At 40.3% G+C, this 142,490-nt stretch overlaps 8 protein-coding genes across 11 annotated transcripts; 2 read left to right on the forward strand and 6 right to left on the reverse strand.

Moving 5' to 3' along the window:
• Positions 1-1,109: 1,109 nt before the first annotated feature.
• Positions 1,110-3,676, reverse strand: LOC101166553 (parvalbumin beta). Its single transcript, XM_004071476.5, has 5 exons — positions 2,913-3,676; positions 2,419-2,485; positions 2,217-2,349; positions 1,487-1,596; positions 1,110-1,396 (listed from the first exon to the last, which is right to left on the reverse strand). Exons 2-5 carry the CDS (start codon positions 2,477-2,479, stop codon positions 1,371-1,373), a joined length of 330 nt encoding a protein of 109 aa, XP_004071524.1. The 5' UTR covers positions 2,480-2,485; positions 2,913-3,676; the 3' UTR covers positions 1,110-1,370.
• Positions 3,677-4,439: 763 nt separating this feature from the next.
• On the reverse strand, positions 4,440-6,401 carry LOC105353532 (parvalbumin beta). The gene is made up of 5 exons (XM_004071472.3): positions 6,171-6,401; positions 5,468-5,533; positions 5,170-5,302; positions 4,939-5,048; positions 4,440-4,728 (listed from the first exon to the last, which is right to left on the reverse strand). The coding sequence occupies exons 2-5, from the start codon at positions 5,523-5,525 to the stop codon at positions 4,703-4,705; spliced, it is 327 nt and encodes a 108-aa protein (XP_004071520.1). The 5' UTR covers positions 5,526-5,533; positions 6,171-6,401; the 3' UTR covers positions 4,440-4,702.
• Positions 6,402-7,927: 1,526 nt separating this feature from the next.
• On the reverse strand, positions 7,928-12,825 carry LOC101165806 (parvalbumin beta-like). Of its 2 annotated transcripts, none has more exons than XM_004071474.4 (6): positions 12,691-12,825; positions 10,138-10,307; positions 9,674-9,746; positions 8,759-8,891; positions 8,380-8,489; positions 7,928-8,169 (listed from the first exon to the last, which is right to left on the reverse strand). In XM_004071474.4, the coding sequence occupies exons 2-6, from the start codon at positions 10,294-10,296 to the stop codon at positions 8,147-8,149; spliced, it is 498 nt and encodes a 165-aa protein (XP_004071522.2). In that variant the 5' UTR covers positions 10,297-10,307; positions 12,691-12,825; the 3' UTR covers positions 7,928-8,146. The 2 variants fall into 2 exon arrangements, with proteins under 2 accessions (XP_004071522.2, XP_011476544.1); XM_011478242.3 differs by having other exon boundaries at positions 8,759-8,948.
• Positions 12,720-34,374, forward strand: lmtk2 (lemur tyrosine kinase 2). Its single transcript, XM_078951574.1, has 14 exons — positions 12,720-12,854; positions 18,084-18,217; positions 19,208-19,361; positions 19,497-19,573; positions 19,696-19,814; positions 21,322-21,409; positions 23,696-23,826; positions 26,374-26,458; positions 27,190-27,311; positions 28,499-28,648; positions 28,762-31,627; positions 32,163-32,295; positions 32,371-32,608; positions 32,684-34,374. Exons 1-14 carry the CDS (start codon positions 12,743-12,745, stop codon positions 32,706-32,708), a joined length of 4,434 nt encoding a protein of 1,477 aa, XP_078807700.1. The 5' UTR covers positions 12,720-12,742; the 3' UTR covers positions 32,709-34,374.
• A 16-nt stretch (positions 34,375-34,390) lies between these two features.
• Positions 34,391-43,855, reverse strand: tecpr1b (tectonin beta-propeller repeat containing 1b). The gene is made up of 26 exons (XM_011478241.4): positions 43,717-43,855; positions 43,450-43,545; positions 42,108-42,339; positions 41,852-42,034; positions 41,627-41,749; positions 41,433-41,555; positions 40,830-41,004; positions 40,580-40,680; positions 40,400-40,501; positions 39,800-39,927; positions 39,148-39,728; positions 38,960-39,075; positions 38,728-38,883; positions 38,497-38,646; positions 38,268-38,425; positions 38,009-38,130; positions 37,604-37,691; positions 37,425-37,521; positions 37,279-37,358; positions 37,153-37,209; positions 36,907-37,081; positions 36,690-36,825; positions 36,336-36,428; positions 36,153-36,259; positions 35,965-36,084; positions 34,391-35,891 (listed from the first exon to the last, which is right to left on the reverse strand). The coding sequence occupies exons 3-26, from the start codon at positions 42,330-42,332 to the stop codon at positions 35,760-35,762; spliced, it is 3,528 nt and encodes a 1,175-aa protein (XP_011476543.1). The 5' UTR covers positions 42,333-42,339; positions 43,450-43,545; positions 43,717-43,855; the 3' UTR covers positions 34,391-35,759.
• A 1,384-nt stretch (positions 43,856-45,239) lies between these two features.
• Positions 45,240-48,903, forward strand: bri3 (brain protein I3). The gene is made up of 3 exons (XM_004071471.5): positions 45,240-46,162; positions 46,841-46,949; positions 47,887-48,903. The coding sequence occupies exons 1-3, from the start codon at positions 46,015-46,017 to the stop codon at positions 48,017-48,019; spliced, it is 390 nt and encodes a 129-aa protein (XP_004071519.1). The 5' UTR covers positions 45,240-46,014; the 3' UTR covers positions 48,020-48,903.
• baiap2l1b (BAR/IMD domain containing adaptor protein 2 like 1b) lies at positions 48,891-75,139 on the reverse strand. 2 transcript variants are annotated; one of them, XM_011478237.4, is made up of 14 exons: positions 74,749-75,139; positions 72,869-72,944; positions 72,663-72,749; positions 67,970-68,031; positions 64,686-64,757; positions 62,577-62,711; positions 57,102-57,254; positions 56,672-56,827; positions 56,358-56,466; positions 55,760-55,976; positions 53,287-53,349; positions 52,696-52,930; positions 49,602-49,648; positions 48,891-49,526 (listed from the first exon to the last, which is right to left on the reverse strand). In XM_011478237.4, exons 1-14 carry the CDS (start codon positions 74,797-74,799, stop codon positions 49,454-49,456), a joined length of 1,536 nt encoding a protein of 511 aa, XP_011476539.1. In that variant the 5' UTR covers positions 74,800-75,139; the 3' UTR covers positions 48,891-49,453. The 2 variants fall into 2 exon arrangements, with proteins under 2 accessions (XP_011476539.1, XP_011476541.1); XM_011478239.4 differs by lacking the exon at positions 74,749-75,139 and adding an exon at positions 74,405-74,495.
• A 14,908-nt stretch (positions 75,140-90,047) lies between these two features.
• On the reverse strand, positions 90,048-105,109 carry nptx2a (neuronal pentraxin 2a). Of its 2 annotated transcripts, none has more exons than XM_004071470.5 (5): positions 104,223-105,109; positions 102,901-103,147; positions 99,448-99,692; positions 94,284-94,463; positions 90,048-93,760 (listed from the first exon to the last, which is right to left on the reverse strand). In XM_004071470.5, exons 1-5 carry the CDS (start codon positions 104,670-104,672, stop codon positions 93,533-93,535), a joined length of 1,350 nt encoding a protein of 449 aa, XP_004071518.1. In that variant the 5' UTR covers positions 104,673-105,109; the 3' UTR covers positions 90,048-93,532. The 2 variants fall into 2 exon arrangements, with proteins under 2 accessions (XP_004071518.1, XP_020561002.1); XM_020705343.3 differs by having other exon boundaries at positions 102,901-103,144; positions 104,223-105,053.
• Positions 105,110-142,490: the final 37,381 nt, after the last annotated feature.

Genomic DNA, 142,490 nt, shown 5'->3' on the forward strand with positions numbered 1-142,490 from the left:
AAAGCCCAGGATGTCCTCTACAGTGTAGAGTAGGATTTGGAAAGGTATCTCTTAATTCCTTAGAAATATACAGGTAAACAAAATTTCCATTATAGAGGACATAAATGACTGGGCCGGGTCTGAGGAGGATATATAAAGTGTAAGAGGTTGGTCTGTTGACAAATCTAACTCTATGCCTCCATCTAGTGTCCCGAAAGTGACGCTACATGAGTCTTCACAGTAAACAAGACATTTAAAAACAAAATAAACAAGCTTTTCCTTTAAGGTTTTGGTCTTGTTTTGGTGTAAAAAAAAGGAAATGGATGCCACTAATCTAAGAAGAAGTGCAGAAAAAACTAATTACAAAATTTGATTTAACAATAAACCTAACAAATAGAAGCGTTTTCTGTAGTTGCTTAAGGATCTGACATTATTTTTCAGTGTGCACCAATCTACACTCCAAAATAAAATTATGCACTTTAAGATCATAAAGTATAAAGCCTAGCAACAAACAGCCAAAAAAATAAAATGTTAATGTTGCCTTTCACGTTTTTGCACAAACACCACACCTTTGTTGATGGTGCACAGCATCAATTTTCATTTAAGCATGCTGGAAGTGAGCTTTTGGTTTGAAATGGACATTTAACATTTAATGAGAAAACACCTTGCTATCCAAAAATGTCAGCGTCCTGTTTGTTGCCATACATCTGGAGCGGTTACAACCGGGTCACACAACAACCCAGTGATCCTGCAGGCACTAGAGAAGATCTCCATTCAAACTAATGATGAAATGGTAAATCATTATGTGTTGCACTACCAAATGAGGAGCATAACTATGTTTTTTTTAATGTATTTTGAAAAGATAATAAAATAACGGTCATCTGTTTTACCAAGAAAATAAATCACTTCCACAACTGGCAGCAGTTAGATCCCTACCCCATGTTTTCATTTGATTTTCACATTCCTAATTAGTTTTGAACAAACCTTGACAGTGTGTTTTAATGTGAATTCACCCAAAATACAAGTTTACTGATCTGTTTATATCTTTATAAAATATTTAGTTGCCTTAAATTGCTTGAACCGTTAACCTTTACTGACATGCCAAAGAATTTGAAATGGAGAGAAAAAAATGAGACCATAGCAAAAGAATATTTATTGTTCTTTTACCTTTACTTCCTGGAAAGTGCATCATAGATTTTACAATAAGCAAAATTCATATTTAAGACATGAACACAACCGAGCAACATTCACAATCATCGTGTTTTGGACAGTGGGTTGCATATGGAGGAAATGTCCCTTAAGCAAATGTATAAAAATCATTTAGAATCAGATGAAATGGGGGAGTAGGTTTGTTGTTCCATTAGAGCAGGTGTTCTTGGTCAGTTGCTGTCTTATGCCTTAACCAAGGCAGAAAATTCTGCGGGAAACAAACAAAAAAAAAGAATTTAAACATTAGATAAAGCTCCACAAATGCAAACCACTTGACTTAAATATCTAAAGTGCGGACCATCAGCGCCAATCTTGCCGTCACCATCGACGTCTCCAGCTTTGAGGAAAGTTTTTGTTTCCCCGTCAGACAGCACGCGAGCACCTGCACTGAAGTTCTGCAGGAACAGCCTGTGGAAAGACAAAAGTTTGATTATTTTCATGAAGATTGTGGAGCTGCATAAGCACCACCTCTGTAAATGAAGTCCCTACAGTCCTTTAAGGCAGCATGATTGAGAGGAGTGTTTCAACCACACCCCACATCTGATGAGGCCCAAAAGTCTGAAGCTGAGCTGGTAAGGGGAAAAAACTTTAAATAAATAAATTAGAAAGGAAAAAAGTCATTCTTAAACATTTGAATTCTGAAATTTTACATTTAAAAAATGCAAGATCTAAACCTTAAAGAAATTATATATCAAATACGAAAAGTAGAGGCTATAAATGTGTCATTTTCAGTTTCAAATTGTATTTTTATCATTTTATTAAATACTGAACAAAAAACAATCACGGCCCTGACTTTGCTTTACAGAAGATATGTTTTTTTTTCAATTACACATGCAAATAAGAAAAATGGTTGAGCGTTTTAATCGTTTTTTTTATTTAGAGCTTGCCATATTTCAAAACCTTCATCAAATTGCAAAAGCGATTATTGATCTTTGCGGGTTGCCATACATCAAGACAATTCCTTACTAAACTGCATTTTGGCTCTTTCCCCCCTTTTTCAGCTCATGTGTGCATAGTCTGCAGCTTACTTCAGCTCATCCTCCTCAATGAAGCCACTCTTGTCCTGATCGATGATGTAGAAGGCCTTCTTGACCTCATCAGCGGATTTGCCGGCCAAACCGCACGTCTTGAAGAACTTCTTGTAGTCGAAAGTGTCCGCGCCTGGGAGATCGGCGCCAGATTACTCATTTGTTTAAAGATTTGTGAACGAAAATTAGATATAGCACTCACCTTTGCACTCATCCAGGGCTTTGGTGATGTCAGCATCATTCAGTACGCCTGCGAAAGCCATTCTGATCTGATGGAAAATCAAAGCATTGATCACTAAATTCTAAAGTCCACCAATTCGGGTTTTAAACGTAGACGCATTAAAAAAAATGAAAGCTAAATGTAAAGTTGGTCCCAAATGGATAAAATAAGAAACGGTTCTAAATTCAAAATGCATAACGTTTTCTTGTCTTTGAGGTTTCCAGCTCTCTGCTGCAACTCCCTAAAGGTGCTGAGGTCTGAAGGAGTAAATCCAAGTCTCTCCTGGCTGCTGCTGCTGACGCTCCACCAAAAAGCGCACAAGCCAGCCTTTTTTTGCAGCGAGAAATCCCCAATAAATGCGCAAAGATAAAAACAAATCAAAAATAAATAAAACGAACCTAATAAGATGTTTTAGTAATTTCACAACGATGCTACTCGGATCCCAGATTCATTTTTCTTCTTTCCTTTCAACTCACCTCTGTTGTTGTTTTTTGCTTTGTAGGGCACCGATGACACAGACACGACTGTAGTCGACTGCAGTGACCATCCCCGGTGCTCCCGGTGACCTTTTATAGGTCCACTCCATGGAAATCTGAAGCAAAGGATAACTGACACCCAGATGGGAGGGGGTGGCCAAAATTCGTCCTGCAGCCAGAGCTCTTGTCTATTTTAAGTTTCACAAATGAAGACGCTTAAAAGGTGCGTTTGAAGAAGTCTTCAGTATCCGCCGGTGCTAAGAATAGGCCTGCGCACTGCTGAGAAGGACGAATTGGAAGTGCTGCTGGCAGTTCATAACCATATCCAAGAGCGCGGGAAGTCCGCTTGCATGCATTAGAAGTGGAGTAAGTGAAGTTTCTTGATGTTTTTTTTTCTTTCTTTCTTTTTATGTTTTCTTTTGTAACAGGGTTGGAATAGAGGGCTGAAAAGCAGCTGTTTTGTGGCTTCACAGTCAAATCCTGTCTCTTTCTTTTGAAATCTATTGGTTAAAATGCCTTAGAAAGATATCAAGTGAAAAAGGGAACCACTTTTACTTTGAGAAACATCGATTTTGATATTATTGGTAATGTTTTTTTAGGGGTTGAGGTTTTGTGAAGAGGTTCAGCTCAGAAAATGTGTTTTTTATTTTTTCATATAAGACTTTTTGATATTTTTTAAAACTCCAGTATTTTTTTATCCATTGTATTATGAGATCATGTGCTCTAATAGGTTCTCTTTATTCCCTTTAGAAATAAGCAATTCTGTTTGGCTGTATGTGAAACTGGTAGCTTATATTTTTGTCCTGTAGGTGGCAGCAGTGTCCTGTAGACTCCTTTCCCGAGTCCTTCCTGTTTTGTCTGTTACAAGCTTAGTGTCACCTGATATGAGTGAAGGTTTACATGTTGCTGACTGGCAGTACCCATGACTTTCATAACCCATTGGAATTGCAACTTGACTTTAATGTGACAAATGATCTGCTCCTGTAAAGAGGCCAATAATGCTTGTCCCAGAAAAAGTGGGATATTTTTAAATGCTGCAAAAGAATTTGCAAAAGAGCAATCTGGGAGCCTTCAGACCTCTTTGAATCATTGCCGGTGGTTTTCCTCCAAGAGGAGTCTGCTGATGAGACAGTGTTTGTTAATAGCCATCCTGCTTCTGCACATCATTTAAGTGATTGCGCAGCAGTTGCAGGAGGAATAGATCTTGGATCTAAAAGCACAAAGTGTGGCAGCTATTTGTTGCAGAGCCCTCCGGCTCTGAGGTGCGTGTGAGAAAAGCCCCAGGGTCATTCCCAGTGCATTCCTGTAGCTCCTGGACAAAGTCCAGCCACACTCCGTTTCTCATTAACCAATTATAAAATCAAGTGCCGGGCGGGTCATCTGAACCTTCCTTCAACACCTTCTGGGCATTCAAAAGCCCTGGCAACTGGAAGTGCATGCCACCCTAACCCATCAATAAACCCATTGTGTTGATGTTAGTTGTGAAAGCCAAAGGCTTGCAAAGATGACTGACCTGGACAAGATGACTTCACATCATTAGAGTTTTATTCCTGGTTTTTCACTCTTCCTCAAAAGTGCAGATGGTGTTGTACAATTTGCACAAGTCATGATTTTTGGAACATATAGCACATCTGTAACATTTGGAGTAAATATGCAGTCAATGTTGGAAAAATAGTCCGCAGTCAACTCATAAATAAGGTATAAAAAAATATTCTTTCAGCTGATGATTTATGAATCTTGTAAGGAGTTCGCAGTTCCATGAAAAGAGGTGAACCTTGGTCTGTGGGAATTTATGCCTTTACAAGGGAAGCAAACTCTGTGGAAGCAGAAGAAAGCTGGCATTAGAGCTCAGATAGATGTTACGGATTTTAAAGTCATTGAATGAAAACCACTTTTCTAAGCAAGAAATGTTGAAGATTTGATAAATTCAGGCAGTTAGAGAAATCAAGATAAGGCTGTATCTGCTATATTTAAAGATGTGTTAGAAAATTAGCTCTATTTTTCTAAAAACAAAAAAAAGTCTTACCATCCACTCCAATCTTGCCGTCACCATCACTGTCACCAGCGGCGAGGAAAGTCTTGGTCTCCTTGTCAGTGAGTGCTCTGGCGCCAGCAGAGAAGTTCTGCAGGAACAGCCTGTTGAAGACAGCACAAGTTAATTCTGTGCTGAAATCCTCACAGTTATAGAGGCTGCATATATTTTTTCATTGATTTTTTCCTTTTTTTGCTTAAAGTGTTCATTAGTAGAGTGTCTTACTTCAGCTCCTCCTCCTCAATGAAGCCGCTGTTGTCCTGGTCAATGGTGGCGAAAGCCTTCTTGACCTCATCAGCAGACTTGCTGGCCAGGCCGCATGCCTTGAAGAACTTCTTGTAGTCGAAGGAGTCGGCAGCTGGAAAAAGACGTTTCAGCTGTTACAATCTTACACAACTTGCAGTGAACATATATTAAGAGCACTCTCATCCCTGCCAATTTGTTTGTTTTTTGTCTTCTCTTTTGAATTGAACTCTGAAATAGAGAGGCTCCAGAGAGGCTCAATAAAGATGGAGAGGCTCACCTGCGCAGCCATCAAGGGCAGCTTTCACATCAGCATCATTGAGACCAGCGAAGGCCATTTTTTATCCTAGAGGAGCAAACACATTTCATGGTTAGCAGAGGTATCACAAACCTCCACTCACTTCAAGTTGCAACACAATCATCTCCCGATTCAACTGGTCAAAGCTATTTTGTTGTCTATAACCACATCATTTGGCTAACTCTTTGGGTCTGTCAAGTAAATCCACACATAGCTGACTTTTTTCTTGTAGTTTCATCTAGATTTTCAGTGTCTGATGTAATTTAGCTGCACTGCAGTTTAAAGAGCTATTCTTTCTTCTGATCCCAGAATCGGCCCGGCTGTTTATCTCAAAGACCTCTGCAGCTTTAGCACTAAAGAGATGATACTCCATGTATCACAGCAACCAATGAATCATGCAGTTGCAAAAACCCTGTGTTGGCTACATTGCTTGTAGCTCTAGCAATTTTATCCCGTTAAAAGAGATAATGCAAGCAATTCTGCTGTCATCCACAAAGGTTGCTCCTCTGAAATCAGACAAACTCTTGGCCTCCTTCTGCTCTAACTGAACCATCCTGAGGTCCATGCAGGCTAGGCTGGTTCCGTTTCTGTCTCTAGTTTTTAAAGTCCATGGGAATCTCCTGGTCAGAGTCCTTTTCCTTCCAGTGCAATCTGCAGAAGTCAGTGGAGCAATTTCCCCACTCACCTTTGCGCTACGTTGAGGCGAGTGAAAACCAAGGCGGACTTGACTGGATGCCACAAGCCCCGTACCCTCGCTCTTATATATCCTTGAGCAACACCATTTACAGAACTTTGAGTCTCAGTATCAGGTACCAAGATGCATGGGTTTCGAAAAAATTTGTCTACTAGTCTGGTCCTATTTTTAGGGGAACAAATGAGGATGCTACCATGTGCGAGAAGGCCTATAGCTAGACATGTGGAAATCCGAGCAGATGGCAAATGCTATGCTCATATGATTTACAGCCAACTTTCAAAATGCTGATTTTGATGTTGTAAGATACTTCTCTGACTATAAATGAAACAAATCGATTTATTTAAGACTGCAGCATGAGCTCAAACTTTCTACTTTACTATGTTGTGGTAGAAAGTGGAGGGAAAAGCCAATAGTAGGACCTGACACTATTGCTATTTCCCTTTTTACATACATTTGATAGTTATGAATGTGGATGTTGCTACTCTTGAATCGTTTCTAATTAGTCAAAACAAAAAAATGCTTTGACAATAAGATAAATGATCCAGTTTTGCATTTCTTATCACTTTTTTATGATCGATATACCATCATCTAATGTTGGAGTTATTCTGCTGCATGCATAATAAATCACAAGTCTTTCCAGCTCAGTGTTATGGATCATCTATAGATTTCTTTCTGTATAAAATGTTATTTTTTCTCATTTTATTGATTTAATTGATTTTCATAGCTGCATTAATGTTGCACAGAGAAAAAAATGCGCGGCTCAACACTATCTGAGATGGCCTGGGTTGCTGCATAAGCCCTTCCTATAGGCCCGTGTGTTTCACATAGCTGCACCCAAAGAAGCTACAGTACGTTTACGTGAGGTTCATGTAACTTCAGCACACAGCGTTAAATTTCAAATGAGCCAGCACCCCAACGGAATGAGACTTTGAGGCTTGGACAACCAGTTCCCTGACCTTAATGGGCAATGTACCAAACATTTAGATTATTTCTTTCTCATTAGATTTCAAAAGGTGTGATTTAAGTGTGGGAAAGTTTAGTTTATGCCACCATGTTGTCCTTTTTGTTTTTCTTTTTTCACTTATTTTGACAGCCTTGGGAGTCAGTTTAACATGTTTTTTGCCACAAAGGTTTCAACGAAACGTAAAAATAGAAATACTGGCCTAGTTTTGCTAGTCTCATTTTATTTTATTAATGACAATTGATTTAACATCTACCAGCACACTCCACAGAACTTACATAAAACATGGAGAAGAATCTCTCATTTCAAAGCCTTCAATGCTTTAAAAGTATATTTTTTCCAATCAAACATAAATAAATAGTTTCCTTAAAGCATTTTCCTGAAACTGGTTTGATATGATTAAACGTCTGTACTTTCAAATGTTACGTTTCCTAAATCTTTAAAGCAATGTTGGATCGAAATAGACTTTTGCTTTGAAATTAGCTTCTATTCAAAGAAGTCAAATCATTTATTCATTTTGTTGGAATTTAACTTCAAAAAAATACTTTTTACAATAGAAAAATCATTTTAGCAACTAGCAATTGTTATAAAGTAGAATAAAGAAAAAGAAGTAAAACACACAAAAATAAATAAATAAAACCATATGAACAGCTTTACCATGAATAAAGACACAAATTACAAAAATAATTAACAAGTAAAAGACTCTCTCTATCCAACATATAAGATGAATGAACAGCTTATATACAAATCCATCAAAAGTGCACCGAAAGAACAGAAGAAAACAGGGTTTTTTTGATTTTTAAAGACATTTATTAATCACTCCTTAGCTCCTAACAGGTTTAGTTTTTGGTCCATCAAATATTTTACTCATCATATTGATCACATCAAGAGGAAGAGCAGCAGGCAGGTTTGTATTTATTTACTTTGTTGCATTTGTTAATCTGGAAAACCAGGAAAAACGTATAATGGGCTTCAAAGGGGCGTGGCACTTTTATGTGCTTGCATCTTATTCCAGGAGATCACAGAACTCTGTGGAGACAAGAGACACACGTCACATGGTCATGTGCAAAATGGTCATGTGATCTAGCTTAAGTGAGAAAAGTCAACGAAACAATAAATTATTTGTTTGCTTGTTGAGTGCAGGGTTTTGTATCGTATGCTCTCAACTGACTGTAATCTCAGCACCGAGTGGGGAGACCTTCTCTCTGCAGCTTCTCCAGGTGTTTTGCAGCAACTCACCGTCCATCCCGATCTTGCCGTCGCAGTCTTTATCTCCCGCAGCAATCAGTGCTTTTGTCTCAGCTCCGGTCAGCTCCCTGGCGCCTGGAAAGAAATTCTGAAGAAACAATCTAAGAGGAGGAGAAAGACAAACTTAGAAATTGAGGTTGGAGCTAAATCCCAATCATCTCATGTTAGGCTCAATTCCATCATGCTCATGGAGGAACATTTGACTGTGGGCCGAGACCAGGGAGAGTGAATGTCATGACCTCAGAGGATAAGACCTTGGATCCTAACTTTAGGCTTTTGTGTTTGATTTTCATGGAGGTAAGTTTGTGTAGTGCAGTTGAGAGAGGTCTATATTTTTGCAAGTAGACCCACAAACACTCTCTGCCCTCACTTGAGCTCCTCCTCCTCGATGTATCCGCTCTCGTCTCGGTCCAGGACTGTGAACACCTTCCTCCTGTCCGCCTCAGACGAGTCGATCAGTCCCACTTGTGCAAAGAACGACCTGAAGTCAAACGTGCCCGGAGCTGCATCGCCATAGAGAGGCGGATCAAAAGAGTGCGGGGGGAAGAGAGAGGTCAAAGCTGAATGACAAGGAAGAAAGAATGGTGGGGGTCTGAATAGAAATGTCGCATTTAGTCATTCGCTCAGATGACTTTCATTCTTTGGTGATGACATTTACCAATATACAAGCAGTGGCACATTACAGCCTTTCTCAGATATGCTATTAGAACAGTTCAAGCACACACAAGGCCGCCTCGGGGTTTGATGCAAACTTAAATAAAAGGCTTTTTGCTCCTCGGTCTCATCCAGGAATCCATTTATAACATCTAAAAAATATGATACTGATGACATGCAAAGATAGCTTTTTAGAAAACGAAATATTTTCTCACTTTAAACGTATCATTTATTGACGTCTGCAAACCCTGAATAGCTGATGAAGTTTGACAGGGACTTTTTTTTTTAAAGAAAGGCACTGACATTTGCCTTTTCTTTGCAGCAAGCCACTGAGCTCCATGTGTCTGACCATGCAGACATAATTTCAAGAAATAAAAAATTAAAATGCTTGAGGATGCCAGGGGGTTTTCCGATTGTTTTATTTTAGTTTTTCACTGCTTCTCATTGCACTTAAACAACAACAGTGTGGTAATTTAGTTGGTGACCGCTCTCCTACCTCATGGCTGCCTGGTAAACTGGATGCAGGTTCTCTTCCCGTGGAAAAGGAAATAACTTTTTATCAAAGCATTTGTCCTAATTCTGAATGTATTTTTTCTTGTCTTTGTGATTCGGAATGGGTAACGTGACTGACCTTGACACGCCTGGACAGCAGCTTTGATGTTCTCTTCGCTCAGCATCCCAGCAAATGCCATGGTCCTCTGTGTCTGTTTGAAGGATACACACAAACAAAGCAACAACAACTGTATGTGTTCTGGTTTCTTTGTGAGATCAAATGAATTCACTATCATTTTTTTTTGTTTCCTGTTAATGGGAGGGAAACAGGACTGGTCTCGAAGGACTTGTACCACTTTGATGTAGATCGAGCATCCTTTCCCTGTTGTCAGGTGTGAACTTTCAGTATTTACAAACTGGTTTATAAAATTACATTTGAATGGAGAAAGTTGTTTATTTCTAAAACAAAATGAACGTCACATTAAAATCCACCATCTGAATTTGCCTCCTCAATTTTAACACATGCATGTTGGTGAGAGGATAGATAAAACACCTCAGGGAAAGACCGTCACAAACTAACATTTGCTAAAAAGATCCACTCACCTTGCAGTTAGAGAGGTTTCCCGAGTTGAGTAAATGGAGATCCCTGTTTCCTCTTGCTTTTTGTCGGAGCCCCCCTCCAACTCTATTGCAGATTCGTGATCTGGAGTGCAAGAAGCAACCTGACGTATCTGTCCTCAAACCCACGGAGATTTCCTTCATGCCTCCTCCCCCTTCATCAGTTAATCAGAGCAGATAATTTTTTTCATTTATTGAGCTGCTGCTTTGTTAAAGCAAATAAGACAAAAGGTAAAAAACATTTAAGGGGCCTCAAGTTCAAAATGAAAATACTACAATTTTAAGTTAAATATTGATCATTTGTAAATGAAACTTTACATTGTTATTAAATCATCATGTACTCCGTGAAGAAGGGGAACATTTTAAATAGATATTGTAACTATGTAACTGATTGATATTGTAACTATGCCCTTTATTTTGTCAAAAAATTACAAAAAATGTCATAGACACTGTCACAAAACAGGCAGACGGGTGGTTCCAATTGCAGCAGGTCTATTAGCTCAGCCAAAAGTCCACAAAGCTAAATCAGACTTCTGACAGACCATGGTGAATTTTTTTGAATTCAATGATTTTAACTCACTTGTCTTACTTTGATCTCTGAGCAGTCAGACTATCTTAAACCCCACAACCTTGAAATTTTTGGATAAAAAAACCTACTTCATTTCATCACTTCTGTATTTTAAGTAAATGAGATTTTAAGTATGATGAATTTGATCTATTTCACCCATTTAAAACTATTTTTCAAATGTTTGACTGTTGCACTTCAGCTGCTTTCTACATTTTTTAATAGATTTGAAACTTCCCAATCAACGAGAGCAACTGCAAGTGGCGTCCCATTTCGTTGAATGTCTTTTGCTGCTTTTTCAGGGGAAGGGGCCAATCTGTGGAACAGTCTCCCAATTAATATAAAATCTTTAACTATATTGTACATCTTTAAAAAAACAGATTAAATCTTGGCTCATTCAGCAATAAGAGTGCAACCATTTTGTATACAATATCCTGTGTGTGAAGCATTTAAATGAGCACAATAGTGTGCATTACTTTAAAAAAAAGGTTTATCGCTGTTATCCCCTTTTTACTGTTTATTTATTATCTCTGTATAAGATCCTCTTGGGACGGGTGTTGCGAAATAGCCATGGCAATTAAACAGGCATCAGATTGTTTCAATGTGTTGATCTATGTTTTTTTTTGGTATTTGTTTTTATTAAATAAACATAAAATAAAATATTATGAGGTTTCGGACTAAGCTTAACATTGGAGTGGGGCTTCCTCCTGTGGTGCAACAAACTCTGCCTTTGACTAGTCAGTGTAAACATAAATTGTGTTTTTGTGTGTATTTATGCAGCCCTGTGAGGACTGGTGACCTGTCCTGCATGCAATTTGCCTTTATGTTTAATGACAGCTCAGATCAGGCTCCAATAACCACCGGAGCCCATGGATGAGTGGGTACAGTTGATCAAACACAGTAATGACAGAGGAAAAAATATTTATTTAGATATGCCAAAATTCTAAGACTGTTGAGATATGACAAAAATGTAATTCAATGATACTCGTTTTGTATATTGTAGCAATAATAATAATAATAATAATAATAATAATAATAATAATAATAATAATAATAATAATAATAATAATAATAATAATAATAATAATAATAGAAATAATGAAATGGTGGATTACTCGACTCTAGTTTTATTCATTAAACTTTATGGGGTGGTCTAAAAGTCTAAATAGAAAAAAAATAATACAAACAAACAAACAAATAAATAAATGTCTTTGGGAAAAGGGGGTTGCCAATTACAAGATTTTTTTTATCACTCCACATACTGAGTTTCTTTTTTAGTAGATTTTCTAGCAAACTGCCCCAGTAAAAAAAGATCACAGACTTGAAGCCTCTCGTTCTGTAGTTACACAGCCGTGTCAACCATAAAACCAATAGTTTATGGTTAGCCGTATATCCAGAAATAAACATTTTATAAGGCAGGTCATCTTCCAATGCGAGCTTCGCATGGTTGCGAAGTCACTGGATGTAAAAGGATTTCCTCAGCTTTTAAGCAAATCACTGGAATTACTGCACTGGGAGTATAGTTCAAAGCTGATTGGCTACGTGCTTTTATTGTGAAGCTATTCTTCGTTGTGATTGGTTTAGGTGAATGTCAATTGTTCTGAGATTTACGCCTCATTCCGTGATGTGACGTCGTCCAGGAACATGGCTCTGTGGAGGAAAGGTGTTTTATGATATCCAGGAGCGTCTATTAGAATATTTTTTTGTAAATATGTTTATTTAAAAACGCTCTTGGAGAAAAGATGATAGGACGCGAGAGGTGATCGCTCCGTTTCTTTCCATGGACAACGGAACACTACATGTCGTAGCGGTGTTTGCTGTCGTCAGCTGAAACTATTAGCCTAAACATGCTAGCTATAGCTAGCTTAGCTGGCGAGTAGCAAGTCGCTAAAAAGACCGAAACTATGCACGTTTGTAGCTTAGGGTGACATTAAACTACTTATAAATGGTAAAGGCACTTTATTTAAACTCACGTTAGCCACTTATTCAGAGCAGTTTCAGTTAGTCATCCTATTTGTTGGCCAAATGTGGAGGATGGAGAGCCGTCTTGGATCTGTGTTGCTGCTGGCAAGTGGAATTTTTTGGTCGGCGTTTTGGGTGACTGAAGCTATACCTCTTCAGTATCCTCTGAATTCAGGTAAGACGACTAATGTCACGTTTATCCACTGCGTTACCAATAATTTATAAATCACGACAACCAAACGCTATGCCTACGATTTATTAGCTTGAAATGTACTAGCTGTGTGTGTTGCTAACGGACAGCGAATCCCTAATTCCCTTAGCTATTTGCTTGTTTTGAGAGAACATGATGTTGGTGGTACGTAGGTGTTTGTTTGCCTGGTCACGACAAAAAACTGTTTTTAGTTAACCTTAAGGATACATGGTTTATGTAACCCGCATTAGGCAACAGTCAAAGTCACTACTCTGCTAACCAACAACCCGGTAGGCTAATCATAAACAAACTTTTCCTGTAACTGTTGTTCCCGGAGAAGAACTGGAAAACCTGAAATGCACTTTGCTTCATTCGCTCTGGTATCAACCTAGATAACCTAATTTAAATTCACTTCAACATGTGCTGATAACCTCATTGGTCTTTTACCCGGCTTTTAGTTATTATTTGGATCATAATCATGTGTGAAAGTCTGCAGTATTCTCTCCTTGCTGTTCAAAAACAGGTTGTTTTGATCAAAAGCTGCCTTATAACCTCTGATTTCTTCACAAATTACTACATTAAAATGATTATTATTCCAAGTGTGGCTTGTTTATAAGGTCAAAATAACTGAAACACTAATTCAACAAAGAATCACATGAAAAATGGTCCTTGATTAAAAAAATAATAATCTGATTTTTATGTATTAACTACATTTCTTAATTACATAACCTTGAGCAAAAAGCGCTAAAGCTTTTAAACCAAAGCAGACCTGATTTGGAAACGGTGTGAAATATTCACCTATATCAGTAGGACCTGTGAGTGAAGTTGGGGGCAACTACATGGATAGTTAACATTCTACGGGGTCACTAGATTATTATTCTATGTAAGAAGATTTTTTTTTTTTAAATATGTGTACATAAAAAGTGTTCCTGTGCTCAAAATCAGACCGAGGAGTTGCATGGAACATCTCTTAAAATGTAAAAATAAAAACTGAAAGCTTTTTGACCTAAACATGTGCAAGTTTAAAGTCCAAACTATTAACATGATGGTGAATTGGTTAGACACACATTTCCTGAAAGCAACAAGTTGAAGATAGTCCAGGTCTTGGAAATCATCCAAAATAAGGAAATGCATTCTTATGAATGAACTTGTCACACTTTTGGTAATTATTAGTAGCATTTTGAGCTAACTTGTCAGGTCACAGTTTAAGCATTAAAAAGGCACTTGGTTTGCCCTTTTTAAAACTTTTTAATGCGATCATTTAAATTGAAGCCTAGCATCTGAAGTACTAGGTTAAGCATCTAACTAACCTGGAAAAGATAGCTATAATAAATTACTGTTCATACATCTACATATACCTAACCATTTGTTCTATGTCTTATCCAGTTAGGGGAACAGTGATTTTGAGGTTGACAAACCAGCATAGACACCATTTGTTGTTTGAGGCAGGATAAACTGTGCATTGTTTATGGAAACATCATGTTTGCTTTGCAAGTGAGATCGCAAGTCTCATCATGCAGTGATGCTTTAGGATGAAGGAAAATGGCTTGCCATTATAAAAAATGCCGGCTTGACTAAAAAAAACAATCATACTAGTATGAATAGAATAGTTGAATAATTTATTGATATATTGTTTAACTCTGTAATGCTCATAAAAACCTATATTATTTTGGGGTCAAGGGAATTTATATCTTAAAGAATTTCCAGGGAAATGAGACTCAGTAACTTGTGTCTCCTCTTTTCTTTTTTTTTTTTTAACCTGCCTTATGGGGAAATAAATGATCCAACAGTGAATGAGCTACAGGGTGGGCTGGTAACTCTGTAACCACAACATCTTCTGGTCTTATCAGGACCAGTCAATGATTGGCCACAGTGCTGTTTGCTTAATCATAGCACAGCGAAGAGGGGAATTTTTTTTTTTTTTTGCAATATGAGCACATTTACAATGCTTTTATTACCTGCCTGTCAGGCCATCCTGGATCTCTGTGATCTACATTTACATGCACATACATATAAGTATAAGCTAAAGGATTGTCAAATATTATAAGTTTAGTTATTTTGAAAGTTTGTGTATTTCAGAAATTTGTCTTTTTTTTTGTTATATTAGGTTTAAAAAATGTTATGGTTAATTAGGTGATGGTGGCATGTTGTCTCTTAGTCATTGCAGCCATTGTCCATAAACTTTTACCTCCAGGTGATAAAGGAGACTGCATAAAATACAATTTCTTATTTAATATTGAAGGTTATGGGGTAAAGTTTTTCTAAAGAACTATACTGTAAGTACTAGCTGTATGACAAAAGTACCAGTAAGTGGGTTCTGTCTGATTGCTGAGGATTATTTCACTAGTGCAAATTGTGGACAAATCCACACCCCTACCAGGCTTAGTTATTTTCTGCCATGTAGATAAAATCCACCGTTGTGGTCAGTAAAAGCTGGGAGAAATAGGTCAGGCCCTCCTCCAGTGTGAACGCCTGCTGAAATATGTAGTCCAACCAAAATAAGACTTGGCAGCTCCCTGCCATTTGGTCCTAAAAAAACAGTTAAGTCATCCGGGTGGCCTGCCAAATCATTATAGGAACTCATGGTTCAAATATGTCCTAACAGAGAAGAACCGATCCAAGGAGGAGCTGCCATGACCCAGCTCTTGTTTTCTCCCCCCATCTGACGGGGGATGTAGCCTCTCTGGGAGTCCCAGGTCGCCCTGGACCACATTTGTCTGCTAAAACAAGCAGACGGTGTTTACGTCAAAAAGCTGCTGGCGCTCAGAAGCAAATGGTTCTGCAGGATTTTTGTGTCTATTTTGTCAATATGACAATGTGTTTGAAGTTCTTATTACTGGTATATTGTTACTCTAACCGCTACAGGTAGGATGTAGTTTTAGATCCAGAAGAAGCTGCAAATTCTCACTGTAATCCATATGTTTTAATTTTAGATAACATTTTAACTCTATACTACATTTTTAGTATTTTACAAGATGAGAACTAAGGATATATAGAGAGATATTTTGCTTTAGGTTACATTCTCATGATGCGTGAGAATACAAATATTGCTTGAATTTCACCACTGTAAGTACACTTGGCCATTTTTAGCTTGTCTTTTGGGTCAGTGACTCGGCTGTGCAGCTTTTTAATGATTAATTCTTTTGAATATTTCACCTCAGACAAACCCTGATGCAGTTTTTCAGACAGAGAAGAGGGCTGATTGTGAAATCCCAGTGATGTGAATGACTACTGCATAGCAGAATTTTTATTTTGGAATACTAAAATTGTAAAAAGACATTCATGTTTTATGTGAAAAGCAACATATTTGATGAATTTGGCCTTTTTTGCCTGCTATTTATTTGTGATAATAATGCATTGAACTATTACTTACAAGTACTTCATTGCTTAATCTCTAAACGTATTGACTAAATTGCATTGGTTCATTGATATTTGAAGATGAGATAAAGGCAAAATCTTCAGGCTCAGAATTATTGATTTCAATTAGTTTAGAGAAAGAAAATTTAGTTGCCAAATTAACCTGGTACAGAATTTGGCAAATTTGAATCTGTTTTCAAGGTTTTGCTTCAGCCCCTTAAACCTCTGCCCATTCTTTCTGCAAACATCAGGCACAGCCTTGCTGCTGCTGCTCCTGCTGTCACTTTCTGTTTTCAGATTGATGAGACCGAAACAATTCTGCCTAAAGTGAACAAATGAGTTTCTAAACTTCCATAATTGTAGTTTATCTTAAAGTCCCATTCTGATAATCTTTTTGATCTATTCTAAAAGCGTTCTCTGTGGTCTTTTCATTATTTTTTAGGCAAAATAGAAAAAAAAAACAGTGTGCCCCCTTCCCCTTCCATTGGTGGGCACTCTCCCACTACCTTACAGCCCCTCATACCCCCAACCTAACATTACAGATGGATCAAAAATGGCGAGCAACATCTGAGCCATCTAACCGTACAGTTTTGAGCCAGATGCCAGCTCTGACGAGGAAAACGAAGACGTACGCGGATCTATTTGTCTGCTAGTGGATGCAGAAAGGAGTGGAGCAGGGAGCTTGTGGCCCGGCCAGCATCTTTATCCAATGGCATTTTTTCGTCTGTTCCTGATTTACAAAGAACTCAGAAACATAATTTTATGCTTAATTTTTATTTTATGTGTCCTTAATCATGTTAAAAACAATTCTCATCAAAGTAGGTCTTTCTGAATTGTTTTATAGAGGACGGTGTTTTCAGTTTAAAATAAGATGTCCAAAGTTTCCTCCATCTAGAACATGGCTGTAGGTGACAGAATAAAAACTAATCAAATCAAACTTTATTTATTAACTTTACTATTAATAGGAAGCAGTGCCACACACACTACCTTTGCATATGTGACAGTGCTTTAGAGACCAAGCAGATGCATCCAGCAGGTCTTTAGAGTTACCACGACTTCACCTATAAAGGATGAATCAAGCTGCACAGCGTCAAGGTTGACTATAACGTCCTATGACTGTCTGCTGACCGGTAGTCATAACTTTCAAAGGATGAAGCTGTGGAAGAGCAGTGACATTTTTGAAACAAGGTTGTCATGTGGGGAGGAAAGGCAAACACAAAGCCAACTAAAGAGAAGAGCAGGTTGTGTTACAGCAAAAATGACCTTTTATAAGAGAGCTTTTCTGTTGGTTTGGACTGCAAGAACTAATAATTTTACTACTATGCATTGCACTTGTTTAATTTAAATAAAAATAGTTTTCCATTAATAAAAAAAAAGTTTTTAGACAAGAATTCTGAGCAATAAATTGGTATTTCATACAGTAGTTTGACCACGATTATTCATAAAAAACAATCTTTTTCTAAATGTACTAATGTAGATGTAGTTTGACTGCTCCCTGATCTTATGTAACTCAGATATTTCATTAAAAATGCTTGATATTTATGTTCATAGTGAATGTTAGGCGTGCTCTAATGCTCACTGATGTAATGTTGGCTGCAGCAGCAGCTGGGGGGTTCAGGCTGTAATAAAAACCTGTCATGCTTGCAGACGTTGAATGTTTGGTGTTTTCTTTGGACTTTTGTGTCAGCTGCAGGGAAACCCGGGTCAAAATAAATCTGCAAGACAGCCGCAGTTTCTTTTTGTTGACTTCAAGTGCACCGTGGTTGTGGGTGGATCTTTAAAAAGACACCTTGTGCTTTCTTTTGAAAGTGATTGTAAATTAGAGGTTTAAAACCATTTTTCTGTTTGTCGTGTCAGATGGAAGCACGGGGGATGTCTGGTCTGCGTCTCCCCACCTGCCCTTGGTGGTGTCGCTGATGGTGCTGCTGGCTGTGGTCGTGCTGCTCGTGAACTGCGTAACCTGCTGCAAAGAAAGAGAGATCAACTTCAAGGTGAGGAAGCGCCGCCCAGGTTCAGGTTAATGTGACCCCGTGACCTCTGGGTTTAGTTTCTGTTAAAGATGGCTTTCCACACCATTACTGTGTCAAACCAGCTGTTATAAATATAAAGCTCCTGTGAAATTTCTACATGCTTTTCAAAACAAAACATAGTTTTGTTGGGATTTTTTTTAAAGCTGTTATGTCATATTTACTTTTTTTTTAAAAATATAATTTTTTTATACCTCAAATTGTCAGAAAAAATGAAATTATTCAGACTACTGTCAACAACCATTCGTAGATCCTGTGGGATGAGAGTGACATCACTCAATGCAATATTTATATGATCTGCATTGTCTCAATAATTCAGCTGTAATGTCAGGTGTCGTGCTCTTTGCTAAAGCAGGAGGTGGTGTCCTGTGGAAGGAGGTTGCCATCAGCTTTCCCTGATGTCTGTCCAAACCAGTAAAATATTGATGGCCATTGCGTCTAAATGTCTTCACTTTTTCATTTGAAACAGACACGAAATTCCACGTCAGTTATGCTGGAGACTGGTAGCTTCAGCTGCATTCTTTTCTGTCTGTCACATTCGTCCTCACATGTTCCACTTTTTGCCTAAGAAATGCCGAATTCTGTGGGCTTTTGTTCTCCGCAGTACATATTCATGACGCAACACATCTGTGTGACGCAAATGAAGCTTCCTTTCTGCACACGTTCAGTGTTTTTCCAAGCTTTAAAAGCATCAACACTCATTTGTCGAAAAGTTTGTTTGATAAAATTATCTAAAATGAAAGAATAAATTCACAATATAACAAATGAAAAGTGGACGGCTAATGCTACACTAAAACAAACCAATGGTTCTTTCAGCACTAGTTTCATCAATTCCCTTTATAAAGTTAAGAAACTTCCAAACTGTGCACTGCACGTTTCTTTTCTAACCCATCCTGAATAAATCATGTATGATCTTAATATATAGTTGTCATTTTTTTTCTCCTTCTCCATCAGGAGTTTGAAGATCACTTTGATGATGAAATCGACTTCACTCCGCCAGCGGAAGACACGCCTTCTATGCAATCCCCCGCCGAGGTGTACACCCTCGCCGTTTCTCCTGTTCCCCTGCCCGGACCGCCACACCTGCAACCTCTGGCCAGCATCACAGGTCCGATAGACACACAAATACATCACGCGTGCATCAGCTTACAGCTTGAAGTTCCTGTTTTGCACCGTTAGCATGATGTTTTGGAGAATTTGTAAACGTGCAGAGTGCATGATTTAACACACTGTGTTGTTACAGAGACATCTTCAGACTCCCAGGTGGCACGTCACAACTTGAGTTACATCCAGGAGATTGGAAATGGCTGGTTTGGCCAGGTATGAACACTTGATGTAACGTTTGTTGGACAGAGATGTATTTCAGACCAGACATAATAAATCTCACCTCTCAATTTTTCTCCCCTTTTACCTCCATCCTTCCTGATCATTTGTTCATTCAGGTGCTTCTCAGTGAAATGTACACAGACCCAGGTGGAGTCAGAGTGGTGGTGAAGGAGTTAAAAGCAAATGCAAACGGGAAGGAGCAGAACGATTTCTTGCAACAAGGCGATCCATACAGGTGAGAGAACAGATTTTATATTTAGAAAACACTCTAATCACCTTATCATTTTTACATTCAGTCTGATATGGTTTATTTGAAAGGATTTCATACTACTAATTTAGAATATAAATAAGAATTTCCATTGTAATTGAAGTAAACTCTATACAAATGCAGGATTAGGTCCTAATCCTGCATTTATACCATCATATTTCTTTTTTTTTTTTAAATAATAAATCTGGGAAATGGCTTCCAAAAACTTTTAACAATATTTTGTGCAAATTACAATAAAGAGCCATACGAATGCTTCATAAAGCAGGTTATCAGCAGCAAACAAACAAACCAACCAACAATAAATAAGCAAATGAATTCTGAAGCAGAATTCCATTTCTTGCCAGTACAATCAGTGTTTACTGACAGACTGGAGGGGTTGCAACATAGGAAAACGAAGATATTTTACCTCTAAGGACCTGGTGTGGACAAAACATTTTGGGTTCTATTACCACAGTAGTTATTTCTGCCTAACTGAAGCCCATTGACCACATGTTTAGACAGTTACCTCAAATATGAGCTCGGGTCTTAAGAGGTTAAGGAACATAACTGAACATAAAAAAAAAACCCTGAAGACACAATGTTTATTAACCGCTGTTACAAGCACAGATTAATAATTGAGATGTTTACATAATTCACAATTTGCCCGATACATTTCTAACATTTAATTTAATTTAATGCATTATCAGCCTCTTGTTTATGTAGTTCAAGTATATAGTAGAATGTCTTTTCTTCATTTCTTAGATATTTTCACTTCCCAAATAATGAATATAAGTTATACATTATTTGGGAAGTGAATGTGGCTTGCTGTGAATGTATATAAGTTGGCGCAGTGGTTAGCGCTCTTGCCTCACAGCAAGAAGGCCCCCGGTTCAAGTCCCGGCTGGGGGACATGAAAAACAGAACATCAATGGAGGACCTTTCTGTGTGGAGTTTGCATGTTCTCCCCATGCATGCGTGGGTTTTCTCCGGGATCTCCGGCTTCCTTCCACCGTCCAAAAACATGCTTCATAGGTTAATTGGCAACTCTAAATTGTCTATAGGTGTGAGTGTGAGAGTGAATGGATGTGTGATTGAGGATATTCTACCCTGCGACCAGTCCAGGGCATACCTTGCCTACGCCCAAGTGGCCGGGATAGGCTCCGGCAACCCCGTGACCCCGAAAGGGAATAAAACGGTTAAGAAGATGAATGAATGAATGTATATATGTTGCTTCTATATCTTTATTTATTTTAAAACAGAAAATCTGAAAATAATAACAAAAATGCATATATATATAGCTTAGTGTATGTAAATAGGAGATTGGATGCATATAGCTTTATTAAAAGGTAATGTAGGTATAAACAATATAAATGTTTAAACCACTTGTCTTATTTTTGTTTTGTTTTAAAGTCTTAAATAAAAAACAGTGAGAAAATTGACAGCTTAATTCTCCTAATAACGTTTGTGATGTGTTTATTTATTTTTTTGTCCTCAGAGTTCTAGAGCATCCGAACATCCTGCAGTGCCTGGGGCAGTGTGTTGAGGCCATTCCCTTCCTGCTGGTTTTTGAATACTGTGAAATGGTGAGGAACCACAGCATTGCACTGCATGAACCCCAACACAACTTCATTTTTAAAGACCATTCATGTTTTTACACTTCCAATAAGGAAAATCATTTCAAGTCAAAGTTAAAAAACTTTATTAGTCTTCAGACGATAACAGATTGAATCGCTTCAGAGGAGATTTTTTCCACTTTAGACTATAACACAAGGGTTTGGGTTCATCCTAGAAGCTGATTGGTTTTCTCTGTGTTGTCCGGGCCCTGATGAAGAGGAGCTCCCTTTTGCTCCCGCCCTTCAGCTGCACTCACATAGCTACTGTAAGCTGGGGACTTCTCACATTCCCACCTCTCCCAGTAAAGCAACAGGCTCCATTTACACTCCCTCTGCTGTCAGCTGTACCAGCTGCTGTGTTTGTACATTTTTATGGCCATCACCTTGTGGTTGTTGGCCGCCGCTGAGTGTAATCTTGAGCAAGCTAAGCGGTTCCAAAGAAGCCTAGAACACGATCAACTCAGTGGAAAAAGTGAATTTGGAAAAATGGCTGTACAGACAATTTTACTTTCAATACTTGTTTCTTAGTGTGTTTTTATGCTTTTTGTCAGAAGGAAATGATAAATACAATCTTGCATGTAGTGGTATTTGGTGTTTTGTCTTTATTACCACTTTGATTTTCATATTTGTAATTTGAAAGCCATTCAGTAAAGCCCAGTTCAGCGCCTCGTGCTAAACAATCAGTCATGTTGTTGGCTTGGAGCATTGTCAGCTGCTGGGCTCTGGCGCGTGTCCTGGCATTGTGGTCGCTCCCAGCCCAGTGCCAGTAATCTCTCCGACAGCTCATAGAAATGTGTCAAGGTAAATGACTCAACTCAACTGGGAGTGAGTCATTAAGTGGTGTGATGAAGAACAGGTCATGTATGTTAAAGGTGATAATGTGTGAGAGCAACTCAACTGAGTGATGGCTGCACTGGTTCCACCTGGAGAATTTCGTTTTCTAGCTCTTTGTGGGGTCTTGGCTTTCATCTGCGCTGTCGTTCTTTGAAGAACCAATGTCTATTTTAGCCCAACTCTTAGATCAAGGTTCGGAAGTGACACGGAAACCCATTCCTCCCGCTGTGTTTAAAACATCGTGCAAATTAATTTCTGGCTAATGGAGTCCTCGTCAGTCATCCACTTGAAGCCCAAACGGGACACATGACACTGCAGCGGCGGCGCGGACACGGCGGACGTCAAAAAGCCACTAATTTCGTGACGTTCACCCAGACGCACCGCTGATTGATGGCGGGTTTTCTGAACGGTATCTCCCTGCCGGGTAACCCTGACTCAAAGCATTTTTGTCATCGAAATACATCCACCAACTGGTGCAGACTGTCACATGTGAGGGACGGCCTCCAGCGCATGCGTCTCCAGCATGGTCAGGACTCCAGCCAGACACAACCTCAGAACGTTCTAGTAAAAATACTACGCACAACTTTCAAGTTAGACTTTGATTTTTCTTTAAACTAACTTTGATGCTTTTATTTTGCGAAAAACACTACAGAAAAAAGTAATTCATTTATTTGACGGCGAATATAGCTCGTCTGCAAATAGTCTTTAATTCTGTGCAGTGAGTGTGTTTTTCTCTTTGTGTGTGAAGCAAATAGTGCTTACATAAGATGACCGATCTAAGCTGCTTGTAAAAGAAATGGCCCCAGGTCGGTAAATGTGCCCCCCTCCCCCTGTATAAATGAAGCCAACAGACGTGCATGATCAGCAGCTGAATGTGTCTCGGCTGGTTTAATGAAAGTGACTCATGCGCTTGTGTGTTAATAGTCTTTTAGCAGGGCGTCCTTTGGGGTTTGCGCAGTCTGCCGGATTATTGGGAATCTCCTTCATCCTGAAGTGGATCCCAAAAATCCCTCCTGAAAGGGTCCGCCTCTTAAAAAGCCTCTTTGGTCTGCCCTCAGAGGACTTCACGTTTAAATGTGTTGACTTATTCCCCTTTTTTATTTTCTAAATTGTTCCGCTTGCACACCTTAAAGCACCGTAGACACTTTCCCCTCGGGTCTGACCTGTGTGTTTTTTTAATTTATAAATCTCTGTGACACAGCACAGAGGTCCGTTTAACCGTGTTATCCTTATTTGGTTCCCCTCACACATCACAAGTTGGTAATACGGAAAAGAGGACAACAGTGGATTGTGCTGCCCCTGTGTGGTTGTCCCTGTACACTGCCTTTTTCTTTTAAATGTATTATTACGAGTCATCCATCCGTGCAGTCGTCTAATGTTTATTTGCTTCGGAGCTAACGATGATTGTGTGTTTGTCTGCAGGGGGACCTGCGGGCCCATCTGTCTCAGCAGGATTGGATGTTCAGAAACGCTGAGCTGCTGCAGTTGCAGAGGATGGCTTGTGAAATCGCTGCTGGTGTCACTCACCTTCACAAACACAACTTCCTGCACAGGTAGCACTTTAGAGCTGCACTTATGCTACACTCAAGTGAGCTTATTTTTAAACGTCCTAGCTTAGCATTTGTTTCTCTTACTCTGGAGATCAGGTCAGACTGACAGCTTCTATTTAAATAAGCTGGAAATGTAGAAAAGCTGAAAAAATGGTAGCATTTAAACTAATGTATTTTTATTAGTAGATTATATTTCAATGTATTGATGATGTCTATTTGATTAGTTGAAAGTATTGCTTTTAAATTAATATTTTATGAGGAACCACTATGTTGTAAGTTCAGTCACAAATGCTGTTTGATAATGAAGACATAGGTCAACCGGTACTTTAACTTGCCCTCAGCCAGTCCCAGGAGTACTATTGCTTTCCAAAAAAGGTGTTTAGAAAGGCTCCCCCAGCCAGTACTGGATGTCCGGCCTCCAGCCAACGGGGGGTACAGCGGTGGTGGGGGCGTTGGGAACCTAGGGCTTGAGGAGGAAACATACAGTACTCAGCTCATCAGCGCTATTTTGCATGTTCAGAATAAGCTCAGTGGGTTCCAATTACACAGCTCCCATGCATTGCCACAGTGTCAGCTGTCCGCAGCCAGGGGGAAATGATGATTCTGCTCTTCAGGTGTAAATGGATAGCCTGAGATAGGGCGTTGTGTTGTAATCCTTGTTACAACTCAAACGGGTTTCTACATTTCATCAAAATAGTTCAGTGCCACCGGGATTCAATTTTATTATCACCCCCCCTCAAAAAAGATTTATTGTTTAGGGGAAAGCCTCACCATAGCAGACGAAGGCTGTGCCACAGACACAAAGCCTCTGAGGAGAAGTAGGCCGGGGCTTTCAATGAAGCTGCGTAGCCCATATGGCAGCATGAAATTTACAGATATTCTCAATGAAGGGCTGCTCTATGCATGTAATTAAAGAACAGCAGCTTTATAGACATTTTGATTTTGGTAGCATTCTGGTAAAGCGTTTCCCTGTTTATTGGGGGTTAAGTTCCAAAAAATGACCTGCGATAGGTGAAACCTGTGAAGTAGAATTATAGGCTGTCAAACTCCTCACTACACTTTATGCACTTTTCTCAGACAAACATGAACATTTTTGAAAATTTCCTCTTGTTTAAACTCTCAAACTTTATAAAAAAAAGTGTCTTGGAATGAAACAAAGATCTGATGGCGATTGAAGATTTATATCGATTTGTCAAACTGAATTCATTCTGTACAGGAGACACGGCATGGAGGAGGTTGATTGACAAAAGTAACAGCCAATCAGGACGCAGAACAGTGTGCAAAAAAAAAAGCTTGCAAAATTGAACTGAAAATAAGACAGAGAAAGGTGAACCGCAATATAGTGATGGAGATGTAACTTTGCACTGTAAATAAACCATAAGGTAGCAATGTTTGCTTGAAGTTCAACTGATTCTGATTCAAACATACAAGCTGAATCACTACAAACTGAAGCTGCTGTCAGCTGACTGATTCTCCATTCTGGTGCAGTCAGCACTAGTTTCACCACAGTACAGAGATGCAAAAGAGATTTATAGAAAGGGTGGAGGAGAAAAACAACTAAGGGTTTTAATGTAGCTTACGTTATTTTAATATTTTGCTCAAAGTCTTTCAAAGGGAAGTTTCACAGGTTTACCAGCTGTTTCAGTTTATAAGCATAGAATTTAATTAAAATATATTCAGTAGATACTAACCGATGACTCCTGCTACTCCAAAATGTATTATTTAAATAAACCATTGGTTACAATAAAGTTTTTTGGTGCCTAATATCTAGAAAATAAAAAGCTGTATGTGTAAATGGGAAGTGTTTCCCAAGTAAAACAAAGAATTGCCTTTTGTGATTTAAGTCAACATTTGTAGGTTTAAAAAAGCTGTTTTTTTTTTTACTTTAACAAAGCCTTCAAATGTTTCTTCTCCAGTTCATATGAATAAAGAGGAGAAACTAAAACAAGCAGCATTTAACTGCAAACTATGCCTGATGTCACAAGTAGAAATGGCTGCCATGCCATTGCTCAGCTGCCATGTCTTAGCCTTGTAGGGTTAAGACGTTGAACTGGTTTCTCTGCGTCTGCGTTACTATACGTTAGGTCGCCAGCCGGCAGAGGACAGGAGGGTTTAAAATACATCTCCATTTATCTTGCACGGGTTCCAGTGGGTCTGACAGTAGCTGGGCCCCGCACACACATGGATACTAGAGTCAGCAGGGTTTGTTCATTGGGTGGTTAAATTGGACTGGAAGCGGCGGGAATGCTGCAGCGCCACAGAGAAACCAAAGCTCTTCTCTTGATGCAGCGTGAAAAGCTGCTGGTGCTCAGCTATGACGGTTTCTAGCGTGTAGCGCCCCCTCCTGGCGTGTTCTCTGCACTGCCTCCTGCTATTTGAACAACAAGCAGAGAAAAATGACTGATGCTAATGTGACAGAAGGGCCAAAATATTTCCAATTTGGAGTTACACATCATTATGGAAGACAGTCCAGCTATAAAAAAAATGTCATGTAATAATAAGTTTTTGTCAAATCTGCTCATGCTTTTTTCCTTCTTTTTTTTCTTCCAGTGATTTAGCTTTGAGGAACTGCTACCTGACTGCAGATCTTACTGTAAAAGTAGGAGACTATGGAATCGGACCCTACAGATACAAAGTGAGCAACAAAAGTGAATTATTATGAGGTTGACCACATAAGGCTGCATTGTTCCGTCTTTTTATTGTGAACATTTTAGCTATTTGTAGTTTAGAACATTGGATCTAAACGTTTGCTGACTTAAATAACCCTAAGACAGTGGTATAGTCCTATAAACCCAATCTGTCCTCGGATTAGAATTTATTTAGGAATGGTCAATGATTTTATTTCCCAGCAGCCTTAGGTGCTTGGTGGCGCGGACGCGGCGCTTAGGCTTCACTCAACGATCATCCTCCTTGAGTTTCTTTCTGCTGTCCTCAGCTGTGTTTTGTTCTGTGAAGATGTTTGAAAACGACTCTCCTCCATATAGCCGAGACATTTGTCGGTTCTATTTTCAGCCCACCAACCGATAAACTAACCCAGTATATATCTTGTTTTTCATGCGCAGCCATACTGTACATTTCACAGAAGATTTAAGCTTGTCCGCCTCTGTAACTTGACGTGCGGCATATGTCTAAAACAGTTGTGTCCGGCGCATTCCTGAAATACTGCTGATGTGAGCCTTCGTATGTCTTAATTTAATCCTCGTAAGATAAGGTCACCCCGTGAATCTATTTCTGTAGAGAAAGGGAGAGGCGCTTTGAGTTTGCTTTGCCTCAACAAGAGCTTATTTGCCTTTTGTACGAATGTGTCTGGAAAGTGTTTTTGTTTATGAATGAGTTGAGATTTAAGAAGAAATCTGTCTTTTTCAGGAGGATTATATCATCACGGAGGATGATACGTTTGCTCCTCTCCGCTGGTTGGCCCCTGAGCTGGTGGGGGAGCGCCATGGGGGAGTTATTGCGTTGGAACAGACCAAGCCCAGCAATGTGTGGTAGGTACAAGATGACAGCTTCACACCTGCACCAAAAGACCTTTTTAAGAACCCACAAAACATGATGTACAAGCAGGAATATGACAAAGTTTCAGGGTTTCAAGTTTATCAGTTGGAGTGGATTCAGTGACACACATACCTTTGTATGTTGGGCTGAAAATAAACTTAGTAGTTTTTTTTCACCTCAGAAGATTCTGTGTGTCCCCAAAGACTGAAGTACCTCTGCAGTGTTAGTCTTGAGCAGTTAGCATTTCGCCCCACTAGGTGGCACTACATCCAACATGCAGAAATCGAAGTGTCTCTTGTGCACCTGTGTTGAATATTTCAGATTAGTGTGGCAAATTTCATATATATATATATATATATATATATATATATATATATATATATATATATATATATATATATATATATATAAAAACACATAAAGACACTGATTTAAAATTTTAAAAAGACACATTTCTGCTGAGATCAACTTAATTCAAATTTCCTAAAAGTGAAAAACTGCAATATTCAGTTTAAAAAAACCTACCTGGTTCTATTTGGAAAAATGTTTTTTTTCTCTTTTGAGTTTAGGAGTCTTCCTTAAAGATCTTCCTTGATGAAACTTGTCTTTTTGGTGTTTTTAAAACGTTCTTGTGACATTTTTCTGATAATGTAGGACATGTATAAAGAAAATAAGGTTGAGAATTGCATTTCTGAGTATTTCTTTATTCAAATCGTGAATTAAGAGCAAATGGAAAAAAAATACCTTTTGAAAAAGAGTATTTCTGTCATAGCAAATACGCTGGGCAGGCCACAAGCTTCCTGCTCCGCTCCATTCTGGTGAATCCACTTGTAGACGACTAGATCCATGTACGTCTTTGTTTTACTTGTCTGAGCTGGTATCTGGTTAAAAACTGTACAGCTTGATAGCTCCGATATTCCTCACTTTCTGTAGAACCTGTCTTGGAAAGCAAAACAGGTGTTTTGATTTTGGCCAAAAATGGAAAAAATCATACTTAAAAGACCACTGGGAACGCTTTTACAGTAGATCCAAAGATGATTGGACTTGAGACTTCAAGTATTTAAAGTGAATTTTTATATCAAAGTCTTGACACCAAAGTTTTTAGTTTTGTTCTATTTGATCATGATTTGACATTTCTGTTTTAACTTCTGGAACTCTTTGAATCCTTCCTGGGTTTTAGGGCTTTGGGGGTGACGTTATGGGAGCTTTTTGAAAATGCAACTCAGCCGTACCCACACCTGTCCGACCGGGAGGTCCTTAATCATGTCATAAAGGAGCAGCAGGTCAAACTGTTTAAGCCACAGCTGGAGCTTCCTTATTCCGACAGATGGTGAGTCATTGGAAAACGTCTTAAATGCATGCAGAAGAGATGCGTGAGGATGTTTCTGTTGGAGAACTATCAGGAATTCTGAAGGCAAATGTTTCTTTTTTGTGCAACTGCAGGTATGAGATCTTGCAGTTCTGCTGGCTGTCACCTGAACGACGGGCCACGGCAGAGGAAGTCCACCGTCTGCTCATCTATCTGCGCATGCAAGGCCAAAAGGATGTAGAGGAGGATTTTGAGCAACGCTGGGATGCCCTCAAGCCGAACCCCTCCAGCCGGCAAACCATTAGCCATTCTTCCTTCCCAATCCTGGACCAATTCGCTGATGATGCCCTGAGGCATGAGATCGACGAAGTCCTTACCGTCACAGAAACCAGCAAAGGTCTTAGTTTCGAGTATGTTTGGGAGGCAGCCAAGCACGACCACTACGATGGCCACCATGCATGTTCAGGCATGGACACAACTCTGAACTACCACAGCATGTTCTTTCCTATCTCCAGGGAAGACATCCAGGCCCATTTTCCTGATCCTTTAGGTAAGACGAGAGGGGAAGAACATTCCTCAGGAGTCACCGGGATTCTACCAGTGTTTGATGCACAAAAGTCTTCAAATGGGAATGAATATTTCATACAACTTGAGGAGCAAGGAGAGAATACAGTCAACAATGGCGGTAGAGGACAAGACCTGGGCTTTACGTCAAGCCGGCAAGATTTTGTTGTTCTTCAAGATGCACGGCTGGACGAGTCCAGCACCGACGCCGACTTCTTCCACCAAAGCATTGACTCGAAAGATTCCTACTTACCAGACAGCCACATCTGGTCATCTCTGGAAAACGACAGTCCATACCACACCAATATTTTCACAGAAGACGGCTCGAAGCAGGGCGACTCCCCTCCATGGAGCAAGAGTTTTATGGAGCTGCCTGACCTGAACGGGAATCCTTTCATTGAGAGTTCTATAGAGGGCCAAGAGGTACACGGCAACCAGAGTTACGGAAACCCTTTTTTAGATGATCCATCAGTTTCTTTAGAAGAGGAGAGGATGAGCACAGATGATAAAAATCCTCTTCAAACTGAAGAACTGTCTGGAAACTTTGTGTTTCTTAGAGACCACAAGCTGATGAAAGAGGACTCCGTCAACTCAAGACTGCACCCAACTTTTCTTTTGCCCGGCTTAGTTCACGAACCAGAGGATACCTTCAAGATGAGCTCTTGGGAGAACCTTGAGACGTTTGGCAGCTTAAACACAACCGACTCGTACTCAAAACCTGCACCAAGTAGCGCCTCCTCAAGGCAGGAACTTTTAGACTTTGAAAGTGCAAACTTCGAGGACGCCCTGGTCGAAAACTCAACACTGGTGCCTTCCATTACCGTGGTGGCAGATGACAACACAAGCAGCTACCTGCCAGTTGTAGAAAGTTCTTCCTCTAAAGACCGCAGCCTGCCACAATCCTCCGACAGAGGAGCAGACTCCGGTTTTGATTCTACCTCAGAGAAGGTTGAGATCGTCACTGATGGCCACTCCTCCGCATTTCCTGACAGTGCCACCAATGACTCTTTGTGCACCTATGCCAACATTGCCAGCCTTGACGATGACGACCCAACGACCTTACAAACCGCCGATCAGTCCGCGAGGAAGAAAATGCCGGAATATTTCCCAGTTTATGGAATGTCTTCGGAAAACGGGCACAGTGAAGACTTAACGAGCAACGATCTGTTTAGTGAGCTGATTGAGGACATGGAGTTGGAAACCACTCTGTCGGATCATGACGAGGCTTTCGTGGAAACCAATGGAGAAGCTGCGGTTCGGTCTTCTCTCTTGGTGTCTGGACCGTCTCTGGACCAGATCAGTCAGGACAGCTTACTAGAAGACAGCTGTTCTAACACCGTTCCAACCGCAGAGCACCCGGCTGAAACGCCAGACTCTTTAGATTCTCTAGACATACACAGGCTGGCGGAGCAGGCCGATGAGCTGAGCGCTCAAACACTTCAGCACAAACTCCATCCTCCATACAAGATATCTGACAGCGGCTACGAGACGGAAAACCTGGAGTCTCCGGAGTGGAACTCCCAGCCGAGCGACCGCTCTCCTGTCAAAAATGGCAGCAGCATCACAAAAGAGTCAGAAGAGCTGGCATCTGCAGCGAATTTGGTGCCACCAAAAATTGTTATCTCCGAAGTTGAGGGTTTACTGGAGAATTGTGGGGAGGACTTCCATGAGGGCCAGCAGACGGATCGTCCCGCTGAGGAGCCGTTCATGGGCGGCAGTTACAGAGACTCTGCGTACTTCTCTGACAATGACTCTGAACCTGAGAAAAAGTCTGACGAAGCGGCAGGAGGGGCTGCCGACGCTGTGTTGCTGAGGAACTCTGCCCAGAAAGCTGCCAAAGAAAGAGATATCGATGCTTTATTTTCTGAGCAGGACACCAACGTGGTCGTCCATATCGACGCGGCGCTGGAGGTCCACAAGGACTTTGAGACGAGAGTTGCAGAGCCCGACAAAAAGACACCTCAACTTTTTAATGCTACATCAGCACCAGAAGAACTTGAAGACCCCGCCGCCTCATCAAGGAAAGAACCAGAGAGAGGCGTTCACCCAAAGCTGACCAGGACGTACGCCAACGACGGCCATAAGATCAAAGAGCCAGACGTAGAGGGCCGCTACCTGGGGAGGGGGGAGGATCTGGATGGGCAGGAAGATGGCGTGGACGCAGACGAGGAGGACGAGAACAGCGAGGACTCGGATGATGACCTGCGTGGGTACCAGCTGCACAGCTCCAGCTCTGACAGCGAGGACGAAGCGCCGCACCCCGTGCCGGTGATTGTGTCCGACGACAGCAACTCAAAGCACCTGAAGAGTTTGTTAAAACCCACAACTTTGAGCATACCAGCATCAACTTCCCCGTGTCCAGTGAGGTCCAACGCAGAGAACTCCAGAAGAGCCGTGTCCTTCTTTGACGATGTTACAGTCTACCTATTTGACCAGGTACAACATCTGTTTTTATCTCTGCAGCGATGTTTTCCTGGAAAATATAAAGCTACGTTCACACCAGACATATTATGTACGTTTAAGAACGCGTGTTTAGCCCATGGCGTTCACACTGGACTGTCTCTACCTAATACTAGCGCCACCTACTGTTGGAAGACACTTGGGGTGAAATGTCCAATCTCGTAAATCTTGCTCTAGAGTTTTTCTTTCACAGCGCTGTTCTGGTAGATGAAAGATTTGGTGTTGTAGAATTCCTGCCGGGTACAAACCGCAGTTATTAATTTCTCCTCCATCATCAAATTTCAAACGGTTGGCAATTCTGTAGATGAAAAGGAATGCCATCCAATGACTGACTTCAATGGCTGTGCGTTTTGTACGTAGAGCCTAAAAGTCTTAAAACGTGTGTAGCTACGTGTGAACGCACATTTACCTTGACTTTTTCTAGGAAGTGGTTTCTTGAATGTGCGTTGTGTGAACTTAGCAGCATAATGCAGATGTTTAGATCTTATTTTGACTTCTTGTGTTTTTTTAGGAGACCCCCACCAAGGAACTGAGTGACCACTTGAGTGGCCCAAACAGTCAGACGTCAGAGTTCAACGGTCCAGTGCCTGCTGCCGGCTTCCCGAACCGCTTCGGTAACTCCGAAAGCTCCACCGATGAGGAGGGTAAGGCGGGGCAGCCAGCACCAGCTTCTCAGAGCTTCTGTCCTTTGTCCTCACGTGTTCTTTGACTTCTCCCAGGTGGAGGTTTTGAGTGGGACGACGATTTCACCTCCTCAGCGCCTGCTTTCCGGTCCAGGACGACTAAAGACTCGGTTCCCAAGGCTGTTTTACCTTCAGCCCCCATGGGCGGCGGGCGCATGCCGGAGCCCAGCTGGACCAGCTTCTCCGCCTACTCCCGCTTCTCCATCTCTCCAGCCAGCATCGCCAGCTTTTCGCTCACGCATCTCACCGACTCCGACATCGAACAAGGAGGCAAGTCTGTTGTGTTGTGTCTTAGCAGCCTAAAAAAAACCACCAGAAAGGGAACTGATTTCCTTTTGTCATCAGGAAGCAGCGAGGATGGAGACAAAGATTAAAGCCATGGACGACTGGATCGTTCGTCCATCACTTTGAGTGACCGGGCTTCACCCGGGATACAGCACCACCACTTGATACGGTTTGTGGAGCGAAAGACCCGGCCCAGTCCGAGCCCTCCTAACCTCTGAAGTGTGATTTTCAGTCCAGTGCAATTCCAGTTGGGAGAAAAACACACAAAAACAGGAGTAGCTCCCAAATCTGTTCCATAAAGACTTCGTCATGCACATTCCAGTTGTGTGGCTGCTTCTTTTTCCTTCAAATGCTTTTCATTTCAAGACTTTAACGAAGCCAAGAAAAAAGGAAAACCTCGTAATATTCCAGATGAATGACTTCAGCACACTGGGAAGCGATCACTACAACCAACCAGGCAAAGTAAGCTCTGCAGAGACTTTTACTCCTCAGCGTCTCGTCGTGTGACTGCATCAGTGGTTGCCTTCTTTTGTGTGTGTGTGTGTGTGTGTGTGCGCGATGAATCGTTCTCCTGATTGGAGCCGGCGTGTGGGATCCTTCTGTAGCAGTATTTGAATCGATGTGTTTTGAATGTGGAAGCCCCATCCTGCAAAAAGGGTGATTGTTGAGTCTGCAAAGGGGGACGCACTGTATATTCCTTTATCTTTGAAAGGAGCATTTACTGTAAGCAGATTTGTTTTTTTTCATTAAGCCATCTCAGTCAAATCAATGATCAAGGTGGTCCAACTGTGAGACAGTTGTAAAAAACCTAATAATTGTTAAATTTGTGTAAAGCTTTATTTTATCTGAAATGTGCAAGATGCTGGTTTGATTTTTTTTTTTTTTGTCTCGTTATCACTGGGTTTAATGGTGCCTGTGGACAGCTGCTCTCTTATTTGCTGTCAAAAAAATTCTCACAGATCATGTAAAAAAAACTATTTTTAAATGTCTGGATGAAGAAAATGCAGACTGTCGAGTGTGCAATGAAATTTTGCTGGTGGGAGGAGCTGACGATTGTGAGGGGGCGGGACTTCCAGTCACATGAGAACACTACTTAAAAAAAAATCAAATAAAAAGGCTGCTTTTCTAATTGTGGGGCAGAGAGGTTCTCCTTTTCAAGAATTTCAGTCAAAAACGTTAAAATAACCTGCTTGCATTGCTAAATTAATTTCTTTGTGCTCATTTCTCGTGTCATCGATGTGGATTTGAGCGGCTCCGAATGGGATGTACAGGTATGAACTGTAGCTCATACAGTTATATTCCTTTCAGTAGTCACTAGACACCTCTCTCCTGCCCCCTACAGGCCACCTGTATGTTAAACACCTGTGTTGAAACCAGCAGTCTCACTTGAAACATCTATTTAAGGAGATCTTTAGATTTGACAGTATAAACTTGCTTAACCTTGCACATTTGAGAGATGTAACTTTTATGTTAAAATGTTCCGATGTATATAAATGTTTGGTTTATTATTTTTTTCTGTCTGTAAATTTGAAAATGATGTAACTACGTTGTAGGTATGAGGTTTTGTTTTTGTAACTTAAAAGCGGAGGTGAATCAGAGGGACATATCACAGCAGTTAAATGAAGACAAACGTTCTGTCCTTTAAACCTGTAGATTTTAAATATTTTTACTTCATATTGATCATGCTTAGTGTAATTGAAAGACATGTTTATAATTACACGGTTTAATATGAAAATAAATGCAAATGAACTTATAGATGGTGGATCGATGGTTCTTTTCATTGGATGACTCCTTTTATTTAAAAAGCAGCTATACAAGTAGAATATTTTAAATAATCTGATATATGTGGAACCTGGAATCTGGACTATAAAACACTTTTGCTGTAGAACAATAACTAATGTGAGCTCCAAAATATAAAATCCATTTGGCATTTTAGTGAGACAAAACTAAAATAAACTGTCATTCTTTTCCAGTTTTTTTTTCTTTTCATTTTCTAAACCAATTCAAATTTAATCAACTAAAGTGGACTATAAAAAATATATACATTTATTTTTCACATTTTTATTTATAATCCAAATTTGGATGTGAGAAATAATTTGTTTAAAGCTAAACTTTGATCTTTTTTAGAAAAACAAAACAGAAAACATATTTTTTGCCTGCAATAGACAGGCGACCTGTCCAGGGTGTATCCCGCCCGCCTTCCCTTAATGGGGATAGGCTCCAGCAACCTCGTGGTCTTAATTAGAATTCAGTGGGTTGGAAAATGGATTTAATAAAAATGAGTCAAATTATGGATTAAGTTTATTTTTTTTAATGGTTTTAATTGATATTTGTAAATCTAATTAAAAATATTTTGTCACTGCAGTCCAGATGAAAAGTTAAATCATTTTTTTCTATACTGACTTTCAGTCCAGAGACAAAACAGTGTTTTTGGTTTAAAGTTAGAAAAACAAATCTAGATTTTTCTGGTTCATAAACCCCTTTCCCTTCATTTCAAAGATTTGTTAGCATATTAACTCCAAGGGGCGTCGAGCACATTCAGACTTTAATTTAGCATCTCCATGATTGTGCGGCTGGGTTGCGTTCACAGCCGCCGTGGCTCTCAATGGTTCCAGTGACCAGATTCTTCTTCCAGCAGGAAGAAGGTTTTATTGCAGGGCAGCGAAGTGTTCCCACACAGGAAAAAGAGTTAGATCTTGAAAAAAAAGCCCTCAGAAGGCATGTTGTAGTGGACTGGGAGAGAGGGGACAAAAATAAAGAACACACTAAAGCAAACACAAACTGAGAAACACTTCAACCAACAAATCCTCTGAATTGAAACCACATGCAAACAAACGACAGATTTCAGGCTGCAGCAGCCATGACTGTAAATTAGCCCTTCACTGAAATGCCTCCTCACGTTGGGTGAATAAATAAAAGCTATTGCTCCGTCCCATGATTCCTAGCAGTCGTACAGACACACACATGCACCCCCTTTTGCTGAATCCAGGAAACCCAGCCAGGCTCCAACACTCATCCACTCGTCCAGAACTGTCCGGTTGTGCGGTCCCTCCACACGAAGGGGAATTAGGGAATGATTCCAGGAGGCGAACGCAGATCCAGGCACAAACGGGGCCAGAGGAAGACGGCGGCAACGTTGACTACACACACACGGCACTCCCGTTCACCGTTCTCTGCGGGGCTGGGCTGCGGGCTGGCCCCAGCGGAGGAGGGTGGGGACTCCGAGGCGCCTCCACCGAGTTCCCCCTCACGCTGATGTGCTCCCAGCCTCCCTGGAAGCCACAACATGGGTTATGCAAAGCCATGAAAAGCTGACTGAAAGCAGATGAGAGGGCAGGAACCTACCCCTATGCCGTAGTCCCAGGACTGGCCCTTGGGCTGCATGGGCCCCACACCCACCCTATGGCAGACTGCTCCTGGAGTCTCCGCGGGGAAGCCTGGAATTCCATCAGCAATGACCCAAACCTGGAAAGACGCGAGCATCTGATCAAACCTCACAGTGAGAAGAAGACTGCAGGTTCCACAGCACCCACCTGGTCCAGCGGGCCCACCGAGACTTTGGTGACGTTGTTCGAGATGAGCTCCCAGGCAGACCCCTGGGGGTAGCTGGGGGTGAGGCCCTGTCTGTACCACAGGTTACCTGTTGAAGGTGGAATTTCAACTCAGCTTCTTCACTTTAATTCAGACAGGAAGCTGCTGAGATTAATGTTCCTCACTGTTTTCATCCACAGCGAAGACGGACGTCCGTCCAACCGACAGCTGTCTGAGGGTCTGTCTCAGAGGGGAGGGGATGTGGTACCAGCATTCTCCTGCAGGGGGAGACAACAAAACATGCTGTTTGAAAAGAGCCTATTTAGGTGGGTCACAGGCTCTCTGCTCAAGAGTTCTCAGCAAGGGGGAGGTGAAAGGGGGTGGGGTTGCTCCTGTTGCTCTACAGGGCTATGTCTTTTTGATTTTGGCCAAAAACAAAATAATCATAATTACAATATCATTGGAAAGGCTTTTACAAGAGATCAATAGATGATCGGAGGGGGACTTTAAAGAGACTTCCTGTCTCTGTGACCTCTGACCTGCAGGGTTTTGCGGCGACACGGATCCCCTGTAAAACACGGCTCCATCCCTGGCGATGGCCCACACCTGGTTGGCTCCACCAATGGAGATGGATTTGAAGGGTTGGTCTGTGCCCACGTGGAGCCAGGAGCCGCCCTGAAGTCAGACACACGGCAGATGAGAAATTCCCGACAGGAACCCGGAGCTGCCCAACGGGTTGGAACTTTGTCCCCTCACCGCGGGATTCTGGGGGGTCACCCCCAGCCGACACAGCACATCTCCCTTGTCGCTGATGGCCCACACAGGGACCTGCTCCATCCGGCTCTGGGCCAGACAGGGCATGATGGAGATGTCACTCAGGCGGATGGGCGGGACCTGCTTCCACGGGCCTCTCACGGTGATCTTACACTTCCTGAACAGCACAGATGATGTGTTGCCATAGAAACGGCAAATGGATAAATGAATAGGCGTACGAGCGTGTACCTGGTCCATCGTCTGCGCCTGACAAAGTCCTTCATAGTTTTGTGGCCGTGAAACGTCCTGTGTGATGGAGAGGGGGGTAAACGGGGGCAGAAATGGGTCTTTGTGGCGTTCAAAAGAGCTGCTTACGTGGGGAAGTCTGCCGCGTACTGCCACCCCTCTTTGTCCGTCCCGCCAGGGACTCTGTCGTCCACGGTCCATTCTGACACCTAAATCGGAGTCCACTTCAGAGAGCGGCGCACAAAACCCAACAGAACCGGCAGAAATCGACCTACCCATGACCACTGCGGGGAAGGAGGGGTGGTGTTGGCTTTGGTGCACTCCTTCAGCCCGCCTTCATCGCTCCACATGGGCCGGTCGGTGGGAAGTCCTCTGAAGGCGCCAAAAGACACATCAAGCTTTCTGGACCAGATCGCCTAACGAGACTCACAACAAGGCTTTCCAAAGGTCCTACTTGTCGGTGTATCCGGTCACGGGGTTCCACCTCTGATTCTCATACACGTGCACGCTCCTGACATCGGATTGCTCATGGGTCTGGGCGACTGCGAGGAACGGATACAGACGGGTCTTCAGGCGTGCACATAAATCTACAGTTACACACGTGAATGTGTGCGTTTTAAAGCAGCAACAGATGGCAGAAACTTGAACTGCTGACATGGGACCTGTCACCACCGTGTCCACATTTAAAACATGCCTGTCCTCCCAGCCAGCAGTTTGCGTGCACTTCTTTTCTGCTTCATCTTTCTAAGAAATGGCTCTAGCAGCACTCAGATCTGCAGCAGCAAGTGTCGTTTTGTGGTTGTTTGCTATTTAGTCAAAGCTAAAGTGAAGTGTTAGCTCTCTCCGGGACTTGTGTTACCCGCATTGGGCCCACAGTGTCCGGTGTAGACCCAGGCGGTGCCGTCCCACCCGACACCCCACACCAGCCCCAGACTGTTAGACTCTACACAGCGCAGGTGACCCGGGACCTGCCGCCAAAACCTGCAGCACCACACAGCGGAAAGCACCCAGCGTTAGCCTGTTAGCACATGTTAGCGTGATAGACACATGCAGGCAGAGAAGAACGTCGGAAATGCGCAGCGGACGGGACAGAAGGCCGGACTTTCGGTCAGCCTCACATGAGGTCACAGGGCATGGCGTTGGCGGAGGCTTCCAGGGAGAAGCACGGCTCGTGGACCATGAGGTCTCCCTTTGTGGTGGTGGACCACACAGCCTGTCTGGATGGGGGTCCTGCGATGCCTCGACCCTTGCAGCAGGAGCCGGACAGCAGCTCCAACTGCAGCAAAGCAAAGACGCGACGTCGGCTTCAAAGTGTCAAACTCTGAGAAGTGTGTGGTTCTGACTCACCCAGTTGTTCATGTCCTGCTCCGTTTGGGCCGCCAAGACCAGAGGCCACCTCTGTTTGGTCCTCTCTGCTGTGTACAGGGCAAAGGCGAAGTGGTCGTCTCGTAGCAGCGGCACCAGCGCCGTCACTTCATGTATGAACACGTGGAGATACTGAAACGAGGAGTTGAAGATGTTTCATCTTCCTGCTGCTATAGGAACTCGTCTGCTTGTGACAAGCTGAGGAAAACCCACCTTTTTCTCATCATACTGTGTGTAATAAACAAAGAAAATGCTGTCTTTCCTGCCGTCAGGTCTGGTGGATTGCTCCAGGGCGACGCCCACGTCCAGCCAGCGCTGCGGCTTCCAGTCTCTCCACCATCGCAGGGAGCCTTTCCGAACCCACACCGACTGGGAAACAAAACCAGAAAGGAACGTGAGAAAGTGGCTCCGATTCACGCATGAGCCATCGACACAACACCCTCACGTTGCTTCTCTCCAGGGGTTTCTTGCTGATCTCCTGTCGGGGTTCCGTTTGCTGAGGCTGCTCGCTCCAGGCTGCCGACTGGACCGGAGTCAGGGACAAGGAGCTGGGGAGAGGTCCTGGAGGAGAAACACATATTTCCAGAGGAAGAAACAAAAGGAGCTGGAGATGCTTTAGTTCCTTTTCCTCACCAGAAGGACTTAGCCAGCTGATCTGCGAGCCCACGTCCACGTCGCAGCCTCCGCCGGAGATCCAGGCCCACACTGGCCCGTCCTCCTCCCCGACCCGTTGCGAGCCCTCCAGAGTCCCCAAATCGTAGGTGATGGCTGCAGGAGTGTCGCTCAACAAGCGTCCCGACACCTGTGCGTTCCGAGCCGCCTCCGCCCCCTCCAGGTCTACATTCATCCACGGGACATCTGCAGCTTGAGGCGTTGGGAGGACCGGGGCTGGGGGCAGAAGCTCCTCACCCTCTTCTTGGAGGGCCTCTGTGACAGTGGCTGGCTGCACCACAGGCCTGTCCCGGTCAGAGACCAGGCTGTTGATGAAGCTGTCACTGGCAGGGATGAAAGCTTTCGGGGCATCTTGTTGGGAGGCTGAGACTGAGACTTTCCCTTCTTGGGATGAGACTACAGAGGAGGCTTCTGCCTCCGTGACTGGGGTGTCTACAGGGCTGTGAGGGTCTGTAGGTCCAAACTCTGAGTCTGAGTCGGTGCAGCTGAGCACTGAGCCTTGAGAGGCCTCGGTCAGCGGGCCGCTCAGCTCACAATCCTCCCTTTGGGAACAAGAACACAACTTTAAAAGTGGGGCTAAACATCTGTGCGTTTCAGGAGATTCAGGACAGACCTGGGTGGAATAACCTCCTTACTGCTGCCCCACTGTGCAGACACGGGAATCCAGCCATTTCCACTTGGCTCTGACAGAGTCACACCCATCCTAAAATACAAGCCACGGTCCTCCCCCACCGCCCACACCTGACGGAGGAGCAGCAGAGCAACACACAGAGTATCATTTTCAGCTAGCAAATGTGAAACATAAAAACTATTCAGACAAAGTTTTCAAAGACTATCGGAGGCAGAAACAGGACGCAGGTAGCTGTGACTTTATAAGGACAAACGGGGTAAGGGGGGCTCCTGCCGCCTTTCCAATAACTGCAACCGTGAAATATGAAATATGGGATACGATGACGACGGCTTGGCCAGCTTCTAATTAGGGAGACTCCCATATGTCAGGCCCCAGGGAATACAGTTTACGGATATATAAGGCTGGAGTCGCTGCTGCTGGGACGTTGGCTGGGCCGCCAGGCCTTACTCATGTTACAGGGCAGTCGCAGTGTGAGTCTGAAGGCAGGATGGGGGGAGGACGTTTGAAAAAAAATCCTGTGACAAAGCAGCAAAAGCTGAGCGCCTGTTTGTGTTCTGATGCCTTCAACCAAACGCCATTAACCTGATCGTTTAGCCCGACGTCCACCATCATCATCTCCCCGCCGATGCTGATCCAGCCGGAGCCACAGGGGTTGTGGGAGTTCACCCCGCGCCTGAACCACACCTAGAAACACCCGAGCAGATGAGTAAAATAAAGCCAGCTGGGCTGCAGGGCACAAACACGGGAGGAGGAGTTGCTCACCTTGTAGTCTTTAGTCACCACCCAAACCACGCTGACTCCAACAGACACGTGGAGCGCTTCGATCTCTTTCCCCGGCGGTTCCACATCTACCCAGGAAGTCCCTGACAGAAGACGAATAGATTCATCTCACCAATGCACAAAACTCATCATTTTAAAAATGTTTTATGAGAAAACGATCTCATGGAAGTGGAGACAAACGGGGGTATTTGGGAGATACTTAGGAAATAAATGTGTTACACTGAATGCTGACCAGTTGGGCTGTCCAGGCTCAGGCCGGTGCGGACCAGCAGGTTCCCGTCCCACAGTAAAGCCCACAGAAGGTCCCCCGGGCCTGCTGATAACTGAGCAACCTCTTTGGGCACTTCAATTTCTTCCCAGCTGGTTCCCTCTGGGACACGAGGGTGGATGCCCTCTCTGAACCACACCTGCAGGCCAAATGGGGGGCTTTGTGAGGAATTCATTTCATTAAAACACGTGGATTAAACTACAAAAAGCGGAGAAATGTATTCTCCCACATGTCTAACACCTCAATTTTAACCTTTTACCATGTGATGATTGAAGTCACACTGCCATCTAGTGGCCAAAAATGAAAATTATCCCTACCTGCAGTTAAATTCTGTTCTTAACACAATACTTTTTTGAAAATAAAATCTCTAAAATACTTTAAAAGGCACCTTTAAAACCCTTATTGGAAATAACTAAATTTTTCAATTATTCACATTCTAACCTGTGATCTGAATGTTCTATATCATAATGTTTTTAACGTTTAGAATTTGGTTTCTTAAAACATAATATGTAGCGTAAGCTTCACATAGTTCCACCTAAGCCCATGTAGTGGGTCTAAAAAACTGACCTGTCCTTGTTGCGTCACCCCCCAGAGATAAGGATACCTCCCAGACTGGTCGCTCATCTCCCATCCTCCACAGCTGATGTCACAGAGTGGCAGTGGGGGCTTCCTGGGATTTTCCAGGGGGATCTGCAGAAAAGAAGTGTTGACCAAAATCTGTGGAAATCTCAAAAAGTGAGAAGAAGGGAGGTTTTACAGACTTTCGCCCAGGTTCCTTGTGCTGTATATCTTCTATAACGGATCCATCGCCTCCGGCGGACGCAAGAGTTCCACTTTTTCTCTGGAGAGAAGTTTGCTGGGAAATCAACAGCGTACTCCCAGCCCTGAGGAGAAAAGAGTGTGCAACCAAAAGGTTTCGATTTGATTAATAAAATGACAAGGAAAACAGAAGAACAAACAACAAAAGAGTCCAGAGTTGTTCTCACCCCGGTCTGGCTGGGTTCCCCCCCACAGCTCTGATCCACGTACCAGTCTCCCTCCCACTCCCAGCTGCGGGAGGGGAGCTGGAAGCTGTGGAGCGGCTGGGGATTCATCCCAGTCACATCGCTCCACGGCCAGCGGTCAGTGGGGAGCAGCACATCAGTGAAGCCGTCCACAGGGTTCCACCGCTAAAAGCATGCAACACGGCTTTAGCGGCACTAACACACACTTTTGCGCACAACATCGATTTGTGCGTCTGACCTGGTTCTCATAGGTCTCCTCCCGGTAGCGGATGGGGGTCTCGCTGGGGATTATATTCAGGTAAACATGATGATCACAGCCGATGCCCCAGCAGCGGTCCTTCCCCGCCGTGACCCGCTTCAGCTCCAGCAGCATGTCGTCAGCGCGCACCCAGCTCTGGCCGGCTGTGGAGAGGCTGTACACCCTGCCGTACACATCCACGGCCCACAGCAGAGTGATCGGCATGGTGGTCCTTTAACAGAGGTTTAGAGAGCAAGCATTTTCTAAAGATGACTGTTGTACATTTAAGGCACTTTCGAAACCTTTATGTAGATAATTCAAAATTCAGTTGCTTTAAATATGGTAGTTTATAATAAAGGGATACTTTAAAAATAATGCTAGACAATATTTTTCTATTGTTCAAAAAGTGTAAAATGTTGCAGATTATGCATAAATGATTTAGTTTAGTATTATTTTTTAAATCTATTTGAATTCTTTAGCCACAAATATCAAATAATCTAAATTGAATTGTAGCATTAGGTAATTCATGGTTTAAAAAGCTCATAAAAAAGGTATTTAATTCCAAAAATTATGGAAATAATGCAGGAAATATTATTTGCCTCAACTTAATATTAGAGGTCAACAATAGAGTAAGAATTGTGCATTTTTTCTTGTTTAATTACTCTTGACTGTTTTTAGGGCAATCAAGGGATTAAACAGTGCTTACATAAAAAAGCTATTTCTATGAAATATCTTCTAATCTATCAAGCAAAATAACTGAATTTGTCACAATTTCTGCAGTTTAAACTTCTAGTTATGTGAAATCAGTTTTAGAAACCAACACAATTTATTTTTAATTTGAAATTCGACCCAAAAAATCATATTCAATCAGGATTTGAAATCAGATTGTCAAATGGTAAATGAAAACAAATATGTTCAGTAGTGTTGATTTGATACATAAGTACTTTGTATTTATTCAGGTCCCCATGTAATATGTTGTACCTTATAAATAAAGTTGGATTTGAATGGGGGGGACTCCTTTATTTTGACTTTTTTTTTAAAACCGGAACATCCGTTTTTTTTATTTTTACGCTAACTTGACTGCTGCTCTCTTGACTGACACTAATCCGTCAGATCGTAGACAGACAGTGCTCCGTTACATTTAGGCCTTCATTTATCCCTTTCCCATAAAAAAAACATTATTCTTTTAAAAGTTAGAAGTTTATTCAAAATTAACACAGAAAATTGGTTTAGGGATGTAAATGAAAATGTTGTAAAACGACGCCAAACAGACGTTACGTACAGACGTAGCAGTTTACGTACTCACGTAAAGAACATCTATTGGTGTCAAAAGGGAGCGTACCTGAATACTTAAGATCCTCTGTTGTCAAGGAAATAGCAAGTAACGCGTCATGATATCAGGTGCAGCAAGCGATACATGCCGGCTCCCTGTCGCAGGCTGAAAGACATTCAAAGACACAGACATGTCGATGAATTTGATCATGCTAGCATCATGGCAACACAGAATGACTGACCGGGCTCACTGTCGTAAAGTCTGTATAAGCTGTTTACATCTTACTGCCGCAGGAGAACAATTAAAAACGTTCAAAGACAGGAGGTCTATACTCACGCATGCTGCTCGGCTGCGAACATCACCTCTTATGGAAACAAAAAAAAGGAAAACCGTTCATGCAAACCAAGGAATTTGATTCATATTCTGGACCAGAGACTTGCCCCGTCCAACTCCGGCTCCACAACAGGAAATGGAGGAAGTGCGTCCCTGATTGGCTCAAAATCAGCGTGAGTGAGGGATCTCCGCCTCTGATTGGTCAAAGGTGGAGCTCTTTAGATTTTTTTTCCGACCGCTGCAAACCAAAGGACATATTTTAAATATTCATTCGGTGTCAGATTAATTATTGAAGCGCATGGCAGGTGTCTCTTGTTTGGTTGTAGTTTTGAGCACAGCATTAGCATTGAAAACAAATGTTTAAAAGACAACTACAGAAACCAATGAGAGAAATGAACATCCTTTGGAAAAAACGTCCATTTACATCAATAAATTCATAAAACAAACACAGAGCAGCAGTCATAGTTAAATACATTGATGGGCAAGTACCTGTGGAATTTAGTTTACCACATAAACACTAAGATAAAAACAAATGTTTGCAAGCCAAAGGAAAAAAAAAACTTGCACCTGCATTAACTTCAAAATAAAGTATGCGGTTGAAAATAACAAAGAAGTTATGAAAAGTCTTATTTAAAATAAAAAAGAAAAAGTTTATAAATATATGTATGTATGTATGTATGTATGTACATATATATATATATACATAACTAAAATAGTATAGGATAGTTTATATATCCTTACTAAAATCTGGCTGTCAAAGGCCAGTGCTGAATTATTAATCCACGCTTTTATAACATCTAGAATTTTACATTATATATATATATATATATATATATATATATATATATATATATATATATATATATATATATATATATATATATATATATATATATATATATATATATATATATATATATATATATATTACTATTATCTATTTTATGGAGGGAAGCACTTTGAGATGCTTTGTTGCAGGAAAAGTGCTATACAACTTAACTTGAATTTGAATATAAAGATATGAGCCTTTTTCAAAATACGAAATATTTCATAACTTTTCTTACATGACTATTTTTCAAAATAAAAGACCCTGTGGTGTATTTTACTTTAGGATTATCTCAATGCAGTAAATGTAGAAGGCAGTGAATTTTGTTGTCAGAATTGATCACAAAAAAACCCCATACAGTTTATTAACCAATTGTGGGGCATCCCTGCCAGAAAATTGAAAAAGTAAAACTAATTCAAAGATAAGTCAGTGACCTTTATTGTTTATTTTAACCATAAGGCAAACCTAACATCCTTACATTTGTTTAAAAAAAATAGATCTACTTTAATCTGGTGCTTACTGACTGATTTTCTGCAGTATGCAACACACAAAAATCTGTCACAATGTTTTACTTCAGCTTGTGATACATATTGCCTTTCAACTGTTTATGAATGAGAAAAATTGATGCCACTTTTTTTTGTTTTGTTTTTTACTTTACAGGTAAAAACATTAAAAAAATTTTTTTATTTTCTTTAACCAGAGAGCCACAATGGACGGGTAAAAGAGACACTTGTGGCTCTGGAGGTGCTGACCCCTGACCTAAAGTGTTTGTGAACAAAGTTTTGCCTTTCTGACATCACTCATGTTTCATTAAAGCCTATTCTCCTTTAGGATGTTTGAAAAATACTAGCATGTTTACATTGGTGAGTCATAATTTCTACATTTTGTTAAGTTTGATTTGTTTTAAGTAAATTTCGATTGATTGAAGTGATGTCTAGATTTGAATGTTCTTCTATTATCTGGCAGAAAAAGGGGGACATGTTTCTTCAGCTTGTTTGTGTGAAAATGCTTTCTCTTTCTCTTTAAGAAGACCCGTGAGTGCGCGCATGCGCACCACAGCTCCATCACATGATTCGTCTCTTGTGACAATCAGCCAGAAAGGGAAAGCCTTTCTGACTTTCCAGCTAAAATATAAAGCGCTGTTATGACACATAGCTGCTGTTTTGGTATTGAAGGACCAACTTCAAGGGGAGGAAATGAAGTTACGTTGACATTTCCTGCCTAACTCGCATCATTCCGGTCTTTATATTTGGGACAGCCAGCGGAAACCAAAGGTTATTGCGTCGCTTGTGACTAAGTTGGCGCATGGAGAGGGACAAAGTTTCGTTTCTGCGCTGCGTGTTTTCTTTATTTGTGTCGCCCCCGTGCGTTTGCCGCCTTCGTGTAGCTCGTCGAGTTTAGAAGTTTAAGGATTTTCGAGCCGTTTTCGCTGTGAAAAGACTGAGTCGAGTTGAGGACACCCTACGTCCCTAGAGATGGTGGACAGTAAACCTCTGATTCAGGACAGACCTCCCGCCTACAACGCAGTTCCCGGGGCGTATGAATACGGCCCGCAGCCGCAGCACGGCTACGGAGCCATCCCCGCCGCGGGCCCGCCACCCTACCAGTTCCCCGATGGCCGTGGTAACTACATTTTTTTTATTTTATGTTCTCTTCTTCTTGCCTTCTTTCTACATCACACACCAAACCAGAAAAAGTTTCCAAATTAGTCGTAAAATCTGATCTGTGTTTCTACTTCCGCGTTTTTCGGAAAGAAAATTTGAAAACATCGTGTTTTGACTCGAACTTTTTAGCCCTTAATCACATAATCAAAACAAGAAAAATACTCATAAAAGTGCTTTCATCTGGGTTAACATGTTCAGTTAGATAAGTTGGAATTTAGGTTAAACTTTCACTAACTTTATTGCAGTTGCTGACCTTTCCAAATTTCTTTTGGGGAACTTAACAGCAAAAAGTAGGCCAATGTCCTCCTGATTTTTGTGTTGATTAGACCTACTTTTTGTCTATGAACAACACATGTACTTGTAAATTTTTCTACGGTAAAACCCTTGACATCTTATTTTATATATATATGGTGACACAGGCATTGGTTCTCTAACTCTTCAAATCATCACATCCCAACTCTTCTAGTTTCATGAAATGTCTTGTTTACAGAGTTTTTCCTGCAGGTCAAAGCCCTTTAGAGCAGATGCATATCTCCTCTCCGTTTATTTATATATTTTTGAATATGATTGATTTGACCCCAGGACTGCATTTATTTGTGTTCTGTGACTAATAATCTTCTTTGTTTCCCCCCCCCAGCGTTCCCGTCAGCCCAAATGGGCCCTGCTGTTTCCCAGCAGCCCTGCGTTGGGACCTACGCCATCATCCAGCCCTCGGTAGTGGTGGTGGGAGGTTGTCCTGCGTGCAGGTGAGGACAAAGCACCCGTCCGTCCCCTCCCTGGACGTTAACGTCTCCTCCACGTCAGCTGTCAGTAAAGATAAGACAGGCCAGCATGACTCGGTTGACTTTCTCTGCGGCGCGTCAACTTCCTGTCCCGTCAGCTGACTTCATCCTCCAGACATGTGACAGGAGCCTTTGGGGGCAAAGGTCACATTCATGTCAAGTTTGGGGTTAATTTTTTCGTCAGTTAAAAAATGATGTTTTTTTTTTTCTGGCTGAGCGTCTGCGGCTTTCATATGGAAGTTGGTGGGGTGACTCTGCTTACTGATTAACCGCGACACTTCTGGTTTATGCAGAAATAGCAGAACTAGCTACAAATTAACATAGAGATAAAGCAGCTGTACACGAAAAAAATCTGTTTGATTTGTTTGGTCGGTTTTTGAAAAAATCAGGGCACATGCACCATGTTTAGCCTCTGAGACTATTATTATTATTATTATTATTATTAATTTTTGGACAAAACTAGTTTCCATTTAGGTTAATTCCCTCATGACGCCATCAGCAGATTTTCTCACACTGCTCGTCATGAGACCGCTGTTAGAACTTTGTTTACAACCAACTTCTGTTTTGTCTGTTACAAAAATGACCTTTAACATTCATAGTCATGCAGATTTAAATCTTAACTCCTTTAAACTCAAAGTGAGGCACTGTAAAGTTATCACCTTTAAGTTGTTTTCCTCAGTTTTTAATAAAAAAAAAAGGGCTTTCACTGTTTAACTCTAAAGAGCGATTTTACGTTGTTTTGCTGATTCAGAGATGAAAGTAAAGGCTGCGTGTTGTGATCAGAGCAGAAATAAAGATAAAGAAGGGGAAATTCCAGCTTTCCAGTGATCTGAATGTGATGTCACAGCTTCCAGAAACCCAAAGGTGGTTTTCAAAATAAAACTCCTGTTTTGCTCTGCAGAGTGGGGGTCTTGGAAGACGACTTCACCTGCTTGGGGATCCTGTGTGCCATCTTCTTCTTCCCGTTGGGCATCCTCTTCTGCTTCGCGCTGCGCCAGAGAAGGTGTCCCAACTGCGGCGCCACCTTTGGTTAAAGGGACCAAACTGCAGCTCTCTCTCACGCACCAGTCCTGCATTTTTCTTTTTCTTTTTTTAATGTTGCATCAAATTGTTTAAACACATTCTAGAAATGTTTCCAAGAATTGTGCGAGTTTTTCCTGCAAGTAAAGGATATGTGGTAGCACACGCTGAGCTTTTTGTCAGTGCCTTCACTACATGCTGACTGATTATTTTTGCATTTCTGCAAGTTTTGGGATTTTTTTCCCCCCATTTTTTTGTGGAGCCATAACAAATTAAGGCAGTTATATTATTTTAAATTGCTAGTACACATTTGCTTTTAGCGAACATTGTAATTGCCATTATTGTACAATTAGTTTTATTTTTAGAAAATGCAGACCACTTTCTGAATTATATTTTTCTTAATGTTTCTACTGAACGGCAAACTTGTTTGAGAAATCCTGTGTTTCTTGGGGCCATTTTCACACCGACGGTTTGAGTTTTCTGCTGGATTTCTTTTTTTTTTTTTTTTTTGGCCAATGCAGACCTCAGGAACATAAGTTTAAATGTGTTTTTTTTTTTTTTAAAGAGTTGCCTCCATCTTGAATAGTTTTTAAAGATGGTATTCAGAGCTTCAATCCAAGAACTATCTGGATCTGATCTCCACTGTGTGACCACCCCATGCTGACAATCAACAGAACGTCTTTGTTCTCACGTCTGTCGGTTTCGTCTTCCATGTCAAAGCATAAGTTTATGTAAAACTAATGGGAAAGTTTCAGGAAAATTTGCTTTAGTAAACACTCTGCACGCTCTCCTGATGGAGGCTCCTACTTTTATATGAGTTATTGTAATTAAAATGCTACCTGTGTTTGACTTGCATAAAAGGTGCAATCGAATTGAAATAAAAACTTCAATACATGAACTTTTATTGCATGTGTGAATATGGTTGAGGACAAACTGAGCTGTGAGTGTCAGGGGAGCAAATAATGCAACATAATGTCTTCAAAGCTGGTTTATACATAAGGCAAAAGGGTTCAGGAGGCTATAGTCATGTTCAAGTGTCTGTTCACCAGGACAAGCGCTCTCATGTGCCGTTTGACAAAATCCTGAAGGCGAGATGTGAACGGCCAACAGTCCTGGCCTATGGCAACAGTTCAATCAGCCTGCATGATTATGAACAAGCAACAGCAATATAAATATCATTTGAACTATTTGTTTAGATTGCAGGCAGAAATGTGGTGTTGTAGGTCTCACCACCACAGACGCCAATAAACGTAGAAAACATACATGTCATAAATAGCAGTAAATAAAATCCGCCCTAAAACACGGCTGTGTCAGAACGCCGCTGCAGGATGATCCGGGGTTCCGGTGGCGTCACTTTCCCTCAGGACGAGCTGCAGCGCGGTGGTGGCGGAGGACTCGATCAGCTGACCGGGCGGAGGCTGAAGGGAAATCGATTTTGCGAGGACGGGTCAGATGGCTGGAGCGGAACGGTCGTTGGTGACAGTTGGACGTAGCCTCACTGTGGCGAATGGGTTCCCTCCGCTGTGGAGGATGCAGCAGATGAGCGACACACACATGACTGAGCGAGACAAACGCTGGTGTGGTCACATGACTTACGCGAGGAAAGCGGGCGGAGGTCTGGAGGTGCCGTTGGACTGGACCCCCTGCGGAGAAACAGACATCTGTGAAAGCTCATTTTTGGTGGACGATAAAACCTCACAATAGAGGTCGATCAGACATTTATTGCAGTTTTTAATGCATCTACACGTGTTCTTCAGCACCTTGGTCTATTCGATTGATGAGTCGTGTGAATGGACCAGTGTCTAATGTGGAAAAACAACGTGCAGCATCACATCACGAGAACATGTGAAACATGAAACCGCTGCAAACTCAAGCGTCACATTTTCCATGAACAAACATTTTATCCCAGTGAAATATTACTAAATGGAATCAACATCAAGACAGATAGTTTGGCGTCAGTTTTTGGTCATATACTAAATTAAGAGTTTATTAAATAGCCTTTGACACTAAAAAGATGGCTGCCACTCCCTCAGAACATCAGAGGTAAAACTGTAGAAGAATCTCTAACTTTCTGCTTAAAAATTTTAAGACCCTGCATGCCAAATAAATGTACTGTACACTCTAGACATGAACTTCTCTAAATGCAGCACAAGTTGCTTCAAAACCTCATGTCTACATCAATCCTCCTACAACAGAAACAAGTCAGACTTCAGTCACCAAGCTGCTGTTTGTGGATTTCTTTTCTACTTTTATTTTGGTAATAAAAAGACCAGGAAGTGACATTAATGGATTAAAAAAAGCAACATCTTCTACCTTAAATATCTAAAAATCGGCTGCCTCTAAAAAAAAAAAAAAAATAATAAAAAGGAAGAGGAAAATCCAAAAACCTTTTTTTCTAAATTTAGAGAAGCTAAAACATTTGGAAATGCAATTTTAGATCACGAGTGCAACAAAAACATTAAAACCCCAAATGGGAAGTAAAGTAAACCAGTTAAAGTATTTTAACCGTGCAGCCATGTTTGAAATCTTTGCACCTTGGCATGTCAGCACCAGAAAATGTAGGAGGTGGTCCAACAGCCTCCATCACTAAAAGTTAAAAATGATGTTGGAAACAGAAAGGTGTGGTGAATTTGAAATCATTGACTGTTTGCTTCAGCCTGGGTTGCATAAATCTGCACCGTTTTGTCCACTAGAGGTCAGCAGCGTCTTTCTGGACCACAGTTGGTTCTCAGCAGGTCCTGCCACTTCACTTCTTTGACAAATATTTACAAAATCACACAGTGCTACTTACAGAAAAACACACCTGTCAATCAAAGTTTGTCCTTTAATTCTTTCAACGTGAACTTCAAATATTCGCAAACAAAACATCTTCACGTTTACTTCCTGGAACTTCTTTTCAGACAACCTCGGCTCATTTCTCCGGTTTTTATCATTATTTCTCCAGAAGACTCCCAACGTTTTGCTGTTCTGTCAATTTTCTGAAAATTTTCTTAAGGTGCTGTATCTCCTCACAAAGCAGTGGGGGGAGGGGGGGGGGTATTCTTCTCTTATGGTGACAGCATTCCAGGAAAACTCCACGTCCCCCTGATCTGGACCAAACGGCTTTGCAGGCGCAGATTCCCGTCAGTGACACTAAGGAAGTGGAAACTAAACTGGATGGCTGGAGGACTTTTCTGTTTTCTTGCCTGCATAGAAACTAACATTTGCAACTGGAGACCAAACAACATCAAACAAATCCAATAAAACAAGTTTCTATTCAGTGCAGCTTAATGAGGTCAGACAAATATTTGCATTTGTTGTAGCTGTAGCACATGAAACCACACACCATCTCCAGATCAAGCAGATTCTGAAAAGAAACTCGTGGAAAGACAGCAGGAAGTCCAAAGCAGCGGCGCTTTAGCCTAAGTGCAAAGGCTGTGTAAATGACGATGAAGACGGGGCAACTTTATTGAGCCGCACTTAACCAAACACATTGGTGTTTATCCAGCATAGCAGGACCTAAACACTTTCATAAAGACAAACCACAGCTTTGCCTGGGAATTTGCATAGAAGGCAAATGTAAAGAGATTCATAAAGATGGGAGTTTTAGCTGTTGGAATGGGAGATGGCTCTGAATGCAGTGTTTGTGTCTGTGTTGAAAGTCCCACACAGAGTATCTCTTGATCTATGTTCAAAGTGTTCCCAGCGATCTTAATAGTTATGCTATTTTTAGCCAAAGAACAAACAAACCCTGTGTCGTTTTCTAGGACATAGTTTCTGCAGAGCGGCGTGAGTTCAATAGAAATTTGCCTCTGGGCTGTGGGCAGGACTGTTGGTGCAGAGCGACCCCATCCCCTTTTCCCTCCCCAGTGAAGAGGAGAGAGCTTGTGGCCCACATAGTGCATTTTCTATGACACAATTATTAACTGAATTTTTATGTCTGCTCCTGATTCACAATGATTTAAAAAAAAAAAAAAAATCAGAAATTCCATTTTAGCTGAATTTTTCCTGTATCATCAGAAAATGGAACAAGAACCAGTTAAAAACACACAAAACACGATTTTCATCAAACTGGCTCTAAAAAGCCATTATAACCAGAACTTTTTCTCATTCCCATCTTCAATTTCAGTCAAGACAAACAGGGTTTGCAAACTGAGATGGGTGATGTTTGTGTCCTCAAAACACTGAATGAACAGGTTTGTTTTTCCAGCTAGTAAGTCTTTAAATCAAAAGTAAAAGTTCCATTGACGTAGTTTCTGCCGTAGCCTTAAGGGATGCTACCGAGGATGTAGTCGGCACGCATTTAGCACTTCCTTTTGGAGCATCACCGCCTCACGCAAAAGGCCAACACAACCTAGTGAACCTCGAGGAGCGTCTCTGAGGAAAACGCCTCCACAGACAACAAGCTCCTTCAATCTCAACCATTTACTTCCTTTTTCTGCTCCTTGCTAGCCTAAAGTGTGTCAGAGTGTGGTCACATTTCCAGGGTAGTCATCTGAAGCTCACATGACAGCACTAAAACACACATGTGATGTCAGCAGCAGTCAAGATAAGGAGGCGGGTCCTGTAGCCCCGGGTATCAGGTGAGCCTGTCAGAGCAGACACTTCAGTGAAAAGCACCCTCCTTTGAACTATTTTTCCTAAACAGACGGGCTGCCAGCAGTATTTGCATACGTTCTTTAATGTGAATGAACAGGAGCCCCGAACTCACCGCGCTGTGATCAGACGAGGACAACGGTGCTGGGGGGGCGGCGGTGGCGGGAGAGGAATAGTGGTGGTTGTTTGTGACCACGCTGCTAGAGGAGGAAACATTGTTCTTAATGGCGTTTCGCTGCGGCACGTCGCAGTAGTCCGCTGGGGGGAGCACCATGGTGGCCTCATCTGTCTCCGTGTCCTGATGGTGGAGGTTGACCACACTCCTGCTGCGGAACGGGGCAGGAGGCCCGCTGTAGGACCAGAGGATGATGGATGAGTCACAAAAGTTCAAACTTTTGATAAAGAAATCATGAATTTTTCTGGGCCAACTCTAAATAAAAAGTGATAAACCTTATGAGACAAATATTAGTTGGCTACATTTAACCATTCAGGACCTGAAACATTCATGTTTGAACTGAAACAGTCGGAGGCCTGCAGGCAGAATAAGGACAACAGGAATCAAAAGTTGAGCAACAGGAGAGTACCCGCAGGATTCGAGACGTTATCACTTCAATAGGAGTAACCAGAGGAAATGTCGCCAACAATACAGGCAGGTGCAACGTGAAACCGGCTTGTGCGAGCAAGCAGGAATGTGGAGTCCCCTTACCTGTTGTTATTCACGGGAGTCTCTGTGAGAGCGCGGCAGTAGGATGAAGGGAACCAGCCCCTCCTGCAGCACAGACACACACCAGGAGTTAGGGGAACACATGGGAACCTTTCACAGTAATTGAGTATCTTTACAAGAATAAATATACATTCTTGTTGAATTTGACTTGAAATCCTTTCATGAAGTTCAACCCGCCCCTCCTCCTTTCCTGTTTGTGACTAGGTGAAGTTACGCAGAAAGTCTTTTGTGTCAAAGGTCTCATTGTGAGCGTTTTGAGCCGACACCCAGGAAACCGGAGTCGGTCTGGACTTTGCGGCGGTTCGATAAACCAGTCACTAACTTTCTGTCGCCGCTCAAAGTAAAAAAAAGAAAGAAAGAAAAAAATTGCTGCAACCATTTGTTGCTACCCACACATGAACCGAAATAAACCTGACATTTTTTCATTGAGCCGAACAAGATTATGTGAAGAAAAGCTGGCCAAATGATAATAAGCACCATAGGCAGGGATTTGCATGAAACATTCAGAATCTGTTGGCGGAGAACAGCAGGGTCGGTTCTGGAAACCAGAGATTCAACTAAATTAAAGAGCATTTTTTGAGTTTGACAGCATTTTTAGATATTTCTTTTCTGTGCATGTGATGTAACGCTCAAGTGAGACAGGAAACACATCATTTGTTTATGTCAGGCATGTTTTTACCTGCGGAAGTGCTTGTTACAGAACAGGTTAAACCAATAGAACAAAACTTTGCAGTTGAACTGAAAACCTGAGTTTTCCTTATTGATAACCAATCATGAAACAATAAACAAATTGATCCGAGTCTGTCGTCAGGAGAGATGCCGGAATATTCCATCAAAGCTGATTTATTTCAGAGGCGGGATAACAGCCAGAGAGCCACATTTATTAAAGCCAAAGCTGCAGCTCTGCAGACACATTTCGCTGTGACAAACACGATAACAAATGTAACCCTTTGGGCATCTGATGAAAGCTAGATAAAAGCCTTTATGATTGTGGGTTTTTTTTGCAATACAATGAAACAATGAACCAGCCACGCCCTGTCAGCACCACTGAGGGTTCAACAACAAAGTGTTATTCTGCTGCAGCGCCTCCTTTTTCACCCCTTGATCAGTATTTCTGGGATTTATTTCCAACGTGCAATTTCCCCTGGCAGTCATAAAGATCAAACCAGACGAGTGATTAAAATTCAAGCACACACTTCTGCAGGAAATAGATCAGATCCTTGTTTAAAAAGTAAAATATCAATGGTGTTGGGAGTTGGCTTGGTAATGCCTTTGCTGTGCATTGGGTGGTGGGGGGGAACACAGACACGTTCCATTCTGCCGCAACCCGTCCCAGCCCTCAGGGAATGGCTGCAGTTTGGAGGATCTGTTGGTTTCAGCTCAGCCACCCAGCCTAGAGTCATCAGCTGGAACAGTCTGGGCCAGCCTAAAGGATCCAGAGACCACTCAAAGTGGGAAACTTTTGGTCCAAATAGAAACCCACCAAGAAACCACCCGACCTACTCTTTCAAAACAAATCCTGTGATTGGAGAACGTGGCTACTATATATATAGTGGTCCCCAAACCTTTTCACGGCACAGACCGGTCTAAAGTCAGATAATATCGTCACGGTCCGGCCAGTACGAGGCTGAAGTGGGCGTCCGATTCTTTTTTTAAGCTTCCATTTTCCTTTAACTCCTCTAAAACATCTGCAGCTGTTTTAAGCTTTATTTGGACACTAGATTTCCTGTAGAAACCATTCAAATGTGATATAGATAACCCATAACCTATGCTATAGTGGAACCCAAAATAAATCTAACAGGTAAATAAAAAAAGAAAAAAAGAAACGGCCATTAAAACTGGTATTTTCTAAATAATCTACCGTTTGAATAACTTCAGCAGCATCCTTCTAACATTGGACAGCAGGTGGCTAAATTTTCTGTTTTTTTAGTTTAAGGGAACAACTGTAACAATAAATCCATATGCGGAGTTAAAAAATCTCATATGGATCTGCTAAACGCAGCTTTCTTTTATTTTTTGAAGTCAAAGGATCTTCCGTTTCCTCACTGGCTCTTTTCTGTGAAAAATAACTTTCCAAATATGTTTGTTTTTCTTAACTTTGCTAGCTAAGGAATTTCAATTAAGGGCTTGGTGCAGCTGCTTTAAGAAAATAGCGGATGGATTTTCGACGTGATCGAGTGACTTGACATGCATTGATACAGAGTCGGACATGGTGGAGAAAATCCAGTAGTTTTCCAAAATAAAACTTCCTTCAGAATTAGATTACCGGTATATAGAAAAGAGAAAAAATATAGGTCGTGTTTTTTCTCAAAGTTTGGAGAAAGCCCCTATAGAGGATTAATCATCCATATCAACCATCATCCACCTGGTTTTCAGGTGAGCAACTTCTCAAGACTAGTAAGAAAATATTGTCCTTTTGGTGCTGGATGTCTGCCCATGAGCCAGAAACACTTACTTTCCATTCTTTTCCAGTTCTCCGTACATCCAGCCGTCTCTTTCATCGGGGATGAGCAGGATAATGATGTCGCCCTCGTCAAAGCTGATGAGCGTGCTGTTGTTCCCTGCAGTGTGGGGGAAGATGGTGCGCACACGAGGCCTCTTCACCATGTTATTCAGACCTGTGGCTACAGACACAGACCTGCCAAGACCGTTATCCTCGCTGTTCGCGTGGTCTGAGGAGGGAAAGAGGAGGAGATTTATTAATGTCAGATTTAAAACAATGGCATTGGACCAGTTTGCTGCATGATCCCATTCTATTTTTCTGATTTAACTGCAAAATGATCCTTTCTATTTAAAATATATTTTGGAGTTGGTGGGGGCCATGCAGATGAAAACAAAGCAGATGTGAAGATTTTTAAACACCTGTCTAAATACTGTGAAATGTTTAACCATTTCAACTGACAATTTGTTTGAAATAAAAGTCAACCTGAACCAGAAAAGACAGCGATGCTGTGAAGTAAAGAAAATGGGAGGAGAAATTCTGTGATCATTACCTTCGTGGACACAAAAAAATGCTAATTTGGAGCCAGAGTGGCAGAGAGACAAAAGCTCACCTGCATTGGTGTGGGAGGAGGTGGTTACGCTATTGGTGTTGTCCTGGGTGAACATGTTAGCCAAAGGGCTGGCCAGAGCTTTCTGAGCCGGAGCAGGAGGATGAATGTTCTGTCAAAGCATAAACACTCATGTTAGCAGCATAGCTGCTGTGTTCACTTTAGGTTTAGTCTTTATTTAATCCATTAGAACAAGAAAAGCTTTTATGGAAAAAACCAAAGCAATCTGCCAGATAGTGACAGACACAGTGGAATATGCAAAAGTGTTCAGAGATCTAACATTAGAGTGTTTCTTTGTGCCCAACTCTGCTTCGTACCACGCTGTGTCGTGACGGTGAGGGCGACGGCATGGGTGTGATGGACACCGGTACGCGCAGGCCCTCGATCATAGCCACCACGTTTTCGGGAATGTTGGTGGCGTCCTTGCACTGTTCTTGCCAGCTGCTCAGCTTTTCACTCAGTATGTCTCTGGTCTTAGCAGCGGGAGAGGGATAGTTATTAAAGGAAAACAAGAAAAAACAAAGCACAAACAGTAGGGAAACGAGATCATAATGGTGGCAGCAAAAGAATCTGGACTTTATTATTAAGGAATTTCTCTGCTGAATTAAAAAAAAACATAATTCTGAAGGAATTCTCTACATGAAAGACCAGTTTATGGTTTAAGACAATCAAAAGGTCTAAACCTAGGGACGCTTTGTTACTGCAACCACACAGACAGAAGTTTTTTTACTGAAGGGAGACTCGTACCTTATCGTGGAACGAACCAAACTGATATGTCAGCATACAGTGTTTGTCAACAAGGAAGCAGAAGCGTCTCTTTTCCTCCAGCAGAGCCTCTTTACAGCCGTCTGCAAGGAACAACTGCATGTCCGTCTGTCGGTTGGTCAACGTCTCCAGGCACTGAGGACATGCAGAGAAAAACAACATTCAGTCCGTTTAAATGATTCAGGCTTTAAAAAAGACCTAAAGGAGAACTAAAGTGGATTTTACTCTCAAGAGAAGACGTAATACATTCTAACCTGTTTGAAGAAGCTTATTCACAAGAAGCTGACTTGGAAGGATTTTAAAGGCACCACTTTGAAATAAAACTAAAAATATTAATAAAAGAAACCTGGGAAAAACTAATTCTGCCTGAAAGAAATATCACTTTTATTTTTCAGAGGATTCATATTATGTTGCAGCCTGTTAAATGGGTCTTGAGAAAACTTCAATGTCCAAAATGTGTTTGCCCATTTCTATATTAAAAGTTGTTTAATTAAAGTCCTTCAAAACTGATCTTTCTAGAAAAGTTAAGTGTGCATTTAAAAAAGAATACAAGTTTAGCATCTTTCACAATTAAAAACCTCTTTAATTGTGAAAGGACACAGAAAAGTGGCAATAAGCCCCACATTTTTAGCAAAAAGCAATTTAGCTCACCGTTGAAAAACAGCATTTCACACATAACTACCAGATAAGACTACCGTCATTTCAGTCATTCATCTTCTTCTGGGGGAAACCTTTTATTACAGTTCTCTTTCACTCTGTATAATAAACGCACACCCCCAACACACTTTCGCTGCTCCTCCTCTTACTCCCTCTTGCGCTGCACACGCGCTCTCCCCGCCTTCCGCTGCACGCACTACCTCCTCCTTCTTACACACGCGCAGCGCACGTTTCAGCAAATTCACATCCTTAATCTACAACACAGTGTGGCGACCCGGGGGTTAGTCCCGCCTTCAGCCCCTAGGACTCATGGGAAGTGGGGAATCGTGGGTGTAAAGTACCTCACCATGACTGAGTTGGCTGTGAGAAGAAATGACCTCCATGCTGTTTGCCTGTTTGTGTGTTCAAATAAATAGACTATAATGCTATAAAGGCTTATGTGCCATTTGTGTTTGCTTGTCCCTCTCCATCTCTGAGACTGTGGAAGAGGTGCAGAACATACGCTATAACATGTTTAAATGTGGGTGCATGCAGGTGCGGCTTGTGTGTGTATAACATAGTTTACCCTTTAAAAATGTAAAGGGTGTGGCTTGTAATCAGGTGAGCTCTATAGCCCAGAATTTACGGTAACCAAGTGTCCCTGAAGGACATTACAATTTTGTCAACCACTTAGTGTGAGGAAAACAATGACCCGTTTGTTGAGGGTTAGTGTTAACACTTTTCTTAAAACCAGCTCTGATACAAGGTCTTGAATTCAAATGGGTATAAAAGGATCCATGTTCTAAATTTAAAGGGCGACACAAAACTCTGGACTTCCACTGTTTATTTGGTCAACTACAAACTAGAATAAGTTCAGTTAAATCCAAATCTCTGATTTTCATTTGAAACTCTTCTGCAAGTACAGTTAGTAGGAGGTCATTTGTAGAGCCGTTATCTTTCCATACACATGGCGTGCAGCCACAGAAGCCTGTCAGTGTTGATATATACACAAACCCCACATGGAGGAATTAAATGAAAAGAGAACGCCTCTTTACTGGAAATCCTAATCTCTCCCGAGCAGGCACACAGGTATTGTTGGTGTATAGTTTGCTGTGTTGACAGACTGGGTTGAAAGCAAAAGCCTGAGAGGACAGAGAAGGTTTGTCACAATCCTACTAAGAGCCTGGATTTACACATGCTTAGAGACGGACAAACTACAGAGGATACCAAGACGTTTGTAGCTTTAAACAAAGACAAACATCAGATACAAGAAGTTAGAGGCAGTATCAGAGATCGTTGCGTAGTGAATAAATGTACATGTGGTGTAGATTTCTTCGGGTTTAATAAATCGCCGATTAAAATCACGTTTTGGTGTTGTTTTTTTTGTTTTGTTTTTTTGTCTTGCAGAACATATAAAACATAAAAAGACAATTAAGCTTAAAACTGCATTTCTTACTATTTCTTTCTTCAAATTGCTGTGATTCAAGAGCAGATGACAGGGGGGCAATAGCTTCCTGCTCCGCTCCATTCTGATGCATCCACTTGTAGGCGACTAGATCCATATACGTCTTCAATTCCCTCGTCCGAGCTGGCATCTGGTTCAAAACTGTACGGCTGGATGGAATTTTTTGTTGTGCCAGTAATGTTAGGTTGGGGGTGTGAGGCGCTGTAAGCTAGCAGGAGAGCGCATCAGCAGATGGGTGATAGGAAATGGGGGCAGGGTTGCTCCATGCCAATGGTCCAGCCCACAAGGAAGATGTGAATTTCTAATGTACTACTTCTGCTCAGCAAAAACTATGTCCAAGAAAACAACACAGGGGGTATCTGCAAATTAATTCTGTGTAGCTAGACGTCTGACGCCTAAGCAGTGGACCCACAGAGTCCTGGAAAAAGATGGACAGCGAGGAAAGTTATGGTGGCTGTGAAAGACCAGATGCCATGATCTCTTCGGACAGCCATGAATTCATAGTGAAGAGAGAAGATGCCTCAACATCTGGTACCATCAAAGCTACCTGGACAATTAACTGAGAGCAAAACCAATAAAGTCAACCTCAGAGAGATTCCGTCTCATGTTCTGTTGAAGGTCTGCATTTGTTACACATATAAGGTCCGTTACCCCAACGGCTCTGCAGAGATCCCTGAATTCCCCATTGCTCTACTGATCGGCCTGGAACTGTTCACGGCTGCAAACCTTTTGAATTGTTAGAATTAACAAATGTAAAAGTTTGAAACATTAATCGCTTTTCCTAGAAGAGCATTTCAATCGTTTTGCCCTCTACTAAACACAGCACGTGTTTGGGTTTCGTCACTTCATACTTTGTCTTTTAATTATGTTTGTGTTAAAAAAAAACCCACTGGGACTTTAAAGTGTTCCTCTCTTTATGGTGTGTTAGTGCATTTATCTGAACTTTTGTGTACCTCCTGGATGAGGCAACAACCGTGACTAGGCTGGTGCTGCTGAAGCTCCCTGTGAGATCCACATCTCATCAAACTGGCTGGAACTGACACACCTATAACGGCTGTTGACACAAAGACACACACCTTTCTGTTCATGGCTTACAGCAGCCGCCTTTAAATGGCTGCATTTACCAGGGAGCTGCAGCAGTAGAGGGCTTTTTACAGCAATCTACAAAATCCAGTAACCAGGAAATTTGTTTTGATCCTATTAGAGTGTTAGGTTTAAGGTAAAAAAAAATTAAAATAGACATCCAGATGCAACAAAAACATAAATGTGCTAAATTATAAAAAAGGTGTCTTGATTTTAAAATCTGTCCTTGCCATAAGCACTTCATAAATCCTTTTTTTAATTTTAAAGAAAGTGTCCAACAAAAACACATGACGCTACCTTTCACTAAGAATGATCGACATTGTTTTTGTTCAAAAGCATCACACAACTGGCTTGGATTCATGCATGCATGCACAAAACAAGTAAGCGCAAGTTTCTGTAACAACCAACCGTACAAAACAGCAGAAATGTAGCATCTCTTGAACTTACTGTCCTTTTACATTCATTGCTTTTTGGATGCCTACTAGTGTTTTACTGCAGTTCAACAATCAAATTTAAAATATGTTATGATTCATAAAGTCACATCTTTAAAGTCTTCAAATTCTCATGAGAAGGCGGTGCTGCAAACATTTTGCCTTAAAAAAAAGAAAAGAAAAAAACGAGTTAAAAAGATTCAAAAGAGCAAAAAAACTATCCTCAAAGAATACATTTTTATTTTCCTCATCAGCAATACCAAAGTGGCTGATAAACTAAGACCATGAATGGAATCTGTTTTTCTGGACTCGTTTTTCGACAGTTTGTATGAGTCTTTCTCCAAACCTTTGTGCTAGTTTCCCATCGCGTCTCTCTGAAGGGTCTCTGGTGATCAGTGAATCATGTGAAGCTTCAAGCTCATTTCTCTGCGCTCTGATATCATGCTGGCCTGTTTACAGACCCACTGCTGTGTCTCTGGAACCTTTTAAGCCACAAGTCTGGCCTTTAGCAAGAAGCGAGAAGAAAGAAAGTGAGAAGGAAAGCTCATTTCCAGGCCGAGTCCTGGCCTAGTGGGAAGGTGAGAAAAAAAAAACAAGGAGAAATTTTAAGAGCAAAAGAAAATGAGAACAGAAAGAGTAAAATCTGCATTTAAAGAGAAGAAACATTGTACTCTGGCTTGCACAAAATCCCAATAAATAATATATACTGTATATAAAGTCCAATTGAGTTTGAGCTTCTAAATACAATAGCAAGATATCGTCTAAAAAGGAAATATAAAAAGCTGCTAAAATCTATTGAATTAGGTGCTGCTCCACCTTCAAATGTATGTTACAGTTGCTCACCTGTTTTGCTTTAATTAACTTAGCATAAACGGTGGTGTTAACCTGTGCATTCTATGGAAAGAGAGCAGCAGGAGGCTGAATCCTAACACCACATGCTGCTCCACAGACTGCAGAGCTTATGGAGCTCCATGCAGGACTTTGATCCAGCCTACCACCACAAAGAAATATGTGAATGAGATGTTTGTTTGCTTTTTCGTTTTGGCCAGCAGATATTATACCACAACCTCTCCTGCAGTTTTTAAAATATAGTATATGCAGAATCAAGTCCGCAAATCCTAAAACAAAATCAGCATGAACCCGAATAGCTGTGGTTTTTCCCTTTTTCTGTGTTAGTGCAACCAGTCCACCGGCCCTGGGCAGGGTAGACTTTCCTGACAAAAATACACAAACCCTTAAAAGGACACACAAATGCACGCACAAACACACGCACACAGACGTAGGCAAACTGGCTGCCCGACAGGATCAGTGGTAGGCTGGTTATATAAGATCTGCTTGAGCTTTGACATTAAACTTGATGGGGTGCTATCATGAAAACAGCCTACTACAATAGTTTTAAGTTTTAGCCACTTAGCTAAATCGTTTCTATGAATTTAAAAAAAAAGAGTGAATTAAAATAATTTTCTAAATAAACAGATTTATGTTGAAATTTTGAAAGGTTTTTTCATCAGTGCTTCTTTAGTTCAAGTTTTTCAAGTTATAAACTGACCAATCAGATGCCTCAATAAAAGTAGGATGAACAATGAAAGTATGATTCCTCATGAAAAAAGACGGCACACAGAATCCAAACATTTCTTCGACCAGACTAGACAAACAGACACACAATCATCTGACACACTACCCCTCTGCTGCTGCTCCTCATTGACGTCTCAGACGTCAAGGTTTATGAATGAACGTTTGTGTCTGAGTATCTATGAACGTACGAACACGCCTGAGTGTGTGCGTCAAAGAAGGAACGTGTGTCAGGTCTCTGTGGGAGCGGTTTTTTCTTAGCAGACTCACCTCACTCTCCTTGTTCTCGTACTTGTTAGCATTTTTGCCTTGGCTCTTCCTCCTCAGCTTTTTCAGGTCGGACTGGGACCGTTCCAGAGAGTCTTGTTTGATCTTGTGCTCCGTCTGGTATCTCTTAAATGTGGCCTGGATCAGAAGAATGGCCCATGAAGTATCAAAGGTTAATATCCATATTTGAGTTTTGGTTTTTTAATATAAAGTTTAGTGAACATATGATGAGACAGTGTGAACTTTGGTATAAAAATCAAGTATTAAAGAAGATTTACACATTGTTGCTACCCCAACTGTAGATTTAAATATGAAGTGAGATCAGACAAGTAAAACCTATTTTTTACCAACTAATAAAAATAAGAGCTAAAAATATGAAAAATGAAAAATACAGACAGGACTAAAGCTCATGTTATTGGTAAGATTCATGATACACGTTTTTATTGCTGCTTTGAGTCGCCTCCTATCATCGTACAACAAATTCAACCTGCTGCAGTCTGTTCAACTGCTTCTTTGAAATGTGGCTGTTCAGTAAACAAATAAGGGTGTTATTTCCCAGTCAGGTGATGGCCCAGATCCTTCAGGTGTTTGTTGGTACAACACAGAGCTCAAAGTCAATTTTAAAAATTCTTTTCATGCATTTCAATGAAGAAGTCAAGACAGGAAGTCTCTAACGGACAGGCTAAACATCAGTACAGTTTTTTTACTGTACAGTAATTTTACTGTGATGATGCAGCAAAGCAGATCAATGCAGGGAAATGGCCCTAAAAAAACTGAGAAAAACGTTTGTAATAAACTCAAAAAAAATTATAACTTCATTGCTGCTAAACCTTCGTTTTTCAGAATAATGTTTTTTTTCTTCATTTGTTGTGTTTTAATGACACACAAAAAAGTTCAATGTTGTCGCTTTGGTGGAGCCTGTCGATTGTAAAGGAAAACTGGACCGTCCAAGTGTGACGTCACCCATGGAAAATGACTCGCCTCTGGTTCCAACGAAAGGAAGTCAATTCAGTCACCATTTTTATGTGAAATGGACGTCGCCATGATGAGTCAATGGTGGAGCCAGAGAGAGGGTGTAGATTTTGTGCTTGGAATTATCACTGACTGTACTATACTGAAATAGTATAGCATGGCTCAAAAAAGGTTGAAAAACACTGCATTAGACTTCTATAGTCATTTTGTAAATGAATAACCATTGTTGCTCTACTACCTTTTTTTAACATGTTCTAGCAAACCCTACTTTTTCATTTTATTTTTTTGTAGTTCAAGTTATAAACTGATCAATCAGATCCTACAATAAAAGTATGTGATCTCCTATTAAATGTTCAAAATGTTTGACAAATTCTCCTGAACGCGTTGTCCAGTGGTAGGCGTGTGGACTTCCAACAAGCTCACTTCTGATTGATATGGGTGGCTACTATAGAAACAATGACTCAGACCGACTCGGACCAATCACTGCATGCTGACGTTGTCTGGGTCAGACGTGGTGGCGTCCATATTGCTAAAAGGGCAACTATATTGACCTCATTTGATTGGAGCCTGAAGCAAGTCATTTTCTTTGAGTGACATCACACACATTCGGTCTAGTTTTTACATCCAATCAATAGGAATAATACATTTCTAAACAAAACAAAAAGGAAGAAACAATAAAACCGTATATTTAGGGATTTGCAGTGTTATTTTTTATTTTTTTCAGAAATGATCAATCCTGTCTGATTAAAGTTTGTTTTTAAAACACATGGACATAATTGTCAGAGCAGCTTCTAGAATCATCATTTTTTTGCCAAAAGACACAGATACAAGCAATGTTACGCTAATCGCCATGACGACAGCCATAATGATGGAAAATGATTGCCCTGAACTGCTGCACATTATGAGAACAATGCTGTGTTTTCACATAAGTGATTACTATTATTAGTGATCCACTTTACATGATAGTTGGCAAACCTCTCCGTACACAGAGCGTTTACACACCTGTTACGTCTGTAATACAGTGAAATGTGCAAATTAGAACAGCAAAATAAAGGATCTTTTATCTATCTTACAATGGCAGAGTTATTGGAGGAGTCAATATGCAGCCTCCACATGAGGATAGAGGCAGAAATTACTCACCGTCATATATTTGACATCCATGTCAGTCTTCCTCTCCAATTCCGTTATAATGTCCCTGTGGAACCTCTTAAACTTCAAGAGAGTGGGTACAAAAAAGAGAAAGAAAGAAGCAGGTGATTATAATGTAAAACTGAAGGATGCAGTGCAATAACACATGAAGAGCAATAACTTATAGTATACTGTAGAGCATATGTGCGGGGGTGAGAGCCAACTCCAAGGTTGCACTTAAGAATGAGTCAGAATCTAATGGTGCCACACAGTCTTCTCATTTTCTCCATGTTTCCTTCAATCATTTGTCTTAAAGCGTTATGGCTTTTTACTTTCTTTAGAGATTCTGTGTCTGGACCCCTGTGAAGAAGATCAGTGAACTGGGCGATACCGCTTCTGAAAGCACATCAAAGACCGTCGAGGTTGTGTAATAGTCATGTCTCACCACAGCAAATCCACGCAAAATTATCAGCCATGTTGTGAGGAGCAGCTACTCTGACCGCCAAGTTCAAATGCAACCATTTATGGTTGATTTCTCAATGCAGAAGTGTGCAAACATCTTTGAAACAAATAAATTCAAATTAGAATTTCACACCTTGGCACATTCTAACATCTTTTGTGTGAGACTTTTTTCAGCATTAAATTTCAGTGAAATAAATTGTTTCAGCTTTGATTCCAACACATTAACAGCTAAAACATCCACCGTTTGGTTTGAGAGCTTTAGCTTTGCCACTGTAGATTTTAGAGCTTCTTAGCAAAGCGACAGTAATTGCAACAACTGAGGTTTTCCCCGGACATGTTGAGACTTGAAGTAGCTCTCATCAAGCAAATAAGCCTCGTGTGTTCCCCCTTTATCCATTCAGCTGATGTTTCAGAATCCTCATGAAGCAGGGAGGCAGATGAGAGTAAGGAAGTATTCAGACTGGAAAAATCCGTTGGTCCAGACCCAGTCCACTTAATTTGGTCCGGATCGAGCCCTGAACGTTGCGTTTGGTCTGTAATCAGACTGCTGTCAAGGGGACTTTCCTGTTCCGGACTAAAGGTTGTAAACAAAACCACGTGACTGAAGATCTCTTCACTCATCAGAGGCAAAGCAACTAGAGGCAGAAATTCTGTCAGTCCTGATCGTTTAGTTCATTCAAACTTTATATTTCGCTCACAAGTTTGGAACGTCTGTATAAACATCAGGCTCAACACCTTTTACTGGCTTTTTTTGTCCAGTGGAGGCATGCTGCAGGGCGGTTTCTGGCAAGGCGGTGTCTCAGAAGGTACGCTGCAAAGTGTTGACGACATAGATTGTCAGGAAAACAGTGAGAAGCAATGTGTATCGCGTTAAAAACTGTCTGAGTCTGAATTAATCCAAACACACCTCAATGAGTTGCTGTGTCTCATCGTTGTGATGATATTGCATAATTTTTAAGAGAATTCTGTTAAGAAACAACAATGTAGCTTTAAGGATGACGTCACAGCAGCGCCTCTTGGCGTATGCCTCCCAACGACACACAGAAAAGTATGTTAGAGGCGTTTTTAGCGGTGTTAAAATAAACGTTCTAATAAAAACAAAAAACAGTTGGACTCTTTTTTTCCGGTTTGATAACACAACAATCGTTGCTTTACAGTTGTCCGCAGCTCATCTGTTGCCTCATTCCTTCTCTGTTTACGTCGGCCGATTTGGTTCAGTTGTTCCGTTCAGGGAACGGATTTTATCCTGACTAAGGAATCTCAGAGCGAACCGAAGCTCAGTCCAATAGGAAACGAACAGAGACCTCCTCCATAGATGGATCCCAGAGCAGTTCCTGGTCCCGAACAGGGTAGGGTTGTGCCGATGGACGATATCATCGTCCATCGTGATGGGTGACTGACATCCCGATGGAGAGACCACCATCGTGATGCCACGCCCCCGCCACGTTGCGCGTCGACACCATAAGCCGCGGTTACATGTACAAAATATCTTGATGGGATCAATGGTCAGATTAGAATCCAACCGTGTACATGGGCCCAGAAAAATGTTTTCAGAATATAAAAACGTTCACTAAGGTCACACTTTCCGTCGGAATAAATCATTCGCACATGCGCAGTAGGGTTTGAAAAACGGAAGGATATAAACTCCGCCGAGCGGCTTTTTTTTTTTTTCAAACTTTATTGTATGTAACAATTCAATACAAAACATTGTTAAACAGCGCCGAGCGGCTATATATATTGACATGTCAGCTCGGTAAAATACGAGATGATCTTCTAAACGTGCTTTTAATAATGTTACGGTTATTATCAAACACCTGTTCGCTCATCATTTGAATTTTAATCCGTGTGGTCAGTGCTTTTTCTGAACGAAGCCAGGATTAGCAGTATGCTAACACGGGCTAACAACATTAGCTTTGGGTGGTGCTGCTTGCTGGCTGCACGTAAACGTGTAAGAATAACATCAGCCTTTATTTAGTCGGGACACGACTGGAAACACAAATCCGCGTGATTGTTTGAATGTTTTCTAAGGACTGAGCGACATTTCTGCCTCACATCGCCGCTGTGTGTCTGCTGACGATACGAGCTGTGCTCAGACACACGTTTAGACCCGGTTCTGAGTTCGGTAGGTAGTACCCCTAGAGCTGCGGGACGGATCGCAGTCTTAAATCTCACACACATAGCGCTCATGTAGCAAAGCACCCCCCCCCCCCTTCCCCTCAAACACAAAGCTGTAAGTCCACGCTCCGCCGGTCCGGTGCGGGAGCGGACTACATCTTTTCTATTTTGTTTGTTACTTTTTTTGTTAAAGTCACTTCCCTCAGTTTATACTGGATCATCGTGGATTAGTCATTAGTTGGGGAAATAAAATGAAAAAAGCAAAAAAACGAATAGCAGTTATATAAGAACGAAAAATGTAAAAATAACCCCCCCCCCCCCCCCCCCCCCCCCCCCGACGATGTCATCGTCCATCCCGATGGTTGACAGCAAACATCGTCAACGGCCAATTTAAGGGACATCGCCCAACCCTAGAACAGGGGTCCGCTTGGGTGTATTCAGACTGAAAATTTGGTCTGGATTATTGGGGGAAACTAACTCTGGTTCACTTAAAGCGCACCAAATGTGTCCAGTCTGAATAGACAGAAAAAAAAGACTGGCAGACAGTGTGTGCCAATAAAAATGACTTTGAGATCATTTGTATTGTTGTGTTTTTTTAGAAATGTGCAGAGAGACAGCGACGGAAATTGACCGTGTCTGACAACAGGGCGAGGCAGAAATGACAAGAGCGCAATTAGATGACGCTGGTATTTGAATGAGCTAAAAACATCTGCACGTACATTTTCCTCCAGCTCGTACTGAGCTCTCCTGTGGACCTCAGAGATCTCCATCAGGACTGCGCCTGCCAGACAGAAAGAACAGGAACAGACAGCAAACTTTAATGCGGAGGATAAAGTCAGAAGACATGCAGATAAGATGTAATCAAACCACATCCTCTTTGTTTTTGTTTTCCTTTATCCATCCATTTTTGCTCTAACAGATAAATAAAGCTTATCAAATTATACAAAGCAAAACAGCAGATCCAGAATAGTGAGACAGAACATGAAGGTCTGAATGTACTTTGTTCTGAATGAGGTGCACCATTTAAAAAAAAAAAAAGATTATTTTGGAAAAGCTGCCCATCATAACAGAAAACATAAGTACAAAACAGACAAGTTATCTTCTGTTTTTATCTAAAGAACTAAAAAAAAAAAAACATTTAAGAGGGATCTAATCCTAATTTCACATTAAAGATTTGGATCAGCCAACAGGATTTTTAAGAACTGTGTTAAAATTAATTATATGCTTGAATTAATTCTCCTAATTGACTTTGTACTGCTTTAAAACATTCAAACATTAAATTATTAAGTCATTGGTTTAGCAGATTTGCTTTTCAAAATAAGATTGCACAATGCCATTTCAAAATGAAATAGCTCAGTAAATATCTTGACTTTGCTTTTCCAGCAGATTAGTAAATTCAACCCAACAACACAACATTTCAGCGTCCATACACTTTAATACATTTTAATAAAAAGAAATACAGTTTTCGTCAATCAATTTGTTAGTACTTCGTTTTATATTACATTACAGGTGCATTAGATTAGAGATTTTTTTGACTTTGGTAAAAATGAAAAACCTTTTTGTGATGCGAAGGAGCTGTTTAATGATTTATTCACCAAATTAACTTTTTTCTTTTTTGACTAAATGTTAAAAATATAATGAATTGATATTTTGACATCTTGTTTTTTTTCTTATTCAATAGTGGTGAAAGCAAAAGATACTTTTTTTGGGTATCTTTTGTCAATTTTTTTTTTTTATTGTATCATTTAAGATGACACAAAGCTTCAAAACTTCAAAGCACATCAATCCTTAGAAGCTGAAACAGCATAGTTGAGCTGAAAGTGTTTAAAGAAAGAGTGGGACAAAAAGAAATGTGGCAACTTGGGAAGGAAATAGATGTTCTTCTATTTTAAATCAACTGGCTAAATGTATGACTATAAATTGTTAAAAGCTTCATCCTTGAAAATATGTCATCACCCTCTTAGAACCAAAAAACACAATTTGGATTAGAATTATTTTAACCTCTTCTTTCCGATTTTTTAAGTAAAAACAGAAAATCCCTCTCTCAACATCCTTGTGACATGTTAAAACACTCCTCCGCAGCCCTTCCATCTGCTGGCAGGCAGATCCATCACTCTGACCCGGGCATTCGTCAGTGTGTAAACAGGCCTCCTCCCTGCTCTGCCTTTCCCTGTCAGCCACACCTTGCCTGATGGAGAGATTGAGCTGTTGCAGCTCAAACAGTGAAAATGCAACAGGATCAAGTAAATCCACACCCTGACAGGGCTGCAAAATCAGAAGCTGAGTGGGAGCAATGACTGGATTTGTGTGGTTAAGGGAGTAGACACTGTATCAAGATAAGGTTCATGGTGAGGCAGATAAGGGTTTGTAAAGAAAGGCATGTCAGGTGTGTTTAAGGACTATGCAGCCAGAGCAATAATAAAAAAAAAACTAAAAAGAGGGAATTCACTGCATCAGTCCAGGAGGATTAAAAACAACAAACATGACTAACATGTCATTTGTGTCCTGCTGTCGTTATCTATACCGGATGTTGCTGGGCAACGGGTGTGCTTGATTGATCCAAGTTGTGAGAGCACGTGTGTCGGCATGAGGTGAGCACTGATGGCAACATCATGAGACTCCACAAACAGGTGGTGTGTACTGTTATTCCACCATGGAAACACAGTTGTGCAAGAACTCGACTTCCTTTAGAACACAGCGGATAACCGCCACTCCATGACAAAACGGCGAAAGAAATCACCACGTTTGATCATTTTGGGTTCTCTGACTTTTTGGTTTTGCAATCAGTTGCATGGATCAGACATTCTCCTTTCTGTGTGAGGCAGACAGAGAAAGAACCTGCTCTAAATGAAGCACAATAGATTACAAACGGTTTCAAGAGACATTTAATACTTTCTTTAGCCGTTAGCTCTTCAGCCTACAGGGAGCACAGACGACGCAGAACCGGTGAAAATGAACAAGATCGAGGTTTAATTACAGCAATGACTCGGAGCCTCTTTTGATGAAATGGCATGTTAAAATCCCCACAGCGCTTCCACTGTTTTTGCCTGTAGACAGAATAATCTACATCTGTGACAGATACTGGGAGCAGCATGCAAACATGTTTGAAATATGTAAAATGAATATGATGCCATTTCAAAAATAGCTATTGTGTGTTTTGCGTTTGGGGGCGGGGTGGTTTGCTGGGTGAGAATGAATATTCTGGACACTAAAATAATAGTCAATACATCACATATTATGTATTACAGGTAGTTTAAATTTAGGAGCAGAGTTGCCTTTAGTGTTGCCTCATCTGAGGAACAAAACATGAGAGTTCAGCCTCAAGAGACTCAGCCACACCTCAAGGAAAGAACATACTGAATGAATTACAGCAGCGCTGTTTCTAATTACCTCTACACAAGCTGTGTGGCTGCACCTGAACTACCTCTTCCTGTTTTCAGCACAAGAGTCAGACACTTGTTAATACACAGCATCCAAACAAAGACGGGGAAGCTTTGCCCACAAGGTTTAAAGAAAAGGAACACGGTAAAGCAACATCAACGGATCCTTCAGTGCTTCTCTACAGTGTTGGGTGTCTGATAATGTGTCAGAGGAGCTTGGGTTACAGACACAGACAGCAGTTGCCCTCCATCAATGAGATGCTCATTTCACATCTGTATACACTCTTTAACCTGAAAGATGATTTATTTCCCAGCATATGATAATGCAAATTGATGTCTTTCTTTGAGGTCAACCGACAAGTCAATTTGTCATTTTAGGTCTTAGTCAAATGCACCCGTATAGCAATTAATCTAATAAAGGACCACACAGAAATGGAATTTGACATTTAATTTCCTTTATACATGTCCTCCATCACCTAAAAATGGCACAAGAACATGTTAACAACTCCAAAAAGCTAATTTTCATCAAAGTTGCTCTTTAAAAATTTGACATGTCAATTTTTGCTAGCAGACAGCCCGTATCCACCCAAAAGATTGTGTTTTTTTCCCATTTAAATACTAAATGGCTTATTCACTTGTGTATTTTGTAATTCCCAATCAGTTTTTTGTATTTTGTGTTGTGTGTTGTTTTTCAGAAGATCCAACTCTATGCTATTTATATTTGAAAATATATTTAAGTCTCAATACCCTAATAGCCCAGATTCTGCCTGGTCAGAAGTGCACAGAGAGTTTGACTCCTGTTTTGTGTTTCCTGCTCTCCATACATGACCCGGCAGAAGGGCACAGACTAAACTGATGTGCGTGTCTAACTGTGTTCCTCCTGGAGTGCATCCACATGTCAGAGGTGAGTCTGACTCAGCGGGAATGTAATGATTTACCCGACATAAATCTGCTTAGTAAGACCAGCTATGTGTGTAGGTCAACCCAATGATTTGACTTTTTTTGTTAATTTTTTAAACAAACTAAACTGGCTTTTTTCTCCTTTTTTTAATTCCTTAGATTAACTTGTGTGATAATGGGCACCGCCTCCCATTTCCTTCAATTTCCTATCACAGGAAGCTTATGCCATGTTTCTTTAAAAAGGAGTAGGCTTTCCAGCTCATGCTTTTATGCTCCTTTAGAACACCAACTTCAAATACACGCAGCTGAAAACCTGCCTCCAGGTTTCTTAGACACAGATTTCATTTGTGGGAGCAGTTTGCAGCTCAGGAGAGACACTTCACATTCTGTGACAGAAACAACAACACAACTCTGCCTGGTGCAAACACTGATCTACTAAACACCATATAAACCTTTCATGTATTACTTTTCTTTCCATTTTAAATACAAATGCTAAATGATTAGATTCTCAAACCATCAGAGACCAACAGGCACCAAGGTGACATTTTGAAGTCCAGTATGTTTGTCTAGGATGTGAAAAGCTTTGGCATTTTGTCATTTACTGATATAATTGAGTGTATCCAGCATAACTTTAGACTGACCACAAAAGAGCGGCCTGCTTTTTTTTTTAATGCCACCAGGGATCTCAGCACAACAGGAGAGTTTATTTTTTAGGGGAGTGCGTTTAACCATAATTTCCTACAGGAAACTGAAAGCAACAACACCAGGTGGCACTTCCATGGTGCTCCTGAATTTAATTAGCACTTTTGCTGCCAATCACCAGGGGACATGAGAGGCCTTCAGTGGGTAAAGTCAGAGTGTGCCACTTGTGACAGCGACTCAGGATGCCAGACATCTTTGGATCATAAATTAGTTTGCGGCAACTGAGGCTTGGGGAGTTGGCTGGAAACAAAAGAGGGCCAATCCAAATCTATGCCAGAGTTATCCTGAGTTTATCACACACAGAAGCACCATGCAGAGTTAATCCAAGGACATTGCCTGTTGCGGTGGTTGGACACCCTGAACTCCCCATAGGCTTAATATTGGTTTGGAAGTCTGGTCTTAGAAAAAAACCGGGAGCGTGGAAACTTACCCAATTCTTTGGAGACGGGAGAGGATGTAGCGTTCTCCCCAATCTTAGAAAGTGCATCAAAATACAATCTTCCTGCCATTGCCATGGCTAGAAAGGAGAAAAGATGGGAGAGGAATGTGTGTGAGATTCATTCATTTAGTAACTCTCCTCAATCAACCCGCTCCCCATTCTCTGAACAGCTGTGGATTAGTAGTTAGGAAACTCACCAGAAACTGATTTCTCATAGTTCTTCCCCAGGTTGACCAGGTTCCTCAGCCCTGGGTTGAAATGTTCCATCACGTTCTGTGAAGTCAGAGTAAAAGAGTTCAGCAAAGCCACATAAAACGTGAAGAAAATCATACATCGATATGTACAACTTATGTTCATTAGCCACAAAGTCTTTGTATTAACATTCAGAGGTTCAACTGTTTTTATACAAAAATATGGTTTTTGTGGTCAGTAAGTACTTAAGCATATTTAAAAAGGGATTGATCTGATGACCTGATTTAATAACTTACTGTTTGCTTTAGTAGATTATTTTTTCCCAAACAGGGCTTAATAAATTCATTGTCAAATGTGAAAACCAAGGTTGATCTAACATCCGTCATGACCGGATGCTGATGTTGATTCACTTCAAGTCTTAAGCATTAGCTAAGACGTTCAGATCATATCAGCTCCAAACTCACTTCTGGCATCCTGCCTATTCAAGAATCATAAAGACGGAACAGATTTAAACTGACTCACATCTTCTGGTATGTTATGAACTCAGAGGAACTGGGTGATCCAGAACAGGGTAGTTCTTTTTTCTTTTGCTCGAAAGTAAAAGCTAAGCATTATGAAGCACTTTTCAGTTTTGATTCAATGGATCCATGACATGCTATACTTTCATCTTTCAAGTCAATGCTAAACCTTAAAGTTTGTTTAGGTTTTTAAACTGTTACTCTTTTACCTTTCACATGTCTTAGAGTATTCCTTTCTTTTCCATTTCATTAATCAAATGTGGAGCAATTTAATATAGTTTTTGTATAGTACAAATTCAACAATCGTGAACTTTTTGTTTCCATTTGGTACCTTGATACTTTCTTTCCCTTTTATTCTGTTGTGTTCCCGTGAAAACTGATTATTTGTTTATTATGTAAAAATGCATGCATAAAAAATATTAAGAGATTTCTTCTTCTACCCACTCATTTTTCAAGCACTTTATTACTAAAGCTATAAATGCTAAAAAATATCAAACTGTCATTCATAATTTGTAAAGAACTCAAATTAGTTCTTATCTAATCAGCACTTTTCATCCACAAAAATTCTACCTTAAGTAAACTTTTCATTGAACTGCTCTATAAGGTCTGAATTAAGGGGCTGTTGAGGAGCTAACTTAGCAGCTGAATTACTTATTTTAAGATTATTTTATGGCTTTCTCACAAAGAAACATGTCTGTACAAAATGTTTAAGCAGTCCTACACCTAGTTTTATATATTTATTTGTTGAAACATGTCTAAACAAGTGATTTGGGGGAGGAAATGAAAACTTCTTTTTAAGTGGATAAAAATTTGAGATCCAAATTGTAAACAAAAAAGTCAATAAAATGGGGGGGGGGGGTCTGGGTCCGGACAAAATCTTAACTTCATAAATCTAAAAAAACCGTGAAGTCAAATATTAATGACGCTAAAACAGGAGCAGGCTAATCATTTTAGCATCCTTTGGGAGCTCCACAGTCGGCTCGAAAATGCAGATGACTGAACAGCAGAGACACAATAGCTTACATAAGTCTTTTTCTGCATTAGATGCCACACAGTGAGCGCCATAAAACACAATAAAGCCGTTTCTTAGGTAACTGCCTCTGTCCACCTCCATCAGAATGAATGAGGGGACTTCTTTGCTAAATAATTAGGGAGATTAATTAGAAACACCTGTTCAGCACGTGTTCCTTAAAAGTCGCTTTTAATCCAGAAAGTTCTTAAATAAATCGATTTTTTTCCATTAAAAGGCAACAAAACGCTTTCCCCCCCAAAGGTTTATTAAGTATGAAGGTTTATTTTTTCGCTTTCCCTCTGCCTCATCGTGATGATGGCACCTGTTGTGTTCTCAGCTAACTTGTTGTACTCACCCGGTATGTGGTTTCGGTGAGCTTGCTCACCTCCTCCGCGCTCTTCGACATGTTTGTCCTCTCTGTCACGTCCAAAACGATTAAAAATAATAATAATTAAAAAATAATAAAGTAGGTTTCTGATATGTGTTTCACAGAAACAACTCCAACGTGAACTTAAAAAAGAAAAAAGAAGTGGGAGAAGTGAGTCAACCTACGGACGCATAAATTCCCTCATAGCTAACAGGAGACGCAACATGAAAAAGGATTATAAAAAGCCGACAGGTAAAAAAAAATTATAATAATAAATTCCAGGAGAAAATCCAAGTATGCGGTGCTGTTGCGGCTGAAGACTAAAGGCTGAGCTGTCAAACTTGTTGTAGGTGGTCAGTTCACAGAGGGGAGGAGACCTGTGGAGGGAGGTATTAGCGTGTTTTAACCCTTAACTGTTTAGTAATTCCAACTCATCCTTTCTTAATTTTAAGTAAATGTTGATTTTTTTATGATCACTCCCAGTATTATCAGTAAGAAATGAATAAACCACATAATAAAAAGGTAAGTAAGCCAACTTCCGGTTGGTCATATTTTTCAAAGTAAAGCAATTTATTTGCCTTCTAAACACCTAAACAAAAGGTTATTATTTTTTTCTCTTCAATTTTCTAGGATTTTACCCCATAGGGGACAAAGACAGCCACTAGGAATACTCCACATGTTCTTGTTCCTAAAAGTTCACAGAGCAATTTTTTAAAAGGGTGCTTTACCTTTTATAAGCAACTTTTTCTTATTATTATTATTATTATTATTATTATTATTATTATTATTATTATTTATTTATTTTTTTTTCAGAATAGACAGCTCTTTGATTCATAATGTAAGTTGACAGGCAGAAAAAAAGATTGAGAAAAGGTAAAGGGTGCTCCCTGGAGGCAACTCATAAGTAGCACATCTTTTTATTTTTATTATTTTTTTATTTTATTTGGACATTTATTCTGTAAAATGTCAAACAGAAGCCAATAAATACAATTGCTAATAATATAAGTTGTTGTTGTTGTTTCAACCAATTTGTTAATATTTAATGATTTTGATGTAATGCATGCAGATCATACAATACATGTATCCAGAGCTAATAGGTCTATTGACTTATCCATATGTGTATGTATATGTATGTATATGTATATATGTTTTCTAATCAATTCATGATTAATTATCCTAACTTTGATATATCTCTGTAAAGGCATAGTACATTTCTGTCGTTTATTTTTGTTTTGATTGCTTAAAATAAACCACTTTCAAACATATGACATCTCTAGTCCCTAAATTAACATGAGTGGCCCTGAAAAACCCACCCCCAGAGTTAAAATAACTTCTCATGAAAATCAATATCCAACTTTTATTAGTAGTGCATTTCAAGAATTACCACTAGATGTCTCTCCCTGTCAGCTGGTTTTGTTCTGCCCTTGTCGTTTTTATAACCTTTTCAAACACATAATACCTGGCTTTTTTTCTTTCCTGCAATTCTGTGATATTTCTGTCTTTTTGTCACGCCGCCAAATCGATTAAACATCTTCTTAGATATTTATATATGTACATACTCCGTTTGAGCGCCTGACAAATCAAACACAATGACAAGCAAGAGCAGCAATTTGGAAGAACAAATATGCCAAGCCCTTCTTTGTAAATGCCATCTGAGTTTTAAACTATAAAAAACTCCCCAAAGCTGCTATGAGAAGATTCTGAATTTGAAATGAGATTTGGTCCCTGAACATATATGTCTGCTCCTGCCTCTCAAAATGGTGTTAAATGACACATATAGAGGATTTTTTTTCTTAAAATGTTCCTCACTGGTATTGCTGCTGCTGCTATCTCTCGATGCTCCTGTATCGGCAGAAATCAATACAAAGGAAATGGAATGCTAAATAACGTGAGAGACAATTTTTACCTGTCACTCAGATGCAAGCTCAAATCTGTCTTTTTTTTAAAAGAACAGACTGAGGACTCCTGTTGTTAATCTGGGTCACAGGAGGTAAAAGAAGCAAGTTCTTTCTCACGAGACAGAAATGAAATTTCAGATGTAGCCGTCATGCTTTTTCTCAACTGTTGCTGATTTCTGCTGAGTCGATCGCTGCCCTACCACCATAAATATTAATGTCTTTGAAAAGTTAACAAACGTCAATGCAGACAACTTTTTTTTTAAGACTGTGTCTGTAAAAAAAAGCGTTTAATAACAACCCCCTCATGTCTCATTTTACACTTAAGGGAGTGCACACACACAAAAACACAATCCCAGTCAAACTGTCAGGCAGGCTGCTGAAACTGATGTTATCATATCCAGCTGGAGGACAACAAGAGTAAAAAAAAAAATGGATTGCAGGAGAAAAAGATAGAATGAGTCGGTATTCATTGCAGTACCAGGTTGCAGTCTCATTAGGCAGAGTCATTGTTTGATATTCAATAATGCATCTCTAAAAAACCCATCCAAAATTAAGTGAATTCCCATCAAATAAAAACGCTTTTTAATGTCAAACTAATTTATTTATTAGGTCTTAAAAGTTAAATATACATCATTTAGGTTTAATTAATCATGGATGTAATAATGAAGCCATGGATGCACCTGAAACCCGGCGCCCTAAACGTATTATATGCGTCAAACGCATTAAACACCAGTCTTATTCTTTTTCTTTTGCTACTGTTTACTAGCATGTCTACCACCTAGTTGGAATAGGCTTGGTGTAAAATATCAAAGCAGTGCAAATCTCGCGAATCTTTCTCTAGGCTTGTTTCACAGCTCCATTCCAGTATATGTCATACAATTCCAGCCCGGCAAAAAATTGAATCATTAATTTCTCTTTCATGATCAATTTTCAAATGGTCGCCACTTCCGTGAATTAAAGGGGGCACTATCCATACATCTCTACCAACTCCAGGTCCCTGATTGGTCAAAGTTGACCTGGTTTAACTTCAAAAATGGTCTAAAAAATGTGCGTAAATGTGAGAATTTTAACACCCAAAATGCATGTTTACACTGACTTTTCATTGGAGGGGTGTGCTTTAACGGTGTGGACGTATCTTTACACCTTCTATAAAACATGATTCCTAAAGCGGTCAGCTTGCCCATATGCAAGCAAGGCCATGTTAAACATGCCACGCTTTTCTTTGCAGTGCTCCATACAGCAGTGCTGCTGAGTGCACAACAGCTCTCAAAATTTGTTTGTTGACCTTGAAGAAGCACCACGATTTAGTAGCGTACAATGCTATTAATCCAGCCAGCACGCATCTGAAAACTGTTTTCATTTTCAAATTTTGTTTCAATTCCTGTAACACTGACGTCAATCACGTTGTTCCTAAAATAGCACAAGCATGAAAGAAGAAAAACCGAGCGAGGTGCAGATAAAGACAGCCACGTTGTTTTTTTATCAGTTTTACCTGACACCAAGCCTCATTACTATACCAAGATCACAAATCTAGCTCTTATCAGTTGGGCAGCGTCAGGACCCAAGGTTTTACAGCTTTTTTTTTTTTCTATTACTCTTGAGAAAAAAAGAAAGCTTTTTCACATCATGGCCTTGTTTTCTCAACAGAGAAGGAGAGAGGAGCATGGTGAACACAGTTTAGCAGAAAAAAACATTTATCTGGATCCTTTTTAGCTTCGTAAAGTATCATCACACAAGCAGAGTTTCATTAACTCCTCAAATCCTAGAATCTAAAACATAGATGGAGTTGAGTTTTTGAGTATTTACAATCCCATTTGGAAAGTTTAAAATCTTCTCAGATCCTTCGTTGCACTTTTAGATGTCTTTAGGAGGCAGGTTTCACAGTGTTGCACCCTAAGAAGAATAGCTTTCGTAAGAAATATTTTAAGCGGTTCCAACGTCTGTTTTATGAAGATCAAACTCTTTGCCAAATTAAATGCTGCATCTTTATTAAAAGGAAGGCACACCAAATGTTTTTTGTCATTCTTTATCTGACAGAGCCTTATATCTGTGCTCATTTTTATTCAGAGGTGATACTAAGGTCTGAATTTTAATGTCCATCATGAGACGCTGCTCCTTCACAAAACTGCGGAGTCATCGCTTCAGGTGTTTTTCAAATTTACCAAGCCACTGCAGGTGCTGATTTATGCTGTGGATAACAAAAGAAGTAACGGGATTTCTGTAGCACACCGCAATTTCTGCCAATTTGTATTGCATATCAATCTTTATCTCATAGAGACAAAACCAGTCTTGTTCTGAACTGACATTTAGTGGCATCAAACTTTTGAAATGATCCCCCAGCTCTGAAACAGAAAAATTCTTAACACTTCTGATGAACGATTAAAGAGGCTCAAGCACCCGAGGGTTTTAAAAGGGCAATTGTTTGCTTCAGCTAGAACTGTGGTCAGCAGTGAGTGAAAATTTAATAACAGACTTGATGTCAGGTGCAACACATCTTGGGTTTCTCCTTGTATTGGGTGAAATTGAGTCCCCATTCATGTATCTAGCTATAAACATTCCTGACAATGATATATATTCACAAAGCCACAACCATGATCTTTGCACAAGCAAAAATGAATCCTGCAACCCTTGGTGGTTTGGCTCATGTTATTTTTTTTTTCTCAAAGCAATGAACAGTTGGATTCTAAAATACCACCTCTACTCAGGTGACTTCTGTGTCATTTGTGAGTGCAACCACCATAAATATAGGAAAAATATCACTGATGAATCATTGTCTAAGAGGTGTCTAGTCATGTAAACAACTACAAATTCATCTCCTTCTAACACACTGCATAAACATTTGGTTAATCGATTGAAAATGACCATAGATCACAAATAGATGAATTTCTGCAGGGAAGGACCCAGTACTGAACGTGATGCATGGGGTGCAACCTCCAAAGGGGATTTATTTCCCATTTAGTCACCCAGAAACTTTTGCACTTGGTCAGGGTCTCAGGGATAAGCATGAACATTGGTCCTATAGTTGTTTTAGTCAGAGCTGCTTGTTAAATCTTTCAATATTCAAATCTCATAGCTGCAAAAACTCTGCAAACCTAGAGTGAATGGGCTTTTAAAGACCAACTCTGATAAAAAAAAATTGTATTCTTGAGCTTCAAATGGCCTTTATGAGTATTTCTTTATTCAAACCATTGTGACATCTAGATCGAATTTGTTCGGCTGGATAGCTCCAATATTGCTCGCCATTTTTGTTGCGCCGGTAATGTTAGGTTGGGGGTGTGAGGGACTGTAAGCTAGTGGGAGAGTGTGTGAACAGATGGGTGACAGAAAGTGGGGGCGGGTGACTTTGCGCAAACAGTCCCACCTACAACTCAGAGGTGAATTTCTGTTGCCGCTCTGCAGAAAAATACACAGTTTTTTTTTTAACCTTGGCCAAGAACCGCATAATCTTAATTCAAAAACAACTGGGAATGTTTTTAAATTAGCTCAACAGCTGATCTCTGTGTTTTCTAGTGACAGAGTTCTTGTGTGTTTGAAGGTGACTCTGACACCAAACACATATTTACACAAACATGGTAATTGCTGTCTGTAATCTTACTCTAAATACCCAAGTTTTCAATCTGGGTTAACTACACCTTCGTAAGCCTTCAGTCTCTGCAGTCCTACTTTGTCTTTATGGCAGATGCAACAGGATTTGTGCAGCTCATGGTGCCAGGGCACTATGAGGTGCCCTATTTTATTTTACATTTTACTGCCCTATGAGCTGGGGCAGTAAAATTATTATATATCTTTTACAGAACGATTTGTGTATGTTTAGTCTGTTTTAATGTCATAAAGTTCTTTTTACAATCTTTATGCTTTGTGGTTGTTTGTGGTAAAATACGTCCACACTTTAGATGAGGTGCTGCAAAACAATTAATAAACTATTAACAAAGTTAATTAATACATTTGTAAAGCTTATAAGCAGTTTAGTAATATGGATTTAGAAGACAATGGTCTGACTTTAGATGTTAATAAATCTTATTAACACTTCCAGGTATTTGCAAGACATCTATAATGCTAATAAATAACTTACTAGCATCTGACACATTAATAAAGCCTATTAATTTGTTAAGTTAGTTAATAAAACTTATTAAGCCTATGAACACTTAAGCTTGTGTGAGACATCTATAATGCTAATAAATATCTTACTAGAACCCCAAACAATAATAATACTTCTTAATTTGTTAACAAAGGTTGTTAATAAATCTTATTAAGCTTATTAACACTGACACATTTGTTAGGCACCTATAATATCAGTAAATGCATCATTAGCATTTTGAAAACATCCTAATAATAATGCTTGTAAATGTGTTAACTAAGTTATTTAATAAACCTTGTTAGATTTATTGTACTAATAAATGTCTTACTAACACCCTATAAATTCATTTATAATGCTTGTTATTGTGCTAACAAAGCTTGTTAAGGAATCTTAATATAAAGTGTTACCGAGACTTTTCCCATACAGTGTTCTACTGGTAACATTTAAACCTGTCATATAAATCCAGAGTAAAACACGTTTTCTTCCTCTGGGTTTAAAAAAAATAAATATGGCTCCAATGAAGCTTAAAAATGATGGTGGGTGGATTTTGTTCCAGTTATGATCTGTCATTTCTGCTAACATCCTTTAGGCTATTTTGACTTTAGCGCTAGGGTATTTGCAAATTTAGTTATTTAAAAGTAACACTTTAATCAGTTACTTTTTCTTTATTCAGCACTGCAATGTTCAGCTTTCCTTTCATTTATATTGCAGCATAAGGGTGACATTTAGGGACAAAAAAAATCAATTTGAATTATATAAAATGCATGTTCATATTTAGGTCCAGATGAACAACAACTAGCACTACTGAGAGCTGTTGGTAAGACGTGACTTTTGTTGTTATAACCTTGGAACAAATAAATTGTAAAGACCAAGCCAGCTCATTTATGCTGAATTTATGGCCTTTTGATGAAAACGACCTTGAAACTCCTGTAAGATTTGGCTTAATAAACCAGCCTCAGTGCTCACTGCGATCAGTCATGTTCATTGAAACTCAGCTGAACGATGGACTCCTTGGTATGTGCCAAGCCTGCACCAAGCCCCTGCCAGTCCCAAAACACACCCCTGCCTTAACGCCATACTCAGTGAATATAAATAACAGGCAGATTATTTAATGGTGTCACCTGCTGTTCCCCATGAATTTTTAATGAATTGAAAATAATGTACAACCTCATGAGGAATTCTTCTCCATCGCTTCAATGTGACACTTCTTTAACTTGCATGCTGTGTTTCGGAGCTCATTTGCCAAGTTCTGAATGGATCTACAGTGGAAGGAAATAGTATTTGTTATCTTGCTGATTTTATAGGTTTGCCCACTTAAAAAGGAATTGACAGTCCGTCAATCCTAATGGTTGTTTCTTTTGATCAGTGAGCTGGAAAATCAAAAAATCAACTTTAAAGATTCTATTTAATTTTTTTTTATTTAATTGAGGGAAATAAGTATTTAAACCCTCTTGCAGGGAAGAATCATACTTTGTGGCAAAAACTTTATTGGCAATCACAGAGATTAGATGTTTTTGGTGGTTGATTGGCTGGTTTTTGCACATATTAGGAGGAATTTTGGTCCACTCTTCTTTGTAAAAGATTTATAATCACTAAGATTTGTCATTGTTGCTTGGCAAGTTTAAGCTTTAGCCCTCTCCATAGGTTTTCTACAGGATTGACGTCCAGTTGGCTAGCTGGGCCACTCATTGACATTTATATGCTTCTTCAGCCATTCCTTGGTTGCCTTGGCTGTATATTTTGGGTCATTTTTCCTGTTGGAAGAACAATCCACAACCCATTTTAAGCCTCCTGGCGGAGGTAGGGAGGTTCTTACTCAGGATTCGACGGTTCATGGCCCCGCCCATCATGGCATTCACACAGTAAAGTAGCCCTTTGCAGAAACCCCCCCTCAAAATCAAGATGTTCTCACTGCTAGGCTTGACAGTTAGGATAGTTTCTCTTCCTCCAAACACGACAGGTTGACTTTTGCCAAAGAGCTCAATGTTAGTCTAATCTGACCACAGCACCTTCTCCCAATCACTTTTTAAATCATAAAGGCACTCATTGGCAAACTTTCGATGGGTCTACAGATGTGCCTTCTCAAGGAGGGCTACTGCGCGAACACTGTGAGATGTTAAACCAATGCGACTTAAAGTTTTACCAATAATTTCTTGGTGACTGTGGTCCCAGCTGCTTTGAGATCATCAACTAACTCTGCCTATTTCTCACTGTTCTCATGATCATGGAAACCCCATCAGGTCAGATTTGGTTTGGAGCTCCAGAATTATAGGTGGATAATGATAAATCATGTAATAAAATGGTTATAGTATAACGGGGTGGGATTATATAAGTTAGCTTCCTTCCACTCCCTTTCAAGCAATATTTATTAATATGTCTAATTATCCTAAGTTTGATTAGTTACTGTATGAATGTATAACTGATGATGATCTGCAACAAACTGGCGACTTGTTCAGGGTGTCCCCCCTGCCTTCGCCCACAAGTGGCCGGGATAGGCTCCGGCAGCCCCGTGACCCCGAAAGGGATAAAACGGTTAAGAAAATGAATGAATGAATGATATTGCTGTTGTGTATTATTTCTACTTAATTGCTTGAAATAAACCATTTCAAATCAAATCAAATGTTCTTGTATGTTGGCACAATTGCACCAACAGTTGTCACCTTAGCCCTCAGCAAGAAGTTCATGCTCTTTAGCCTTTCCCATGTTGGAGAGTTTTGAGTCTGATTGGTGGACGGACTCCTCAATAAAATGCAAATAAATGTATGCAAATTCTTTGGAGTCAATTTCTTGATTTTCTTTGGGATTTTCTATCTTTCACTATTCATGTGATCCTGCTATCAATGTCACTACTGTTAGTTTGTTTAGGTGTGCAAACTTACAAAATAGGGATCAAATACTTGTTTCCTTCACGGTACTGTTACACCTTACCTAAAAGATTTTAAATTAAAAAATGAATCTAAACTAAATTCTATTCTAAAGGCTACATTCACAATATTTTACCTTTTCTGTGTTAATCACATGTGAAGTGACTACTTTAGCCTCAGCAGTGTCCTTCACCCACATGGAGTCTGCAAGAGGATCATTGGTAATGTGATGGACCTTGGCAGCGAGGCTGACTCACTCATCCATCTTAAACATTCTTCTCACACAGCTCTGACACACTAATGCTTATTTTTCATGATAGCAGTTGTTCTGCTGATCCCAGTTGCTCCCACAGGACCTGAAGCTCACACCAGTACCTGAGATTCTTTATGAAACATGCTCAACATGATTCACATCTGTCTCATCAGTGTGAAGCCTCTCCCACCTTTTGTTCAGCAAAGATCCTCCAACTTGAGTTTGCTGCGTAATCAGGAAAGGCTTTCAATGATAGAAGACCGGAAGTTCACATTCAAAAGTAGTGAGAAAACACGCCGGCTCTATATTTAGAAATCGGATGGAATTACGCACATGAAAAAAAAAAAAAAGATTTGACGTTTTTGTCCTCTAATCCCTATCCTGATGAAAACCACATGATCTGCTAATGTCAGTAGAGAGCAGGGTTTAATCGCACAAGTGTGCATGTATGTGCACGTCCATGCTCTGTTATCATGTGGGAGGGATGAGGGGCTCATCTCATGGGTTGGGATGTGCAGAATGATCCACGTAATACATTTATCCACTGCCCTTGTAGAGAAAGGTAAGTAACTGACATCTAAAAACTCAAAAATCCAGACAAAACAAATCACGAGGACACTCATCTGATTTATTATCTTTGGATTTATTTCTTGAGTCACGATCAGACAAAGAAAAACTATTTTTAGTTTCAGTCTTTATTTCACAAACACTCCTGCGTGGTTTCTTTCAAAAATTATTTATTTTTCATTATAACATGCATAAACTTCATTTGTGATTTTTAGCCAAATGCATTTTGTCAGGTTTTCTGTATTAAAACTTGCTAAATCAGTTTTTTCAAACCTAAGAAGGACCCAAGGTTTCTGGGAATATAAAACACTCCAGACCATAAAAAAACAAAGCAGTTTTTGGTAAAATGGACAATTTAAAAACTCAGTTTGACAGTTTCCAAGGAAACAAGCTACAATTTAAAAAAAAAAAATTCACCAGACGTTCATTCTCATCCTCATCACTGTTTTAAATCTCAGGTGTTGTCAAAGGTTACTGGGGCTTTTAAGATCATATAATGTTAAATTTAGAGGAAAACACAGAAATGATTTAAAGGACAGGTTAGAACAGGCAGTACAAGGTTAAATATTTTAAATTCAGGCAGCAAATATCACTCATCATGAACCATGCAATTTATGAAGACCTAACCTTCAGTGATGTATGAAAATAGCATCTGGTGTGTCACAGAATTAGGATGAATTAAGATCTTCCTGTTGACTCTTTGATCTTCAGAAACAAAACTGTCACATCCATCAGCCTTTTCCCCCTCCTGTGTTAATTAACGTCTCCATGCTCTCTATGATGTGTTCTTCGTCTTTGTCCCGTCTATGCTCTTAATCCCAAAACACAGTATAGAAATTGATTGCTTCCACACACCGAGAATAAATTAGTGAAACTCTTTGAAAAATCTTAGTTTATATTATCAAGATCTTAAGACTGTTATGGCTGGCTCTTTGAAAAGTAGAAGTAAACCAAATTAAGAACTTATTTTTTTTTAAAAGTCCCGTCCAATTGAAAAAAAAAATGGTCCACCAGACTATTCTAGTCGTTATCAAGGGGGTTGCATTTCCTGGTTGAAAGTGATTTAAATGCCAAAGTCAGAAGAAGAATGTAAATTCACCAGGTAACCACAGAATTACACAAATGACAATTAGAAAACAATTTCCAAATAAAAAAAATATCTACAGAAATATGTATACCCCTGTGGTCTAAATTAGCCAAAACAACTCTATGGTTAATAAAAAGATAATCATTTTGCTGTTTTTAAAGTTGTGCTTAAAAGAGCAAAGCCTTTTTGACTGACCTCTACAAAAACTTACAAGGTAACTTTGAAAAGAATCAGGCTTTTTTGTCCCTTCAGTTCTCACTTTTTTGTAAATAAAAGTTTGGTTCAGTGTTTTCATACGGCAAAGACCAGAACAACTAAAGAGCTGAAAAACTAATGTTTAACTTTGTGGCCTTACACACCCTCTGCTCATCTTCATTTACGAGTTGAAAGGTGCCAATGATGTTCCAACCCATGATAAGAGGAGAAAACCGCTTGTGGACCTTGAATTCGCTGTCCTTGGTCCTAAATGCTGCTGAATGCGCTTCCATTGCAAAAAAGACAGGCTTCATCACTGTTTACTTTTAAAACTATTTTCTTTTATTTCTTGACTTTCTAAACCTGAAGGGGATTTATCCAATAACATCTTGTTGTATTTTGACCTTGGGTTTTTTGTGGGGATCTGTCTTTGTGTTTTAATATCTGGATTTTGCTGTTAAACTTTATTATATGGTGAAATCCTTTAGGGCCCATTTCCTGGTAAAGATTTATTCAAATAAAGATAGAAACCTTGTTGGCTGTTTTTGTCCTCTTTCTGTCCTCTTTTCTCCTCTGATGCTGCTTCTCTTCCTGTTTACCATAATTGTTTGGGAATATGAGTGGGACTTCAGACGCAGCTGCAGCCCAGTCACTTCAGCCACAATCCACCAGTGTGTCATCTTAAAAGTTGTGCGATTAAGCCCACATCACTGGCTAAGCTTTCGAAACTTTTGGCTGAAGTTCTCTCATTCTTGGGATCAATGATAGATATTTCTCCAGTCTACGGCATCCTCCAGTCTCAATAGTGCTTTGGGACCTTAGTTACTTCTGTCATACAGATACAGGAATTATTAAAAAAACAAAAAATGGACAGTTTTGCATGTAAAAGTTAAGGTCCCAATCAGGGATGGAATTATGCATGTTGCAGATGACCAGCAATCAAATCAAATCGAATTTTATGTATAAAAAAAGACGCTTTTTGTGCCACACAGCTCAAAGTGCTTTACAGTTAAAAACAAACAAAATAAAAAAGATAAAACCTACCCACCCTTTTGTCCTCACCTCTCCCCTCCATTGACACATACACTGCATGACCCACAAACCATAAATACAGGCTTGAAAACATGTAATTATAAAAGGCTGCACCGATAAAAGAGACTTATGGCTTGGCTCTGCTGAGAGGAAACAGTGCATTGGGAATCTGTTTATAGCAGGAGCCAGCTCCGCCAAAGGAACATCGCCACATAACCCATAGACCAGGACAGCAGCAGGGTCCACTTCACAGCCATGAGGCTGCAATGCTGGACTTCAGCCGCCCCAAAGAGGGGAAGCACCCCAGCAACAACCCCAGACCAAACCGGCAAGCCCTGGCACAGAGGATCCCATTGGAAAACACTAGGGCTAAAATCATAAGAAGAAAGCTGAAGAAACATAAAATGTATATGAATATATAAAGTGGAAAGTAAATTTAAAATATATTAAAAACAATTTAAATAAAATAACCAGAAGAGATCATTTAAATGCCAGACAAAATGTGGGAATCATAACAATATCACACATTTTTGTTAAAGAGAACAAACATCAGAAGTTCAACTCAAACTTATCTCAGTTTTGTCATTTTTCCTACATCGTGTACTATATTGGTCAAATAGAACAGTGTCAGATCAGTGAGTTGTTTTACATGAACACAGAACCAACTTGACAAAGGCTGCCTGATTTTGTTTCCATTTTTCCCCAGTAGGAAAGCTTTTCCTGTGTTATTACCTCACTAGGCAATACAGAGGCATAACAGTGGTGTAAAATGCTGTCTCATGACTCATCATATTTTAAAGCCAGGCATAGAACAGGCTGTGTGAAAGGGATTTGTAAGAGACTGAACTAGAGTGAAGCGTGGAAACCCAGAGGCTGCCAGAGGTCTGCTTCAATCATTTACCTTCTCATTCACTAAGTTTGAGAGACCTGAAGAAGGGGCCTGACAATGAAAGCAGAAGGACATAATGGCCCTCCTGTTGGCGTGGCACATCAATGCGGAGACGGGTCTGTGCAGCTTGCCGAGGAGCCGTAACAATGGAGCTTTAGCCGGGGAAAGAGGCTGAAGTGAGGGAATAGGGGCTGCTGGAAGGAAAGGCACTGCAGATGGAGAATTGTCTGTCTTTTTGAGCAGTGTTCAAGAAAAAGTAGACATTTCTCATCTTTCAGAGGCAAAGAAACCTCACAATCCAATCCTAAACACACACTTCATAGTAATGACTGATCCTCTACTTATAGAATTTGGAATGGGCATTGGGAATTATTCATACAGTAAAGAAAAGGACATAGAATCAGAATTTATATGGCTTTCTATTAGATACACATTGAAAGAGCTTTGTGGGTCTTATTAACAGTATGACATCCAAAGATGCTGCAGCTCTCAAAAGCCTAAGGGACCTTTTCTCTCTGCACACAAAGACAAAGTTCTTCAATACTTTGAAACTTAACTTGTTTTTAACTTGTGCTCATCCTCGCCGTCTTCACAGCACTTGCTCTTCTGGGTTTCAACGGGAGGGGGCTCAAGAAAAATGCAAAGACAGAAGCATCCTGACACTTTAATTTTGCCTCCCTCTTCTCATCCATCCCTCGCAGGTCTGTGCATCCAACATCATTAAAATACATTCTCTGGGATTTGGCTTTAATTGTGTTTTTTTTTCTGTGCTTAAACACAATATTGGGCAACGTTGGATGAGCCAGATAATCAAGGACAGGTTCATTCTGTTAACAAATGAAAATTCCCCATCCCCCAATCCAGTCCACGCCAATAAACAAATGCGGACCGCAGCAACAGAGAATTTGCTTTTGGTGATGTACTGTTATCATTTCATCTGCAGCTGCTGAAATCATTTCTGCACAAACCCTCCAGGATTTTTGGGGCTAGAAATTTCCCATTCAAGGCGCCACAGCGGTGGGAGCAAAACTCAATAACTGAAACAAATCCACTCTTCAGACCCCGCACACCAGCCGCATACCCGCATACACTGACAAACAAACACATTGTTTATCCTGTGTGAATCTTGCCACTGTTAGAAAGACAGATGGTATCTGTGAAATCTTCAGCTTTTTTTTTCTTTTCTTCTGTTGCTCTCTCAGACTTGATTTGTGCCTTGCAACAGCTTCGGCAAGAGAATTGTCTTATCTGAGAAAAGCAAGAAACCATAGGAACAACAGATGACAGCATAAAGTACGATGTACCAGAAATCCATTTGTAATCACTTAAAGTGCAGTGTGAGTTCCTTTGCTCCTGCTGATGGAACTCAATGCATTCCCTGTTGTTCTCAGTACAGACATGTTCCTCACTTCTTGCCACCAACACTGATTAAAATTAACTATGAGGAACTAAATATGTGTATTTAAATCTAAACATTCTCAGTCATATTTTTGATAGCTTTCACAGAAACATCACCAAAAACCTTTACCTCCAAGTTACAAAACAAAACAGTAAACTCAAAGTAAGAAACTATTAAGTTTATTTCAAAAGAAGATATTGGCAGAAAATAAAACTACATAGCTCAGCGTGGTTCTTTTCTTTTCAAAAGTGGATATTACTGTATTTTCCACACTGTAGTGTGTTCCAAATTATCATGCAAATTGTATCGAAGTGTCAAAAAGATCTAACTGTTTAGTCGGCCCTCTTTAGGGTCCCTGAAGGTGTGAAAATGACCTCTGAAAAGTATGTGGCTTTTCTCACTGACCACTTTCTTCTGTGGTTCAAAAAGAAGCACAATGCTATCCGTAACAAAATCATCTCATGCTGCAAGGAATACCTCTGCAACATTGGCTGCTTTGGGCATAAATTGAGATAAACTGATGATGTGGCCCCCACCCTCCCCTGACCTCAAACATATCAAGAAGCTTTGGAGCATTGTCAAGTGGAATATCTATGAGGGTGGGAGGCAGTCCACATCTGAACGGCAGCTCTGGGATACTACTCAGACATCCTGCAATCAAATTCAAACAGAAACTCTCCCAAGTCTCACAGGTTCAATGGATGCAAGAATTGTAAAGCTGCTACAAAAGAAGGAGTCCTATATTAAAATGCTTCTTAACTTGATATATTAAGATGATGCCTTATATTCTGGTGCAGCCTATAGTGTGACAAATACATCACATTTTTTCAGGCCGTCCGGTCAGCTGCAGGGAGAATAATGAGTCTCTTTTGTTGATTTTTTGGGGAAAGGTGGGTTGGATGGGGTATATAGAGCTAATGATATCCAGTTGGATCAACAACATTTTCATGAAGATCTTTAAACCTTTTTAAATTACTGACTGGAATGGTTTCCTTTGGGACATAAATGAGACAGTGACAAGCAGATAAGGAAGAAAAGTGGATAAAGACTTTCTCCATCTTTAATCAGTTTGATTTACCATGGCACCTCTTTACATTTGGGATAGATAAAATTAAGAGAAAGCAGCAAAATACTAAGAAGTTGCTGTAAAATGGTTTTTCTTTAATAAACATGTACCGGTAGTTGTTTGCTTCATAACAAAAAGCTGAATTTGACCATAAATCAGAAAATGCAAGCATCGTATACATAGAAACAGAAAAACACACAACGATTCATTCACTGATTTTTATTTTTTTACCACGAAGATAAGTTTTTTCTTGTTAGCTTCATTTTAACAGTTAGAATTCAACCATCCAGTCTGCATTATAGAACTGAGACGCATAGAAAGAACATAAACAGAATGAAAATCAACATTGATGATTTGTATTTTATGCAAAAGAGCTGACACTCTTAGATGCCTCATGTGGAAAAAAAATTTAATAAAATCTTAAAATGCTTATTGAAATATTCGTCCTCCAAATGCAGGCAAAGTTTTCAATTTTTGTCATTATGCTGTTAAAGGATTCTGGGTATTTTGAACTGAAGACGCGAGAAACTCATGCTTTTTAATCCCTCAGACAGCAATTATTCTGTATTTTTAGTTTTGAGCAGATCTATGGTAATGACTACATTACAGAATTATTTATTGAAAATAGCGTTCTGAATTTTTGCCAACCAATCTCCCAGCATCCTCCTACATGCAGAAGGTTAGAGGTTGTTTTAATCAGACATCTATTTAGTACCAATTTATTCCAATTTATTACAGAAATATGTAGCAAAAATGATGCACCTTTATGTTATGCTTGTGGCTGCAACAATAAATTAAAAAAAAATTTCAAATGTGCAATAACTTGATGAAATTAAGGATTTGAAATGTAAAATTGATTCAAGTTCTCTTGATGAATGCAATGAACTAAAATGAAAGACACTGCTTGGATGGAAAACCGCACAGAAGTTCATGACTTTATTTTTTATTTTTGAACACAATTAAATATGTCTGAATTGTGATTTTTTTAAAGCACCATAGATTTTTCACTTTCGACATTACTTATATTTTAACGTTTTAGAACATTTGATTTTGTCAAATGACAGCAGCAACCCAGTTGTAATGAAAGGAAGCAGGAAATGCTTGCTCATGAACAGCAAAAAAAAAAAAAAAAAAACCTCAATAAATGTATATAGTATCACATATTTCACAATAAAAGCTACTCTGTGGAGGCCTCGTATTTTTGCTTTGTTCTGAGAGATGGGCCCCGTGTTGCATCTCAAAAAGCACGCAGACAGAAGCATCAGCACGCAGCGTCAAGGAGAGAGAAGAAGGCTCACAGTGTCCTACATAGTAGCAGCTCCCATAATCCGCATGGGCAGATTTTTTCATTTCCACCTGGATGTCAGCCAGTCCAGAGGATTTCACCTCGGCTGACAACATTGCATTGTCCAGATGAGAGGACGTATACTGCAATGATTACTGTGATAAGTTCCCCAAACAAGACAAACATTTGCATCTTCTCGATGCAACCAAATGTGTACCTTTTTTTTTTTTTTTTTTTTAAGTATTGCACGTCATCAGCAGAGATTTACCTTCCCTGATTTCCCTCGTGAGGGGCATAGATAATTTGACAAAACACGCTTCGACTGTTCAGCCAGCTGTTTCATTTGTCCGTTAAATGATCTGGTTAAAGCTATAATGTTGCATTTCTGGAACAGTTAGACTCTTTTACTGGATGCAAAAGGACATTCATTTTAGAAATATAGCACATATAGGAGCATTTAAAAACACACTTTCTTTTATGCTGTTGAAGTTCTGACAATACATTTGAGTTGTCAACCAGCAGAAATGCACATTTGGTTCTTAGAAAAAGGCCATTTAAACCATGCTCAGAATTTCTACTTTTTTTTTCCTGTGCTGCTGATGGACAAAAATCATGAACAGAAAAAGCAGGGAAGTTACATTTTCTACAGAGGAAAAAAGCGCTCAAAACAGTTACAGCGTGTCAACAAATCTTTTGTTCAGAGTACACGTCAGGTAATGCATTCTCTTTTGCAACATTCTGTGCTGTGAAGTAGCTTACTGCATTTGCGTATTACAGAAATAGAGGCTTTTTGATTATTAATAATTAGGAAAGTCTAGTAGTAAAAGAATTAGGGGTAACCTGTCAGTGACAACTTTGTCGATTTGAGGTTTTCTGGGAACACGTGAGAAAATAAAGATGAAAAGGAAATGCATGCAAACATGAAAATAAAATTTTTTGGTTTTAATGCATAAAGCATTAGTTTTATTCAGCACTTGCTGCTAAAAGTTTTTAAAAATACATCACATCCATGGATCAAAACCTTTATTTTTGTCCGGTGTAAGGCAATTTAGTCCATTTCATAGCAAAATTCCTCATTTTCTCTGAGGGGCTTCATCTGACTTCAGCGCTACATCTCTATATTTCATCAATTATGACACACTTGGCTTGGAAAAAAAAATACACACAGCAGAGGTCCAGGGCTGCTCAATCTCATCCTCATTTCTAAACATGGATAATTACAATCCACGTGAGGCAACGCTCGTTCTTGAGGTTCAGACTCAGTCCCTGCCCTTGATGAGGACTGATGTCCACGGCTCTGTCGATTTGCCAGTCCTGGGCAGCTGTCCGGCCTCGCTATTAACCTGAGCGGAGCCAGGCTGTCCATAAAGCTGTTTGGGACGTGGCAGCTGCTCAAGGGGCAGTGAGGTATTAAGCATAGATTTACAAGAATGAAAATGTCCTGTCTCGCTCATAATCTCTGGCCGTTTTGCACGCAAGACAAGCTATGACCACTGGACTGTACACACAGTTATGTAATGTTGTCAGCATTGGCTTGCTGTTTCACAAGGCGCTCACTCTGCTCTTTGACCGAAAGCACGTACTGCCCCTAAAGCCTTTTGGGTTCCAATGCCCCATAAATGATCGGTCCACTTAAAAAGCGTCTACCTTCTTTCAATGTTTCATTGCTCTTCAAACTGTGGTGAGGCTTGCAGCCTGTTCTGCTCAACCACAGTTTTCTACTGCACATCAAAGCTGGTTTGAGCTCACATTAACAAGGATTACAGTGCAGGGTTGTCATTATAAAGAATGCAAACAAGGGTAACTTTTTTCAAAGAGTAGCTCAATGACAGCAGGGCTCATAAAAGGGGGAAAAAAAGCACAAGATGAGAGCGGGTGGTGTCATCGCTGCAGACTGATGTAACAGCGTACAGTTTCTTCCGCACTCGTAGAAACTGATTTGAAGTTATTGCGGCTCAAACTAAACATACATGTGGAAAATTTTAATCCAATAAACTCTGAGTCTTTGAAACTGCTCCGCCAGACCACATGAAAAAAATGAGTAATAAAAAGCCCAGGATGGAGCACTGCCACCCTGGCCTTTTGGGATTCGACAGAAGCAACAGTCAGGATGCCTCTTGATCCCATGCGGCTACGCTAAGATTCCCATATCGCATCCTTTAAGAATTAAAAGCGCGGTCTTCGCAGATTTCCAGAGCAGCCTTACTTGCGCCGCCGAACACTTCCACATTAGCGTCAACCCAAGGGACCACATTTCCGGGCATGTAGGCCGAGCAGTTGGCGAGGCCGATGATGTCCACGGGCCGCAGTACTCTGTCCCACATGTTGAACTGGCTCAGCTCTCCCACAAAAGCTTGGGTGGCATCGAAACGACCTCCAACGATGTCCTTGATTGAGATGCAGAACAGAGATAGGAACTTTGGCTTAGCTCTTAAGATATTACAGAAATAATAGGAAACAATTCTCCATGAATTTCATCACACTGCCAAACATCATTTGGCCTTTTTAAAAGTTTGCTGCTACTTTGAAATAGATCACTTTTTCACAATCTTTAGTAATGCAGCAATCTCTCTTTGAGTTTCTGACTGAAACATGAAGCAATATCATCTCTCTAGGCTTCAAACTAATGCCTTATGGGTACATGACTCACAGAACTGCTGTGTTTTGTGTGTCTGTACATTTCTTAGGTGCATCCTTGGGATTGTCATGGAGGTAATCAGGAGAATAACCTGAAAACAAAGCTCCCCTGGGTAGATTGTCCAATTTAACAGCAGATGAATGAGGTAATGCTTTACAATAGCGTGAGAAGAGCCTCAATGCATCTCCTCCCCAGCGCCCTGTTCTGCGCCTGTAGAACTGGAAAAATACATGTGCATTCGTGCTCCTCAACATCTAAGCCTTCTGTCTCACCTGCTCCTGACCCAGGATGATCACCCCTCCAGGTTTAATTGGGTGCCAAGGGGCCAGGTTGTCTCCTGTGCCAAGACGCTCGCCATCTTGGTAAGCCTCCCAGAAGCCGTCTCTGGTTGTCCAGGTGATGCAGATGTGGTGCCAGCGCCCGTCACTCACTGACAGAGGGAGCTGGGCAACCTGTGTTTTGAAATGGAAATGACATGAAAGGGACAGGGTTAAAGAAGGGCGGGGCTTCAGAAAATGAGAGACAAATCACGAAAGGTGCTACTCTAATTGTGGCACGTTTGAAACAAGGATGGCAATTAGAGGGGGTTAGGGCTTCAAAAAGACGGCCCCCTGCAGCCTGCTCACCAGTGTGACATTTAAAATTTAGATTACTCAGGTGACATCAAGAGATAAAACATCCTTCAAAGCTATGTTGTGGAGCTTTGAGCACAAAAGAGAGACCTCCCCTCATGGTTTTTATGCTTTGTGCACAGATCAAACAGGAACTTTACCAGCAAATGATGTCACATTCCTCTGAGGATTTAGAAGATTAAAGCGCTCAATGTAACTCATTATTATGACCCTAAAGGTTTGATTCACACTCATAACTGGTCGCATCTCCTGATGCAAATAAAGCAGAGAAGACGGCAGCCAGTGGAAAAAAAATGCAAGTCAGTTGCAATTAGCAACACAATTGACCTCAATAAAGACACCTGGTGGCGTGTTTTCACTCCCAGAACCACAGGGAATTCTGGCAGCGCAGTTCAAAGTCTACCGGAGAGATCTGACCCACATTACAGTTTTATGACACCAAAATTAAAAATAAATTCCTGTCTGATGGTTTAAACCGACGATACAAAACAGCAATGATGTGCTCAAAAAGCTTTAAATTAAGACCGAACTCCAAAGGGAAACGTACAACTCTGTCTAATGATGACAAATTGCTCCATTCCTTTTACGTGAAAGGTGCATTTTTTTTAGATTTTTAAAAGAAAATAACCTCTAAAAACAGGAACAAAATATAGCAGGGATTTAAAAACACAAGTGTATCTTTGTTAAACGAGACAGAGAAACAAAAAAACAAAAGACACAAAAAAAGCAAATGTTGGAAGCAACATCCCCTGTTTATGCTTTAAAATGTCAAAACACCTTCAAGCAAAAGCTTTTTATGCAGCAGTGAACCTTTACAGAGACGAGTAAAGGTTTGCTGATAAGTATTTTTTGGAATAAAGTGTGAGGTTTTGACCTCTTGATGCCTGAACTTATTTCCAACTGTGATAAATATCACTTATATTTTTATTTTCAAGTAGATACTAAATTAAGTTAAGCTTGGAGCCAAATAAATAGGCGTCAGGGTTTAATACAATACATTAAAAGTTTCTACTCCTAGTCCAGCGGTGCCGTTTAAAAAAGTCGGATATTTTTTTTAAATATTTTGCTGAAATGATTTGGATTTTCAAACAAACTCTGATATTACTCAAGTGTCCGTATCTGAAACTTCAAAGTGCTACAATAATTCAGGTGCATTTAAAAACATGTAGCAGCCTTCATGTATCAGCCCTGAAAAGGTTGCAGGGTTGCAGTTTATGACGCCGTGATACTTTAACAGAATTCTGAAGGGCATTTGCTTCAAATGGCAAAAACTTGAAACAGTGGTGAGGCTTTTCAAAAGTGCCCCGGCTGACCAAAGGTACCTCTGGAGAGCAGGATACTTCATCAAGGGGAATAATTTAGAATAATATATCATTGCAAGTGTCAATGGTCAAATATTTTTAAATAATCTTTTGAAATGAAGACTTTTTTTTGAAGTGGAAGTCCAATTAATTGGGTGGTAAAACATCATACCAACAATAGAACACAGTGGTGGTAGTATGATAGTGTGGGGCTACTTTGCAGATTGAGGACTTCAAGATTGTCTCCCAATTCAAGATTCAACTATGATTTTCATTTTCTCCAACTTCTTTTCTGTCCTCGTTTCTGCTTTTTCTTGATTTGCTTTGTCCAGCAGCTATTCCTGCATACATATGGACTTTTGATTGAATTTGTTCAATCTTGAGTATAATTGAAAAAAATGATTACTAAAATAAAAATAAAATCCTGCAAAAGAAGAGCAGGACATCATAAGAAGCTGTTGAGTTTGAGGAGTACTTACTTTTTTACATTTGACTAGGCTCGGTCCTTCATTCTCAAACATTATTATTTAGATTCTGAGGTAATATTTCAAAATCTGTTAGAATGTCTGAATAATTTATATATTTGAGAAAAGCATAAAAATATCAAGAAATTGTGCAAATATTTCACTCTCCCTAAATTAACTTTATTTAAACATATATACACACATATATAGAATGTTTTCCTGGTATTAAGTAGCTTGAATGCTACTTTTGAAAGAAGCATAGCTAGATGGGTTTTTCCATCTGGGAAAGCCCATTTTCCTTTACAGGCTTTTGTAATTTACTCTGGTTAACAAGGTCAAGCATTGACTTTTGCCCTGCTCTCTCAAGGCCCACCTCAACATTTCAGTTGGGATTTGGTCTTTGGCTTCCAAAAGCCTTAACCCTTTGTTTTTTCTGCGATCACAGTTCAGTATAGCTGATCCTTCAGATCATTGTCCTGTTGCATCAGTCAGTTCATCCCTGTTTTAGCTGTTTGACAGAGTAGTTGAAAGTTATATAAAGGCCTGTAGGATACTTAAAGCCTCACTCAGATCATCTTTTGATCTATTTTAAAAGAATTCCCAGTGGTCTCTTAATTATGATTATTCTGTTTTTAGCTAAATTCAAAAAACCTGTCGTTTTCCAAGTCATGGTTTCTGCAGATTGGCAGGAGTTCATTAGAAATTCACCTCTGAGTTGTGGGCAGGGCCTTTGGCACATAGCAATTCCGCCCCCCTTCCCCTCACCATTGCTGAGCAGAGCGGTGTAGGACGCTTGTGGCCCGCCCGGCGCATTTTCTAAGTAACAAATACACCTTTTTACATATCATTTTATTGTCTTTTCCTGATTCACAACAATTTGAATAAAAAAATATTTAATATTTAAGCTCAATTTTCTTAATATATGTCCTCCATCATGCCACAACAATGCGTAGAAACACTCAAAAAACTCAATTTTCCTCTGTCTTTGAGAGGTTGCAAAACAAGCCCCAATGGTCATACATCTGCAGCTGTGCCTGATAATTGCTACAATGAGTTATTGATGAATTACTGTTTGCAGATTTCTGCATAAATTACACACATTTTTCCTCAGCTGTCTGAAACAAATACAAATGCAATTATGCAAACCTCAATTTAGTGTTCATGATGCTTTCTTGACAGGAAACTTCATGTTTTTACGACTTTTGTTTTAACTGTTCTGACATGGACTCCAATATTTGACCTGCTCGGTGACGGTGAGGCCTGTGGAGCCTTAACTCATGGGTCTGAACATTACAAACCTGCAGATGAACCAACAGATAGATGTTCTGAGAGATTCAATTCTAGGGAAAACCGCCCTCTGCCTGAAACGTTTGCTCTTTGGTAACGGTGTCAATTTTCAAACTTGAACTGTGGAAAGTTTGAAAATGTCTGCAAACAACAGCAAGACCCGGTCTGCAGTGGAAGTGCAAACGCTCCTTGCCACCCTTGAATATGGTGTCATACAGTGTGAGCTTGAGGGATTGTTGCTGCCTTTCTAATCCTCATGCTACAATGACACATTAGACACGCTAGTGGTCTACACCACGCATGTGCCGTGAAAAGAAACCGCTCAGTGGAAGCGAGGTCTAAATGAGTGGAAACGCTCGCCAGAATTAACTAGACTGTACCACTCTTTACCAGACTGTACAGGACCGTACCGCTCAGTGGAAACGAGGCATAAATGTGAATGTTGCAGAAAACAAAACACTGACTTAAGTAACAAACAAAAAATCTGAAACCTAACAGAAAGAAGAGAGGATCTGGCACTGAAAAGCCAAAAACAGAGCATCAAAGCAGCATTCTGTTTTACTTGAATGCTTGTAAAGAGGATTCAGTATTATGGCGGTACAATGTTGGCAGACTCAATCATTGATTAAACAGAATAGAAAAAACAGATACCCTGACTATGTTTTTTTTCCCCTTTTTGCAGGAGAGCAAATCAGGAGAACTCAATTCTGTTTCTGCGCAAAGAAAGAAAACATCCTGATGAAGATGCTGCTGTATGGAAAAATAGATGCCCTCCTCACATAGCAGCGCAAAAATCAAACCCTGCAATTTTTAAGAGTATTGAGGCAGCTTTCTGCTTCCCTCTAAGTATGCAGCCAAATGAGAAGCTCCTGCACCGGGCCCCACTGGACCCTGTTATCACTGTGGGCAAGTTCAAGACACTGGTGTGCGGCTTCATATTTGGGCGCCGCATTCACTTGCTTCCATCCAGCTGCCCTTCGGAGTTGTCCCTCTACGCCCCCCCCCCCCCCCCCCCCCCCCTCTTTCTTCTTCTGACAGAGTTCCAGTCACACCAAAGCTCTGCATCGTTTCCATCTCCCACTCCGCTCCCCTTTCCTTCAATCATGCTTGCAACCCCTTCTTTCAGCATCTCTCTCTTACTCGTCTGCCTTGGAAAGCATGTATAATGCATGGTGAAGAGAGATTGTCAGAGATCTGCCTGTGCCAATATTAGCCAATGTAAACAAGGCAACTGAAAAACATCTTTAGTTTGGGGAGTGTTTGCAGAATCATCCAATGTAACTGCGCCTTGAAAGAAAAATATGCTATTATGGATAAAATCAAAGCTAATAGTGTAGAATACTAAAACAATGACATCTCTGCTGTTTAAAAGCCATGAAAATTACACACACGTATCTTTTTTTGTTTATTTTAGTTGAAATGACTTAAATTCACTGTCTTTGCAGCAGCAGAGAGAAACAGTCTTTAAATGAGCATGCATGAATCCCATTATCCCTGGTTAAGTGTGGAATTTGGGTCAACTGTATTAAATGTTTATAAAGTGCAAAATTAGATATTCACAGTTAATGGTCAGTGAATTTCTTCAACTCTGTAACATTAATTTGCCCGGTTTACATCACGACACAGACTCATGGGAGTATTTTCTTTCAGTGTCTGCAAATTTTATAGAACAAGCCATGTTTGGAAACCATAAACAGTTCTACCTTTATTTTGAAAAGACACCTCTCTTTTTCATCAGCACTTTATTCTTACCTTGTCATTGACTAGTAGTTCGATGGGGTTGTTCCCCCATTCGATGAGGACTATCTCGTTGGCCTGGCCCGGCACGCCGTAAGAGAATGGGGTCCCTATGCCAGGACTGGCACTGGACTTGAGCCACATGCACACAGTGAAGGCGTACATCTCTGGAAGGCTCTTCTTGATACGTCCGTACAGATAGTTGGTGCGAAGAGGGAAGGACACCTTGAAGTCCTCTGGTGATTTAAAGGCATTATTACCTGTTGATGGAAACATGTGTCCATTATTTCTGTACAAACCAAAGAAGAAAATGATAAAAAGCGACTCTGGGGACAGAAATATGGAAGCATGTGAGCAAATAACTGTAAATACCAACAGGTAGTTTCTTTGTTGTCTTAGACTTTTCTTTAAAGAATCATTAAAGCAGACAAATAAAGCCTAATAATAATAACAATAATAATAATGATAAAAACCTGATTCTATACTTGAAGTTGAACGCCAAAGGTGAACTTTTTACAACCCAAAAAAAAAAAGAAGTTATTATATTCCTGGTAAAGAATGTAAAGCCTTAAAGGTTTTTGGTAAAATTCTTGCATATAAATCTGTTTCTTTTTTGAGCATATATTGTATGTTTTTTTCTGCAAATTTTCCTGAATGCAACCAAAGTGGTTTTTGTTTTTCTTCTTGAGCCATCTTTATTTCATACTTTGTTTTTCCATATGAAATCTGCTGCCAATCAAGCACAAATAGAACTCAAGAGGCCCAAACCATGATACTAATGCCAATAATTTTCAAATATTTTCAAATATGTTGAAATACCACATATACTTTTTTTAAATATTGAATTTAAAACCATTGAGATTAACTTTATAATGATGTTTTCATGTTAAACCTGTTTTTAAAATCTTTTCTTTTCTCTTCAGTAAACTGCACGATAGACAAAGTCTCATCTTATTCATTTGGCGATCATAAAGACTATTGATCTCTGCATATCACATAAATATTTATCTGTTCAAGCTAAATTTAAAAATTATGCAACTTTAGAATTTTACATTCCTTTAAAATGTTCCATCTGTTTTCACTTAGCAGCTTAAAAACATTTTTCTCTCATTGACCTTTTGGATAAGCAGACAAAATTTAACCCTGTGTTATCAAGCATGGCTGTCTTATTCAACTGGACACTTTATATACTGTATCTAAATTGACACATTAAAACCAACCTGTTAACTTAAATCGCAAACTTTAATCATACTTAATACTTTAAGAGAAGTGTACATTTAGCACTCCAAAGCCAATACATCCAATTTTAGAAATATATTTGGATAGGAAACCCCATTGATTCCTTGTGTTTGATGAAAACACTTGGCTTAAAGAATTAAAAAAATTCCCCTTTTCACCCTTTTTTGGTGGAATTAATTGTTTTCTGCTCAGTTTTATGGATTACAACTATTAGACAAGGAAACTGCGCATTCATACTTTTTATTTGAGTGTTTTTGAGGTGCAGTAAACAAACCAGTGACAAAACACAAAGCTAGTTCTGCTTTAAATCAATGAATTTACATTTTATTCCCAACACGTTTCCACTGCTGAGGTAAATTAGGACCTAAAATGTCCTTCTAATCTCTTTTGAATTGTAATGTCCCCCTACTACAAAGTTGTGCCAGAAATAGCTGATGCTGCAGATGGATTGGATTATAAATGTTGTAATAATCTGTTGAAACACTCAAATCTGCACTACAAGAGAGCCCAGAGCCATAGTCCTTTTAGGCCAACTGAAGAGAGAAAATAATGGCTGAAAATATAAAGAAAAACAATTATTGCCAATTTTTATCATTTTTTTCCGATGCATGGTCATTCCATACATAATATACATTAAATAGTTAAATGTTTGTATTTTTTTTTCCTAATTTTTTTTAACCTTTTAGATATCTTTTATATTGCATCTCTTTTATTTTGGATCTTGGGGTTTTTTAGACCCAGAGAGATGGATTTAAAACAAAGAGTATGTCAAAACCTGTCAAACTCCTTTTACCTTCCCTTTTATTCATGCAGACACTCTTGTTATCCATCACACCTGAAACCTTCCTTTAACCTCGTCTATCTCAGTGTGGCTTACCTTCAGTCTATTCCTTTTTAACCCTTACCAAGACTCAAAAGCAGGAAATGATGGGATCTAGCTTGAAACAAAAATGGGGTCCATACTTTGTCAATCATTGTTAAATATTCTTTGAATGTTCAAACGAGGCCTGTCTAAGGATTGTGACTGTCGATTCAGGGAGAGGAGGCAGCAGTTACAAGGTGGTTGCACCACAATTTGTTGAAAAAGGTTTGCATTAAATAACTCAAAAGTGAAGAGAATTTATTCACATTTCTCAGACAGTAACACCCAGCAAGAACTGGAGTATAGGTCTATTTATTGAGTAGATTCATTTAAAAAACATTAGGATTATATGGCAGTATCAACCTGGGCACGTATGATTTCATCTGATCTCAGAGGCTAAGCAGAGTTGGGGCTGGTTATCGCCTGGGACAACTACCGTAAGTTGGAAGCTACGTGCTGCAACCATAAAGAAGAACTTTCCTGTGTGCTGGTTCCAAATTCAGAGCCTATGCAGAGTGTTGGGTCAGGAACGGCATTTGACATAAAACTAAGCCCAAATCAACCATGCAAATCGTGGGGCGATTCACTGCAGCAACCCGTACTGTTGGAGCCATTTGACTGAATTTAGGTTATTTATTAGATTTTTATTTAGATTTTTTATTTACATGCATGTGCCTGTCATTCCTTGGCCACTCAGCTGTTCCGGACAATAAAAGACAAGGCGGCTCCCAAAATGCACCTAACCAATATGAAGCCGGAACAGCTGCATGGCCAAGGAAGGACAGGCACACGCATGCATAAAATCTAAGAAATAACCTAAATTCAGCCAAATGGCTCCAACGCCTACATAGGGAAGAACAACCTAAAAACCATACAGTCCCACTCTGATCTCTTTCTAATTTAAAAGTGTTCCCAGTGGTCTTTCAATTATGATATTGCCGTTTTTAGCTAAAAAAAAAAAAACCCGAGTTGTTTCTAGGACACAGTTTCTGCAGAGCGGCAGAAGATCATTAGAAATTCACCTCTGAGTTGTGGGTGGTACTGTTGGCGTGGATGTAGGCCTGTGAGATGTCCTGCCAGAAGGTTTAAGGCCTTTTGGGGACAAAAGTCTTAAGAGCTTTCTGTTATTGTGATAAGTGGAGAAAAAAAAAGCAAGATAAGTGATTTCTCTAGAGCACTTGTTAAAATAGTTATCCAGCACTGCTTTTTGAGACGTAATGTTTCTGAGAATAGTTCTGTGCAAAAAATTGGAACTTGAGGCAGACTAGATTGCATCAGAATTTGCACCGACTTTGACCAATTAGTAATCCATCTGCCTGATGTACATAAAGAAAAGCGTGAATCAATCATGTAAAAATTTCACTGACTTTTCTCCAGCTCTGTGATCCTCTCCATGAGGGCATTCAGAGCACTCTCCGTGCGTTGGCGGTGGGCTGCTGTTTCATTGTAGAGCTGGCTCTTCTCTTCCTCCAGCTCTGCCACCTTCCGGAGGAGCTGGGTCTCCAGCGCCCCCAGACGTTCCCGCAGCAGTTGGCGAAGCTCCGGTGGCAGAGGAGTGAGGGCCGAGACTCCTCCAGCTGACACATTAGAGCTGGGGAGGCGCAAACTCTGCTGCTGGAAGACAAATGAAGAAACAAAGTTTGAACCCAGGCATTCCTCTGATTTTGTCTGATTTTCATGCACCTGTAGGTGTTAACCAGACATTTGATGGACAGCCTGCCAATCAGCCATGGCTTTCCCTGATTTTACCGACTTGACACCAGGCAGGAATCACAGATAAGGATGGAGGATAAGAACAGGCCCACACTTCTGTTCTGAAATATGTTGTTTTCTGGGGGGGTTGTCTCACTTTGGTATGCAGAAACTCTGGGACACATCCAGGTAGGATTAATCTTTCCTGACAAAATGGCACCTTCTGAATGAATAAACTGATGATCGGGCATTAAGGTGTCTCGGTCCTGAAAGCAACTATGCAGATAGCATTGATCCCTGTTGTAGCTGCATGCTGTCAACACCCAGTCTGGAGATCCCCATCAGGTTAATCTGATATATGTGATTAAAATGCAATGTAATATGCATCCTCTCTGCTGCAGTCTATCCTTGATTCGATCAAGGGTATTAGAACGTCCAATAATGGAGAGAAAGAGCAACACATAGATAAGATTGCAGCATATTTGTGCATTAAAATAACTCAGGTGGAAAAAACAAAAGATCTTCAACTGATTTAGCATATAAAATAAAGACTTTCATCACAGCTTCAGCTCAGCATATAATCCCAAAACTGCGTGGAAATAAAGCAGAAGAGTAGAGAGCTGTGGTGGAGATGCAACAGTCTCAGGTGCATTGGGATATGAATAACTAAGCCATTAAATATTTGATTTAATTTAAATTTTCAGCGCTCCGGTGCAGATGAAATCCGGAGGAAGTAATTTAATCTTCTGCAATGAATAATTAGTCACGTGACTGCAAATAAAAGAGTAAGTGGAACGCAAGCGATCACTAATCATAAATTATTCAGGCGGGCATTGAAAATCTCTGCAAGATTACACCTATGCTGGGATTTTCCCTCCTCTTGGATAACTCGGGGTATCAAATTTATCTCTGATTAGGGATGGATCAGGCGTCTATTATGTGGAGTTTCTTGCAAGAATATAATTATTTTTTTAAGACGAAAAGATCATATTTGTACCTCCAAGTTCTCCAGGCGACCCTTCAGGCTTTGCATTGTTTTGCCCAGTTGGTCTATTGTCTCGCTGGGGTCTCGGGGCAGGTCGCCCATAGTGTTCTTCCCGTACTCCTTGCGCCTGGAGCCCTGACCCCGGGACTTGCCCTGCGCCATTTCGTCGGCTGCCGCCTCGCAGCGCGCCAGCTTGGAGTTGAGCTCCTTGATGGTTCCTTGTTGGCTCACGATCGTCTCCTTCTGCTGAAGGATAGTTTCGCGGAGCTGGATGATCGTGTTACGCAGCTCATCCTCCACAGGGCTGCTGCTCTGAACGCGGTTCACCGAGGCTCCGTACCCGCAGCCGGGCTCTGCGCCCGGCGGGATGGCGTTGCAAACGAAGCGGCTACCTGTGGCGTCCTGACTTCGCACCGAGCGCCCACTGACCAGGTACAAAAGTCCAACAAGTAAAGCCAGCATCCCGGCTGGATGGAAGCAGGAAAATAGTAAAGGAGACCAAAAACTGCCAAATTACGCACCAAAAGTCGCTTTAAATGTGAAAATCAAACATTTTCATTCTTCCAAAATGTTGGAAAATTATCAAACTTATCAAAATCCTCACAGCACGGCCATCATATCACCCCCTTTATGAACCACATGGTCGCTCCTCTTAGAAATAAGACCGAAAAACAATGCCGATCAGATGGGAACGCCGTAAACCAACTCTTCCGCTCGGAGAAATGTTTAAGCCCACTCGCGTGTTATATTTAGGAGTAAAATCCACAGAGATTCGCAGAAAAGTCAGTTTTGCCTGTCTGTCCCTTTCTCCGCTCTGTTAGGTTGTCAGAGAGCAGCGCTAAAAAAGACAGCCTCGCTCTTCAAGCAGATTATTATAGGGAGGCGCGCGCACCGGCGCTTCCGCTCATCATTTGTGCTATCCAGTTATTCCGCTTCGTTCTGCGTCATCACTGCATCCCTGCGGATCCAAGTTATGATCTGACCAACACGAGCGCATCTTTTCCACTTTATATGACCTGTTTAAAGATGTTTTTTCTTAAATCTCACCAGCTCAGAGAAAGTGCTTTGACATAGGATAATGTGCCTTTTGAAAACGTTTCTTCACAGTGCGGTTTGTTACGCACGTCTCCATGGAGCGTGAGAGCAAATATCACAGTAAAGAAGGGGTGGATTATTCAGCACATTTATCTACTACTTAAATATGATGAGTAAAGCTGCACTCCACTTTAGTAAATTATTAAGATCCTGTCCTGATTACAAAAAGAAACTGTCTGTGATGAAACAGATCTACAAACAGTGCTATGAACTCGAGATTCAGAGGTCAGATTATTTTTGTTCTTTTGTCTGATACTCTCTTAATTTTGAAACATTAATCTTAATCAGGATTGGACTACAGCACATTTAGTTTCTAGACAACTCAAATTGCTTTACACAAAACATTAAAATAAACATTTGTTTGTTCAAATAAACATTTAAAGAACGTTAAAACATAATAGAATTTAAGTAACAGTGCAGATGCAAACTTTTGAAAAAAAAAAATCCAAACAAATAGCTGAGAAATGGTTGGTTTTTTAACCTGGATTTAAATAAATTGACCAGTTGAGATAAGGCTTTCTGGAAGTTTGTTCATGAACTGTGGAACACAGTGTTCTTTGGATCTTAGTATGTATGTGCTACATACATGAGGTCAATTGTGCATTTTGCTGCTTAAGCTTTATAAACCAGCAGCAGAAATGGTTTAAAATACCCTCAGAGAGGCAGCCACTGTAAAGACCTCAGAACTGGAGCGAAATGCTTTAATTTTTTGATACTTGTGAAAACTCTGAGCATTGTCCTGTTGGGTTTTCTTCTTTTAATATCTCAAATTCAAAAAGCTCATCTTTTAAAAGGAGTATTGACTGTCAGAAGGACTTTCAAGTGCAACCCGCCCTGCACTAAAGCCACAGAAGGTTTCAGAATCTCACCTAAAAGCAAGCACCTGTCAAAAGTTCATGGAAGCCCTTCCAGCATTAATATTATTTACTAATGTTTGGATTTAGCTAACATCATGGTGCAGAGACTGTCATGGTTTGAGGTTCTTTTGTATTGGTTTTGCTTTCTGTCTTGTTCTGTCATGGTTAAGTTCTGTTTCCTGTTTTATTTTGAAAGGTTTCCTGTCTTGTCTTGTGTCGTGAGTTTTACTTCCTTTGGTCCCCATCTGCCCTGATTGTGTTCACCTGTGTCTCGTCTGCCCTGTCTGTATATAAGTTCTGTCTCTGCCTTCCTCCTGTGCTGGTCCATTAACTTCTGGTCGTGTGTTTAATGTCTTCATGTGTCTTCGTCTGCTCATGCCAAGTTTCATGCCACGCCACAGTGAGTTTTGCTTTGTCATCCTGCTCTGCAGCGCTTTTTGTTATTATTAAATCCCTTGCCCTTGAACCCGTTTGCCTCCCGTCTCTGCGCCTGGGTCCTACCGGCTCTCGAGCCACCCCTGCACATGACAGAGACAAAGTTAATAAAATTACAAAACCTCAAAAACTTGACTCATATGGAAAATACAAGAATAAGTAATTTGTCTCCCTCATATGTTTGATAAATTTAACTAATGCAACAAAGAGAGAAAATAAGTGACAACTATTGCTTTGACACAAAAGTACTTTAAAATGAAACGCTATTTTCAGTTATTGACTATATTCCCCTTTTTACTGTCTGTTCACTTTTTCAAAACCTTTTAGTTGCTCTTTTGTTACAACAGCGTTTTTTTGTTGGTCATGTCCCAAAAAACGTTGATTACCTAAATGTTGCTGACAGGAACATGTTTCAATAATCATCCAACCTGTTGTGTTCTTTCTAAGTCAGTTACTCACTGCCTTCAGTTCGTTGAAAATGTCTTTATCCATGTGTTTATGAGGGACCTCTGCTTTAAAATCATGACAAGTCGTAGACAATGGCTGAAATAAATGGAACTGCATTTTTTGCACAACCTGTTGCTGAAGTGCCAAAGGTTTACAGGAAAAAAGATGCAAATGGAGACAATCTTGCAAAATAAATTCATAGACTAAATAATAAATTATATTTAAAAATCTGTGAGACTTTTTTTGTTTTGTTTAGCAATTTTTTTAAAAGCTGCATTGTCTAATTTATCACTCATTTTACGTTGAACAACAGGGTTGATTGCCAAATTTGTGGGAATCCTAAAATTATTTCTAATGCAGTCGAATGATGTCGACTAATCTATAATAACTATTGGTTTTATTTAAACATAATTGTCACTGCTTGAATTACAGTTGTCTTTACACAAATGTGCAAATTGTGGATGTGTGTGCAGGAGAAAGACCAAAAAATACCAAAATTGGAACAAAACTAATATTTGGAAATTACAGAATATACTCCAAAGTTCAATCACTTTTAAAAGACTTGGGTTATTTCTTCAACATTCATCTTCGGAGCAATACTAATTTCATAGGTTATAGTGATTTCATTTTAACCCAATTTGTTTTATTCCTGAGTTTTCTTTTTTTTTCTATTACTTGGTTAAAGTAACCCATAAATAAGTTATTTCATTGTTAACCCTGGATTTGGGTTAAAAAAAACAACCCAACTTGGATTATTTTTTACTTTTAGTAGGTTTTCTTGACTATTTTTTAAACTGTGGAGCGAAAATTAATATATGACATTAAGTTGTGAAGCAAAAGTTGCAATGTATAACTTCAGCTTGTTAAAAACAACAAATATTTCCTTGGTGAGCTAAACATTTGATCATTTCATTAAATGTTGGCTGAAGTGCTGATGATGAGAGGCTGAAAAGTACAGAAAAATATAAATATGTGAAAGAATAATAAAAACAACAACAGCAACATTACAAATCATAGATTATATCTGTAATAACTATCACATTTAAAAGGGTAAGAATAAATATTTTACACAAGAGCTGCTGAAAAAAATTGTTAAACTGTTATCTTTGGAAATGCATTAGAGAACAATTTGATTTATTTTTACTCACTTTTATGTTCTCTTTTAATATTTCTAGCTAATATTTTCGAGTGAGAATATCCTCTGATTCTGGAATAGTAGCATTCTGCAGCTTGATCTGTCCATCCATCCATCCATCCATCCATCCATCCATCCATCCATCCATCCATCCATCCATCCATCCATCCATTTTCCAAACCCACTGAATCCCATTTTCCAAACCCACTGAATCCCTTAAGAGTCGCTGGAGCCTATCCCAGCCGCTGTTGGGCAAAGTTGGGGCATCCCCTAGAGGGGTTGCCGGTTTCCCCCAAACCAGAGGTATCAGAATCCAGACCTCAAGGGCCGGTGTCCAACAATTAACTTGCCTTATTGGCTAAACACACCTCATCCATGTAATCAGCAGCAGGATTTCTGGAAAACCAGCAGAATGCCACCCTGCCCTAAATCCAAATTGCCTTTCTTTTTTGTGTCGCACAGTCATCTATGCTCGCTGCCTGGTTTGCACCCACAGAAACAGAATAATCCAGTTTGCTTTAGCAGGACGGGTTCTCTTGCCACTTTGCCCCGCCTCCTCTGCATTGTACCCGGTAACAGGTAATAGGTTGCCATCTTTTTAAGACCCCGTATTTTTCTGGGGCCTCAAAGATTTACCCGCTCATATGAAAAGCAGCACCTCTGTTGTTAAATACCTTGTTTATTTTCTGAGGTTTACATGAACAACCAAAACAGAGATCGCGGTTTGTGGCCTGTCTCACTTTCTCAAAGCTACGCTGCATTTTAAGTGCAGCTCATATATCCATCCCTTTTCTCACACCAAGCACCACGCTTCATTTGAAAACACTTCAAAAGCAGGATCTCAAAGATTTTCCAAGATCGGATTATTCTTCCAAATAACCAGGAGTTTTATGATCTTTTTTAAAATACACAGACCAGGGCTCTTGAGGGAAAGGTTACCCTGTTTTTTAGAATAAAAAAATAGACATTAGAAGATATCACAGCAGTTTCAGTTTTCATTCTATTCTTCTTTTGTCAGCTTAAAAAAAAACAGGGGGAGCAGGTGTGTGTCAGATTTGTGGCAAGAATAGCAAAAAATGAAGAACTTCAAAGTCAGATGATGCTTGCTCTGCTGTGAGTGTGGATTGAGCCCAGAACAGCTGTTCATCTGAGGCATGTTTTCCCCAAACTGCCTCATCAATCTTCGTTTGCTCAAGACATTTCCCTTAAAACATAAAGCAATGGGACAGCGTCAGCCTCACGCCAGGTGCTCCCTCTCAACAGTGTTTGCAAGTTTTACCCATCACGGCTGTCACCTCCTATCCGAATGCTGGGTCTCACAGCCGCATGTCAGTCGGCATTAATGCACACTCAGCGTTCATTGTCCCTGCTGTTAAGAATAGCTGCTTCAGATATGATGGGTTCCTTAGAAATAGGGGCAGACAGTCACCATGGCAACTTTATCTCTCCCCCAACGGATTGCCCCACAACCCCAACACATCTCACCTCGATTAGAAAGCAGTTGGCAGAGGTGCAGGAGACTGAGGAGAGATGACAACTTTCACTTCAAAGTTGACGGGATAAAGTTATTTCCTTTCATGTTGCAACTGGTGAGCACCGGGGAGAAGGAACTTCACTTTTTAAAGCACTTCGGGGAGGGCAGGGAAGTCAGCTGGGATTTCACTCTTTTCCTAAGTTAGGTTTTCCATCTAAATGAGTGTATGTCAAAATCACGTGGCGCTGCTTCCTGCTCGACTTGAGGCGATTACGGGTTTTGGTTTTGCAGAAACAGAGCGATTTCCTCATCACGTCCATCTGAACATTAACAGATCAGTAATATAATAAGCCATGGTGACCTGGAGCTGAATATGCTGAAACAACAGATAAAAGCACATTTCCACCCTGCAACAGACTAGCAACCGGTTCCGGATGAACCCTGCCTCTAGCTGGGATGATTCCAGCAACCCTGTGACCCCAAACAGGAGCACGTTCTGAAGATGGATGGATGGATGGAAGTACACCATTTCAGCAGACTGCACTGCAACAGGAGCTCAAATCATGAAGGTAATCTTGAAAATAACAGTGCAACAATTGTGTCAATAACAATTAAGCTAAATGAAATGCTTCATTACAGGATCTTTTATTGCATCCTGAATGTTCGATTAGTGTTTATTGTCTGTTTGCACACAGCGACAGTGTGGTTTGGATTCTTAATTGCTTTACAATAGTGTGAAATGCAAGTTTAACTGACAAAGATTTATGAATAATGCTAAAGCTGCAGCATACTAAGCTTGTTAAAAGTTCGCTTTTTGAGAATTTATAAACTCAGAAATGTCACTACTAAAATTCAGAGGCTGTTACAGATTCTGATGAAAGTTTGTTCCAGGGAAATAACTTGGCTAATGTGGTTTTGTTGGTTGGAGACCTCTCCTTAACCTCCTTTGCTCCTGTTCCTTGACTTCTGTTAATTACTGGGATACCAGGAGGGAATTACCTGAAAAAAAATACTGTGCTCCGTTTTCGTGCCCTTTTCCTGCAGTCATTAATTTTCCACTGAGTTGGACAGCTGCCTTCAGGAACTCCTGCCTGCTGTTTGCTGAAACAAAGTTTGAACAGTTTGCAAGGACTCAAAGACTGGTTTGTTGGCAGCTCTGAGCGATACACCACTCTTATTAGTTTCTGCAAGTCATTGTAATTCCAAATGTCCTCAAGTTAAGACCTAAGTAGAGATCTCCAAAGGAGCAGGTGCCCTTATAGTAAAAACCTGAAAAGAAATCTGATTTTTAAAATATAACATAAACAGTTATTACAGGTGAAACAAACGAAACATGCCAAACACAAGTTATTACTAACTGGTACTTTAATTTCACATGCAGACTCCATCTAATTGATAACCAGATGAAAATAAAAGAGGATAGAATGAAGATTGACACAGACCACCCCTAAAAAATAAGGCAAGAGATGACGTGACTCCCAGTGTCCATTTCAAGCTAAGTGGAAATCTTAAACTCTGGTTAAAATTATATAAATTTAGGCTAAAATTTTACACAAATGGTAATCAGCATTGACTTATATAGCAGCTTTACAGTTACAGGCCCATTCACCCATTAACACAGTGCCTTACACTGATGCAAACCTATAACCATCAGGAGCAATGTAGGGTTCAGTGTCTTGCCAAGGGACACTTCGACACATGGCAGGAACCAAACCTTTTAGCTTTGAGGTCTATCGCTCTACCTGCACCACCAGCTAGGTAGCTACTAATCTGAGTTTACATTTCCATAACCTATTCAATATAATCAGATACTCATACAATCAAAGGAAATTAAGACAAAGCTGCTCAATGTGCATAATCTTTTACAAAAACGTAGTTTTACTCTAAAGTAAATGATCAATAACCTGCATCAAAGATGACTTTTTCATTCAATAATTCTACATTTAAATTACATTTTTAACATTTTTAATGACATATACATTCTGGGCATTGGCCTTTTGTATGCTTTCATAGTTTGAATGAAAAAAGATGGTTTTTGCTGTTTGTTGCTAATTTCAGCAACATTTCCAATATTTCTGCATGCTTCCTAACAATCTCTAAAAATGAAAGACATTAGAGAAGAGATGGAAGAAAAACTGTTTTAAAGTCACTCACAGAAACACTACAAATTTGAATTTTAACCTTTAAAACATTATTTTTTAAAACACACAAACACAAATACTGAGCTTAAGAAACACACAGAGGGCATGATTTATTCTGATGGCTCACCTCTCAGTGATCACATACCATGTTATGTTTCCGTGCTTTGAATTCTGCATGTGGAGTGCGTAATGCGTGTGCATCACATGGACCTTAGATTCAAACCTCACTCAGCCTGCATGACACGGACCAGCGGCTGTTTGATCACTCTATTAGTCACGCTGGCCAAAAACAACGAACACGGCCTTTCTGTGTTCTTGCAATCCCTCCAAATCTCTGGCCAATCTCTGAACCACCTGCTGCTGGCTACCTGCAGCAGTCCGATTGTTGCAAATGCTCCTGTGAATCAGAACCGATTACACCCGCCAGCTGTCCAAACAGCTCCCACACAAACCCGGACGAAATGCTCCCTGTCCCCACGCATTACCAATGGGAGGGGTGGCATGAATTGCATTGAAGGATAAGAACAATATGTATCTGAAGTGACTCGGATTTAACTAATCAATTCTGTTTATTGACCTAAGACTCAGGAGAATTTGCATGGAAAAAAAGGAAAAACTGGAAAAAAAGACAAATACAGCCATTACACACTCACTGGTGTTTATACACAGTGTAGCCCACATATTTATCCAACACTTTGCAATATGGAGGCCTGTTAACACTGCAAATGCCCTCTTCAGTTGTTGCTTCAGGCCTCTTTGCACAGTGTTCATCTAGCATTTCATAAGAAAGCCCATCTGCCAAAACTATTGTCGCTCAGGGGTGGCTTTGTGGGGGAATAATCATGTTTGCAACAAGCTGCCTGCTGCTGCATTTATTCAGTCAGTTCTTATTTCAACTCTGGGCCTTCCATGCTACTTAGACGCAGCAGGACTGTTGTGGGCTGATGTGTCGGCTTTGCTTATGTTTGCATCCTTGGCAATATGCTACTATCTGCCACCCTGGACTGCGGCAAACCAGTTTGGATGTGATTTTCTGGCACCTTGTCTGTGATTATGTCTTCATTTAGGCTAAGGATGCAAACCTGTTTTTTCTGTTGCTTTTGATTGTTATTTGGCCATGTAAATTAAGATGCAGAAAATATTATAGTACTTCAGACAACAGTTTTGCAGCATATTTTCAAACAGGAAATTTAAAAGCAAAATGGATCATTGATGTCAACTAAGAGACCTTTTTTGACATCAAAATGCAAATTATATCAATTATCCTGGATGCTAAACAATAAATATGGTTTGAATTAATAATTTTCATGTATTATCAGTGGGTATGGCCTTGTGGGTATGTTCTTGGTGCCATCCCTTTTTTTCCTCCTCCTGCACGGGAATCAGATGACAGAAATAAAATCTCCGCCTTGGGGTCTCTTTGCGCGCGAGCTCTTCCCCTGGTCTTCCTGCCGTGTCCAGGATTTTGCTGCATCGCTGCTCCGAGTCTCATAATGTTTTGGTTGGTTAAATTTTGTGGTTTTTCTTAGTGTCTTATTGTGCGGTTTTGTGCACACAGTGGCTTTTGTGCCACTTGTGGACGAAACTCCCGGTATATCAGAAGTTTCTGAAATACTCAGACCAGCCCGTCTGGCATCAACAACCATGCCACGTTCTAAGTCACTGAAATCACCTTTCTTCCCCTTTTCTGATGCTTGGTTTGAACTGCAGCAGATCGTCTTGACCATGTCTACATGCATAAATCCATTGAGTTGCTGCCATGTGATTGGCTGATTAGAAATTTGTTTTAAGGGTGTGCCTAATAAGGTGGCCAGTTAGTGTGTAAGAGATGAAATTATGACGCAAATAACCATCATTCGCCTCTCACCATTTAAGGCAGTGAAGCTCATAATAAGGTGTGCTGCTTTTGATCTGTTGAAGTGGGGTTTGAGACCCAGTCAGACACACGACCAACTCATGAACAGCCTTCAGATATGAGCTGGTGGAGGAGAATAAAAAGGCATAGAAAGCAAATGTTAATCCTCCCACCTTTAATTTGGGTGTTGGGTAACACCCACTTCAAATGACACAGTTAGGTCTTCTTCTGTAAATTGGCCTTTTATGCCATCTTAGTGGATGTAGGGCATCTGTCTGCCAAATAAAGTAACAAGAACTGATTGACTTTGCTCAGAGCCCTGCCTTTGATGCGAAGCACAGCATTGAACAGAGGCAGTGAGGAGAGTCATACATTTCAAATTGAAAAGAACTTAATCTGCGCCTATCGTGGGAACACGAACAAACCGCTGAAGTGCTTACCTTAGAAAGAAGTGTGCAGCAACATCAGAAAGAAGGGTTACTGAGGGTGTGAGGATGGATCTTCAGGTCAGTAATGACCTGAAACTTGCTTCAAATTGAATGTCTCACCTGATTTAAAAATTGGAACTCCCCTTTTTCTCATTTGTACTTTGTTTTTTCCCCTTAAAAACACCTAACATTTGACAGATCTTTTCATACTTGTCTATACATTTTTTTATTAAACCATTTTAAATGCCTCCAAGTTTGCAAACTTGTAAATAGACCCCCCCCCCCCCCCACACACACACACACACACACAGTCTGAAGAATCCAATATGTTGTGGTGCTGTCAAAGCCGTGGCCACTAAATCACACGGAAGGGCAATCATTTGCCGTTCATAGCCCCGACCTGCGGACCTTAATGACTTGTGTGTGAATGAAAACAAACAGGATATAACTCACAGGCTGTTGTTATCTAATTCAAAATGCCACAATAGGGAAAGGCCACCCACAATCTCCACATGGCATGGCAGCAGCACTTCGCATGGAGACTGCATTTGACTCATTTTGTACACGTGTGTGGGCTGTACTTCAAGTGTCATACAGGTCAAAACAAGCCTGGCATGCCGAGGTAAATCAATTAAACAGATTTAATGTTCTTGGAAGTAAATCTCGTTTTTTTCTTTTGAGTTTGACAAAAATGTGTTACAACCCCATGAGAGCAGATGGGCTCCTCTTCTAGTATTCTCCTCAAGGGACCGGTTTGAGCTTTAAATTAAACCATCAATTATTAGTTAACCCTCCAAGCTATGACTCATTCCAAAGGATAAAAGTATCACTCTCTTAAAATTGCGTAAGAACTGTAAAAATGGGGTTGTTTATCAGATTTTGGTGTGCCTTGGCATTTGTTATCTCTGGAGAGCAACACTTTTATCTGATTTCAGATACTTTTATGTTTTTAAAGGTTTGACTCACTGTTGAAGGCAGATCCCGCTATAATCGGAGATAAAAGATGAGCAGCCTGCAGGAGAGCTTTAAAATGATAGTAATCACAGATACACAAATGAGCTCAAATAAGCACTGCTGACTGAGGGGACCAAAATGATTCGAATCAATCCCTGTGGCGCAAATCACAACAAGAAGGGATGATTGCTGCCAAGATATTGACAGCATCTTTAGTGAAGACTTCTTTTTTGCACCCCAGCGAGCAAATAACTTGAGTTAAGATCTTTCTAAGAGTGCTGACAGCAAAAAACAGGAACTTTCCTCCTTGGTGTTTGAGAGGAAAATAAAGAGATGCTGCACATTGCTGTTTTGCCACATGGCTCAAACTTGGCGTGCATACTTATTACAGATATTTGCATCAGAATTTGTTCAGATGTCTTCACTGTTTGCACACTTGTGTTATGATAATTTGAAACGGGAAATCAATGAAGCCAAAGCTGTGTTATGAAGTCTAAAACTGAAATCTCTGTTTACGTAAGCACGGAGGCTTTTCTTCTTCTTTTGAGATTCCGACTCCCCATGATTTCTGCTCCTTTGGATTCAGACAGTCCACCTCATCCCTTCAGGCAAACAGACTGGACAGAGTTTCAGTTTCAGGTATTTCTGTTTGGTGTTTCAGAAATTTTCACACGAATAGGAGTGTGTATTTTGATTGGCAGGTGGGGGGACCCAAATTGATTGTGTCCCGCTTGATTGGTGTTTTCAGAACACTGATGAACCAAACTCCAGTCAACATGCCAGTCCTGCTTCACTTTTGTTTTGAATCCAATAAGTGACATTATGGTTTATTAGTGTTTTCAATGTCTTATTACTGCAAAAAGGTTAGACAACAATGTTCAACCTCCCCGTCTGATTACAATGAAAGTGTTATGCTACATTCACAGCTCTATGCACAAAACACATGGCCTTTGAAGGTGCATTGAAAGTTGAACCAGTTGAATTTTGACCCATAAGGGAGTATTATTTGGCAGGGGGTATGGATAGCGTCCCTTTTAACTCATGGAAGTACCAACCGTTTGAAAATTGATCAATGAGGAGAATTTCCTGTCTGGAAAATTGTGACATCAAGTCTTTCATACAGCAGAATAGAGCTGTGTAAAAATAAATCCTGAAACAAGATTTACGAGATTTGCTGCACTTTCGACATTTCACGCCAAGCCTCTTCCAACTGTGGAAGTGACAGTCCAGTGTGAACACGGTATGCTAAAAGCACATTCAGGAGCCTGCGATTACCACGCTTTTGTATGCACATCACATACCATGCGTACCATAAAAAAAAGTATTCCTTCCCAGGAACACAAATGATTAAAAAAAAGACAATAATTAGTTTCTGGTGAGAAAAACATATTTGAAATAAGGAATAAGATGCTCTTCTGGGGTTGGTTTACATTGTATGTAGTTTCAATGCTGCTGTGTGTGAGTTTTGATGCCATCATGGCTTTTTAATCGAGTTTTTCCTGTCATTTTGGCATGCTGGGGTATAGAGATGAGATGGACTAAAACAACCTGCTAAAGTAACGGGGGCTAAACTCCCACTAGTGGGGGCTCTGTTAAGGAAAGGATCTTCACAAATTTTATGGAAATGTTGTAGATTGAAAGCCCTAAAAATAATAAAAACAACATTTTAGGGTACTGCAGGTCTTACTCTGAAAATACTTTAGGTCAGATGGTGAATATAGAATCATAGCACTGCAATAAAATCTCATCAGTTTTCTAGAAAAATGTATATGATAGGAAATTATTTATTAAGTCACCTGAGAAAAAATGTTTATTTTTAAGAAAGACAAAAGGAAAAACATATAAAGCAAATTTGACAGACATCTACTAGTGCATTAGTTATTTTTCTGCAGCAACGAAGGAAACCTGTTAATGTTAAACATGAAAAATAAAATAACTTATATGGCGATTCATCACTGCCATTAATTGAACGAGAGCAAAGATCACTGAGCAAACCTATTCATAAACTTTACAAATGTGCAACCGCAATGCTAACTGAGCGACCCTGCAATTAACAACTGCATGGTTGCTGTTTTTGTCATGTGAAAATCACTTTATTAGGTAAATATACATTTACACTTTAGTTAGCCCGAAAGAGAGCTACTACACAACTCAAAGTACAGGAAGCGTGTTAGTGTGGTTAACAAATCTAACAATGGAGCAGCATCTCACCCATGATGTATAAAATTCATCTTTGTTTTATTGCTTAATTTTTTTTTTTTGTATCCCTAGTTAAATTAGGACATGGTGGTTAATCATTACCACTTGGAGCTGTTAAATCCTCTAAAGTATTTCTGAGATGAAGTTTTCTCAACCCTGGACGCATCCTAACTGCTTTTTCTTTTAATCCAGCTGAAATCCCTTAATCACTGAACAAATGATCTTGTGAGATGGTTTTTCACATGAAAAAAACTTACAGCACATAAAAAACCCGCTGAACTTTCATACCTTGTTCTTGGCCATTCATTAACATTTTAATCCACGTTACATCCACATTTTTCTATTAAAGCCTCTAAAAAATGAAAGTCCCGCCCTGCTGCCTCGCCGGATGTGACCTGCAAATTTCTGCCAATCAGATCAACCAGAAAGGTTACCGCCCCCAAGTGACAAACACACCCACTACACACTGCTCACAAACCGCAGGAGCGCGCAGTCAGAGCTTTGCGTTCATTCAGTTCCTGAACACAGTTGTTTAGTTAGGGTTGCAACCGTGCAGTTGTGAAATGCGGGGTTTCTCGGTTAGCATTGCGCTTGCACAGTTGTAAGGTTTGCTCACTCATTTCATGAATACACGTGCTCAGTTATCTTTGCGCTCGTTCAGGTAATGGCAGCCATGACACGCCATAGAAGTAGTTTGACAAAAACTAAACATGTGCATGTTCTTTGATGATTATTGATCAATAAATCTTTGAAAAAAAGGTGAAAAAAAATTCTCACTGCAACATGGATACAGGAAATATTCATTTATGATTAATAAAGTCAGGTTATTCCTGTGACCCACCCTAAATAACAAAGGAAACCCAAAAGGTCTGGTGCTCTTTCATAAAGTCATATCTGCGGGTGCTGTCTGCCAACCGTGGCTGTTTCTGATTAAAAGCAGGCCACAGGGGAACGGGTGCACCGAGGTCCAGCTGCAGCAGGTCGTGCCTGGCCTTGGGAAGTGGAGGAAAGAAACGGTGGATGGATGGTAGCACAGCCACAAGCCTGGCAGCTTCCACACCCTGGGGGACTCTTGAGTCTGATACCAAACCTTCTGGAAATGAAAGGTTGCCAGATGTCGTCTGGACCAAATGTCGCACTGGTTCACCAACCAGGAGAAAGGCAGCAGCTGGGACTTCGTTGTGGTTTTCATTGGGCTTCATTCAATGGAAAGCTGTTGATTGAGTTATCAGCTCGAAAATAAATCATTTCACACAATCTTATTGACTAAGTTTATGCAATAATATTTGGTGACTGGAAGGATTTTCTAATTCAGCTTTTATGTGGAGCCTTTAAAATAAAAATAAAAAGTCTACTCTGAATAGAAGCCATCTGCCTCGGCTGTGCAAGCCTTTACACAATCCTCTGTTGTCACAAGAGCCTGTTAGTGCCACGTAATGTCAAACAGGATGCAAGCCTGTGATCTTAGATCACAGAACTCCCACTGCGAACGAAAGGTCAATATCTTACCAAAGAATGTCATCATCTTACAGTGATAATGCTGTCAGGAAACCTTTTGGAGCACAGACTCGTGCAGGCTTTACAGTCAATCATCATTCAGTAATTGGCGACCACGCTCATGTAAAACTAAACGCATGAGACAATTTTAGGTTTCTCACACATGCCTTTGTCTGATGTACAACAGTGAAGCTGTCCTTGTTTTTTTTCTAAACCGTATCCTTTCATCCTGTTGCCAAGGAGAGATTTTCAAGACATACTTACTGTAAACCTTCTTTACTGAGATTCTGACTTTATATTGATCCTGGCTCCTCGTTTATAATGTTTTGTTTTGTTCTGAACCAAGGTTGTAGCGTCTCATCTGTATTTCTTTACAGAAATAAGAGAGTACAAGAAGAAGGACCACAGGAAGCGGAGTTAGTGGAGTTTCCTTTAAACGCTGCAGCTAAACCTGCAGCACAACCAAAAAAAGCTAGTGAAGCTTATGGGTGTTGACCAATATGGGTCATTTTTGGGTTGTCTGGGCCCATGAAGGGTCATAGAGGGGGGTCATTTTAAGGGGAGTGCAGGTGTGTCTTACAGTTACTATGAGGCTTGTACAGGTACACCAGTGAAAATGGAACGTATGATTGTTGTGTGTGTGGTAATTGTATTGTGAAGTTATTGTGAGCCAAATGCACGCTTTTATGGGTGATGCTGTCGTTTGATGTCCTTTCCCTCACTCAGGCCTCGAGGGCCAGTGTTTGACAACTAGCCTACAATTAAAGCTCCTTATTGGCTAAACACACTTGATTGAGGTAATCAGCAGTAGATGAGGCAGGATTTCATAAAAACCAGCAGGATGCCAGCCCTGGAGGCCTGGAGTCTGGAGTACTGGGCCTTTTACTGACCCTGCATGCATGCTGCAGACACAGGGTGTGCATGTGAAACATAAGGATGTCCACTTTGATTGTCAAATTTCCTCAGTTCTAAGTCAGGCTGCACGCAAGGAGTTTGCAAGGAGATCGCAGTTATCACATGAGCATCCCTCATAAGATCCTTGCGAAACCTTCAGAATATGGAGGGGCTGTAAAAAATGAAAAACACTGCATCTCACCTACAGCAACATTACCTTACCTTTGCATGTTGTGCAAGTGTTCACTACTACCTGCAGAAAAAAAGTGACAATGACAATGTTTTGTCTGCAGACAGCCCACATCCACCTGTAAGGGCAGTTGTGCATCAGACTTTAGTTGCAAAATGAATGTGATCCTTCCCTTTACTTCCTTAAAAATGTATGATTTCGAATTAAATATTTGTCAACTTTTGTTTGATTGTCCTACTTTAATTTGGTTTCAACACAAAAAATCGGACTTCTGTGTCCTTTTCTCTTTGTGGCTGTTCCACATCAGATTTCAGACGAAAGGTTCACACATCTCCAAAAAAAAAAACGTGAATTTGTCACAACATGTAGGAGTTCTAAAGGTGGTTGGATCTTACTGGCTTGCTTCTATGGAAGCTAATATGTAGCATAAATAAAAAGCAAAGTCAAAACCAGAAATGCTTTTTCATTTTCAAAATGAAAAAGCATTTTTTGACTCAAAAATATAATGAAAAAGCAAATCACCAAAATGCTTTTTCATTTCCTTCCTCAACATCGCTTATTCTGTCACTTAATTAAAATGAAAATGGTTGACATTTCATTTTCAAGACGTTCTCTGGTAAATGTGTAGCATAATTCATGTAGAAATGTCTAATTTGACATTCAAAATGGATTAATAGAAATGCTTTTTAATTTTCAAAATGAAGCTGCATTTTTTGACTCAAAATTAAAAAGAAAAAGCAATACTTCAAAATGCTTTATCATTTTATACTTCAACACAGCTTTTTCTGTCACTTAATTAAAATGATAAATAAAATGGTATTTGACATTTCATTTTCAAGACGTTCTTGGTAAATGTGTACCAAAATTCATTTAGAAATGTCTAATTTGACAATTAAAATGGATTAACAGAAATGCTTTTTAATTTTCAAAATGTAGCTGCATTTTTTGACTCAAAATTAAAAAGAAAAAGCAATATTTCAAAATGCTTTTTCATTTTATACTTAAAACCGCTTATTCTGTGTCATTATTAAAACGAAAATGCAAAGAGGGGATTGCATTTGCATTTTAACAACCAGCCCGCGCACCTTGTCGCAATATTCAATTCTTAAATGCAATAGCAGAGGGGAGGCGGGGCAATGACGTCACTGCTCTCTCTGTGTGTCCGGCCGCTGACTGACGCACACACACGCACCAAGAGCAGACTGTGTTAGCGGCAGAGAAGACGGCTTTGTGGTGGTTGTGAACTTCTGATGAGTTTCCACAGCTTCTCAGGACTACATAGCTGCATGTCCGCCTTCTGCGGTCCTCCTCCGGACGCACCAAGGACAAGCTTTTGTTCTTCGGACCGCCAGCTGCCTTCGCAGTACAGCGGAGCGCGAAGCTCCCGACGATCGCTGAAGGCGGAAATGCTGCTGCGATCTGAGAAACCATCATATGAATTTGTGTTTCCAGTGGTGTCCAGAACAAAATAAAGACTCATGTAATTCCCACATATTTACATATTTATCTGCAGCATTTCCGCCTTCAGCGATCGTCGGGAGCTTCGCGCTCCGCTATGCGAAGGCAGCTGGCGGTCCGAAGAAAAAAGCTTGTCCGCGGTGCGTCAGGAGGAGGACCGCAGAAGGCGGACATGCAGCTACTTAGTCCTGAGAAGCTGTGGAAACTCATCAAAAGTTCACAACCATCACAAAACCCTCGTCTCTGCCGCTAACACAGTCTGCTCCTGGTGCATGTGTGTGCGTCAGTCAGCAGCCGGACACACGGAGAAAGCAGTGACGTCATCACCCCGCCTCCCCTCTCCTAATGCTTTTTCGAAATGAATATTGTGACAAGGTGCGCGGGGTGGATGTTAAAATGCAAATGCAATCCCCTCTTTGCATTTTTGTTTTAATTATGACACAGAATAAGCAGATTTAAGTATAAAATGAAAAAGCATTTTGAAATATTGCTTTTTCTTTTTAATTTTGAGTCAAAAGATTCAGCTACATTTTGAAAATTAAAAAGCATTTCTGTTAATCCATTTTAATTGTCAAATTAGACATTTCTAAATGAATTATGCTACACATTTACCATGGACCTTTTTGAAAATGAAATGTCAAATACCATTTTATTTATTATTTTAATTAAGTGACAGAAAAAGCTGTGTTGAAGTATAAAATGAAAAAGCATTTTGAAGTATTGCTTTTTCTTTTTCATTTTGAGTCAAAAAATGCAGCTTCATTTTGAAAATTAAAAAGCATTTCTATTAATCCATTTTAATTGTCAAATTAGACATTTCTAAATGAATTTTGGTACACATTTACCAGAGAACGTCTTGAAAATGAAATGTCAAAAACCATTTTCATTTTAATTTTAATTAAGTGACAGAATAAGCTGTGTTGAGGAAGGAAATGAAAAAGCATTTTGGTGGATTGCTTTTTCATTATATTTTTGAGTCAAAAAATGCTTTTTCATTTTGAAAATGAAAAAGCATTTCTGGTTTTTACTTTGCTTTTTATTTATGCTACAGAATCGCTTCCATATGCTTCCTCATGTTATTACAGAGCATTATAACAGGAAAGAGCATAAAATATAAGCAAGCATTTAAAAATATAATCATCTGTCTCATTTTATAGATACATTTAGTTACAAAATTCTAAATTTAACCTTCAGTTGGAAGTTTATATTTACACATATTAATGGTAATAAATCCTTAAAATGAAAACAAAATTGTTGCATATAGCGTTATCTTCTGCTCAGAAGCATTTGGCAGTTGTAAAATGATGTCTACATATCTGATATAATTTTTGCGTCCAAAAAGAAATGTGCAAATAGCAGATTTATTTTGTGCCCCAAAAACCCAATTGTCCTTGTGTGGAAAAGATTTGATGCTGTAAAAAATATTTGAACACTTACAAAAACACAAAAGAGGACATGGACACACACAAAAGTGTTCTCTAAATGTTTTCACACACAGATGTACAAACTCAAGCTACAACCTTGGACTTATGACACCAAGATCCCCTCTACTGATCAGCAACATGCTGATTGGTTGTTACCGCTCACTTCACCCAAACCAGTTACATTTTTTATTCTTGTCTGTATTCCTCTAATTCATTTAGCTCATTAGAAACCAGGGTAGCTGTCTAGTTGCATGAAAAACATTCAGATGCTCTTGGCAAAATAAAAAGTCTGCTGATATGTGTACATTTTTATAAGAGACCAATTTTAAATTTTAATTTGGTTATCACAAAACCACATCTGATTTAGGTCAAATTAAGTACAGTTAAGTTAAAAATTAAAAGGCCTATCTCTTGACTCCAATGTCTTCCACATCCATCTTGCTGAGGTCAAATACAGAATTTAGGGGCCAATATGATGCAAAATCAATTCTTTGAGCTTTTAAGTGGATTATAATGTTCATTACTCACAAAAAGAAACCCCAAAGCAGCATTTTGATCCATTCACTTATTTCTGTGTATTCCTCTAAAAACCTGCGCTTTGAGCACCAGCCAATCCCAATCCACAGAAACGAGCTGATGTGGATAAGTGAGAACAGCCCCTTCCAGGAAGGGTCTGCACTGCCAGCTCCGCCCCCAGGCTAACACACACACACATACACACACACACACTTTCTCTGCGGAGTTAGTAGTGATTGTGAATAGCTCTCTCCTTTTATATGCACTTCTGTCTTTGCAAAATTTTAGATGTTTTTTTTCATGGACGTACCACAGACACGCTGTTGAGGCCAATTTAGGATGATGTCATGAAATGGGCAGCCCCCACAAGGACCAAAAGCTGGTGCCTCAGAGATCGAGTCGTCTTACTCCTGGGAAGGAAAATTAGCTGTGATAATAACTCATCTTTAATGAAAAAAATAATTATTTCGTGTGCCAAAGGTAATATACTAACATAAACATGGATATAGTTTACCCTGAAAGGCTTAAGAGAAGCATGATATAGGCCCATATGCTACAAGACAAAACATAGCATTTTTTCTCAAGAAAACAATTTTTCTTCTCTCAATTTAATGGGGCACATTTTTTCCTATTTGGAGATCAGTCGAAAAACCTGATTTGCTGTGAGCATAAATGCCCAACAGGATCATTATTATCTGATCAACTTTAATCACTGATTACTTCAGTTGCGGTTCACTTTGCTCAAAAATTGTGCTAAGTTGGTCAGTCAGAAACAGCATTTAAAACAACCATCATTATTTAAGGAGATTGGCAACAGTAGTGATCCCCAAAGAAAATCTATATTAGTCTCATTTTTTTAAATAAATATGATCATATAGCCATTAAAATATATGATTATATTATCTTAATTTTTCTGTTTATCAAGAAAACAGTTGTGACCTCATGATATCTCATGAGAAAATCCACTGAAGAAATATTAGGAAAAATGACCACTGTGGTCCTCCATACATAATCTCTAGCATTGGACCTTAAAATTTGTACCTAATATTGTAGGCTGTGGAAAGTGGCAGAATCAAAAACAAAATAAAGGAGGTAGGGGCCGTCAATGAGGACTATAAACTTGAGATCTTCTTAGGCATCTTGTAGTTTTTCTAGAGCTACTGGAATTGACAGTGTGGAAGCGTGTCTTTGTTCTTATTGCAACTCTTTCATCTACAGAGTCTGACATTTTATTTCTTTGAAAACATGCGTCAAAAGAAGACTTCCAATTAAAAAAAAGTTCTTTGAAAACAGAAAACATGATGTGACACACCTGAAAGTGTTTGAATCATTGTTATTAGAAAACAATGGAAGTTTGACAGAGTCTTGACAAAATTTAAGTCTGGAATCGGCTGTTCTCTACATTGTGCCAAAAGACACTCAATATTTGTCAAGTTATTTTACCCCACTTGAAAGGGGGAAAGCATCCACGGAGTTTTGTGAGCAGGACTTCACACACTATCCAGACATACTTTTCCGTTTTATTCAATTTCTTGGGGTTTCCACAGTGATGGCAAGATGCTGGTTATAAATGTGTGGTGAAAAACCTAAACAAGACATAATATTTTCTCAATTTACCACAGTAAATACAACAATAAATATATAACATTAATCAACAGATAAATTCATGACTCCATAATTAGTTAGATTTACTCAATTGATAGGTTAAAAGTTAACTTCATAATTTCGGGAATTCATTGAAAATACAACAATGCATATATTTCATAAATAGCAGTGCTTGAATAAATGACAATAAATGGAATAAATGACAATAACGGTAGACTAAACAAACATTTGCACTGACGCGACACCTGATGCGGAAGCGCGCAGCCGGCGCTTAACGCACAGCGGATCACAATAACTATGCCCCGTAATATGATCAAATCTTACCGGCTGCCTCCGTGGGTTCGATGCCTTTAACTAGATTTTTAGATGAGTTTATTAAGATGGATCGCAAGTTTGGCGATCGCTCTCGAGCTCTGCTTGATCTGGCGCTACGCATGCACTTCATTCAAAATTGCTCCTGGTGCGCACAGCTGGACCTTGATTAATACCGCGCCCACTACAGACTCAAACTTTCCTTTTCCTCTCTTTAATTTTTTAACTACTTTAAAGTTAATTTTCTCTCAAATTTAACAGAATGTACCTTTATGCATTTTTACTTTAGATTTTTATTTGATTTTTTCTTTTTGTGTTTTTTTTTCTCTGTTTTTATTTACTTTTAATATAAATTACTTGAAGCATCAGCTTCCTCAAGTTTGACCTAACAATATTATATTTCTGATAATTCTGTGTCTTATAATTGTTGAGGCAAACCCAAAATTATAAAATACTTTGGAAAAGAATTAAACTCTGCAGCTGCACCACCTTCTGTCAGATATGCTCCCTTTGTCTGTCAGCTGTGCCAAACATGGCAGAACATGAGAGAAGCCAAACCACTGTAGATGAGAGTACAAAGGACGTGCAAACAAATACGATAAGCGCATGTAATAAAAAAGAAAGATAGAACTCATGGCTTCAGATAAAATTATCTGCTTCTGATAAAGTACATTCGTAAACGTTCATGTTGAGAAATGTATTTATAGGCTTTATTTAAGTTCATAAATAACATCTATGCTTTGAGTAATTGGGTGTAATGATGTAATCCCATGTTCAAGAATTGATCTGGATTGGGTGGAGAAGATCCAGAGCAGATTGTCATCTCTTTTTCCCTCTATTCTTTGTCACATTGGTTTCAGGCAACAAAAGTTTCCTGCGAAACTGTTTGAGGAAACAAACTCCTTCATATGCTAGCTTAAAATGATCCTCATGTGTCCTTTTGTGGACCAAATAAAAATTGTACCCATCACTGATTACCTCAGGTTGACATCAGGTGGAATCTAAGACGTCAACAGATGACGCGTTATCTGACAACACTTCATGTCTGATATTTGAAGAGTGGTGGCACAAGATGGGATTCTGTCTTTCTTTTGGAATGACGATGTGATTTTCCAACACTATGACTCCATGACATATACTGGCCTAAAAGCTTCATGGCTGTGAGAAGCACAGTTGGAATTTGTCAGCACCCATGACCTCCATCTGACACTTGTCTGAATTGGAGACGGTGGTTGAGTCTTCTTTAGGAAATTGGCTCCTCTTGTGCTCCTCTTGTGCTGCTTGTTTTCTGCCACACACTTACACAAGTTAGAGCTGCCATGTTCTTTAAGCCCTGAAATCTTCTAAATACATTAATCTTTTAAGTCCTTAAAGTTTTGCTGCCAAATCCAGACTTTGTTAGTCAACTGTTTGTTTACAGTTGCCAGAGGAAGTTCATTTTCATTGTGAAACACATGAGGTGGGGCTTGACATACAGATATATTGGTAAATTCATAAGCTTTGACTTTTTCTGAGTTTAAATCTTCTGAGTATTTTGCGAGCTTGGTGGCTGGTATTGTAATTAAATCTCTTTTCCTGAATATGTAAAGTTTGTGTCGCAAATCTTCTGTGAAAAACAACAACAAAAAACAAGATGAAAATCGGTTTTCTGAATCTTCCTCCAAAAGATGTTTCAAGTTTGATCTTTTTTTAAAGAAGGTTGTTGGGAAAAATAAAGACTTTTTGTTTTTTAACTTTTTTAAATGTGAAAGAAGTCTTAACATTTTTGAAATCTGTTAAACTTCCCAGTGTTCTTTTAATTTTAATTTTCCAGGACATAGTTTCTGCAGGAGCGACAAGAATTCATTAGAAATCTGCCTCTGAGTTGTGGGCGGGACTGCTGGGGTCATCCATCTGTACAAGCTACCAGTTTACAGCTCCTCACAACCCCAACCTAAGAGACTTCTTTCACTTTCGGCTTCTCCCATCAGGTGTCGCCACAGCGAAACAACCCTCCCCTGAGGATGAGTTGGATGGTTAACTTGGGAATGATTTTACGCTGGATGCCATTCCTGATGCAACCCTCTCAATCCAACCGGGCTTGGGACCGGCACAGCAATCCTGGTCCTCAAGAGACACAACCCTTCCTGATTTCCAGCTCTCCTTGACCATCTTTCTGCTGATTGGCTGACTTAAGTGATTCCTCATCCTGATTGGTTAACCACGCTTGGTTCAGGTAGTAGCATCACGCAGTTTAGGAGGAGCTGGAAACCGAGCAGGATTGAGGCTTTTGAGGATCAGGGTTGATTTAAGTAAGCATTTTTCTGTCTTTGTAGTGGAACGTCAGGGTATTGGCTCCAATGTCTCCACATTCATCTTGCTGAGGTCAAGGGCATTAAAGGCCAATATGATGCAAAATCAATTTTTGTGAGCTTTTAAGTGGATGATTATGTTCATTTCTCACAAAAAAAGGACCCCAAAGTGGTATTTTGATCCATTCACGAATTTCTGAGTATTCCTCTAAGGACCTACGCTCTGAGCACCAGCCATGCCCAACCCATGAAAATGAGCGGGTCCTAACCTTGAGACCTGAACAGGTGAGAACAGCCCCTTTCAGGAAGACTCTGCGCTGCAGCCCCGCCCACTGGCAAACACACACACACATACTTTCTCAGTAGAGGTAGTCTTGATCGCCAGATCTTTTTCCTTATATATGCACATTTATCTTTGCAAAAGTTTGGATGTAGTTTGTTTTTGTGGGCGAGACGCAAACACGCGGCTGAGGCCAATGTCATGAAATTGGCTGCACCCACACGGAGAGAAAGCCGATGCCTCAGAGATCTAAGCATCTCACTTTCAGGTTGAATATAGTGTGCCAAAGGTAATATATTATCATATACATGAATATTGTTTACTTTAAAAGGCTAAAGAATAGCATGGTATAGGCCCTTTGAAACCCACAGTTTCTCCCATGAGTCCTTACTGCTGTATTAACCTGAAAACCGGTATTAATTAAAACGAAAGACAGATTCACAAGTACAATTAGTGACTCGAGTATTAAGCGGCCGTGGTGCAGCGGTAGGGCGGTCGACCCATGATCATAAGATTGCAGGTTCGATTCCCGCCTTGCACGCCCATGTGTCGAAGTGTCCTTGGGCAAGACACTGAACCCCACCTTGCCTCTGGTGGGAGGTTGGCGCCAGTGTTCGGCAGCAGAGCCGCCGCCAGTGTGTGAATGTGTGTGTGAATGTGTGTGTGCATGGGTGAATGGGACTGTGACTGTAAAGCGCTTTGGGCCTTCGTAAGAAGGTAGAAAGCGCTATATAAGTATACGCCATTTACCATTTACCATTTAAGCGAGATGTTGTAAAACCTTTCACATAAACAAGCATAGAAAATGAAAACTGTTTGCTTTTGGACACCAAAATGAACTGCATAACAAATTCGGATGGGATGAATGGGATCAGCCGAAACAGAAACTACATTTCTATATGATTGTAAGCAAAATAACAGCAGCAATAGATGCAAATATATGTAACTTTAAAAGAGGTGCACTTATTAGAAAATTGGCGTCACTACACTGACGACTGATTGGATGCTAAAAACTTTGCCCTATACTGTAGAGCATGCAGAGAAAATATTACAGGAAAAATGAAATTACATTGTTCACACAAAAAAAAGCACAATAATCAGCAGAGAAGGAACCCCCCCCCCCCCCCCCCCCCAGCTATTTCAGAGCCCCTCACTGAGTGGCCGTTATTAGCATGGTGTTTTTCTGAAGGTTGTCAGAGACACTTCCATCCCCTCAAGGCATCTCACCTCATTTGTGTGTGTCTGCTATGCTGACTCAACTTCTTCCCTTCCTCTTCTACGCCCCAGATTTTGGTTTTCCCTCCCCTCCCTCCAGGCAACATGCAACAACTCACCTCACAACACTTGTGTGACACGTAGGCGATAATTAAAGTGTAAGATTTGTGGGTGCTGCACAAATTTGAGCAAATCTGCGTGGAAATGTCAAACAAATTACAGCCTAAATTTCATTTATGCTATAATCTGATGTCACAAGCTTGTTTCTAACATCTACTTACAGCTTGGCCCCATAACCCGGGCTTGGCTTTATTAGTTGGACTCTCTGGACTAACCTTTACACAGTCGAAAAGAAAGTATGATATCAAAGTAATGCAAACAAGAGCAAACACTCTGTTCATACCTCCTCTTCCTGTTGCTGCGGGTTTTGCTGGCAGGCAAACAATTTGGCAGCAACTAGATTTAACAACGCAGCTATGAGACAAATAGAGCAGAATATAACCCAGAAATCCGATGATGGAGTGACACAAAAGTGCCTTCACTTATTAATTTGTCTGAGCACGTGTGTGCCAGAACCCGTGCACAGCTGTTGTTGATGGTGGTGGTGGTGGGGATTTAAATCCTTAATTCATAATGGAAATATTAGGCAGTTCTTGGTGTGGGAAAATTAGGGATGTTTGGACATTTGGACTTCAACTAATTCAGGAACTGAAAAAACAAACAAACTCCTTTTTAAAAGGTAAAACACATTTTAACTGGCATATAAATATAAACATTGATAACATTAATAACACGAAAAAAACAAACCAATTTCATTTTGACACTTCCCACATTTTTTTGTCACAAAAGTGTTGGCACAAAAGAATGCAGAGCAAACAAAAATAAAACAGCAGATATTATTGTGCCTCCGGCTTTTTGAAAGTGTGGAGCTTTTCAAACACACAGCTGAGAGCTTCTGAGCCCCCAGACATTAGTCAGATTTCAACCCCTGGCGTGTCACAGTCGGTATGTGTGATGGTAAAAGAGATGCACTGAAATAAGCTGGAGGCAGGTCAAAAAGATTGGAATTGAATGGAAAAAAGAAGTCATCAAAACAACATTTTTTTTTAATTATCAGGCATTAAACTAGATTAAATATAAACATTTATTATTACCGGTAAATTGTTAAAAAAAAAAAAAAGGTAAAATGAAGCAAAAAACAACAGCAACACAAGCTTATAAACTATATTTTTTTATTTATGTAAATTATGCAAGCAGTGCATGCATTTTCATATATTTTATGTTCTTATCTCATTTTTCTTCTAAGTCATTTAGGTTTACACCTTTTTCAGCTTCATAACTCATCTAATCTAAACTCTGCATTGGTATAAATAAGCTAAAATGATTTAAAATCAAAGATCTTGCATCAAGACCAAAAGAAATACAGTATTATCTGCACTTTAAGGTGTTGTTTAAATTGTTTCAAAAAACAATAGTTTGCTTTATAATCCTTATTTATGGATACATTCTTGTTAAGTTTTCTGATGACAAAGCGATTTTGAGAGGTGCTCTGTCAAAATGCCCGTCTGTTTTTCGTACGAGTTGCAAACAATGTTGGGTGTCATTGTAAATACATTAACCAGTAGCCGGTTTTTTTATTCCCATGTTACTAAAAAGGTTGGGAATTAGCCTAATCAGAACCTTTTTTTAGCAGTCTTTTTTTTTTTGCCACATGTTGCAACAAAGTTTGGAGTTACAGGTATTGTTGATATGCTCAAATGGCTAACTTATAGCGTGTTAAAAACAAGTTCTAGAATTTCTGTAGATGCAATTAATAAAGTCTAACTACTGGACTTATCTCTAATTCTTTTGTCTCACTTTATGCACCTCATAGTTGAGTGCACCTCACACATGATGCAAGTGCAAAAATAGACCATGAATTGATGGTGCGCCTCACGTATGTTCACACCGCCTTTGGCAATACGCGTTCAAGCGGCCATTTCCAATGAAGGTCTATATAGACGCGTGCAAACCTGCGGTTCGGGTTTCAGGGTTCAAAGCAAATTAAAGTAAGTATTTACGACCGTTTTTACAAAACATGTGGCCATTGAATGAGCTCTGACAGCTAAAGCAGGTCAAACTTTGACCAATTAGGGACTCAGATTTGGTAGTGACTCGGTGAAACTCACCAAAATCTGGGCGTAGCTGGTTTATCTGGTGAACCCAGACACGGCAATGAGCCTGACGATGTCTGTGTTTGTTTTTCATGTGAAAATAAGCCAAGGCCAGTCTCCTGATATGATGGTAATACATATACACCATTGCAAGGACGCTAGGAATTAACCAAACTATTCATGTTTAATGCCCAATTTGTGAGATTTGCACCGCTTCAACATTTTGCACCAACCATCTTCCAACTGTAGGTGGTGGACATTTTCTAAACAGTAGAAAAAGTACAAGAAGTCCCTCCCTGCTTGTCCAGTATGAACACCATGCTGTGACTGGTTCCTCTACCCCACCAAGTGGCGGTGGGGTAGGTCACAGCGGCCTCTGCGGCTGTGACCTGCTCTTCTCCTCCACTCAGTGACGGCTTTTCCACCTCTGCTGCTGCTACTTGCGCCTCTACTCCACCCAGCAGCGGGTTCCCCATCTATGGTGCTGAGACCGGCTCCTCGTTACCATCTAGCATTAGCTCCGCCATCTTAGCAGCTGTGACCGGCTCCTCTTCTCCACCTGGTAGTGGCGCCTGCTCCAGCTCCAGCCCTGATGCTGTGCCACCAATAAGTGTAGAAGAGGTGTGCATAGAGCTCAGGAAGCTTAATGGTTGGAAATCTGCTGGTCCTAACGGAATATCACCTCGGCTGCTAAAGGATTGTGCGTCAGAGCTGGCGGTGCCTCTTCAAACAATCTTTAACAGGAGTCTTCAGATGGGACGTGTCCCTGGCTTGTGGAAGACCTCATGCCTTGTCCCAGTGCCCAAGGTGACAAGGCCTGCAGGGATGAAGGACTATAGACCAGTAGCCCTGACATCTGTCGTAATGAAGACTTTTGAGAGGCTGCTACTCCGGCAGCTCAAAGCTCAGGTGGAGGGGGCGCTGGACCCCCTTCAGTTTGCCTATCAGGAAAGTATGGGAGTGGAGGATGCAGTCCTGTATATGGTCCATAGGGTGCTCTCCTTTCTGGAAGGGGCTGGCAGCTATGTGAGGGTGATGTTTTTCGACTTCCCAAGTGCCTTTGATACAGTCCAGCCTCAGCTGCTGAAGGGAAGCTTGAGAGGATGGGAGTTGATCCAGGTTTTGTTCGCTGGATCCACAACTATCTGACTCTAAGGTCACAGTTTTTCCGACTGGGAGACTGTGTCTCTGGGACATTGATGTGCAACACCGGTGCACCACAGGGAACTGTGCTATTGCCTTTTTTATTCACACTTTACACTTCTGACTTTAATTATGCATCTGCAGCTTGTCATGTCCAGAAGTATTCGGACGACACTGCTATTGTGGCGTCTATAAAGGGAGGGGATGAGAGTGAATACAGGGAGCTCATCACCAGATTCACCTCCTGGAACAGGGACAATAGTCTTGTGCTGAACACCTAGAGACCAAGGAGATGATCATTGACTTTGGTAGGAAGCCCTCCCACCAACCAGTGATCATCGATGGAGGAAGAATCGAGGTGGTTGACTCCTATAAGTACTTGAGTGTGCACCTTGACCACAAACTGGACTGGACTGAGCAGGCTCAGGCTCTATATAAGAAAGGACAGGGTAGGCTGTTCTTCCTGAGAAAGCTAAGGTCCTTTGATGTGTGTACCAACATGTTGCTCCTCTTTTATCAGTTGGTTGTGGAGAGTGCTGTCTTCTATTGGGTTGTACGCTGGGGTGGCAGTATGACTACAAGGGATTGCAATTGACTGGACAAACTGATAAAGAGGTGTGCATCTGTGATCAGGAGGAGGTTGGACTCTGTGGGAACTGTGCTGCGGAAGAAGTTGAGGGCCTTAACTCAAAGCATCCTGGATAATCTTAGACATCCCTTGCACAACACGATGTCTGGAGAGAGGAGCACACGGAGCAATAGGCTCCTTTCACTGCGCTGCAGGACAGAGCGCTTTAAGAACTCATTTGTCCCTTCACTTATCAGGCTGAAATCAGGCTAATGAACCTGCCTGATTTGAACTGTCATTTTGTTTTTGTGAACTGTCATTTTACTGTTGTTTATAGTATGTTGTTTATTGCGTGTGGTTGTGTGTGTTTTGCTGCCGAACACCTGAATTTCTCCTTTGGGTGATTAATTAAGTATCTATCTATCTATCTATCTATCTATCTATCTATCTATCTATCTATCTATCTATCTATCTATCTATCTATCTATCTATCTATCTATCTATCTATCTATCTATCTATCTATCTATCTATCTATCTATCTATCTATCTATCTATCTATCTATTGGGGCGGCCGTGGTGCAGCGGTAGGGCGGTCGAACCATGCAGGTTCAATTCCCGCCTTGCACGCCCATGAGTCGAAGAGTCCTTGGGCAAGACACTGAACCCCACCTTGTGGGTAGGCGGTAGTAGGTGGTAGGCAGGCGCCTGTGTTTGGCAGCGGAGCTGCCACCAGTGTGTGAATATGTGAGTGAATGTGTGTGTGACTGGGTGAATGGGTCTGTGACTGTAAAGGCTTTGTCCTTGCAGGAAGAAAGGCACTATATAAGTATACACCATATTTCTATCTATCTATCTATCTAAACGCCCATTCTTGACTGTGCATCAAATGCCGGGTATAACTTCATAACCTGGTGCGCCCTATAGTGTGGAAAAAACTGTAATTATCTTCTATATTTGAACTTTCTTTGCTTTTTGCCAAGCAACCCATTGTTGTCACTGTAACTCCTGCAGTCTCAGCGCGCCACAGTGATATAACATTCTTTTTGTCCTCTCAGCTTCTCTGCATCACCATCACATAGTCTTTTATGGAAGTATCAGACGAAAGCAGGGAGTGAGGTTGAGCGATGACCCACATAGACACTCTCCTCTACTCCGCTCTAATTTCTGCTTTGCCCACAGCTTTGTACATGCACACATAAACAGCCTCTAGCTGCCTTCTTCTTCACCGCAGTCTTTATCACAAGGCACAATATTTTTTCTCTTTCTTCACCTGTTTGAACATGGAGACCCCAATCCTTTATTCTACACATGCTGACAGTGTGTTTTGCACATGCACCACTGCCTGACATGAACGCATCACACTGCACTGTGATGACCCATCGCTGTACTTTCTTTGATGTTAAAGTAAAAAAAAACTGACATTTGGGGCTGAAACTTAAACCAATGAGTCTAATGGTAACTGTAACGTCTTGTGGGTCAAGCTTTTTTGTTTATAGATGGAATTGAGGCCCTATTAACAAAATAAAAAATTGTGAATCAAGTTTCTTTGCTTAAAAAAGCAAAAGGAATCAGCTGTTTTAGAGTTTTTCTATAATGATGAGATATATTAAATTCCTAATTGAAAGCAAAACAGCATAAAGTAAAGACTCGGGTTTATTACCAAAACACACTCCAATTGTTGACTTAATTCAGTGCTTCTCAATTATTTTTTGCCAGGCCTCACCAAGGAAAAAGAAAATGTTTCGCGCCCCCCCCCCCCCCCCATAACCCCCACCCCACACACACTCGCGCGGTGACAATATATTAGGTAAGTATTTATAAAAATTGTGTAAGTATACCTAAAATTGTATCTTCTAACATTAACAAAAGAAAAAAGCCATATAAATCCACTTTCAACAAATACAGTAAACCCTTGTTTTTCGCGGGGGTTACGTTCCAAAAAGAACCCGTGATAGGCAAAATCCGTGAAGTAGAAACTATTTATTTTTTTTACAGTTATTATTCAATTAAATCCTCTATTATACATTGAAAAGAAAGAACAAACCATTTTACAGGCTCAAGCATTTGTTTCACAAATAAAAGTACTTTAGAAACTTTTTTTCAACAAATAACCTCTGTACTGTACTGTCAAATAATAATTTTAATCATCAATGTGAACAGAAGGCTTCAAATCGCGGAGATTAGCCCCGCCCACCGCGACCCGAGTAATTGGATTAAACGGGAGAAAATTTAAAATAATTATGAAAAAAATACAAAGTACAGTGGGACAAATAGTGACTAAGGTGTATTTCACTGCTCTACACACTGAGCCGCTGCATCCTGACTCCACTTTGAAGTGTTTTCTCCCTTTGAAGCCCGCGGTGCAGCTGTGTTTTATCGGGAGAAGAAAATAGTGATAGGCAGTTGTTGTTGTCGTCGCTCTTTTTTCTATGGGTTATAGAGAAACTCTAAATTGCAAGATGATTTGCACGTACGTGCTGTAAATTTGGCAGGCTGATTTACTTATGTGAAGAAGAAGCGGAGTGACTTTGTAGCCAATCAGAATGCAGAACACAATGCAAATCCGTGAAGTAGCGAAACCGTGAAAAGTAAACCGCGTTATAGCGAGGGATCACTGTATTAAAGTTATTTTGCCACACAGAAACCCTGTTCTAGTCTAAAACAGAAAAGAAGCTTAAAGTGCCTGAAATAAAAAATCTGTCAGTCATTATTCAAACTAGAAACATTTTGATCAACTGAACCATTTGATGCTGAGCAAAAAAAATCAATTAATAAATAATATAAAATTCTAAATGATGAATAGTTTATTTATGATCTCATCAAGTGCAGCTGTTTTACTGCAATCCCTGCTGTCTCTATGTCTGTCTGACTCCAACTAAACCACAGGCAGACAAAGAATACATTTATGGAAAATAAAGACACGTCATCAAAATGCCTACAATAGTTCATAAAGAATGACATTATTAGCATGAGCTGAGGAATTTAAAGGCTAGTGATCCTGGTGTTGCGCAACATGCAGCTTTCCGCGTGCCCCGTGTTACCTGGCAGTCAGAGCCCACACCACCCCTCCCCTTTCGTTCTCACTCACGCAGCCGCGTGTGACAGGAGACAGGAGCTGCTGCACGGACGGGGATTCAAAGGTTTCAGGCTGTTACAAACTGTAATGTAACAGACAATAGGAACCGAATAGTGGACCAGATTTTTTTCCAAGCACTGAGCCGCTGTCACCACCTCCCCCACGTTAAATTTGCGCACCGGACAATTGCCCGAATTACATGTGCCTAAAACCGCCACTACCGCCCCCCCCCCCCCCCCCCCCCCCCCCGGCATCACGCGCGCCCCACTATTTGAGAAGCACTGACTTAATTGTAGATTTTGCACGTGCTCTTCTGTGTTTTCTTTTTTAACTGTAGTACGTGTGCTGATCCTGCAGCCGCGGCACAAAGATGTGGCTGTTTGCTGCTCCATTGTTCAGTGTTTGGAGGTGCTGCCACTGACCTGCGGAGGAGGCCTTTCTACATCTCTCCCTCTGAGTCTGACATGTGAGACGCTGACTAAACTCGAACAGTTGGAGACGTTTTTGTAACTGTAAGTGCCGTATTTAAATTTTTATATAGGAGGAGAGCGTTTGTTAGAAGACACTGTAAATTTTCATCATTTGGTGTTCTTCAAAATGTTCTTACTTTCAGGACCAAACCAGCAAATGAAATGGTAAATCTGTGCGAAGGGTTGGAGTTTTTCATTTTCAAACGATGTTTTCATGGTTGAACAAAGTTCCCCTGAAGTTCAGTTTTTCATGTAAAGAGTTCTAGGTCACACATTCAGAAACGTGTGAGTAAACATTACTTTTTATATTAAGATTTGTAAATAGACATTGAAACTTTTCAGCATGCACGACGAGCCCATTGAATTCAAAGCGTGTGAGCTTTAGAAGCACATGCTGCAAACTCGCTAGATATTGCTTTGGGCCAGTTTATCAATTACACAGTGTGTGGTGAGATTGCACTGACTTTTCTTTAAATTATTCATCATGACATTGACTGATATAACAAGCGTCAGGTGCCCGTTTGCTGGCTCTACGTTGAGGAATCAGAGGAATGACAGCTGGGTTTTGGTCGGAGTTGCTCTTAACTGACCAGGAGGACCTGCGTGCAAAACAGAACCAACCTATTTTTCCCAGAGACGAGGTGGATTGCTTCATGCCATGCTTCCATGAGTACTGTACCTCATATATAGTGGAAATTCCTGCTCATAAAAAAATTCAAGTTGTAGTAAAGAAAGTTTTAAAGATGGAATTAATATGAAAAACCATTTCACACCTCAGCAGCCGTCTGTGCCTGCACGTCACTCTCGGAGCGCTTTATGTGTCTTTAGTGTGTGTTATTCTTCGCCCCCCCAGCTGGGTGGAGGGATGTGTACACCTTGCAGTTTGATGGTTGAACTCAAAGGCAGAAGCTCTCCTTTAACTTCACTCTGACTGTGTGTGTGTGTGCATGCCTATGTATGTGTATGTGATGTTCTTCCTCCCGGAGGGCAGCTGGTATCATTGTCTTAGGCTGCTGCTGGAAAGCCTCATCCCCTTCCAGTGCGAACTGACAGGAGGGACTACTCCATGACAGGCCACTGATGTCTGGATGATCTGAGCAGACACATGCTCTGTCTCTTGCTCTGAGTGTGCATACAAGCATGAAAGTCCATGAGAATCAGCACAAAGACGGAGAAAGGATGGTTCTGGAGCCACTTTGCCTCTTGGTTTTAGTTCAGTTCTTTTAAAAAAATGTACCTCGTGATAAATCCTTCATAAATATCTCGTTAAAATCCTGCTGAACAGAGTGTAAGAAAAAGAGTAATGAAGGACGCAACCTGCTAAACACATCTGATTTTATTGTGCAGATTCACACAAAACATTATTTAGAAGCTAAAGATTAGGAAAAATCTCCATCAAAATCCTTAAAGACCCACTCCAATAAAAATCGTGTTTTTTTTCATTTATTTTTGTTTTTTGGTATTTTACTTACAGAGGGCATAAATAAAGAAAATTAAGCTTAACATTATATTCTTGAGTTTTTTTTCAAATCATTGGGAATCAGGAGCAGATCAAAAAGTGTTTGAAAAAGCTTGTATCTGTGGCATAGAAAATATGCTAGGCGGCATAAGCTCCCTGCTTCGCTCCATTCTGATGCATCTATGACTTGATCAATGTACGTCTTTGTTTTCCTCTGAACTGGCCATTTTTGTTGCTTCAGTAATGTTTGGTTGGAGGTGCGAGGGGCTGCAAGCAACCAGGAGACTGTGTAAACAGAGCAGCTTCGTTATGGATGGGAAAGCAAATTTCTAAAGTACTACTGCTGCTCTGCAAAAATGTCTCAGAAAAATATTGTTTTTTGTGCCTAAAAACAGAATAATAATAGTTAAAAGACCACTGGAAACGCTTTAAAAAAGATCATAAGATGATCGGAGTGGATCTATGAGGGAGGAAATAAATGGAAACAAATATGTCTTGATTTGATCTGTCTGTATAGTGAGACAGAGTTGAGACTTTGAAGCAGGGGTCGGCAACATGCAGCTCTTTCATCCATGTGCTGCGGCTCTCTGTGCTTTTTAAAAATAACTATTATGTTCTAAGATTGTCGTGGTGCCTTGAACACTGTCGGGATGTGCGGGCGGGCAGAAGGAGGAGAGCAGGGTGAACGCACGGAGGGGACGTGTCTGCGGCTGTGAACGAGGATCAGCGTCTGTTTTGGGATGGAAAGTTCTTCAAAAAAGACAGTACATGTTGAATGACAAGTGAATATAAGCGTCATGCAGAACCTCCCCTAGTCATTTGTCGACCAGCTGTTGTATTGTTGTGAGCAGGTCTGAACCAGGAGCGGGTCGGAGCCAGGAGCGGGTCTGAAGCGGAAAGGTTCATAAAAATAACTTTGAAAAAACGAAGGGGCTAAATATTAGGTTTGAAAAAAAAAAGTAAATGTAGACATTTTCGAAGTAAAGTTCTATATGTCAATGGACCGTCATGTAATCCCAACCATGTTCCGACTCAGGTAGGACAGCAATAGAGAATATTGAGAAAGTTGAAGTTACGGAAGGAAACAGTGCGTTTAATGGCACCTGGGCAACATTGTTTGCTTTCAACAACTTTACAAGTATGATTAATACTTAAATAATACTTAATTAATACTTAAAACAACAAAGTCTAAAATGTGACAAGACATTCTAGAATAAACACGCAGCTTTTACCAAAAAACAACCTGATCCAGATGAGAGAAAAAAAGTTGTTGACAAATATCTATTGGAAAAGTGGATTAACTGCTATTGAATTACGACATATTTGCTAATTTTTTAACCTCTTGGTAAATAGTTCTCATCGGAACCCAATAAATGACTGAATAAAAAAATGAACATCTCCTCACTAACTTTAAAAACCAGTGAAATGGTGCCGTTGACTGGAAAGAATGGTTTTTGTTGCGGCTCACTGTGTTTTAATTTTGGTGGGAAACTGGTCAAATGGCTCTTTGAGTGGTAAAGGGTGCCAACCCTTGCTTTCAAGCATTGATCCATTTACGTCTTTGTTTTTTCGTCTGATATGGCCATTTTAGTTGCATCGGTAATGTAGTGAATTCATAAAGCTGGACAGCAAACATGGATGGAAAGACATCAAAACTAAATGTTTCACAACTGCCGGTAAGTAATTAAGATTTTTTTTTAAACGTTTTTATTCCTTAGACATTTTTTCTTTCCTCTGTTTTGCTTGGATTTTTGCTTACAGTTGTAAATGTTTTTTGATCACACCTGGTTGGAGTTCATCTCCACACCTGCTTCTCATTTTGATCATATTCTCCATCCTGTGGTGCAGAAATAAGTCGGTCTACCTCTGATCGGAAGATTGCAGGTTTGATGCCCGACACTGAACCCCACCTTGCCTCTGGAGGTAGGTTGGTGCTGGTGTTGGGCAGCAGAGTGGCTATCAGTGTGTGTGCATGGGTGAATGGGACTGTGACTGCAAAGCACTGTGGCCCTGTAAGAATGTAGAAAAATGTTACGCAAGTTAAAAATGACCTCGTCACCATTTTCAATTCAATTCAATTTTATTTATTTAGCCCAAATTCACAACAACAGTCGTCTCGATGGGCTTCGTATCGGTAATTGAAAAAGTGAAACATAAAATAAATACAATTCAATAGGAAAATACTAAAATGAACTATAACAAACTGACTAAACTAAACTGGCATCCCTGCCCCTTAGACCCCCCTTCGCGGTAGGGAAAAACTCCTAAAAAAAACGGATTCCGGAAAAAACGAAGAAACCTCAGGGGTGCCCACATAAAGGAGGGATCCTCCCGCAGGACGGACAGGGGATTTACCAGAACTCTTAGAGAAGAATTAACTTATCTAATGCTACAACTACATATTTAAAGTCCAGCAGACGAGCTTCAGATGGAGTTGGAGGGATAGTCGGGGGCGCGAGTCGAGCCAGAGACAGGATCCACAGCCAGGTGTAAGAGCAGGAGAAGAGATGAAGTACACAGTCAGGTACAGAGCAGAGACAAGCCAGAGGCAGGATCCTGCGAGATCCCTCTATAAGTTATTGTTGGTTTTCCTTGATACAATAACACTTCATGGTGGCAGCAGAAAACAGAGATTGAAAAAAGAAAAAGACGAGAGAGGAGAAGAATTTCCCCGACGCGAACCGAAGCGACAACTTGTCCGTGGATAAGTGACGTGATGCTGCTAGCTAACTGCACGTGTAGCCTGCTGGTTCGAGATGGCGTCGCATCTTCCTACTATGAACTGGTCCGACCCGGATCTGGGTGAGGCAATTTCATTATTCAAGCAAAAAATGTGCCTGTACGTAGAGGATGAGGAGATCTCAGATGAAGAAAAACAAGCCAGGAAAATATGCCGAGGCATCGGAGATGAGGGGCTAAAGAGGCTAAATGCTAGCGGCCTAAGTGCAGCTGAAAAGAAAGTTCCGGCAAATCTGTGGAAGTTTTTTGAAGGACAATTAAAGTTGGATGTCAACTTCAGAATTCACAGACTGCATCTTATGCAATACAGACAGAAAGCAGGCGAGAGCATTGATGATTTTATAAACATAAAATGTCAATTCACAGATGAAGAACTCCATGAACGCCTGATTGAGCTGATCATAGCCAGCACGCCGCATGAAGCTTTCAGAAATGAGCTCTACAGCAAGCCTCAAGGTTGTTCTCCGGCCGAAGTCCTGACTGAAGGACGAAAACATGAAGCTCTCACAGCAGGAAATCTCCAACTTCACCAACTTGAGGTATGCAAAACAGAGCAAAAGGAAAGAGTGGATGCTATTATCAAAGGAAGGGGGAAGGCTGTGCCAAAGATGTGGATCAGATCATAAGCCACGACAATGTCCTGCTTTTAATGATATATGTCACCTATATGGATACACAGGACACTGGGCTAAATGCTGCAGAAACAGAAAGCAACAAAAAAAAACAGAATATACCAACCAACACTGGCGAGATAAATCTCAGCCACAGTCAATGGGCAGATACCACAAAAAAAGTCATCAGAGCCAGTCATACAAGAATGACCGTAAAAAGCCAAACAAAGGAAAAATCGATGCCATACAAACCACAGACTCGAGTGAAGATGACCCATATCAAAGAGAGTTTCACTCTGTCATGGTCAGCGAAAAATGTATGCACAGCATTGATGCAAAAATGCCAAGAAGCTTATACAATCCTAAATATAAAACCACCTGACGTACCTGGCCAGAAACACACACTTCGTTTAAAAATTGACACAGGTGCATCAGGGAATACCTTGCCACTACGTACATACAGACAAATGTACGGCAGAAACAGACAGGCGATGAACAGACTCCAAAAGAGCCATGCAAAACTGTCAGCCTACAGCGGACACAGGATCCGATGTTATGGGAAAGTAAACATCCCATGTCAATGGAAGCACTCAGAGTGGATTAACGCCATGTTTTATGTTGTGGATGTACCAGGTCCAGCAATAGTTGGTTTGCCCACATGCGAAGCACTCAACCTGGTAACTGTAAACGTGGACTCTATAGCTAATGTCAGCAAAGCAGCTAACAAAGAAAACAAGAGCCAGACCACAACAAAACCTAAAAAAGCCAATCCACTGCTACACATAAACACCATAGAAGATTTAAAGAAGGCTTATGCAAACCAGTTTGATAAGCTTGGTAACTTCAGTGGGACTGCAAAACTCCTGCTAAAAGAGGGTGCTGAACCATTTCAAGACCCACCACGCAAATGCAGTATTCACATAAAAGACAAGCTCAAAAAAGAACTCGATAATCTTGTGGATCTGCAAAGTGGAAGTGCACACAGATTGGTGCTCCAGTCTAGCATACAGTACCAAGAAAGATGGCAGTCTACGGATATGTCTAGACTCTAAAAAACTAAACGACAGTTTAAAAAGGTGCCCACACAGGATTCCAACAGTTGAGGAACTAAATCCAAAATTTGCAAATGCAAAAGTATTTAGCAAGCTTGATGCTAAGGCAGGATACTGGTCTATACATTTGGATGAAGATTCACAACTGTTAACAACATTTCGCACTCCATTTGGCAGGTACTGCTGGAAGCGTCTACCATTTGGACTCAGTGTGTCTCAAGATATTTTTCAGGCAAAGATGGACTAGATCCTAGAAGGATTGCAAGGTGTGGTCAGCATCGCAGATGACATTGCAGTATGTGGGAA

The sequence above is a fragment of the Oryzias latipes genome, chromosome 8, assembly GCF_053564925.1.
Source record: "Oryzias latipes strain Hd-rR chromosome 8, Olatipes_Hd-rR_3.1".
NCBI classification, from domain to species: Eukaryota; Metazoa; Chordata; class Actinopteri; order Beloniformes; family Adrianichthyidae; genus Oryzias; species Oryzias latipes.

Bases quoted from the DNA above. Each gene is read 5' to 3' on its own strand.
- LOC101166553 (XM_004071476.5), bottom strand. From the start codon at position 2,479: ATGGCTTTCGCAGGCGTACTGAATGATGCTGACATCACCAAAGCCCTG. The intron at 2,350-2,418 runs GTGAGTGCTATA...CCGATCTCCCAG, and splicing joins AGCCCTGGATGAGTGCAAAG to GCGCGGACACTTTCGACTAC. The intron at 1,397-1,486 runs GTCCGCACTTTA...TGTTTCCCGCAG, and splicing joins CGGCAAGATTGGCGCTGATG to AATTTTCTGCCTTGGTTAAG.
- LOC105353532 (XM_004071472.3), bottom strand. From the start codon at position 5,525: ATGGCCTTCGCTGGTCTCAATGATGCTGATGTGAAAGCTGCCCTTGAT. The intron at 5,303-5,467 runs GTGAGCCTCTCC...GTCTTTTTCCAG, and splicing joins TGCCCTTGATGGCTGCGCAG to CTGCCGACTCCTTCGACTAC. The intron at 5,049-5,169 runs GTAAGACACTCT...TGTCTTCAACAG, and splicing joins ATTGAGGAGGAGGAGCTGAA to GCTGTTCCTGCAGAACTTCT.
- LOC101165806 (XM_011478242.3), bottom strand. From the start codon at position 10,296: ATGAAGGAAATCTCCGTGGGTTTGAGGACAGATACGTCAGGTTGCTTC. The intron at 9,747-10,137 runs GTGAGTGGATCT...TCCTTCAAACAG, and splicing joins GAAACCTCTCTAACTGCAAG to ACACAGAGGACCATGGCATT. The intron at 8,949-9,673 runs GTCAGTCACGTT...CTTGTCATTCAG, and splicing joins TGCTGTCCAGGCGTGTCAAG to CTTTGACCTCTCTCTTCCCC.
- lmtk2 (XM_078951574.1), top strand. From the start codon at position 12,743: ATGTGGAGGATGGAGAGCCGTCTTGGATCTGTGTTGCTGCTGGCAAGT. The intron at 32,296-32,370 runs GTAAGGCGGGGC...GACTTCTCCCAG, and splicing joins AAGCTCCACCGATGAGGAGG to GTGGAGGTTTTGAGTGGGAC. The intron at 32,609-32,683 runs GTCTGTTGTGTT...GTCATCAGGAAG, and splicing joins GACATCGAACAAGGAGGCAA to CAGCGAGGATGGAGACAAAG.
- tecpr1b (XM_011478241.4), bottom strand. From the start codon at position 42,332: ATGCCGATCACTCTGCTGTGGGCCGTGGATGTGTACGGCAGGGTGTAC. The intron at 39,729-39,799 runs GTCTGTCCTGAA...TTGTTCCCAAAG, and splicing joins AAGGAGGTTATTCCACCCAG to GGAGGATTGTGAGCTGAGCG. The intron at 38,131-38,267 runs GTGAGGCTGACC...GTGGTGCTGCAG, and splicing joins GCCATGCCCTGTGACCTCAT to GTTTTGGCGGCAGGTCCCGG.
- bri3 (XM_004071471.5), top strand. From the start codon at position 46,015: ATGGTGGACAGTAAACCTCTGATTCAGGACAGACCTCCCGCCTACAAC. The intron at 46,163-46,840 runs GTAACTACATTT...TCCCCCCCCCAG, and splicing joins CCAGTTCCCCGATGGCCGTG to CGTTCCCGTCAGCCCAAATG. The intron at 46,950-47,886 runs GTGAGGACAAAG...TTTGCTCTGCAG, and splicing joins GGAGGTTGTCCTGCGTGCAG to AGTGGGGGTCTTGGAAGACG.
- baiap2l1b (XM_011478237.4), bottom strand. From the start codon at position 74,799: ATGTCGAAGAGCGCGGAGGAGGTGAGCAAGCTCACCGAAACCACATAC. The intron at 72,750-72,868 runs GTGAGTTTCCTA...TCTCCTTTCTAG, and splicing joins CTATGAGAAATCAGTTTCTG to CCATGGCAATGGCAGGAAGA. The intron at 64,758-67,969 runs GTACGTGCAGAT...ACTCTCTTGAAG, and splicing joins AGTACGAGCTGGAGGAAAAT to TTTAAGAGGTTCCACAGGGA.
- nptx2a (XM_004071470.5), bottom strand. From the start codon at position 104,672: ATGCTGGCTTTACTTGTTGGACTTTTGTACCTGGTCAGTGGGCGCTCG. The intron at 103,148-104,222 runs GTACAAATATGA...TTTGTCTTCCAG, and splicing joins GTCGCCTGGAGAACTTGGAG to CAGCAGAGTTTGCGCCTCCC. The intron at 94,464-99,447 runs GTAAGAATAAAG...TTCAAAACACAG, and splicing joins AACTACTAGTCAATGACAAG to GTTGCCCAGCTCCCTCTGTC.